Here is a 142,352-nt window from a genome sequence, read left to right on the forward strand (position 1 = left end):
GCTGTGCCAAGGGGAAATTTATGTTGGATATTAGGGAAAAGTGTTTTACAGAAAGGGTGATAAAGTTCTGGAATGGCTGCCCAGGGAGGTGGTGGAGTCCCCATCCCTGGGTGTGTTTAACAAAGCCTGGATGTGGCACTGGGGGCCAGGGTTCAGTTCAGGGGTGTTGGGGCTGGGATGGACTCAATGATCTTGAAGGTCTCTTCCAACCCAGTGATTCTGGGAATTCTGTGATTCTGTGATTGTTTCTGACTGAGCAAAAGGAAGCACATGGATTTCTCTACACCAGCTCAGCCACGCACAATTTTTCTGTGACCTGAGTCACATTCAAGCATTTATTATGTGACATTCACAGCAAGAGTGGCAGAATAAAAACAGGCTAAGAAATCTAATCCTCAGAGGAGAGCAGTATGTTCCCACTTGGGGTTTAGCCTCACAGTGAAGAGGTTGTTCAGGGGTTTGTGATTCTGGAGATTGATGCTGGGGGGAGCCTGGGTAGAGCACAGAGCCATTGGCAGTTGTCAGCTAAAGCTGCCTCAATGATGGCAGCTGGAGTGGCCAGAGGAATCCTCTCCTCCAAGGAACCCAGAAGAGTGAAAGTGCTTCCAGAAATGAATCCATTAGGTGCTGATGGTGATTAGCAAAAGGTACTGGGATGATTTAGAGTACTTCAAGTGTCATTCAGACTGAAACCTCTTGCAGGTGAAACGTGTTGGATACATCAGGACTGAGCTGCAGGGACCAATTTGGAGGATATGGCAGAAAATTTGGGCTTGAATCTCACCAGTGTGTGTGAGAACTCTCCCCTTTCCTTCCCATTTCAAAAGTCTTGAATACTTACTGTTGTGGTGAAGGTTTTCTAATTATTTAAATCTTATGTTTCAAATTTTGCCCAAAAGTTAGGTCATGGCATAAGGTATAGTATAATCAGTGTGATAAAGGGGTTAATTTGACTCCACAGGGATTTGAGCTTACAGCTTGAGTGATTTAAAAAACTGGAGCAACCCGGTTTAGTGGAAGGTGTCCCTGCCATGGCAGGGGTTGCAACTGGATGATCTTTAAGGTCTCTTCCAACACAAACCATTTGTGATTCTGTGACACTGTTGTCCTCTGTGTTCTTTGAGACTCTCTTTACATCATCCAGCCACCAAAGTGAGAAATTCCTCACAGGTGGTTAAATCCACTTCCTTATAGACAACCCTGACTTTCTTCATTAATTTATTCTTCTTGGTAAATAATGCCTGCAACCCCTGCATATTGTTCAGGCATTTTTTGTCAAAAAGGTTGAATAAACAGCCATGAATTCTGCTGGGCAGCTGAACCATCCCAGCACTGGCCCTTGAGGAACCTCCCATGGTTTCAGCAAACTACGTTTGTCAGGCAAAGTGATTAAAGGCAGATTTGAGAAATTCTGCTCGTATCACTCCAGTCCATCTGCATCTACCCTAATGCACTGTAAGGGTGTGCCTGAAATTAAATTAAACCACAGACTCAGTCTTTCCCAAACTATTCGTGGAACAGCAATCTGCTGCTGGAGCCAGGCCTGTGGCGGCCGGACAGAAGTGCCTGTTAACCCTGAGCCATAAGATGATGATAACAACATTGTGACTAGAAAAATGCAGAGGAAAATAATGCCCAGTATTAGATGAGCTCACAGAAATTGCAAACAGTAAACAAAAGGGGAAATTATAACCCAGTCATCACATTTTCACAATGTTTTCACTGTATGTAAACAAGGCCGTTTTCACACTTAGAAACAAGGTGTCTGTGATTGCAGAGAAACAGGTTTATTTAATAAAATTTCTGGGAAATACTTGGTTTGGTAAAAGTATCATCCAAATTACAGTCATGGGTCTGAGAAGGAGTCTTGGAGCAAGTAGAGAACAGCCCTCTACTAAGAGTAAAATTTTGAGGAAATGTCTTTGCATGTTTCCTTTTAAACTAGATTTTTCTAATGATGTACCTATATAGTTATTTTAATGCCACTATATTTTGATATTACATTTTATATTTTCATTTGGATGCTGTAATCTGTCGATGTGCAAAAACAGCACCCATCCTCAAAATGAAGTAGTGTATAAACCAGATCTGTAGGAAACAGAGCTTCTGACGCTTGCCCTTGGATTACTTAGGTTGCATGGACGGAAGAAATTGTACCCTGTGACGGTGGTGAGGCCCTGGCACAGACTGCCCAGAGAAGCTGTGCCTGCCCCATGCCAGCAGGCATCCAAGGCCAGGTTGGACGGGGCTCGGAGCACCCTGGGACAGCGGAAGGTGTCCCTGCCATGGCAGGGGGTGCAATGAGAAGCTCTTTACGGTGGCTGCCGAGCGCGGCCGCTGTCTGTGACACCGGGCTCCGACAGCGACAGGTGACGCCCTGCCCTGCACAAACATGGCGGCCGCCGCGCTCCTCACTCCAAGATGGCGGCGCCGCCGGCATCCGCCTGACCTCCCGCCCACACCTAAGATGGCGGCGGCGCCGCGGGCGGTGCGCGCCCAGCCCCGGGGTGGCCGCCCGGGCCGGGGAGTCCCTGCCCGCACCAAAGATGGCGGCGCGGCGCCGGGCGGAGCCGGAGCCGGTGCCGGGGGCGGGCCGGGGGCGCGGCCGCCACCGCCCCGGAAGCGCCGCGCGGCCCCCGCCAGCTGGTTGTCATTTGGTGCGGCCGCTCGGTCCGGGCGGCACGGGCTGGGCAGCGGCCGCGCGGGGACCAGCGAGGCACCGGCTGCGGCGGCCGCCGGGGGGGTGGGGGGCGGGGAAGGCGGCAGAAAAAAACACACGGAAAAAGACGCAAAACGAGGCGCCGGCAGCGGGGGCTGCGCGCCGGGGACACGTCGCCGGCTATCGAAAGCTGTCGATCGCCTCGTCCTTCCAGCTCCCCGCAGCATCGAGCCCGCGGAGAGCCCCCCGGTGCGGCCGGTACATGAGGGGCACGGCCCGGCCGCAGCCCAGCCGAGCCGCCGCAGGGCAGGGAGCGCCCCGAGCCGCCGCCGCCGCCGGAGCCCCGAGCGCTGCGCCCCGAGACAGAGCCTGCCCCGACCCCGCCGGGCGACCCGGGAGAGCCGCTTAAACACCTTCCATGGGGGAGAGAGGAGCCCGGCCGGCCGCGCCTTCCCCTCCCTGCCGGAGGCTGCTGCGCTGCTGAGGTAAAACCCCTCCTGCCTTGCCCGGCTCGAGCGAGGGCGGGGGACGCGCGGGGCACCCACAGCCCGGCCCCGCTGGATGCCGAGCGCCTGAGGAGGGAGCGCGATCCGGGGGCTCGCTGGGCTGCGGGAGCCGCGATTCCCGGGGAAGGAGGCGAGCCCCGCACCACAAAACACCCTCCCGGCAGCGGAGAGCGAGAAAAAAACCTCCTTCCCCTTCCTCCTGCACAACTCGCTGTCCCCTCCCTTCCCTTTCCCGAACGGTGAACGCTGATTTCTGAGATGAAAACCTTCCTCCTCGGACAGTCAGGACTCATATGAAGGACACGCAAATATTGGATCATAAATAAGAAGCGAGTCTGGCGAGCTCAGAAACCCAGCCCAGAAGGAGCAGCATCAAGAATCCACCCTTCTCCTGCACAACTCACTCCCCACCCAACACACAGAGAATACTGATTTCCTGAGATAAGATCTTACCCCTTTAAACAACCACACACACGCACACACACGGTGTATATTATTGCTAAATATAATAGGTTAAACCCAGCAGCACGGGATAAAGCCTCTTCTGCAACTCACTCCCCCATTTCACCCTTTTGAATGCTGAGATCCTGAGGTAAATTTTTCCCTTGTCCACAGCAAAGACTCTTTTTGAACAGGACACAAATATATATTAGATTATAGAGATGTATTAAATTATTCCAGATTTAAATCTATTTTTTGCTGCCAAGGGGTTGAGGGACCAGACGTCATTGTATTTTTTTTTCTTCCCTCTTAACTCATTTATGGGCAAGTCAAGGCTGCTGAGGAGGAAAAAAACAGGATAGTTAGAATCTCTTTATCCTTATTTCCCAGAAGCTTATTCTCTCATTGCTGTGCATTTCCTTTAGAAAAAGGAAACCTCTTATTTTGTGAACCAAAGATTTATTTTTCCCTTCCTCCTGGCCAAAGGAAGGAAACGGACGCAAATTGACACATTGAACTAGTTGAAGAGATCTATCTTTTGCAAAAAGAAAAGAAAAAAATAAAAAAGCAAACATCTTTATCCAAATCTGAAATAAATAGCGTGGAGGGAGATACTGGAATATCTAGCGAAAACCAGGATACTTGCTAATCTTGCCTCACAAGAGGACAAGCTAAACACTAAACATCAACTTGTTCTTACAGGGAGGATTCAAACCCTAAATATAATAAATGGGGGATTACGGGTTTGGAGTGTTAGTGCAAAACAACACTGGAAATAAGTCAGCTTTTCCAGTCAGATTTCATCCACATCTGCAGCCTCCACACCATCATCAAAATGCAACCCCCAGCCCTGCTGCTTTTATAAATAATAACACAGCTGCCAATGGCAGTAGTGCTGGGTCAGCTTGGCTCTTTCCTGCCCCAGCTGCCCATAATATTCAGGATGAGATTCTGGGGTCAGAAAAATCTAAAACTCAGCAACAGGAAAAGCAAGAGTCCCTAGAAAAACAGCAGCTTTCCCCTGGTCAAAGTCAGGAAGCAGGCATGCTCTCTGAACCCGAGAAAGCTAAAACTGAAGAAAACCAGGGCGATAATTCTTCAGAGAATGGCAATGGGAAGGAGAAAATAAGAATAGAATCGCCGGTTTTAACAGGATTCGATTACCAAGAGGCTTCGGGGCTCGGTACTTCGACACAGCCCTTGACATCCACCGCATCTTCTCTGACTGGTTTTAGTAACTGGTCTGCAGCTATTGCTCCTTCTTCTTCTACAATAATCAATGAAGATGCAAGTTTTTTCCACCAGGGAGGGGTCCCTACTGCCTCGGCTAATAATGGTGCTCTGCTGTTTCAGAATTTCCCACATCACGTCAGCCCTGGCTTTGGCGGTAGCTTTTCCCCTCAGATCGGACCCCTCTCTCAGCACCACCCTCATCACCCCCATTTCCAGCATCATCACAATCAGCATCAGCAACAGAGGAGGTCTCCTGCAAGTCCTCACCCGCCTCCATTCACACACAGAAATGCTGCTTTTAATCAGTTGCCTCATTTGGCCAATAATCTTAACAAGCCACCTTCTCCGTGGAGCAGCTACCAAAGCCCCTCGCCCAGCCCGTCCTCCTGGAGCCCCGGCGGCGGCGGCTACGGTGGCTGGGGAGGCTCCCAGGGCCGCGATCACCGCCGGGGACTGAACGGAGGCATCACCCCCTTGAACTCCATCTCGCCCTTAAAGAAGAATTTTGCAAGTAATCATATCCAGCTGCAGAAGTATGCACGACCCAGCTCGGCCTTCGCTCCCAAATCCTGGATGGATGACAGCTTGAACAGAGCTGACAACATTTTTCCTTTTCAGGTGAGCGCACTCTGTTGTCTCCATAAAAAAAAAAACCCTAAAAAAAACCAAACCTCCCCAAAGAGCATTAAAATGCCCTGGTTGTGGGATTTCTGTGCTTGCAACTGAAAAAAACCATATGGCTAACTCAAAATGTCATAGTGGGAATGATCCTCCAAGCTGTGATTCATGGGGGTTTTTTTTAACAGTGATGGTCATAAATATCTATTGCACACCAGCCATCTGTATTGGCCACTTTGCTTCAGCATAGCACTTATACACAGAAATAGCCAATGGAGAAATTCACTGACAAGTATTTCAACAAAGAGGAAAAAGGAGAAAAAAAAAGTGCCTGGTGGAGTATGAGAGATCTGAGGCCTTTGAAGGCATTCAGCAATGTACCACATCTGAGAAAAAGTATGGAGTGATTTTATTTGGTTTTACAGTATCACATGCGCTTGCAGTGCAACATAATTTTTGTAGCATTTTTGGGGGAAACTTTGCTTTCTACAAATAATGGTAATCAGTGCAGTTTGCTCTCCTCAGGAATGGCAGCAAATTTTGGTTACAGGCCATTAAATCAGCACTAAAAATAGATGTGGATGAGATCAGTTGGTGGTCTCCTGTATTTTGCTGTGGCCTTCTCCTGGCAGGAGGCAGGTTGTCTGGCAGCTCAGCCTCTCCTTCTGGGCTGACTTGTTATGAATTTGAAAAGAACTGTATAATGTTGAACCTAATTTGCAGTAGGAATTAAACCAGAAGTCCCCTTCTTTTCATCTGACCACCAGTTAAACCCAGCTTTTATGTGTGTGTGCGCCTTTTGTAAACTCCTTTAGGGTGAATTAAAAGACCCAAGAGTTCTTTTACATTTCCAGGGTTGTTTTTCAAGCTCTTCAAATGAGGGCAAAAGTAAAATTCTCAACGTGATTGCAGTATTTCTTGCCATGCTGCAAGAACCGGGGTGACCTACTTAAATAGAATTTCAAAGATACAAACTGTGCAATGTGTCTCATGATGTGAAGAAACAGAAATACATTGAAGAGTGACTTTGTGGATGTGGGGATAGTTGGGTTCTTTGCAGACTGCAGGTTTTTGGTGGTGTGCAGGCCCTGCTGACAGCACAGCAGCTGCTGGCAAGAACTTTCCTTCAGAGCCTTTTTTTCCTACTGCAGTGCTACTGACTGGTTCACTATCAGGTAGAGCCCTTCCAAATTTAGAAAGCAGAGTAATAATTGATTTTAATGTCAGGATTTATAATGAATATAATGAAGCTGTGGCCAGCATACTGTGGAAGCATTAGGAAAAGGGACCCAGCTGGAGCTGGTCTGTTTTCAGCCTCACTGCAGCGAGCCTTGGCTCACGGTTTGATTCACTCTGTACCCTGACACGGAGCTGATGTTGAGAGTGACAGAATGAGATCAAGTGTGTCCTTGCTGCTGTGTGCAAGCCCCAAATATACACCCAGGCAGAGCAATGTGCTTGGATTGGCATCAAGGAAATTGCAGGAAACTGGCAAAGTCAACCTTGACTTCTGGATGGTGTTCCAGACGCAGAACAGCAGACACACGTAGTTTGGTCATGGTAAAGAAATCATTTTGGTGTAGCATGTTGGTGTCTGTTTACATAAACACTCTGAGGGAGCTGTGCATGTCAAGACCGAGTCTGCCACTGCTTCATGCCAAGAAAAGGAAAGTGTGGAGGGAAGGGCTCTGCAGCCTGTGACCATCACTTGGGTGAGGAAAAGGGCAGGACTTCAGCACCGCAGCCCTAGAAAGATGCTGATTAATTTTGAAGCCATCTTGGACAACTTTTTTTTTCTTTTCTATAAAATCTTTAGCTCTTTTGGTTACTTTAGCTGAGTGTTGAAAGCACAGTGAATTTTTGAATCACTGGAAACAAATGATGTAAAATTTGACCTCTGATGTCTTTTTATTTTTTTTTCTTGACTATGCTGATTCTATTCCTGACTCAAAGCAGAATTTTGCTTATTACATATTTGTGTTCATGCATCTCTTTCTCTCTCTCTCTGCCCCTGAAGTATCCTTGCTGATGCAGTCATGTACTGGACAAGGCTATTTTGTTACTGGAATCTTCTTAGATTCCTGTTTAGGAAATAATTGAAAGCTGTCTTTGCTGCAGCAACATAATGGAGTAATTTGATACAACAATCCCTTTTCATTTAATATTTATGTTTTGCTGCTTAAATCATTAACAAGTGGTGCTGCAATCTAGTGAAAATGAGTTTCTTTAGAAGGCAAAATGTAAACCAGCAATTGCAAATATTTGGGGATCGCTTTCTTTTTTTCTTTTCCTCAGAGGTTGTGTCTATTGCAGAGCCTGGTTTTGATGGAAATCTTGGGGTGACCAAGACCAAAAGCTCTTTTCCTCTTTGGAGAGGATGGCATCACAGAATTTCCCTGTAAGGCACTGATGTGAACTCCTGCTCCCTCCAAACATCCCTGCCCATCCCATGGGATGAAAAGGCTGCTCCAAATGGTGCAGATGAAAGGAAAATACTGTGGTGATCAGTTTGATAACCTTGCAATTTGATGATGCCTTGCCTTGCAAAGCCTGTGCTCTCTGCTGGGAGCGTTTTGCATTTGGAATCCTGTCTCCTGCAATTCCCAAACCACACTGGCTGCAGGATCCTCTTGCAGGGATGGAACTGGCAGCAAGGTCAGAGAAGACTTAACCAGATCTGTTAATGAAATTAAGTTTTGATGTTGTGCTTTAGCCACTGGGCAGGCTCCCCCCTTCAAAGATCTTTTGAAAAGAGAAAAGCCATTGTTCTTTGTGTGTTCGTTTGAAAAGGAAATGGTCTCCAAATGAAAAAATGGTTCCTGAATTCAAATTAAAAAGCAAAAAAACGGAGTCTTTTGGCTCTCACAGCCTTCCATGAGAATTAATATATGAAATGCTTCGAGTGTGACTGTGGCACCTTCCCAAGTTAGTGATTTTTAAGAATAATTCCTTGTCCTTCTCTCCCAGCAGCAGTGACAAAGTTGGTGCTCAGTAATTGCGCTGCCTTCAAGGTTGTTTTGGCTTTCCTTTGGCTGTGTACTTGCACTTCCTCATGAGTGGAACATCCTGCCTGTTATGCAATGCATAAATCTTGCTTTGATAGGCATTTCCAGCTTTCCAGATCTCATCTTCAGTGCGTGAGGATGTTTTTTAAATGGCTCTCTGAAGGCACAAGCGAGTGAAGCAATAGTGCTCAGCTTTCTGTAAAAATGCTTAAAAAGAATTTGTGTTTCTTCCTGGAATCAGGCTCGAAAATAACTGCCCATTTCAAAGAATTTTGTCCATGAGAGCAGTTCATTGTATCCACTTGTTCAAAATGTTTTTTCCTTTCTTGCCCAGTGGCTGGTTTCCAGGTATATAACCCCTTCCAAATGCAGCCAGGGCCTGTGCCAGGGAGCCTTGCTCTTCCCCCAGGCAGATATGGAATGTTTGAGAAAACACATTCGTGATTACAAAACGTGTTTGAATTCCGACCTCTACGTCAGCATTTGTTTGCCCATAGAAATGGCCTGATTTAATAAGTGCATTAAACAAATTCACGGGGAGCTGGAATTAAAAAAAAATAGCCTCTTGAGTCAGTTTGCCAAACTTTCCTCTTGAAGGGATCTTGCAAATAAATTTCTTTACCGTTCCTCTTTGTTTTAATATTTGGGTTTGAGGAACCTTTTCATAACTCATTATAGCTGGCTGCACAAAAAGAGTTTTTTTGTTTTGCAGAATTTATTTTTTTTTTTCTTCTAGCAACAGCAATTATTCCCAATAATTTCAAGGTATTACTTGAAAACAGGGCAAATCCTTGAAGCTGGGTTTTTAAACCCGTTCCCCCATTTTTCTGTCACTCCATCAGCTGTGCAGTAATTAGTGTTTTGTGTGCTACTGATCTGTGGGATTAGCAGCACTCTAATGTGGGATGACATGCACAAGTTAAGTGCTGTGGAAGTTAACACTGTTCTTGTTTTATAAACTTACTACTGACGTTCATGCTTGGGCTTTGGCCCTCCTGTGTGGTTTTGACCTCAGGGTTTCTGTTTAAAGAGAGCTTTTGTTAAGAAGCTATTTGAATTATGTTTGTCTTTTCCCTGAGATTAAAAGGAGTACTCTTATTAAAAGCATTTTGCTTTGAAAGTTGCAGCCCAGCAAAGAATGAGAATGCAAGATATTGTGGAAGATGCATGATAAACTTAATGTGCAGCTAAAATAGAATCACACATGACAAACATTTCCAGTAAAGGTTGGATTAAACTTTGTGTTTTGTGCCACTTCATTTTTCCAGCTCTTATTGTTCCCTGGTGAAGTTATAAAAGATGATCTGGGCAGAATGCAGCAACATCCTTTCAGGAAAAACCTGTTTATTCCAAGCCTTTAATTCACTGGGTACTGGAGTGGGAGCTGGAATACAGGGTGCTGGGAAGGAGGAGAAGCTTCCCCAGCAGCAAAACCCAGCCCAAATTTGTGTTGCAATTGAAAGAGAAATGTGGAACTTGTATTTATGATGATAAATATGGTGATGCTGTGCCTGAGACACGTGGCTGTGGAGCTGTGGGAAATGGGAACAGGGTTTCAGGAAGTTTCAGGTTTCTCCTGCTCTAATTAAGGTACAAATGTAGCTGTGAGGTTTTGGATTTGCACAAATGTTCTGGTTGGACAAAGATTGAAATGTCTAAAACAAGCCCCACTTTTACAACTGCACCTGCTCCAGAAATGCTGATCAATAAATTGCTTCATGCAATGACATCTTTTGCATTATTACTGATGCCTTGGACTTCAGATCAACCTTATTTTAAGCGTTCAAACTTTGATTTTTTGGTGCAATTTGGGATTTACCACTGGGAGGCCCATCCTGGGAAGTGCTCTCAGGTTCTGGCATCTTAATTCAATTATTCAGGTGAAGGTAATGCTGTGGGTGCAGGCTAAATATAGTGACTTTATAAAGAGTCAGCAGTTAAATTAAATGTGCATTTTTCTGATGTGCAGGACAATTAATGCATGGGATTTTTCAATTCAAAGTATGATCTTCCTGTGGAGGAAAAATTCTCATGGAATTTCTTTTCCATGGGAGGATGACCCAGTGTATATCAGACATGTTGTGCACCAAGTGACTTTCTTTAGGGATGAAAAATAAAATTATAATAGGGATTAGAATTGAATTGTTTTGGAGGCAGAGATGGCCAGGGTAGAGTTCACAAATGGTTTGTTGGTTATTGTGGACATTTACAGGCTCAAGAACTCATTTTTCCCCCAGATCTGGAGTCTGTCACCTCTTGTACATTGTGCAAACAGCTCTGCTTATTCCAAATTATGTTTAATGAATCTCTTCTGAGATGTTGGCTGAAATTTTCAACACAGTCATGTATTAAGACTGCAGGTTGATTTCTTTCTTTTTGGTTGTTTTGTGGCTTTAGTTTGTTTAATTTGCTTTGTGCTTTGTTTGTTTGGATTTTGTTTTTTTGAATTTTTTATTGTGGCCTCGTGTTTACCTCATGTCTGTATGCTTGACTTCTGTTTCCCAAGGGTAAAACTGTGTAGCCTTTGAGCCCTCTGACAAAGCAACATTTTAGACAACCTAAACAAACTTGTGTAAAGCCAAGCTCTTTTGGAACCCAGGTAAATAATATCAGGCTGTGGTTGCCACATTTTGTTACTGAATTTTACACACTCTGATATTTTATTTATCAATAAATAAGTGTAAAGCAGCAATCCAGCTCCAAAGCACTGTAACTTTGTGAATTGCTTCCTTATAACCATCACCATATTGTTATTAGTTCTCTCTACATGAAATCTTTTAAAGAAAACATTTTGTTCCTAAATTCAGTGTGGTTTATGTGCTAAATAAGTAATATATATCTGAGAAAAGCTCACATTTAGCTACTGGTTTGTGATCAATACCTTGATTATTAGAGCTATTTTTGGATTAGCTATTAGTGAGATGGATTATTAGAGCTATTTTTGGATTAGAGTTTTTGGGGTGAAATGCAGAGTTATAAATTTCTTCAGGGGTTTGGCCACTCCCACTAAAGTTCACCAGCCTTGATTTTTTCTTTAGGTGCATAATAAAAGGATGTATTTCAGATGTGGTTCTGTCTTACAAGATAAGACTGATGAAATCTGTGCTGCTGTTTTCAAAGTAGTTTCAATATAAAAATGACTTTAATTTGTATAATATTCTCCAAACTACCAATGGTGACTTTCTCTACTAATGTTCAACCTGTCAATGCAAATAATCAACTAAATTAATGGATTTTTTTTTTAATAATAATAAGCACTGTGCAAACCTGTGAGCCAGCTGAGCTTGGCACCTTGGCTGGGTTTTATTTTCACTGACATATTTTCACTGGGTGGATGTACAGAGTTCCTCATCTATCCCAAGTTGTAGCCATTCCTCTTTTCCTGGGAGGGAAATATCACCCATTAATCTGTTGTATCACTGTGCAGGGTTGTGCTTTAAAGTGTTTGCAGTGTGATTTGCAGCTTGGGGACCTCACCCTGGAAAAGGGACAGCTTGAAAATAAAAATAAATTCCTCAGCACCAAAAGCTTCCATTGGAGAATGCATTTCCTTGTGAGCCAACCAGTTCAATTCCATTTTTTCCCTTTCAAATGTTTAAATTCTCTGTTCTCAGTATTAAAAATGAGCATTGCAGCAGCTCAGGCCAACATAACACAGATATTTTAGAGAGAAGAGTTGCTTCAGGCTCAGGTGCTCAGCTCAATAAACTGGGAATTGCTTGGCCTGGGTCACTTCCTTTGTGTCTCCCACACAACTGAAATGGGAAGTGCCACAATTCCACAAAGATTTGGAATTACTGAGGATCTGCACTTGGTGAAATTCGAGTTTTGTAGCTGTTCGTGGGGTGGGCTTGAGGTTAACACAAGAATTCAGGAAGGAGAAGCTGCTGAGGGACATCAGGTTTGCAGTAAATGCTCCCACCTGTGTTTTAGGCTATTTTTGTCATTTTCTGAGGGCTGCTGGAAATGCAGAGGTTGCCTTTTAATTTAATATCCATTCCTGAGTTACTCAACTGTTGGATCCTAATGGATCCAAAACCTGAGGGCTTGTTCTCACTCCTGCTAAGGGATTTTAATGTAACTAGAGTTTGAAATAGGTAAGAAATAGCAATGTTTCAACCAAACCAATAAATTAAATCTGCTAGGACAGGCAGAAAACTGTAGGAAATCTCTGAAAGCAAAGCACAAAATTGAAGGATTTGAATGTTACTGATATTTTCTCCAAGGTGCCTCAATTATCTTGTAATAGAAATGACCAAGGAAATCAATCCTGTGGGGAGACAGGGCAGTGCTGTGCTTTTTATAGCAAATTTGATATTTGCTAGACTTAATAAAGGAACTGGTTCCAAACTCTGGCCTTTTTAATGCTATTTGAGACACAGCACATCCGGGTTGGAATACGTGGCCTGGTCTGTCTCAGTAATAAACTGTTCTGAAGAGAGGAAAAATACCAGGAAATTCGATTGAAAAATGGTATTTTTTAGTGATCAGAATGTAATTTACAACTTGGAAATGGATCAGGAGCTGGTGAGTTCCTGCTCTTGGAATGGTTTGAGGTATTTAAAGTGCAGAATGAGGGATCAGTGAAATCAGGAATGGCCCAACAATCACTGCTGCCTCAGCACTGAAATAAAGCACTTTATAACTCACCACTGCCTTTCAAAATACTCCAAGCTGGATCTGTGTGCTTTGGAGAAATTTCAGCTTCACAGCCAGCGTTAGGGACAAAAAACACACTCAGTGCTGGAATAACAAGAGTTCAAGAGCAAAAATGTCCAAAATTTCTCTTGTTTGAACGGAGACTTCCCAATGCTTGAACTCCGTTCAGAGGGGATTCCTTAGAACAGGAATGAAATAAAATCTTTAAAGCTGATGGTAGAGAGCTTCTTCAACAGAAAAGAAATTAAAATCAGGGTAGATTAGTGTAATTGTATAAAATTCTATCTAAATCCAAATGTATAAAATTGTGAATAATATTGGGAATTAAAGTGATTTTTGCCTCCTTTTGGAACCTTTTATGATCCTGTAAAGATTTCAAACATTACAAGGAATTTCAGTTATTTTGAATTTGCCAATTAAATTAAAGCAGTGCCAGGGTATTTTGCATTGTGTTTTGCTTCTATCCCATCAGATTTGTACTGTGTGGAATTTATTGTTTGGTTGAGGAAAGTCTGACCTGGGCATGAGTACAATGATTGCTTTGGTTAATAGGAATGAGAAATAGTTGGTGTTGGACTTCATTGGTTATGGTTAGATTTATTATAGATCAGATTCATATTTAATAATATTGTAATTTTTTATATCCCTCTATCAGAGGATTTTTAAAATATTCCTCTATCCTTTGGTATATGATTTTTGCTTAATTTTTGCTTAATTCTTCTGTGTTTATGTAGAAGAAATTGGAAGTTTTTGTGTTTTAGGTGCTTGTTTTTAACACTGGCTCTGTTTGTGTTTTCTTGCAGGATCGCACGAGGACTTTTGACATGCACTCACTGGAGAACTCCCTAATTGACATAATGAGGGCTGAAAATGATTCACTGAAAGGTAAATTTAGCCAGAGACTATTTCCTGCAGCAAACACCTGGGGAGAGAGAGAGGGGCTTACTGAGAATAAGAGCCTGCAGTTGTGGGTAGGAAAGGTGAATTTCCCTGGTGCTCCTGATGGGATTTTTGGTAGTTTCAGCACAGGAGCTCTCAGGGTGGCTGTGCTTGCCCAGGGCAGTGCAGAACACAACCACAGGCTGACCTGTTGTGTTGTTGGCCAGGGGTTTTGATCAACCTCAGGAACCTTGTGCAGCTCAGCAAGGAGGAATTTTTTGCCTAATAGGGTTTTCTTGATGAAGTCATAGTTTTTTTTTCTGTCTTGGGAAAGAATAAGGTTTATCCATGTCCTTTGAGAAAAACAGAGTATTTAGTCTTTTTTTACCTTTTTGGAACCATTGGGAAAGGAAAAGGGAGATTGAAGTGATTTAGGATTTATCTCCTTTTTTTCCTTTTGTTTTTTTGGCAAAGGTAGTCGTGCTTTGGAAATACCTCACCTTAGAAAGTATTCAAAATATTGTCTGCATATAATTTTGTCTGAATAAAAACTGTTCATGGTCAGCAATTCAGAGCTGCAGTTTCATGTGCTGTAGGATGAGTAATCCATTGCAGTTCAGTGGTTCCATGGATGAGTGGAGCAGTCAAATTCTCACCCACACTTCTTATCTAACCACTCACTTTTGTTACCAGTCATGAGGCCACTAAAAAAAACCAAACCTGCACTTGTGGTTTCTGCAAGTAAATTCCTTTTGATATCAAGGCTTGTGGTGGTAATGAAATCTGACTTGTTTTAATAGTGATTCTTGCTCCAAAGACCAACCTTTGATAAACTGGCAAGAACTTGTGTTTGTTGCCTTCTCTGTGGTCTGGAAATGCAACTCGAGCTTCCCATCCCCAGAGCTGTGCAGAAATTCAGTGTGGGGAGAAACACCACAAAATATTTCCCTGTTGAAATGACAGGGAGAGCCTGATGTGGATGAAAGTGATGCCAGATGAATTAAAACCCCAAAATGCCTTCTCTCCTTTCGCAATGGGAGCCAGGTTTTTATTAGTGACAAATATTAACGGCTTTTATTTGGTTTATTTTCTGTCTGGCAACATCCTATGTCCCCAGAATTGCATATAGAACCAAGAGTGAGGTGTTCACCTGGGATTTGCCCCAGAACTTTCTACCCAGCTGCCAGGCACTCCCAAAGATCCCAAACTCACAAAGATTTCAGGTCACAGCTCTGAAATCTGCCCCAAGGTGACGTGGCCATGGCACAAATAAAATCTCCCTTTAAATCTGAATTGAACAACTCAGCTTCATATGTATTTATGGTCAGCTGCTAAGCAAGGGTACTTCTGAAAGCAGCTTGATGTTTAGTTTAAATGCTTTGAAAAGGTTCTTTGCAGTTGATATATTTCTTTTTGAGTGCTTAGCATGTTTTAAGAGTGATGGAATAAGTATGGCAGCGAGGAATACAAATAGTTCTGCCACGCATTAATTCCTGCTTTAGCCTGGGTGTTAATCCCCTCTACAAAGTCATCTGTGGCTTCTCCAAACTTCTGTGTGCCTTGAGACACAGGGATAGCAGTCAGCTCCTGGGCTGCCTTAGATTCCTTGGGAATTATTCTGTTTCACAGTTAACTGTTACATAACTGTACAGAAAAAAAGCCTCCAAGCCAGGATGAGACATTTAAGCGACTTTCCATCAAATACTTTGTTGTGAAGCCTCATTTCTCAAGGATCTCCTCAGCAAGAGCATGACCTTTGCTTCCAGAGAAGTGTTTAGTGCCTGAATTTGGCCGTGCTGCTCTGGCACGGCCCTCAGTGACTGAATTCCTGTCGGGTATTTAAGGAATGGATCTTTATTCAAGGCAGCATCCGCCGGGCCGTGCTGACTGCAGAGCTCATCCCTGCCCAGGGTGGGGTCTGCAAGGAGAGGAAATACCTTCAGTTAAACCGACTGATACAGCTGGAAAAAACCTGTAAACTGCTGGGACAAAACATTCCTCATCAGGCCTGGAGTGGGGCTGCTGATCACGAGCCCTTTGTGTTTATTTTCCATCTGCTAGCACAGATCCTGCCTCGTGTTTTCTCCTTTCTTGCCCCATCTTTATTTAAAACTCGGATATAGAAATCTTTAAATAGGACAAATTATGGCTGTCAGCTCAAATCTTGTTTGCTGTTTCAAACACCTGCATTTAAATCAGCAGCAGCTCCATAAGAAGTTTTTCAGTTTGCATTTTAAATGGGTTAATCAGTACATGCAGTGCTTTGAACTAAAGTTGGATACTCTCAGAAAGGAAAAGCTTCTGGGTTTGAGACTTTAAAAATAGCCTGGGCAAGACAGTAATAAAACATACTGTGGAGAGCAAGCTCAGAATGGCATGGAAATAATTCAGATGATCTAATAGGTCTCACTGCTATCTTGTGAGAGGTTTAATCCTGCCTCAGCTTGAGTTTAGTGTGGAACACCAACAGCACCCCCTCACATTGTCATGGGCTGCCAGAGAAAGGGAAATGTGTAAAACACCCCTTCAAAACACCTGGGAAACGGGCATGGTGAGAGACATCAGCCACAGTCTGGAACCTGCTGCCTCTGGGACATCATTTCCATCTTTAAATGATCTGTTCAGAGCAGCAGGCTGGGAATTCTGTAATAAAACCAGAAGCAGGAATTCCTCCAAATGTAACAAAATCCATCCATGGTGTGTTCTTTGTGACTGAGGTGGTTAAGCTGTGCTAGCCTTGGATTTGTTCAGGTCAGTAATAATTACATTCTTAGGCTGTCTTGTTGTATAAAATAAATACTATTTTCTGCATGAGGTTAAAAGGTGAATCTTACAGTGATTCAGTACACTCAGCATTACCTTTTAATGCTTTGAGTAGGCATTTTACCATTTTCTCCCCTTCTTTTAAGGTATATTTTTATCCCTGCTCAAATCCTCTTCCTTTGCTGAGCAGCTGCCATTTCAATATGTTATTTTTATCCAGCCCAGTGAGTGTGCTGCGTGCTGCACAGCCAATGTCAGCCTGCAGGAGCCTTTCCCTGGAGATTTAATTGCATCTCCTTTACAATGAACTCGGCCTCCCTGAGCTGAGCCCGGCATCCAGAGCCTGATTTTTGAATCTGGGCCTCCCAGATGGCAATTTGAGCATTACTGTAATAGGAGTAGATTGACTAAATATTTCCTTGTGAAGTGACACTGAAATGTCTTTAAATGCTTTATGACTGGTTTGCTAGTGAAATTCCAATATTTCAGTTCACAATAGCAGGTTATTGCCTGGAAATGATGCAAGGTGGGAGGGATGAAAGCAGCAGGCCAGGACATCTGCTTCCAGCACTGCAAAGCCCTCCTGTAAAATCTGGGTGTGAGCACTCAGTGTCTGCAGGAATCCTGTGCTGTGACACTGAACACACTTCTGCACAAAAGGGAAGGGTTAGGAGTGGGGTAAGGTTGAACAGCAGCCCTAAATTTTAATTTTGAAAGGGTAGAAATGCTGCAAAGTTGCACCATTCAGGATCTCTCTGAGCAAGCTGTATTTTCAAATCATCAGCCCCTTAATATTAACCTGGAAAACCATGGCAGAATTGAAGGCAGTATGTAAACCTTATAAAATGTTATTTGATGAAAGGGATCCAAATAGTTTTGAGAGCTTTTATGAATAATTGGATAAGAATCTGAACTGGTTGGGTTTTTTTCAAGCTGTATGGATTATGCAGCATATTGATAATAATGGAGCAGAATGGGACATTTGGGTTTTGTGTGATCCAGAATATTAGTGAGAACCTGCTGAGAATCAATCCCAGTTGTCTTTAGGGAAGTTCAGGGTCCTTTATATATGCACAGGACAAAATCTGACCTCTTTTAAAATGTAAAATAATAGAATGTGAGGTGTTTTACAGCTGCTGTGGTGGTTGCACCTCAGACTTTGGGGTTGGTCGCCTTGGCCAGAACCTAAGGGTGACTCATTTGCAATTTTTTAATGTATCCAGCTTCAAATGAAATGAACAAACCTTTCCTTTCAGGCTGTTCAGGTTTGCCTTCATTTTCTTTGGAAACTGTTGATGAGTTACTGTGTGAATGTTTCAGTCTCAGGATCTTCCTAAATTTTACCTCCTATGCCAGGAAGGGCTAATGGGATTTGCAGACCTGAGTGCCTGTTAATTAAGAGGAAAAATAATTGTTTTACTGTGTCAAAATATTGCAGATCTGGGTGTAATAGCACTGAACCCAAGCCCATGCTGAGGGACCTGGGATGGGGGAAATTTTTTGGGAATTTTATTTGAAATCAGCTGTTCCCATTCCTGTTGCAATCCACTGATTCCAGGCGGGTTAAAGTAGAAGTATTACAACTTTTGCTCTTCTATATTCTAAAATATTAACAAGCAAGGGCCTTTCCAAATGCAGGTAATATTCAAAATTTGGGGACAATACTCAATATTTTAATTTTTTAATTAAGTGGAGTGTTTGTTGAATTTTCCCTGCCTTTCCAATATTTGGGATTTATCACAGCTTTTGTTTAAAAACAGCCAACAATCTTGTAAGAGAATGAAATCACCTGGGCAACAGGAAGGGACTAAAATCTTCTATTAATAAACACTGAGATCAGATTCACAGATTGGATTTGAACCTGCCACAGAAGTAATGGATACAAACCATACATAATTTATGATTTTACACTCATTACCTCCTAAACTTCCAGTCATTTAAATGGACATTTGTGTTTGTGGGTTCAATAAAATTGTTCAGAAGAGATGCTGGATTTGGTGAGGATTAGAAAGGTAAAAAAAGATTGGGAAGAATAAAATCAGGTCTGAAAGTTGCAGAAGAAAAGGGGGAAAAAGGGAAAAAGGGGAATTGGCTTTAGGTAGTACACATGGAGGAAGAGACCCCAGGAGCTGGGGCTGGTCAGTGTGGAGAGGGGATCCCATAAATCCCATTAATCCCCAGAAATATCTCCAGGGGTGTCAGGGGATGGGCCAGACAAGAATTCCTGAGCAGCTGAACCTTTCTGATAATACCTGTGTGTTATAGAAATGCTGCTTTTGACAAGGCACATATCAAGCAATCCTCAAACAACTCTGCTTTTACTTCACCCCTGCAGGATTTTGAGGTGGGAAATGTTGATTTATGCTCTGTCCAACAGGGTACTGATGGAACCACCCTTTGAGAGGAGGAAATTCCTTTTTCTGCCACCTCAGAGCAGTACAAAAATCCCAGGGTTTTCTGATCTTAATCCAATTTGGGCATCAGTGTAGGATTGCTGTGCAGTTCACTGGAGCAGACCTGTGTTTTTGTGTCCACTCACTTCTCCCAGGCCCCTTGCCATGCTGTCCCATCTCCAGAGCCTGCTGGAAAATTCAATGCCTCTCATACTTCTCAGACAAGATATTTCCTTGGAATGTGTGTGCTGTAAATGATGTGGCAGTCAGAGCTCTTTAAAACACTGCAAAACATTGAAATAGTGCTGAATATTTTCATGTCTACCTCGGTGATTTGATCTTCAGAAGTGGTACAGCCAACAAAATCGTTCTGAATGCCGTGACAGCAGCCTTGCTAATCTGATTAAAACCTTTCTAGGGTTTTCTTGCTTTCTTTTTTATATTTGTGGCCTCGTGAAATTAATTCCATCCCTTTTTTTTTAGAAGTGTGTTTAATCTTCTGCTTTGTTTCATGTCACTGTCCACCAAGTAGGTTTTGGTTTGGGTTTTTTGGGGTTTTTTTCCTGAATTCTTGCTTTGATAATCTCTGACCATTCTGGATCATCTTCAAAGCTGTCTTTAATTTGGAGCTGTATTTCATGAGTGGTGTCTGGTCCTTGTTTTAGAAGCCACTGAACTCTCCTGTCTCCCTGCCCAAACTGCTCAAACTACCTGGCTTTTTGCTTTTTGCTCACTTTGTTCACTTTTTGCCTTGATGTTGAATTGTTTGAGTCTTTTGTCAGCCACGTTTTGCATGATTTCTGCTGTCATGTTTGTGAGCCTTGAAATGGCATGAAAGAAGCAGGGAGAAAAGCCTGAAGTGCTTTTCTTAAAACTGGAGTTGAAGAAAAAATGGGTGTAATGAGAAAGGGGATGAGTTTTGAGCAAAATAAGGAGGTGAGTGCTGAGGTGTGAGTGTCAAAGGGAAAAATTTGGTCCTAAGAAAGTCATAACTTCTTTTGTCATGGGCAGTCATTGCTTATACCCAACAGTGACTAAAATCTGAATTTTGCATCAATTATTTAAGATACTTCAAGAAAGAATCATGATGCATATAGAATTTTTTTACTGAGTACCCACTTATTTAAATCCAGAATGATAACAACTATTGCTGAGGTGACTTTGAAAACACATTTTAGAGTGGATTAGTGCTTTGTGTGTTGGAATGCAGGCTGCTCAGGGGGAGGGCAGGTTTGTTGCACTCGGTGTTGGTGTTGGGGCTGGCAGGTGATGCTGCCTGCACACAGGCACATGGCAAAGGAGCTGCAGGGAGTGCTCTTGCAGCTTTACTCAGAAATCCCATTAGCAGGAATCCAGCTCAGCACTCAGGCTGGGCGTGAGGGAAGGATAAATGTTGTGCATGGAATGTGGGGATACTTGGATAAATATGTACTTGGATAAATATGTGCTTCAATAAATCCTGCTGGTGCCTGGTGCTGTGCAGCACTTTTGAATCCAGGCAGGGGAAATGGGGATTCTTTTCAAATAATGTTTTCATTTTCTCTTCCCATTTGGATTGGTGTGGGGAAGTGTGTAGTACAGTTTTGTCAGATGTTAGTGGGAAATGAGTGTCCTACCTGTGCTCTTCACTGGAAAAATGGGGAAATGTTGCAGTGCAGAGCCTTGAGTGTGCTCCATCACAGAGCCATGGAATGGCTTGGGAGGGATTTAAAGCCCATCCAGTGCCACCCCTGCCATGGCAGGGACACCTCCCACTGTCCCAGGCTGCTCCAGTTCCCATCCAGGACTGCCAGGGATGCTGTGCCAGGGCCTGCCACCCTCCCAAGGAACAATTCCTGCCCAATATCCCATCCATCCCTGCCCTCTGGCAGTGGGAGAACACTCCCCCTTGTCCTGGGGCTCCATCCCTTGGAGATTGTCCCTCTCCTTGTTCCTTGTTGGCTCCCTCAGGCACAGTGAGGTCACCCCAAACCCTTCTCTTCTCCAGGCTGAACAATCCCCCTTGCCTCAGCCTTTCCTCCTGGCTTCTGTTGACTTGCTTGTGTTCCTGTTCCCTTCTTGTTTGGGAGTGAATTAAGAGGATGGTTAAAAAAGGAACCAAGGCCTCGTGTTGCATTCCAGGCTGTCTTGTGATCATTCCTTCCACAGACTAAAATAAGTTGCTTTGAACCTATTCTTGTACTTAAGGAGCTGCAGGTTTAGATCTTGCAGTGTAAATGCAGCTCTTGCAAATCACAGGTGATGCAGGAAAAGCCTGGACAGAATTCCTGGTGCAGGAATTGCTGATGGGGTGGACAGACACCAGAGCTCCTGGGGGGAAATGCTGCACATAAAGAGGCCAGGAGCACAGAGACAAACCATGACAGCAGAGATTTGGGAAGGTTTTACACCTTCTCATAAGTTGTTCAATAAATTCTCTACTAGGTTCAATAAATTGTTCTTGTCACTTACAAGATAAATTTTATCTAGTAATTTTTAGCATATGACATCCCATTCCTCCTGTCAGAAATTCTGTCATTAATGAAGTTTCCACGTTTGAAGTTGTTTTGTGGCTGAGAAGCTGATTCCTGTAATGCTTTTCCTTCTCCCAGCTGCAAACTCTGCCTTTCATTCCTTATTTTTCAAGTGAATACAGGAATACTCGAAGTGTTCAAAAGATAAATGCTGCCAATTATTCCATATCATAAATTGGAAGATGTATTGAGGCAAAAGATGGGATGTTTTTATAACTTGGTGTCTATTTTGCAGCAGTCATACATGAATATAAAATAGAGCTCAGTGCCATGAGCAGCAGGGTGCCTGCTCTCCTGAAATTCAGGATAATTCCAACTAACATCCAGTCCCCTCATGCTGGTTGTGCTCCATGATTTGCTCCTCTGCTTTTGGTTTCTTATCTCACACCCTGTGGGGGATCCTGGAGAAGAGTTGTAATCAAATACATACAATATTTAAAGCTCCCACTAAATTGATTTGCAGTATCCCCCTGGAATATAATTGGAATTAAGGAACAAATATTGATCCCTGGCAGACAAAGCTGGAGCTGTGTCTAGGATTTGTAGCAGGTTGGTTTAGGAGATTTCTCTGTGTTCTGTTGTTTTATAGCAAAGAAACTTCAAAGTTGCCTTTGAAGCTTTTGTAGTTTTGAGATGAAGGAGCCTGAATTGGGTTTGTCACATTTCAGGGGTAGTTAAGTGGTTGTGGAAAGGGAGGAAAATCCTGTCTGGAGGTCCCTTCAGTCCAGGGCCCTGTTGGTGTGACAGAGCAGCAGAGCTCACACTGCTGCTGGGTTCACAGCCCTCACACAGACTGAACTCAGCGTTTCCAGAGTTCATCTTTTCACCCCATCTCCCCTTCACCCTCAGGCTTGAGCTGTGCCCATCCCTGGAGGGGTCCAGGGAAAGCCTGGATGTGGCACTCAGTGCTCTGGGCTGGCTGACAAAACTGGGATCAGTCCCAGCTTGCACTCCATGGCCTTGGAGGCCTTTTCCAACCCAAATGATTGGGTCATTCTGGAAGCACGGCCAGGGCTTTTTGGCTCAGTGGCGCAGCCCAGGAGTGCTGGCAGAGCTGGGTTTGGAGCAGGGGTGGCAGGGCTGGGGCAGGATGGTCCCTCCTGTCCCTGCCTGGGAATCAGGGCTGCCAGGGGCTGCCAGGGGCCTCTGGAGATCATCCCTGGAGCAGGTGGCACAGGGACACATCCAGGTGGCTTTGGAAAATCTCCAGAAATGGATAAGGGTGTGAGAGCTTCTTCCCCCCAAGGGTAATTCTTTCCTGCCTGTGACTGCCCCATCTCTCAGTGGGGCAGATGAAAGCCCTAAAACCTTGCAGCTCATTGCAAAGCCTTGGGAACAGAAACTTGGCTTTCAGCGTTCTCAGCCTCCCTCCAGCCCTGCTTATTTGATGTAGAAAGTTGTCAACACTCCCTGTTTGCAGCTATTATGCTGAGAATCTGCTTCCTGCCACTCACTCAGGTTCTACCTTTCTACCATGTGAACCCAATTAATTCAACAAAATCACAGGTAAAACAGTGTTACTTACCAAAGGAGTTGGCAGGATGATTCTCCACAGGGTTTCTGAAGGAAAGAAACCTGTTTGCTTTTTGTCTGTCAGTTGTTTTGTGACAGTGACCTGGAATTGAAAATTAAAGATTCTAGTCAGACCTGTACTTGAGTGCTATGGAATAACAGAAACTTCATTTTGTTCCTGTTCTTGACAGAAGGAATGGTAAATACTTGTCTTGAGGCATCTGGCTTTACTTGAAATAAAGCATAATATTTGCATCTACAATAGTACTCCTGTTTTTCAGCATTTGTTTGGACATTTTGGACATAAGGTAGAGCTGTATTTAACAACATGTTTTTTAGAATCTCTTTTTACATTGTGTTTCTTTAAAAGTAAATTAAGAGGAGAAGTACAAGTTTTGGCAACTGTGCTGCTTAATTTTGCAGGTTTAGTAATTCCAAAGGTGCTAATCCTTGGTTTTACTGTGCAGCAAAATTTTGGCTTCTTTGCTGGTTTCATGCTGACTTTGACATTGCTGAAAGTGTGTCAAATATACATTCCTCAGATGTACAGAGCTGCTTCATTTTTGTAGGACTGTTTTAAGATTAACAAAATATTATTGGAATAGTTTTCACTCTTTGAAGTTTGGTAGTGCTTGAAATCCACAAAAAAGGAATCTCTCATATTCCCTTTTAGTGTCTTGGTTTAGAAAACCATTTTTAGGACATGGATCTCATCTGACAGTGTCAGAGATGGCTGGGGCTGTGAAATGCAAAGTTCTGACATGGAATACATTCACTGTCAGTGCAGATTTGTTAGCATTTTGTTCAGTTTATTCTGTATTGAGCATTTCTCCTGGATCAGGTGTCCTGGGCTGCTGTTCCACACTCAGCATGCAGTAATTCCACATCATGTGCTTGCAATAATTTGCCTGGAATGAGATTAATGCCTGGACTGGGCAATGCTCCTGCACACATGCAAATGTCTCAGTTAACACTCCTGGAACTGGTGACTGATCCTTTTGTGTTTTAGAACTGAAATCAAGGAATGCATCAAAAAGAGAACTTTTTTTGCCTGCCTTAGAACCTCAGAGTCACAGAGTGGTTTGGGTTGGAAGGGAATTTAAAGATAATTTAATTTCATCCCCCTGCTATGGCAGGGACACCTTCCACCATCCCAGGGTGCTCCAACCTGGCCTTGGGCTCTTCCAGGGATGGGGCAGCTTCAGATACTCTGTCCCAGGGCCCCCCCACCCTCAGAAGGAAGAATTTCTTCCCAAAATTTAACCTAAACCTTCTCTCTGACACTTTGAGGCCATTCCCCCTTGTCCCATCACTCCAGTTGAGGACAAACAACTTTCCATGATGTTATCTGCTTTCAAGCTGAAAATGTCATCTAAGAATTAAATTGTAAGGGTCTGTTAAATGGAAGGAAATACTTCTGTGTGTAATACATGCAGGTAGATGAGATTTTCTATGTTCTGATTTAACAAAGTGTATCTAGCTCTCTGCAAAATCCCTGCTTGGGTGTCTAATTTTAATAGAGCTCATTTCAATATGCATTAAATAGAGATGTTCTTTAGAATTTTAACTTTTCTTCCCTTGGTTTGGTTAAGGAGATGTTTCATTTGTTCCCTGGTGAAACAGGGCTTGAGGTGACCTTACAGAACCTCTTGTGAAATGTCCTCTTACCTGTGGCAACCATGTGATCCGTGTGAAATGTGTTGTGAAATACAAAGTGATGATAAAATCTCCCTCTGGAGTGAGAACCAGCCCTGCCTGCCCTCAGAGAGTACTGGGGGGAAAAAGGCACTAAAATATTGGAGTTCATGTTTGTCATGGCCTCGTGCACAGAGTTGGCAATCTTGATATAATTGCAAAGTACAGCTGAGTGTAAAAAATGTAGGAAAAAAGCTCTGCTGGTATAATGGCTAAAGCAGATTGTGCTGCAGTTATTTTTCTAGAATTTAAAAGTAAAATTCAGGCAAGTCAAAATGTTTTCTCTGGTAGATTCAAGGATATCCAGCTCACTTTTAGAAATAATCCTGTGGAGCTTTGATATTTCTGTTTCTGTAAGTCTTTAGGGAAACAAAAAACAGCCTGGCCCCAAATCACCTTTCCAGTTTCAGAGAAAGGCTGAAACTCTCTGATATTGGTCATATTTACTTTCCAACATAAACAACTGCTCACCAATGTTAGCAACAATAGAGAAAACCTTATTATACCCCTTAAAAAAAAAAGAAAATCTGGTCTCTGACATTTCTCCCCATTTATGTAACATTTTACAAATGGTATAAATACAAAATACACCTGGAATCAGCAGGAACCAGGTGCCCAACCTGGGCACACTTTGTGCAGCACAAACTTGGAGCAGGTTTGGGGGTTGAGTGATTTAGGATCCCTGGAGCATTTTCAGGGTTTTTCAGCAGAATGTGTTTGTGGGGTTATACCCAATGTGCTGGGAGGTTTTGTGATGCTTCTTCCTCTAGAGGGAAGAGAGCTCAGCACATTTAATTGGAGGTATAGACACAAAATATATGAATTCTAAAAGAATAAAGGAGAAAGGGAAGGGACCAGGAGCCCATAAAGTGTCTCAAATGAGGAGAGGACAAATAAAATCTGAGTGGGTTGCTTATTCCTGATGTTCCTTGAAATGAAAGTAAAAGCAGCAGATTTTGATCATTGACTTTCTCTATGGCTTCATTTCCAACACAGAAATAAAGGGAGGGCTGAAGAGACAAAATAATTGAAGCAGCTGCTAATAGAATTTTAAATTTCAGGCTGATTTTATTGACCAAACATCTCTGCGTTGGTTATTAATGAGCAGTTGAGCCTGTTGCACGAACACTTTGTATTTTTTAGGTTTTGTAGCAAAATTCTTGCTCCGATATCTCACGAGATAAATAAATCTTGGGCTCTTTATGCAATTATCTGAAGCACTGAAGAAATGGGGAAGGGAAAAGCAGCTTTGAGGAATCCAAAGCAAGGCTGCAGTTGTCTCATTTCCCAGCAGAGGATGAGCCAGTGTTGTGATGTACAAATTAAACCTTTTCCTGTGTTGGTGGCAGTTCAAGGCTTCATTTGTGCAGCAGCTTAGCTGGGTACTGGTGTAGCAAAGCCTTCTCTTAATCTGAATTTCTGAAAGCCAGAAGGGGGGACTCAGCTGCCTTCCTGGCCTGCCAAGAGAGCATTCCTTGCCTCAATGCTGTTTGTATTTCACAGAGTTTCACATTGTGTGAAATTAATGGCGTGTGATGAACCCTGCATGCAGGGAGCAGAGAAAGTTTGTATCTGTGCTGTGCTGGGCCAGTTTATAAACTGTGGCTCCTGAGAAATGTTTTGAAATGTCAGATGTTGGTATTTTGTGGCTTAGATGTGAAGCAAAACACTGAAAACAAGAGGTAAATTAAGAAGAGGAAGAGGAGAAAAAAAAAATCATAGTATTTAGTTCTCCAAACCTAGTGTTTGGCACCTAGCTGGTGGCTGAGCTTTTTTGGGGTGTTTTTTTGTCCTGTTGTGTGGGGTGGCTCAGGTGGGAGGCTGTGAGGAGTGCCCTGGCCACGCTGAGGGTACAGAGAGAAGGAGGCTCTGTGGTTTTGTCAGTAATTCAGAAACCACAAGCAGGATTCTTCTGGCTTTATAGGCAGAGCTGCCTTGGCGAGTGCTCCATGTGCTCCAAAACGTGCAAAGGCTGCTGGGCTCAGGCAGGGACACAGCAAGATATTGCTGATGCTCTGTCATTTCCTTCCATTTCTCCTTTGAGGACTGTATCAGCCTCCTGCCTTTCAAAATTCAAAATTACCATGGAAAAATTGTACTTGGAAAGGCCCTCAGCCCTCAAGATTCTCCCATAAAACCTTTGCCTCAGGAATGTCTGAAAACCAGGGTTTGTTCATTTGTGTTCTTGGTGTTAATTGTGAGTCTCCACCAGAGGAATGAAATGATCTTATGGATGTTAAATAGTCATGAAGTAAATTGGATTGATACAATTTTTATTTGGAAAGAGGAAATGACTCCTGTATTGTTGTGGTTTACAAATATTTAAATGCTTTAACTAATTGCCGGCCTCAATTTTGAATGGGGAAGCAAAATCAAACACATGATGTGCTCAGAGTTTCTCACAGCACTTGCCAGGAAGAATCCAAGTTTTGAAAACACTTGGCCTGCTTTCAGAAAGAGATTTTAATGAGATTAAAAGAGAAAGAATGTGCAAGTTTGATTAGAAAGTTTGGCCGTGCTCTGACAATGGGTTCTTGCAAGCCAGCACAGCAAATGCTCTTGTTTGTAGGGGTAGAATTGATTTCTTCTGAAACATGAAAAGTAGGAATGAGTGGGTAACAAATTATTCCAGCACAGTGTCCTGGGTTAGTGTGAGAGAATCCATCCTGTTGGACACACTGCTGAGTTCCCAGGGCAACTTCAGTGGCCCAATTTTCTCCTTGATTTTCAGTTTTTCAGCTGGTTATGTGCCAGTCAGAATTGAACCAAGGATTTTGTGGGTTGTGCAAAACAACCTGATTTCAAAACAGAAAGTATCACACCAATCTTTCCTTTTCCTCGTGTCAGGGCTTCTCCTGCAGCTCGGGTGGAGAGCAGTGTTGGAATATTCTGGAGCTTGGCAAGGCAGGGACAGCGCGGGGCATGAGGACAGACCCATTTGCCTATAGGCACACCCCCAGGAATAGCTCAAATAAATAAATAAATGTGCAAATTCAGGGCTAAAATTGCTTCCAAAAGTGTCTTGGATTATCCACGTGCACTTGGCCAGGCTCCTGTCACCGTGGTTTATCAGTAAGTAACAGAGCTGGGCTGAGGAGGCCATGGGGGTGGGAGGGGCAGCTTGTGAACACTTATTTAAAATAACCTGCATCTGCAAAGCCTTGAGAATCACTGAGTCAGTATAAAGGCAATAAAACGAGGTCTTTTGGTCCTTATAACAATGATTGAAAGGCTGTTTTCTTTCTCATTTAACATGCAGCAAGGACATATGGGAGAAGGCGAGGTAACAATATTCCTCTTTAATTTTCTAATGTTGACAATGTCTCATGGGAGAAATAACATTCAGTTTTTACTAGAGGGCAAAGTCCAAACTTGAAGCTTATAAGGGAGCAGTTTCACATACATTTACATGGTCTGCATGCCATAAATCAGCATTTTAAGTGGATTAGGGAGTAGCTGAGCTGAAATGATCACAGTGGACATCACCTGGATGGTTTGTGACCCTGGGGGCTGTGTTGCTGTGTTTGTGGGTGTGTGTGTTATGAATGCCAATGCTGGAGGAGTTCATTTTGGGAATTTTGGGTGCTGATGGAGCATAAACACAGTGAGTGTCTGACCTGCTGGGTTCAGTGTGTGTGGAGTTCTCCAGCAGCAGCTGAGGAGCCTGGGAAGGGGAGTTAGGGTTGGGAATTGCTCCCTCCCAATACCTGCAGGATTGGGGTCTGAAGAGATGAAACAAATCCCATGTGCAGCAGTTCCTTAGGAAGAAACAAGGCTGAAGTCAATATTATAATCACAGCAGGAATGAGGTTTGCCCAGCTACAGAGAGAGGCCTGATTATACTTGACTGTTATTTTTATTAAAGGTGTGTAAAAGATCCTTGAAATTTCAAATAAGGCATCCTGACCAAGCCTTCCATTTTTTATTCGTAGAAATTCTATGGACTGTGGATTTTATTACTTTTTTTTTTTTCCTTTCAGCTTTTTAGCTGTTTGATTTTTGTCACAGAAATGTCTGTATCTTGGTCAGATTTTCTGTTTTCAAGATGTTTTCCTTTTTAAAACCAAGTTCTTTCAAGGGGAGGAAGAAAAACCAGGATAAATTAACCTCACCAGTACATTTCTGTGTAGATTGGGATGAATCCTGAAAAAACAGACACAGTGTATCACATCATAGACAAAAGGAAATGTATCCTAGAACTTGTAGCACGCCTCATTACTTACTCTCCCTATATATATTTATTCCTAAAATGCTCCTTAAATGAATAGAAGTCTCAGTTTGCTGTGTAGCTGTTGAATATTGAATTAAAGAGGGAATTCATGGCAGAGAACAACTCCTGTGCTCTATTTATGTTATTATACTGTGGCATTTAAAAGAACCTTATTTAAAAGAAATATTATTAAGGAACTCTATGATAAAGGATTGTCATAGAAAGATGCTGGACTGCAAGGGGAACATTTCTCATTTTACAACATTTTCTCTTAGAGTGAGGCCATTAACAAAACTCTTGTAACACTGAAGTAAAGTTGTAGGGGGGACAAAATTTTCAATCTTTGCAGTAAATGACAGTGTAATGTTTTCATCAGGTTATTTTTGTTATTTACTAGTGGGTGGTTTATGATGTGTTTTGATATCAGGTAATTTAAATGTGTAATATATTTAACTAGTAGAATTCTTGTTTTCCCATTTTCACCTTGAAATTTTATCTGTTCCCTGGAAGAAGCTGTTCACTGGAAAATGGAATAGATGGCTTGATATTTTGAGAGCCCCAGAAACCAAATTGGCTGTTCCCTTCCCTTTTTATACTTTTTAAAAGAAACCTCATTGGAAACACAAAATATTATAGAAAGCAGTCAGCTCGAGCACCCATTAGAAATCTGGTTTGTTATGAGGAGGAACCTTTCCTCTGAAATGAAGCATTTGAGCTGCTGGATGATGCTGGAAACTGAAAGGGTGCAATGAAATCGAGAACATAACTGCTCATTCAGAGGGCAAATCACTCCCAGTTCTGCTGATGCAGCAACTGGTGCATTTTCCCCAATTATTCCAACAGTGTGCGCTTTGTTCTGTTAGTATGGTTTTTTTTTCCCTGTTTTTCTTTTTTTTCCACCCCCCTCTTCAGGTCAGTCCTCGCTGTTCCCCATGGAGGATGGGTTCCTGGACGATGGGCGCGGGGATCAGAGCCTGCACAGCGGGCTGGGCTCCCCGCACTGCTTCTCGCACCAGAACGGGGAGCGCGTGGAGCGCTACTCCCGCAAGGTCTTTGTGGGCGGGCTGCCTCCCGACATCGATGAAGGTAAAACCCCACCTGTTGCTGTGTGTTGTAATGTCCTGTTTTAGATTCCCAGGTGTGGCAATACCCGTTCCCCTTCCCCCTCGCCCCTTTGCCGAGTGAGTCCTGTCAATCAGGCTTAACATGCCAGCAAAGGCGTTGTGTGGTTGGGCAAACTCAAAGGATGCCCCTCAGGCCCAGAGGACATTGGCCTGTCTAGGTCCCCGCCCCCCCCACCTGGTTGGTGGCTCACCTGTCCCCTCCCCACCCCCTGAGCTTAAAAGGTGACCCCAGCCATGTGCTCGCCATTCTGTTGGAGCTCTTCCCAAGATTCAGAACTCTGTAACCATGGAATAAACCACTGCATATAACCCTCCCGCAGAATCCCTCCTTTTTTCTCTTCACCTTCGCCTGAAGCCTCTTCCTGAGGTAAACGGAGTTCCTACCAAGCCTGGACTTGTTTAGTGCCCAGCTGAAACCATCAGTAAGCCGAAGGTGTCTCTGGGGTGAAGCACCACAGAAGCCGCCTCTGGCTCAGCAGCGAGGGTCAGACTGGCCCAGGCACAATCTAACTGGTAATACTGGGATTCATATTCCAATACCCGCCCAGGGCTCAGCCTTGCTCTGCCAGCTCAGGGATGGTGTTGGAGATTTTTCAGGGATGGCCTAGAAGGCAGCTGTGAGGAGCGGATTCTCACAGCCTGTTTCTGTGAACAGCAGAGGTTCTCAGGTTATTTTTAACTACAGGTAAAAGTGACAAACATGAAGGCCTTGAGAGCCTTGCACATCAGAGTTCTCAGGCAGCTTTCTCATAACAAGTGGATGTTCTATCTTTGGCTGTTTTGAGAAAGCAAGAATAATTTTGAGAACCCAAATCTTGGTATTGGAAACATAAGGTGGAGTTGGTATGTTATCTCTGACCTATTGTGAGCTCAGATTTTGCAATATGCATGAACTTGATTAACACTGTTATAAAAGGTGATTGATTGATTGATTGATTGATTAATAAATCGGAGTCGATGCTGACCAACGCAAGGTGGGTTGTCTCCCCTCCAACTTCAATAGGATGGCTGCTCTCCAAGCTTTGATGTGGAAATGGGTCTTTCTCCTGAGTTTAGGCTGTGGTGTACGGCCACAAAGAACAGAATCACAAAATCACGCGTCCACACTTTAAGCTGACTGCAGCAGGATAAAAAGTACAAAAGTACAAAATTAAACAAGCCAATATCACCTGTGGAAACTCATAAATCCATTGCAATCATTGTACAGGCCCCAGAAGTCAGCAGCAGGAAAAGCTGCTCATAGTTTTATAAGGTCTGTGTGGGGCAGCAAGTCCTAGCTCCGTTTGGTTGCTCCTGTGTGGTTGAGGTTGTTTCCAACAATGATTTTTGTTCTGTGGTGGCTCCTGACCTGTGCATGGTGAGAACCCAACAGGAATGAATCTGTGCAGGGCGTCCTGAGGCACCAGGGCTTTGTGGTGGTTCATCACACAAATACAGGTGGCAGAATGCACAAACCCCTGGATGCCCTGCACAGATTCGGGTGGCAGACAAATACAGGTGGCAGAATACTGCCATTGTTATTAAAATAAAATTAAAAGGTCAGGTGCAGGGGTTGTGAAGCTTCACTTCACCAGAGCTCTGTGTTCTCTCTCTATGACCCTGCTGGGACAGTGGTTAGAAGAAATGCAACAATAAAGCTGAAAAGTTTTTTTCTTAATCACAGAATTGTTTTAATCCCCACTTTTTTGTGTCAGAGCTTCTAATGCACTGCTGTGACATGGTAACCTGAATTTCATGTCACCCATGAGAGCAATAGACTATTATAACAGTATAGATGCAGTGGCTCAGTTCCTGAGAATTAATGGGTTATGAGCTTTTATTTATAATTATCAGTGAAAGAACAGTTTGAGCTTTGGCCTGTCTTGTTTTGTAAGGATGTTCTGCCTTGTCACAAAGATCCCCCATCAGCTACTGGGCACTGCAGTGAGCTGCTGAACCTGGAGGGTCACAGAATGTTTGTTTATAGGATGAAGCTACCTGAAATCAATGCCTTCAATTCAATTTATTTTAATGTCATGCCTTTTCCCTTCTGTCCTGTTCCAGATGAGATCACTGCAAGTTTTCGGCGCTTTGGACCTTTGATTGTAGACTGGCCACACAAGGCAGAGAGCAAATCTTATTTCCCTCCTAAAGGTAAATACTGCAAGCCAATAACATGAGGATTTTAGAATAATTTTTTGTGATAAAGCACAAGATTGGCCTGATAGTGACACAATGTTTAGGGGGAAAAAAGAATTTAATCCTTGGGATTGTTCTAACTGGTGAAGTTTCAAACATGGCTTTGCAGTTATTATTCACTAAAAGAATTCTTCCTTAACTTCCTGTTTTTACTTTATTCCATTTTCCCTCTTTCCCCTGTTATTGTACATGTAGTAACAGCTTTTTAAAGGCACGAAATGCCTTCCACAGCAGCTGGGAAGGATTTGTCCCTTAGATGATCAACCAGAGCACTTGTGGGTTGGAAATGTGTGCTGAGAGCACCTTAAATCTTTTCCCCTCCTGTGTGGCAGCGTGATGTCAAACCTAATTCTGAGTGAAATTCTGATCCTGCAGACAAACAGCAGCAGTGATGTTTGTGCTTTCCCTTGGCCAGGATATGCATTTTTGCTGTTCCAAGATGAAAGCTCTGTGCAGGCACTGATTGATGCATGCATTGAAGAAGATGGAAAGCTCTATCTCTGTGTTTCCAGCCCCACTATCAAAGACAAACCGGTAGGTGCAATTGTCAGGGCGTGCACAATTCCTGGGTGATAATCACAAATTGGGCTCTTCGCATGCAGTTTTTTCTGTCTTCAGAATGTTAATGTTAAAATTTCTTTAAGGTGTCAAATTAAGAAGAGAAAAGACCAACTTACTGCTTTTGAACTAGACCTAAGAAAGTTTTTAGTCTAGTTACAATGCTTATTTTTATCAGAAAAAGATGTATTTCCAGACAGGTATTTTTTGCTTGCTAATGATGAACATGTAGAATTCATATTGAGTGTTGTAGGTAACACATAAATCCTAAAAAACATACCATGGCATTGAACTGTAAATTATTAATATACAAATGCTTGGGGGGCTGATGCAGGTCTGTCAGTAGTTGGGGAGAATTCTGCTCCAGTCCTGTGCTCAAATTTTGGCCAGCTGTAACCAAACAGAAAGCAGCACAGGAGCTGAAGTGGCATCTCTGGAGCCTGCTGCACTGAGATAAGGCTGGGACAGCAGGAGCAGTGCAGATCTGTGTGACCAGGGGGTTGTACAGCACAGCTCAGTCATGATTAAGTAAATGTGTGAGCACAGGGTGAGGGTTTTTTTCCCCAGAAATTTGGGTTACAAGGAAGTGATGAAATTTAGCATCCTCAAATGGTCTGTCTTAAGAGAGCTCGTTACCATTTCATTTTGCTGAACAAGTAGAGTTTAGAAAGTACAGCTGTTTAAGAAGCCTTCTTCTCTGTAGGACTCTGTTGTAATTTATATTACTGAGACACTTTGAATTGTGAATGGTTAAAAAAACCAGGCTTTTTGTCCATAGGTTCAGATCCGGCCTTGGAACCTTAGTGATAGTGATTTTGTTATGGATGGTTCCCAGCCTCTTGACCCAAGAAAAACCATTTTTGTTGGTGGTGTTCCTCGGCCTTTACGAGCAGGTACACACTGCAGCACTGGGCATGTTGGATGTGCAGCCTGGTTTGGGGAGCACTGGGGGAAGCCAGCCTGGAATTCTGAGCGTGGTGACACAGTGGGGGACACAAACCATCCTGAGGTGGTGCAGTGAGTGAAAAGAGGCAGCCTAGAGCCCTGCTTGGTTTTGCTTTGTGGTGACACAGTGGGGGACACAAACCATCCTGAGGCGGTGCTTTGAGAGAACGGAGGCAGCCTAAAGCCCTGCTTGGTTTTGCTTTGTGACACATTGGGGGACACAAACCATCCTGAGGTGGTGCTTTGAGAGAAACGAGGCAGCCTAGAGCCCTGCTTGGTTTTGCTTTGTGGTGACACAGTGGGGGACACAAACCATCCTGAGGTGGTGCAGTGAGAGAAACGAGGCAGCCTAGAGCCCTGCTTGGTTTTGCTTTGTAACACATTGGGGGACACAAACCATCCTGAGGCGGTGCAGTGAGTGAAAGGAGGCAGCCTAGAGCCCTGCTTGGTTTTGCTTTGTGGTGACACAGTGGGGGACACAAACCATCCCGAGGTGGTGCAGTGAGTGAAAGGAGGCAGCCTAGAGCCCTGCTTGGTTTTGCTTTGTAACACATTGGGGGACACAAACCATCCTGAGGTGGTGCAGTGAGAGAAACGAGGCAGCCTAGAGCCCTGCTTGGTTTTGCTTTGTGGTGACACATTGGGGGACACAAACCATCCTGAGGTGGTGCAGTGAGTGAACGGAGGCAGCCTAGAGCCCTGCTTGGTTTTGCTTTGTGCTGCAGTGGAGCTGGCGATGATCATGGACCGGCTCTACGGCGGGGTTTGCTACGCCGGCATCGACACGGACCCCGAGCTGAAGTACCCCAAGGGCGCCGGGCGGGTGGCGTTCTCCAACCAACAGAGCTACATTGCTGCTATCAGCGCCCGCTTCGTCCAGCTGCAGCACGGAGAGATTGATAAACGGGTAAGGCCTGCTCCCCCTGCTCCCCTGCAAGCTCCCTCCCTGCCTCAGAGGCGTGCTGGCAGTGTTACACCAGGTTAATCCTGGTTTTGGTGCCTCTCGGATGCAGCACGGGGTGGAAGCGGAGTGGTGGGGAGCTGGTGGTGCTGGCACGTGGGAGGTGACTGTGAAAAAGGCTTTTCTTGAGTTGCTGAGTGTAGTGGGAAGTGTGGCAGCTGTCTTGGCCTTTTCCAAGAATACTGAGCTCCTCAGATGCTCCCTCTGCAAGGGTTTGGGGTGTTTGTGAGATGCAGGGAGGGAGGTGTCTGCCACAGCTCTTCCTCCTTCGGGAGAAGAAGCAGAACCACCCCAATGCGTGCTAGCTGTCCAAGAGCATCCTTGTAAGCTTGTTACTGTGCCCTGCAGCCTGGCAGTCACCCTCCACAGCCTGTGCAAAGGCTGTGCTTGCTTCTTTCTTTCCTTTATTATTGTATTCCTTATTATTTTAAATTAGAGCAATTTGCCAAATGGATCAGCACTTTGCTTTCTGCCCTCTTCATCTCTCTAAAATGCAACTGCCAGTTACAGTGATACTCAGAGCACAGTTTTGGGAAACTCAGATGCTCACATCTCCTCTTGTAATTCATCCTTTGTTTCTGGATTTTTCCTACATGACTGTCACTGCTGATCTTAATTTTAAAGTTAATACAGTGGAAAACCTCCAAACTTGGCTGATTAGCCCATTATCTTTTCACTTCTGCTTTGGTTATAAAGCAGAAGAATTGTAACAACAATTTGACTGTGGGCCTGTGAATTGGAATGTCTTTGTTCTAATCTTGGCTCTGAAATAAGTTCTGTACAGCTTTGAACAAATAATTTGGGCTGCCCTTGTGCAACTTGTGCTTGCATAAGCAGACACTTGGGTGAATAGGTCCATTGAAGCTGGTGGGACTACAAATTTAAGTAAGTACTTGTAAACTCTGAAAAAAAATTTTGCAATCTATTTCCCTTCCTTCTCTCCCCCCACTCCCTATTTCCTCATTTTTTGTGCAGTTTTTGTGTGGGGAGATAATGCTCAGAGAGGATTCATTATAAGAGAAATTGGGTGCATGAGGGAGGTAAAAGTACAGCCCCACTAGTTTTTATTAAACTATTCTATTTATTTTTAGTTTTCCAATACCGCTTTTCTGCAAAAAGAGAAATAAAATTAGTAAAAAAAAAAACAGTAACAAGAAGGGATTTCCTGTAAAATTGGGCAAGGAGTGCTGCTAAAGGGTGTGCCCTGAGATAATGCACAGGAAGGGTTCAGTGGCTGGGGCTCCCACCCTGAGAGGGCCTGATGGAGCTGCTGTAACTGAGGCTTTCCCTGGAGCTGGGAAATCCTCTGTGCCCAGCTCAGGGAGAGTTCCAGCCCTGTCACACTCAGAATTAATGTGACAAGGACACCTGAGCTGCAGTTTGGCCTCTGAAGGTGGCTGAGCAGAGGGAACAGGGCAGAATCACCACATGAAGGAGGCCTGTGTGGCATCTTTGTCCTTTTAGCATTTTTGAGGAAAAAATCCCAATCCTCCTACTGCAGAACAGATTAGGGGATGGGGAATGTGGTGTTAGGAATATTTGCCTGCTTCTGCTCTTGTACAAATTGACTGAGTTGGCAGGGCAGGGTTTTGGAAAATGCAACTCGAGCGCTGAAAGAGGAGAAAAACAGGTCATTAAAAAGGCTGCTGTGCTCTGTCTGAGCAGTTTATGTGTCCTGTAAGCAAAAATGACATCAAACTACTGCAGTGCCATCTGGACTGTGATAAAATTGGGTGGGTTTAAAAACCCAGAAAGTTGTGAATGTCCTTATTTGCCTGAGGTGTGTCCGAGGCCTGTGAGGTGCAGAGGGGAGCAGCCCCAGGCCAGATGCAGAGATAACAGCAGAGATACCGGTCACAGCCTGGGTGTTTGAAAATGTTGGTGAAAACATCACATTCAGTGAGCTTCAGAGAAGGTTCACAAACCCTTCTGGAGCAGGAACTTGTACCTATATTTATTTCTGCTGTTCTGAATTCCTGCCCGTCACCTGGCCCTTAATGCCAGCAGCGTAGGAGGGCATCAGGCCCAGGGTAAGCCTCTCATTTGATCCCAACAAGATCAGGTGGATTTCCTTTTGCTGAGAGGACTAAGCCATGGAAAAAATACAGAAATGAAGTGTTTATTTAGAGGATAAATGAATTGTCTTAATGCTGGAAATTCAGACACATGTGCATATTTAATCAGCAGTTACAGTGTTGTATAAACAGTTTCTATTCCTGCCTAAGAGGGACAGAGCTTAATTGGATATCAAAAATAACTCCCATAATTATCCAAGGTTTTGGTGTCAGTAAATAGGTTGTTTCTGTAAATCAGTGACAGCAGGTGTCAGACTGATGGTCAGCACTGATTTCTGGGGTTTTTCTGAAGGATCAGAGAGGGGGTAGAAGTGTTGAAGTGCCTGGAATATGGGGTGTTCAACAGCCACGTTCAGGTGTCATGAGGGGGAAATCTCAATTTTAACGTTCCCTACTGCATAACTGCTGTGTACCCTGCTAAAACACAAGTGTGGGATTAAGAATTTGCACTGAAGAATGACCAACTGTCTCGTTTTGTGGCTGCAGGTGGAAGTTAAGCCATATGTGTTGGACGATCAGCTGTGTGACGAGTGTCAGGGCGCCCGCTGCGGCGGGAAGTTCGCCCCGTTCTTCTGTGCTAACGTGACGTGTCTGCAGTATTACTGTGAATATTGCTGGGCTGCTATCCATTCCCGGGCCGGCAGGGAGTTCCACAAGCCCCTGGTCAAGGAGGGAGGGGACCGCCCGAGACATATTTCATTCCGCTGGAACTAAAGGATCGCTCATTTGCAGGCCTCCAATTAAGTGCACTCTTCTGTTCCTCCCCACCCCGCCCCTCACTCACAGCATGTCCTTTTGTAGTAGTCTGTAATTTAACAATAGTCTAATGAAAGAATGACCTATAATGGGTATTTTATAGAATCTTGTCATTGAAAACTGTATTGGGAACTCCTTTTCGTATCGATAACATGTTGCAAGTGAGTTGCATTCTCTTGTCTTTACTACCGAGAGAACACTTAATTTCCTGCAACGTTTTCTTAGAGGAGAGAAAAAATATTAAGAGAAGAGAATTGAAACAATAGAGTATTTTGGTTTTTTAATTAAATTATTGTTAATAAAGAACATAATAATACTTTTATTAAATAACCGTGTAACAATAACACTATCAGTCTGTTCTGACACTTTTCCCCCAGGGAAGCCTGTTTTTGCCTCTCTTTTTTAATTTTTTTTTGTTGTTTTTGGATTTTTCCAGCAACAGATGAAGTTAGCATTTACCTACCAACAGGAAAGAGCATGTTTAAAGCAACAGAAATGCATGAGCAAAGTTGAAGCAGCACTATAATAATGATCTTTTTTGTTTGTTTTTTTTCTTTTAAACTCTTTTAAGGGTTTTGAGGCTGAAATTTTAGCTCGGTGTGTATCTGACCGTGCCTCTGGCTACCACCCACATCCAAATTACTAACGAGATAGGCAGAGCTTACTATATTTTCATCAAAGTGATTACATTTTAAGAATTCCTGAATGTAAAAGTTGAGTAAAGTTACTACTGAGGGGGGAGTGCACTTTTTTTTCTTTAAGAGAACTCAATTGTCTGGTTACAGCCCTAGATATCCTACCAAAGCTAGAGTAATGACAACTAGTGAACTGGCATTTCCTCTCCTGAAGGATAAATATATAGATTTTATTTTTGATGGCTATATATAACTCTATATCCTAATATACTAACATTCATCAGGGGCCAGCCTTTGCTCTCCATTTTGACGTGAAAAAGTAGAAAACCTAAAGATACCTCAAGGATATCACTGATTTTTACTGGAGTTTTGCTATTCCATTGTGGCACACAAACTCAAATTGGCTGCTTATTGGTTTCCCATCTTGGCTGTAAAGTCAGTTTTCTGTCCCCTCAAATTTAGCTGTAACAGAAGGCATGAACCCAAGGAGTTCCCAAATCCTGCTCTGCACCGCCGGCCCAGTTTTGTGCACGGAATGGTGCAGGTGTGCAGATGCCTTTCTTACTCTTCCTGTAGAAAGAATCCCAGCTCAGATCCCAGCTCTTCAGAACTGATTGTGGGGAGATAAAGACACGCAGGTGGAAGTGCCAACATCGCTAATTAACGCCGGCTTTATTGGGACTCAGTCCTGCCTTGAGAAGCATCAGCCCAGGACACGCGAAGCGAACGCTGACGAGTGGGTGCAGAGGGTTTAGTTTGAAACAGATGAATGAAGGAGTAGTTCTGAAAATTTATTTTTAATACTTTTGAACTAAATGCCCTGGCCAACTTCTCCACCAAGGATGTAGCAGTGTGCAAACAAAGTGATTCTGTGGCAATCTCTGCCCGGCCCCAGGGGCCTGGGACCACCCGAGAGTCTCCCAAACCAAAGATTTGCCCTGGCACTGCTTGGAAAACATCTGCTCCCTTCAAAGCCCCCCTCATCCCTTTCCCCCAGCCCCCATTATCTTTATGAGAAGCAGTTTTTCTGTTCAATACAGGCTTTAATGAACTGATACCTTACCAAGTTCCAAAGGTCAAAATGGAGACATTTGCTGTCTATTAGTCAAGTATAGCAAGGGAGCTGCTTTTACTGAAATCCCTGAAAATATTGACAACAGTAATGCAAATGCAGAGTGCTCTTGTGTAGATTGTCAGGGACTTTTTTTTCTCTGAAGTACATAATTCTAGTTGGAATGTTCCTTTCATTTTTTTAATGCTTGTAGGTGGCTTGGGGTGTGCTATTGTGCCGATCCTACCCAGCAAACAGGTGAGGTGGGTTTCCATTACAAGAAAATAACACTGTTTGAGAACTAGCTTTGAATAATAATTTTTTCCCTTTGTACATGACCTGCTGAATTTCGGTACAGTGTTTTTGTAGCTAACTTATTTTGTCATGCACATAATGTATATTTGTTATGCACTACTTTTGTATATCTTGTTTTTCCAACAGTGAGCATTTTTAGGCACACTTTTCACTGACGGGATATCTCTTTATGCAATACCTCAATTTTTCATATTGCAAAGAGTAGCTTTTTGTACTTTTATTACTGAGAGATCTTCATATACTTCATTTTTTAATATAAATAATTTTAATAAATTTTATTTTCTTATATTCTGCTTTTTATACATTTCAGTGCTCTGCATACATTTTGAATTATGGATGTTGTGCACTGGCAATGCTATTTTAGAATCTGCAGAGAAAAGAAAGCATGTTGCTTAAACATCTTAGCCCAGCACCAGGTATTTGGTGTACATATAATTTAAGAAATAGTATATGTAAAGTTGAGAATTAAAGAAGAAAAAGCATGAAAGTGACAAATGACACTTGTCTTTAGACCCATGAAATTTAAATGCATAAATATAGTGTAGAAATTTAAAAGTCAAGAACCATCAAAATTGTCTACCGCTTCTTACTGAGTTTTTAAAAATTATACACAAATGCAGACGTTTTTGGTGAATGTTTAGCCATTTTTATTATTAATAAAGAATCGATGTTAGGTGTTTGATGCAGAACCGTGTCTGCTCTTTTAAATTATATTTAAAGAATAAAAGAGAGCCTGCTAGGTGGCAGGCATGTAATGTTAGTATGCATGACTAATGTAAGAAATCGTTATTCTACTAATATTCACTTGTGATTGTGTGACAAGCGTGTTTACAGATCCTTTGGTTACACTTCGATTTACAGGGCATAAACAATTCTCTCCATTACTCTGTGCTTCAGCAGCGCTGGCCCAGCTCCTGATGGCGCGGGGCTCTCTGGGGTTACCGTGTAGCCCCAGGCTCATTAACGTGTAATTAGCTGCCGGTGGGGGGGTGTCATTAATGAGCAGCGGCGTTCCCCGGGGGAGTGACAGAGTAATTCCATGGTTATTTTTGCAATGTAAAATAAAGTGTTTTCTGATTATTTTATATGTAAAGGAACCCCACTGCCCCGTGCTTTTTTGGTATAGTCTCTACTTCTCCATACACAGACCTCTGCAGAATGCAAATTTCAACCTTGCAGTGACTGAATTTAGCGTTTTATAAGGATGCTGTTGGAAAGACTTGATAATTCACCCCTTGTGTTTTTTGAAGAGTTCAAACCTTCTGTTCAAAGGTGATTTAAAACTTGAATGTGATGGATTGTGGCAAGTTAACTTCAAGTTATGTGCAATACCTATTTCAGACTTCTGGAAGATCTTTGCAGTGTAATTCTTTGTTTTTAATTGCAGACATTTAAAAATGTCATTTTCTACTGTTCTAGTAAATCCTCTTTCTTGCTGGTGTTTCTAAAGAAAAGAATCAGAAATCAATCTTTCTACTAATGTAAATTTGAGATTATTTTTAAAAAAAAATGGAATAAAACGTTTTGGTCATTTGCTTTATTTTATTATCTTATTTTAAAGCTACTGTGATAGCATTGTAAGAATTGGGACAATATTGTATTCAACTGTTTTATTTTTTATATTTTTAAATTTTAAAGTATAATTAGTTTTTATAATTTTCATCAGATTTTTTTGTTATATTTTTTGGAAGTGAAACTTTTAGCAAGTGGGTGTCTAGTTTTTACTAATCCCTAATATGTTTTTCCCCCGATGTATTGCTCATATTATCAGAAGGAAAAGTTATTTAAGTATGTCACTTAATTGTACTACTTGGCTGAATTTCCATATAGTTTTTACTGTGTATGGGGAGGTTGTAGTATTTATTATAGCATTTTAAATAAGGGTAATTCATTTTTTATTAAAGTCATTTTCACGTTTAAGTTCATATTTTTGTATGTTCTACTCTAAGTTATATAACACAAGTTACTTTTTTTAAAGAGTTCATTTGTTGAAGTGCTAGTGAAAATTAATGTTATTAAATAGTTTGCAAATGACTATTTATACCAGTATGCATATAATTTTTAAATATTTGTAATGTGAGATGTTGAATGAATAAAACTTTTAACTCAATGTTTCTCCTTAACCTTTTTCTTTTGAGCTTCCTGTAGGAACTCGTTCCTTTGTGGCCGAAGCTCGTGGGGCTTGGGGAGGGGATTTTGATGGGCTGTGTGGGGTGAAAAGGGCTTTAGGTCCCGGTCTGAAATGCAGCAAAGGTTCCTTGGGGAGGTGAAGATGCAGCAGGTGAGGAGAGAAGCACCGAGGCACAGGTAACCCCACCATGCTTTGGGCTGGAAGGGACCTTAAAGATCCCTGCATCCCTTAAAGGTCCCATGGCAGGGACAGCTCCCACTGTCCCAGTGCTCCCAGCCCTGCCCAGCCTGGCCTTGGCACTGCCAGGGACTCAGGGCAGCCACTGCTGCTCTGGGCACCTGTGCCAGGGCCTGCCCACCCTGACAGGAAGGATTCCTTCCCAATATCCCACATAACCCTGCTCTGTCAGTGTGTCCTGTCCCTCCATCCCTTGTAAAGGATCTCTCTCCGTCTTCCCTTCAGCTGCTGGAAGGCCACAGTTGGGTCACCCAAATCCTTCTCTTTCCCAGGCTGAACAATCCCAGCTCCTTCAGCCAGAGAGAGACCAGCGACCACCAGAGAGAGAACCAGAGTGGGGCCAGGGCAGAGCCCAGCAAGGCAGGGACAGACAGGGAATCCTCTTTTCTTGTCTCACACTTGTGATCTGACAGTAACACAGGGAAGGCATCTGACATTTTAGAGAACTTGCTTGTTTCAGCCTTTAATTTAAAATATTTAAACTTGAAATCTCTGGAAATTCTCGTGAGGAGTTTCTAACTTACAGATCTGCTCTTCAAGGACTGTTCAACAGGTGCTTAAGGAATGCCAGAGTTGTGCTGCTAATCTGGAGAGCCATCACTGAAGGAATTGTGGTGCAAATGCTCAGTGGATGGTGAGTCTCCTTCCTTTGTGTGGGTGCTCTGGGAATCGCAGGTCCTGCAGCTCTGATGGGATCAGTTCTGCCAGTGCTGATCCCTTCACTTTCTCTTGCCTTCACTTGGTGCACGTGGAGCAGCTCCTGCCTTTGGAAATTGGTTTTTTACAGAATTGCAAAGCTTTGCAGGTGGTTCCACACAGATATTCCCAATTCCTTGCCACGAGTGAACAGGAAGCTGGGATCAGGAGTGGCTGGAGGTGCACTGCCTGCCCAGTGAGTCAGGAATGCCTCGGGGCTGGTGCCAGCCAGGCAGCACCAGACACCCTTGACCAGCTCCAGCTGTGACTTGGCTGGGAAACTTTATCCCTCTGTTCCCTGCACTGGGGTTGTTGGGAAATAGCCACAGTTCTTGACATTGTTTTCAATTGCAAATGGTCTTTTAGACAACATGGGCTCATTTAAGTGTTCATGTTTTTTCACAAGTGTGACAGACTTGAAATCTGGTCCTGGAATGTGGAAGTTTGAGGCTTTGGATGCTGTGGTGGTGGAACCAGCAATGCCCTTCACAAACGGGGCACTCCCTGCCTGACCCCAAAGTCCTGCAAACTCAGAGTTTCTCAGGATCCAACATTTCATTTACAGTTGGGGATTACAGTGTATATTCATTCTAGAATTCTCCTATTCTGAAGATTGCAGAATCCTTGGTGAATATTTTTTTATTACTAGGCAGAGTCTAAAACCTTGAAATCAATAAGGGGAAAGGTCTGGATCATTCAGAACTCCAAATAATTTGTTGGGAGTGATGGGCTGATTCTGAATTGCTGGTAAGTTTCTTGGGCAATGATACAACAAACCCATTTTGGCTTTCTTTTTGCACTGAAGCTGTAAGTAAATGCTACAAGCAGACTCCAGATGATGGAATAAGCCCTGCTGGGTGGAATTCCAGAATTCCCAGTGTGTGATTCCCAGCTTTTTCCTTCCAGCACAGCTGCCCCCATCACAGTCCCCAGGAGCCCCCTCAGGTGCCACTGGCACTGAAGGAGCTGCCGCATTCCAGGCTGGTGCAGGAGTGGATGGACCCAATGTCCCCCAGGTTTGGAGGCTGAGCTGATCTCCAGGAGGGCTCTGGGCTCTCAGGTTGTTGTGGGGGGACACCTCCTGCCAGTCCTGACCCTCCAGCTGCCGCTCCCAAAGCGCTCAGTGCAGCTCCAGGGAATCTGGGACGAGGCATAGCCTCGGAAAGGGGAGATGAGGAGAAAAGCTGCCATTCCTTCCTCTGTGTGAAAAAAGCTGATTCAGTTTGTCAGAGTGAAAAACAGCCTGTGGGATAAGAATATCCTCACAGCTGTCGGTGCACTCAGAGGAACTGAAGGGAGTGAATCAGTGCTCTGAATACACCACTGAAAGTCTTCCTGCACCCCCATGCTCTGATTGATGCCATCAGATATCACCTGTTTTCATGGCACAGGAACTATAATTTCCTGACTTCTTGTAGGGCTTGTCAGAGAGACAATTTGATACTAAATGCTGGTTTGTTTGAATGCAATCCCTCCCTAAGGGAAGCTGCCCCTGTCACTTTGTTTATGGAGCGTGGGAGACCGTGTTCTGTTAAGGTTCCTCCATGAAATTTGCTGGTCCAAAGTTCTCAGTCCTCCTGGTATACATAAAATATAGAGATGTATTAAGTCAGTGCTTGATTGTGTTTTTCCTCCTGAAATTTAATTTGGTGAGTCATAAAAACTGAGATTATATCCTCTGAGCACAGCACAGGTCAAGGATGACTGTGAGGACACATTTTTGGGTTTGTATTAATCTTAATGTTTAAAATGGATGTAGTTTTATTGCTGTCAGTCGTGGGGTATTTTTTATCCCAAAACTTTGAGTTGCTTTGCTTTTCATGGGAGTGAAGAACATTGCTTTTAAATGGCAGATATGGGGTAGATGCAGTGGACACACACTGTGTGCCTCGATAACTCAGACCAGATCTGAAATCCATGGAAGGAAAGCAATGCATTAAAAAAAAAAATCTCTGCCCAAGGCTTGAAAAGAATGTTTGCTTGGTGTAAATCACCATCTGACATCGCTGCTGACTCACAGCCCAGGATCAGTTTGCTCAGGGATTGTTCAGGCCTTGCTGTGCATTAAGTTGTCACTTTGGCCAAGTGTCACTTTGCAAGGCAATGCTTGTGGCTTGAAGCTGCTGCCCAGTGCTGGGCTGGGTTGGGAGCACGTTCATGCCAAGTGTTTCTGAGTTTAAATGGGATTCCTGATGTTTCTGAGGCATTCTCCTGGAAGCAGCAGCAGCAGCAGCCCCCAGCTCTGCTGCAGTGGGCCAGATGTGCATGGACAGATGTTGCTCTGTACACACTGGCAAAATCAGCCCAGCTCTTCACTCAGTGCAAAGGGAATTCGCTCAGGCCTTGCTTTGGCAGGGGGTGTCTGTGGAGGAACAGAGGGCAGAACAAAGCAGCGACTGCTTCCATTTTGTCTGCAGAGGAGCAATCCATGGAGACAGAGCCCTGCTCTGCTCCTCTCCTGGCAGCATCCTGATGTCTCTGGGGGAGGGAGGGAGGGAGGAGGGAAGGCTCAGTGCCATTATAGGGTGGCCTTGCTGCTGAGAATCCCAGAACCTTTTGGGTTGGAAAAGACCTCAGAGTCCATGGAGTCCCAGCTGTGCCCCATCCCCACCTTGTCCCCAGCCCAGAGCACTGAGTGCCACCTCCAGGGATGGGCACTCCTGCAGCCAGGTGTGTTGGTGGTCACACTTTGGCCTGGGTCCTGTTGGATCTCAGAGGAGAAGTAGGAAATTGTGAGCTTTCTGTGCCTGGTCTTGGGTTATCTATATTACAGCTGAATCTGGGGATGATTTAGTGATTTTTGCATTTTACATCCTGCATGAGCCAGGATTTTTTCAGCATCTGGAGGGTTATGGCAGATAGGGCTGAACTTCCTCAGCTGTGTGTTCTCTCAGGATCTAACTGCACATTTCTCTGAATAGGAGACTTTTAATCTTTAATATCATAGTCTCTGCAGCCTAAAACTTGGAAAAGTTTCCGTGTCTCTGATTTGGAAACAAATACCGAGAACTTGCACATTTAGTTCATTTTTCATTTGGAAAATGAAATCAGAGCAAGTGAAGTCCTCATCTGCCTTCTGCTTCATCCACTTGGCTACCAGCCTTTCCTGCAAATCAGGCTGTGCATTCTGGTGTAATCTCAGGGCTCATTTTGTCTCCCTGTTTTCCCCATAGTTTTATTTCCAATTGGCAATCTGTTGAAATGCTGTAACACAAAGTTCTGCTAAGCCAGGGGTTTTGATCTCCTTGACGTGGGTTTTGTTGTAAAGCCCATGGATCTTCTCAGTGATTTGGAAATCTCTCCAGGGGAGGCTCAGGCTTTTATGTAACACAGTTTATACTCTGCTAAATATTTTTATGCACAGCATGAAAAGATGGGAGAACTGGGTTCTCCTTATGAGTGGTGTGGAAGAAGGGATCCCCATGTGTGTGGTTTGTAAAACAGTGGGAGCTGGGCAGGTTCACTGCTGTGAAATGCAGGTGCTGTTCCATTTTCTCTCTCTGCTGCCCCATTACTGCTCACACAATTAACTGAGAGCCAGGCTAAATGATGAAAGAAGTAAGAAGAAGCTGAAAGCAAATTCATTGCTTTGACTTAGCAGAAGTCGTGACTTTTGTTTTTATAATGATTCCTGGTTACACTAATAAATGGTCCCCGGTGCCTTTTGTGCAGTAACCACATACTAATGAAATCCCTCACTCCAGTGACTTATTAAATATTCTGTGAAAATGAAGGTGATAGAATAATTGTTTGTGCTACTGCTGAGGGTATAATTAACAAGGTTTGAGTGTAGCTGTCAGAATGAGCACACTTTTCCCTGTTCAGTGTCAGAGTCCTACTTCAGATGTATTCACCCTTTGCAGTTCATTAAGGTAATGTTACACTTAATGAGCATTGGCCTTGCCTGAGTTATGCTGAATTTTAGGATAAGTTTAGGTGAGATGTATGGAAGGAATTGTTCCCTGTGGGTGGGCAGGCCCTGGCACAGGTGCCCAGAGCAGCAGTGGCTGCCCCTGGATCCCTGGCAGTGCCCAAGGCCAGGCTGGACAGGGCTGGGAGCAGCCTGGGACAGAGGAAAGCGTCCCTGCCATGGCAGAGCCAGACTGAGATGATATTTAAAGGTCCCACCTGTGATTCTATGAATTCCATGGAATCATGTGAGTACTTTCCACTGCAAAGGATGCTCAGAGAAACCCAAATCTCCCCCAGCAGCAGAAGGGTGGGTTTTTTCAGAGAATCTCTGACCATGCATGCAGCAATGTCCCAATGGCTCCTTCCTTCCTTCTCCTTGGCATCAGCTGTAGGCACCAAAAGCTGCCTCATTTTAAAGGACTGTCAGGGCTCACGGATGGTGACACATCCTTGGCCAAAGCAAAACTGAAACAATGGAATTCAGGAACCAAGTTGTGAGATGGAGGAGCTGCCATGGGAGCACACAGCACACACACAATGAGGTGCAGGCTGAAAGCTGGAATCTGGGCTATTTTTAACCAGACAGTTGCAGCTGTGGTGAAAAGCTGAGATGTTTGCTCAGGGTGATTAATACAGAGATAGTGGCCAGCTGGTAGTCAGTTCACACATGTGGAAAGGTGGATGAAGAGCAGCGTGCAGCTAAAATAGCTGAGCTTGACAGATCTGCAGAGAGATTTTAGGTGGCACTGATTTTTCTGGGTAGCAGCAGATCCTAAAAAGGTTCTGAGCTGAATTTGCATTTGAGATCAAAGTGCTGGCAACGTGCTGTTGGGAAAAGTGGACAAAATGTGCCCCACGAGGTCTGTGTGTTTGCATTAGCAGGGTGGAAGCATTTCTGTGAGTACAGGTGCTGAGAAACCACTGCCTTGGCAGCCGTGGTGCCCTGAGGAGGCCGGAGGAAGGAAGCAGCTGCCAGCTGGCACCGGCAGCTCCTGCCCTGGCAGATACAGCAGCGAGTGTTCCTGCACAATGCCGAGACAGTCATGGAATGAACACGGGGCTCTTTGGGCTTGTGTGCCAGCATTCACTGGGGGGTTGTGGTGTGGGCAGCACTGCAGCTAAAGAAGGGATTTCTTTACCAGGCCTTTGGGATGGATGCACCTGGGGAAGTCTGTACGCCAGGACCAGTTTTTAATGAAGCTTTTGCGTTTAATATCCCAAATTGAACTCACTGGCTGCTGCCTCACTGGTACAGTTGGTAAGTGCAGGTTTTGACAGAGCAGGGAGTTTGGGTTTGTGGAGGAGTGGAATTGAGAACTGTAGAATCACAGAGTATCCTGAGTGGAAGGGGCCCACAGGGATCATTGATCCAGCTCCTGTCCCTGCACAGGCCCAGAATTCCACCCCGTGCATCCCTGGAGCGCTGCCCAAGCCCTCCTGGAGCTCGGGCAGCCTCAGGCCGTGCCCATTCCCTGGGGAGCCTGGGCAGTGCCAGCACCCTCTGGGGGAAGAACCTTTCCCAAATACAGGAGATCACAGTTGATATTTGAGGACACAGTTGATCTCAAGGCTCCTGACCCGGTGGTTGTGTCACACCTACAACCTCCTTTTCAGTCCACACCCTTCCTTTGGACCCTGCAGGAGACGCCTAACTAACTACTCTGTCAGGCCGTGCCTCTGCGAGTTGTTTTCTCTCGTTTGCAGCTGCATACGCGGCATGCCTTTAGCGGGCAGTGTGTACAAGGGCCGGCGATCCAGGGATGCTGGGCAGGCCGCGCTCGCTGCCGGCCGGAGCGGCGGCCCCGGACAGCGCCGGTTCCGCGGGAGCGGCCGCCACCTGGCGGGGCCCGCCCGCACTGCGCCCGCCGGGCCCGGCCGGGAACCGCTGGGAGCTCCGGGACCACGGAGTCCAGCCGTGCCACATCCCCACCGTGTCCCCAGCCCAGAGCACCCAGTGCCACCTCCAGGGATGGGCTCCAGTGCCTGAGCACCCTTTCCATGGGGAAGTTCCTGCTGTGCCCACCCTGAGCCTGCCCTGGCCCAGCCTGAGGCCGTTCCCTCTCATCCTGGATGCCCACCCAGCTATCCCCTCCTGTCAGGAGTTGTGCAGAGCGAGAAGTTCCACCCTGAGCCTCCTTTTCTCCAGGCTGAGCCCCTTCCCAGCTCCCTCAGCTCCTCCAGACCCTTTCCCAGCTCCATTCCCTTCTCTGAACACACACACAGGAACCCTCAGCCTCTTCAAAGCCTGGGGAATGACCACGGTTTGCTTTGCATCCATTCCAGAGGGTAACACCATTCATGCTGCCAGTGCTGCTGAAACAATTAGGAAAAATAGGTATTTTCATAGAATTTTTTATTTCTAATTTGCAAACTGAACTCTGGGAAGTAATCTGGAGCAGTATTTTAGTGACAAAGAAAACATCAGTGGGACTTGACGTAAATTTTTCCCTGTGAGGTCCTGGCACAGGGTACCCAGAGAAGCTGTGGCTGCCCCATCCATGGAAGTGTTCAAGACAGGCTGGATGGGGCTTGGAGCAACCTGGGACAGTGGAAGGTGTCCCTGCTCATGGCAGGGAATGGAACTTGATGGTGTTTAAGGTTTCTTCCAACACAAACCATTCCATGATTCTATGACTTGAGTTCTTCATGGTTTGAGAATGCCAGTTGTCACCATCCATACCCAACAAACCCATGGCTACAACGGGACCAAGAGCATCTGCGTGGGCTGGACTGACCTGCCAGGCATCCTGTCAGTGTCACACATCTGTTGCTGCCTAAAGGACAAAAAGGTATTTGATGTTTCATTATTGTTCTGCACGTGGCTGGAGCGGGTGCACAGTTTGGAGAGGAAATCCCTGTATCAGTGCAGGTACTGCAGGAGCACCCGCACCAAAGGGATGCCCAGGGTTCCCCCGCTGTAGAGACAAACGACATCAAACAACCTTCAGCACGGAGCCCCCTTACCACTGGTACAAACAGATCAATAACTTGCATATAATATATCAATACATGGCTTCGGGCAGCCGCAATGTGTGCTAAACTCTAGCACTGACCCAGGGACAGGGGGACATGCAGCATCTCAGTCCCCGGCTCCCCTCAGTCCCCAGCTCCTTTCATCAATCCCTCGCTGCCCTCTCAATCCCGGCTGTCTCACAGCCCTGGGCTCCTTTCACTGAGCTATCCCCCGTTCCTCTCACAGGCCTCCAGCCCGGCTCCTCTCAGACCCCGGTTCCCCTCAGCCCCCGCTCGCCTCACCGACCCCTCTGTCCCTCGCTGCCCTCACCACCCCTCAGCCTCGTCTCCCCTCGCCGCCCCCTCAGCTGCGGCTCCTCTCAGCCCCCGATTCCCCTCAGTCTCAGACCCCGGTTCCCCTCAGCTCCCGCTCCCCTCACCGACCCTCGCCTCTCCTCACTAAGCCTCAATCCCCGGTTACCCTCGCAGCCCCCAGCCCCGATACCCTCATGCCCGCGGCCCTGCCTCAGATGGAGCGCGGCCGCCGCGCCCGCCCGCCCGTGCCGCTGGTGTATGCGAGCAGCTTCGGCTCGCACCGCTGCGGCACCGTGATCCGCCTGGGCCGTGGCTGGCGGCAGAGCCGCGGGCACAGCCCCCCGGGCCGGCCTGGGGCCCCGAGGGCCGCCCCGGAGCCGCGGGCCGGGCGCAGTCCCCGGCCGGGCGGCAGCGGGAGGAGAGAGGGGAGCGGCGGCGAGGCGAGAGCCGGCAGCCGCCCTAGCCGCGGTACGTGAGACCCCGGGACAGCCCCCTTGTGTCGGGTTCTCCGAGGGCTGGAGGTGGCTCAAGTGTTGTCTTAATTGTACCAGGAATAGCAGGAACAGCAAAACCAGGAGTGGGGGGGTGATTCTTCCCCTGTTCTGGGCACTGGCACACCTCGATTGCAGTGCCCAGTTCTGGGAAAGAGAGGGAATTAAAAGCTCCCAGAAGCCTGTTGTCTAATGTGTGGGTGCTGTGTAGTTTTGAAACCTGTTTTGTGGTGTTTGAAAGATGCTCACCTGCCCCATGGTTATAATGGAGTAAAGAAGAAGGGAACAAGCTGCAGGATGTAAGGATTGATACCCTGTAAGGTGATCAGAAATAAGGATCTCTGTGGAATCATAGAGTGGTTTGGGTTGGGAGGGACCTTAAAGATCATCCAGCTCCACCCCCTTTCTATGGACACCTTCTGCTTGACCAGGCTGTCCAGAGCTCCATCCAGCCTGTCTTGCACACTTCCACAGCTTCTCCGGACAACCTGTGCCAGTGACCAACACCTTCCTTAGGAACATATTCTAAATACTCAAAAAATGCTTTCTAAACTCTTTCTAGGTGACCCTCAAGAGGCTAAGGTTGACGCCTTTGACTTTCCCATCCCTTCAAGAAACGTTGATAAAGTCATTAAACGAAAGAAGAAAAAGGTATAAAGTGTGGCAGCTCAATTAGCTGCCTTGGCATTTGAGAAAGCTGCTTGTTCTCTGTGTGTGAGAGCATGAGGGAGATTAAAAGATGGAATTGGTAGCCTGTTACTGAAAACCTTACTTACAGAAAAGAAAAAATGGTATTATCTTCCCTCTCTGGAGGCTTTAAAATTCTGGCTCTTATTCAATAAAGCACTTAAGTATGTGCTTACCTTGAAAAATGAGAGTATGGTGTTGACTTAAAAAGCCTGTACTGAAATGCTTTGCTGGATTTGGGCCAGGGTGCAGCACACCTTGGGGTGAAACCCAGCAGGGAAAAGCTCTGCAGCTCCTCTTCCTCTCATGTTTTAAACAAAGAAATCCCATGAGTTACAAATAAGCGAAGGCAGGAACCCGAGCTATTAACGCCATCCTTGGAGCAATGCAGAATTACTTTCTGCTTCACAAATGTGTTTCTGTTCCTGTTCAGTAGTTCGACAAATGCCTGAAATTTTAACAGGAACATTTGTTAAGCAGTAACTCATTATGAGATCCTGTAATGTGTGAAGTACAAGTAATCAGCTGGACTAGAACAGAGCCATGTTGTAGATACTTGATTTAAAAACAGCAAAATGCTACCAACTGCAGAGGAACAGCTAATAACATCCTGGAATATGGCTCTCCTGGTGCATTGAATAGTCTTCAAAAACATGAGGAAAATATAGAATGTTTTAGCAATAAATGTCCTCGAGAAAGGAATTATCTTTAGATTTAAACAAGTTTCTCAGATGAGGTCCAGCAAAAGTCCAAACATCAGCGTGTCAACAGCCATTTCTATTTGTTAGGCCACCTCTGCCTGAATGCTTTTGTCTGCAATTCCAATTTAATCTTTCCAATGCACAAGTTTGAAACGTGTCCACTATAGACAGAGCTTTATGCCTCTAAAATAAAGGTTTTCAACATCTATAAACAAATTAATGTGGATTTGATATGAGATAGGCAAGAGAATTGCTATTCTGGAATCTGAGTTTGGGCCTCAGTTTTGCTGCTGCTTGAGTTGGAAGAAACCTTAAACACCATCTAGTTCCATTCCCTGCTATGTGCAGGGACACCTGTTTCTCACATGGGAAACGTTTTGCTCCTGGAAAACTACGCAATCTTTTATTGCCCCTCATTTTGGATGACTTTGAAGAAAGCTTAATGGCTCTACACACGTTTTCATGAGCTTTGCACATCTAGAAGGGCACTTCTCAAGTCCTGGGTAAACACAAGAGTTCTAGGCAAGAAAGGAGGTGGAGATTTCATGTGAAAAATCATGGAGGAATTTATGGTTTTGACTTATAAATAGAGGTAATTCTTCCATATATCCCACATTCCTTCTTCCCTTCTTTCCCAGTCCTCAACAGAAAAACCCAGCTGCACTTCATAGTCCTTGTGGGGAGTTCAAAGTTCTGCCCTATAGATGTTTTAATGCAAACTTCTTATATGTTTCACATTTTATCTTTCAGTCCAAAATCTGGCACAAGGTCTGGAAAGTGATTTCAAAAATGCTTGAGGAAAATGAAAGGTTCAGAAGTCGACTGTTGACCTGCAGCCAGTTGGATGGAGAAGGTATGAAATTAATTGCTAATGTTTTATTTTACTAGGGAAAACAAATTGTTAATACAAGTGAAGACCCCAACATTTAAGGTCCCTTCAGCTGTTTTTTTGGTAGTAGGTTTTACAACTCACAAATGGAATTCATTCCATGCTTTAGGCACTTCCAGCTTTTTGGAAAAAACCCTTTTTTTTTCATGGAGGTTCTTGTATGTGTTAATTTGGAGGAAGGATGGTGGAAGTGTTTGCTGCAGCCTGACATTAAAGATATGCACATCAAACATCTGCAAGTTTTTCTGAACATGTGAAATACATAATTAAACTTATTCACAGAGGGGTCCAAGGCAGTAGTTGTATGAATAATAATTTATTTTTTCACGTAGGAAAATAGTGGTTGATTTCATACATACAATAAATAAATTAGATGCTCCCCAAAGGTTGCTGTAACACAATTTAACAAAACCATGGAACATGTTCTCACTCTGTGCCCTGAATGCAGCTCTTTCATTACTGGAAAATGACTTGGGAATTAAAACTGGTGTTCTGCATTCAGCCAATTTCAATTAGAGGCATTGTAGCTGCTGCACAGTTTAAGATAATACAGTGTATGCTTACAAATGGAATTGGAATTTCTGGCTTCACAGTTGGATGAATTATTAGGAAAAAGAATATACTAATCCATGAAGAGCTACCAGGCAAGTTTAAAATGCCACTTTCAGGCACAGCGCTTTTTCTTCCCTTGCATTGGTGCTGATGGTAATTTTCCACATGGGGGCATGTTGGGGTGAATCCCAAAATGTAGGACCATTCCAGGCAGTGTCTTATTTGGTAAAATGTTGGATTAAATTTCCACACACATGGCAAGAAAATACACCCTCAAAAATCTTCTTCATGAGAAAAGAGGTCCAATTCTGGTTCAGAACAGAAATCTCTACTCCAGTGGATGTTATTGAATAGGAGGAGAAATTCCACTGGAATATGCTTCAACAACTTCTTCTGCAATTATTGTGCAAATATTCTGCATTGTGTGCAAAACCACTTCTTCTGTTGGCTTTAAACCCAATTCCTGATTAATTCTGGAATTATGACATGATATTAATTATTCATCATGTGCTATTCATATTTATATTCAGGGTTCCATTGGCCTCTGTCATATTTCTGTGCTAAGTTCCAATCTAATAAATCTCTCCTCCCATGGAAGCTGTTCCATGTGCTTTCTCCCAGAGCTGAGATCATTGCAGAAGTGTGTGTGCAAAGCTATTAATTTATATGTTGGACATATATCTATGTGGAAGACTCACACATCCATGGATATATAGGACAGTGAATTTTTTTTTAAAAAAAAACCTTCCTGGATTTGTCTGTTTGATTTCAAGAAAAAGAAGAACAAGTATCAAGAAAAAAGGAGGAGAAATCTTTACTAGGTTATTAGATTTCAAGTTATTGTAAGGAAAAAAAACCCCAAATTCTGCTTGTATATGATTTCCTGGGTGGATTTGCCATCTTACCCTAATGGCTGCTTTTCTGTTTGTGATGGATCACCATGTGCTGTTTAACCTTGGATTTCTGGACAGGGCCTGTCCCCTTTTCAGCCACTCATTTCTTTTAGAGAAAGAGCATTTTCTTTATATATAATTGCAGTGACTTGAAAAACCTCACCAACCAACTAATCCCTCCTCCTCCCCTCTTACTCAATCCTTAATTGTAATTTTACCCCCTTTCTCAGGAGCTTTAACTGAGAATTTCCTATTAAGTCTTATTTCAGTGAAAACCATCAATTCTAATACCTTCTTTCTAATTAGCAGATTTTGCACAACATCAAATCTAGGAGATAAGTCTCCTATTGATCTGAATTTTTCATTAATCAAGAAGCAAATGGAATCATTCTAGAAGTTATTTAGATAGGGATCAACAAGTCGGAATAAACTGGGTTCATTTTTATCTTCTTTTTATTTTCCCTAGATTAATAAATCTAGAAAATTAATGCTGCATTTTATTGCCTCTATAAATAGGGGTTTTTTTGAGAGAACAAAAGTCTACTTGAATTTTAATGCTACCTATTTACTCCTTGGAATGTTGCAATTAAGATTAGATTCCATGTGACTGCAAATGATGATTTTCCTCCACCTGATGTTCTCCTGCAGGCTCTGACAGGACCCAGAGGTCACAGAATGGGGCATACCTGGACAGGGTATGTAGACAGTCTATTAAAGGCCAAAAACCCCCTAAAATATTAAATTAATGATATTAAAAGCCTGCACTGATCTTGTTTAATGTTACTATAATAAGTGGCAGTTATTTTTTAAAGTATTACTGACATTGAGCTCAAATATTTTCAAGGTTTCAGATTTGGGGCCACAGCAGCTCCATCCTCACAGGGAGGGCTCTGTGCTTTGCCAGGGCAAAGGGAGGTTTTTGCCTTTTTCTTCTTGAGCTAAATCCTTCCCTGGTGGTCTAAAGTACAATCTGAAGAATCTGAACAGTCTTGATTTGCCCCACTTGATATAGAGACCTTTTTTTTTAATATTAATGGGAATGTACCAACTCACTTTTATCACTTTTTTCCTCTAGGATGAGTCCGTCTTTGGCTGGGTGTAGCAAGGAAATAAAGGAAGATTCAGCCCCAAAGGAAATATAAGCAAAGTGAAAGCTTTTATTTTGATCTAGTTCTTCCTGGAGTCAGTGCAAGACTGCAAAGTGACTTCAGGGAGCACAGGTTCTCTGTTGTTTGCTTGGTGTTTGTGCTTCTGCTGTTTAGGAGGTTTGTTTTTACAGTGGCTTAAACAGCTCTGTTGCAAGATATTTATCTCAAGCCATTAAGTCTAGTGTTTCACTGAGCTATTAGTTTTAGAAAGCTTTTTAATGAGCATAATATTGTGACAGTTTTCTTGCAAAAGAATAGATACACATTTACTGTTGTCTCCATATTTATATCTTTTATTTTTGTAGCTTGTCAGAAGAATAAACACAAATTCAGTAAGGCAAAACTCCACACAAGACATAAACCCCACTTTCCTTTTTTCCTGGTTTGCATAAATTTGCCTTTATGATATTAAAATATTACATAATAACCCTCTCTGTTCTTTCATCCATTTATCCATGAATCTCAGCAAGTATTTGGAATATGAAACCAGGTGAATGTTTTCTCTCTCTGTTCATCCTGAGGCACATAATGGTACCATCACAATCGGGAGGTGTTGTTTATCTACCTGACTTCAATAACACAATATAATTTTCTTCTGTTCTGCAGCTTAATACTTGAACCCTTGATTGACTGTTAAAGCTTTTTAAGCCAGCAAATTGTGTAAATGGAACATGAAAACTGCATAAAAATAGTTATGTATATGGGGTTCATCTGAGGAGTCAAACATTCACCTGTCACAATGAGACCTCCTTGCTTTCAATAAAAGGATTGTTTTCTCCTGCCATAATGTCTTGGTGTTTGCAGATAAAATGACTGCAGTGTCAGAGTGCTGAGCTTTAATAACATGCTGGTGATGGTGTCATTAGGCAGCAAAGCACTTGGAAAGGTTTCATCTCTGTTTTCTTCATGGTAAAACTGCAAGTGTGGAACTGGAATGCACCTTTGCAGGTTCAAGGTTTTCTTCTGGTTTGTGGTTGGGTAATATTTGGATTTTACTTAAAATAGTTGACATTTCAGCTTGGAAAAGGAAATGAGAAGGCAAAGTATTCAATCAAGATGTGATCATTTTTCTGGCAGAACAAAAATGTCATAGTTCTTTGCTATTTTCAAAACACATGTTTAGAGTCACATGTGGGATTTTGGGGGGGGTTGAGGTTTTTTTTTACTAAATGAGATGATCTCCCCGTCCCCTCAGTTCTATCAATGAAATGTTTACATTGGGAATATTTAGTTTATAATCCTGGTTTGTAAATTGTAGAGTTGTTTCTCTAACTTTTCTTTTCTTGTGAATTGCAGCTGCAGTTGGTGCTTTACTGGCACAGACTTCAGGGGCCCTGGAAACACTTTTCTTCCAGATGCATAATTGCTACTTTAACAGGATAGATGAGGTGCATTAACCTAAATCTCTGCCTGAAGTTTAGCCAACACATTAAGATTCTTTGCATAAATACAGACCTCTGTCTTTGGGGCTGTTTTAAAAGAAATTATAAAAGATAAGTATGGCCTTAAATCATCCCTATGCACCTCCTTCAGTCTAAAGGCTCTGTGTGGTGATGAGATAATTAATTGGTTGGGATCTACTAATCCAGAACTTTCATTTGGCAATACTTTGAAAGGCTCTTACATTTTTCAAATCACTTTGGGCCAGAACAGCTGTTGCACTGGGGAGAAACTGCTGATTCAGGTTCAATTTTTGACTTTTTGGGTAAGGAAGTCTGGCTGTCTGCTGTAGTGACCAGATTTCAAAGGTACAGTTGGGAACAAAGGTCATCAGAGCAGTTAAAGTGCTGAAAAAAGGGCCTGCAAACCAGATCACCACCCCAATCCACCCAGACCTCTGTGCATTCCTTTTTCATTCATGTGATCCTTTAAGTGTGAAATGCAAAAGAGAAAAAGGTTTGGATAAACATGAAAAACTTCATTGAAACCCTCTTTGGTAAAAGGGGCGAGAAGTAAATAAGGGACATTCAGGGCACTGGATCACAGAGTAGAGATTCAGAAAAGAACTGATTCTCCTCTGAAGACTTTGATCTTCACTGCAGAGCCAAGAGCAAGTGTCACACTGTCCTGCTGTGGCTCCTGGGCACCACTGCTTCTCCTTCACATTCTTCAAAATGCAGCTCAGTTACCTGAAGTTTTTAATAACAAATCTCCCTTGGAGTGTGAACTGAAGCAGATGTGCAAATACAGAGGTCACACTTTGCCTTTGCTTCGCCTTGCTCTCAGTGCATAATTTACCTTTCTATACAGAACAGAAACTGCAGCTTGTTCCCAAAGTTTGACATTTCTTCATCTCAGCTCTGTGAACAGTTGCCAGGAGATCTGAGGAGGCTCCTTGGGATACAGAACTGGAAGGGAACAGCCAAGGCACACAGAGTAGCCAAAGGCATTGCTGCTGAATTTGTTATTTGTAAATAATGGTGTCAGACACTTATCTCATGATCCAAAAGCTGGTCTGGATAATCTCTTTTCCCTATGTGCCATAAATACAAAAGACTTTGGATAAAGGTAAGCAGTGGAGAGTAAAGCCTTTGGGGTTTGTGTCACTGTTCCATGCTAGCTGGAGATTAATTGGTCCAAGTTCAGCTGGAAATAGCACAAAACATCCTGACATGTTTTGGTTGAAGTTATCCCATTTGAGGAGTTCTTGCCTGGTTCCTGGAGCAGCTCAACCCAGGCAAGTCTGCCTCAGAGTGCTCTGTCCAGGGCCTGGAGGCTCCAAACTCCAGCTGGTGCCTCTGGGCTGCCCCTTCCAAGGCTGTGAAGCTGGGACGTGCTGGGAGCCTGAGCTCCACAGAGATTTCCATGGCTGGAAGCACTGAGAGCTTGGCTGAGGCTGGACTGCTGGAGCTCCTGCACTCCCTGCTTGTTGTAGTGTGTTGTTAAGTTTCTTGTGTTATTCCCCCAATTTATGTATTGTTCTCCCCTATTATGTGTAAAATGGTTTCGTCCCCCCAGTTTTTCCCGCCACTGCTAGCCTGTCAGCTAAGTTGCCATAGTAACCGCTATTCATAGTTGCCGATATGTAATTGCTCCTCCCCTGGTTTCCCTTATAAGTGAAAGTTGTTTCCTCCCTGGGTCCAGTCAATCACCCCCTTTCTCCTCCCAGGTTTCGAGAACCTTCTCCTCTCTGGAGATGGTGGCTGGCTGGGGTCCCAGGACACCTCCTTTACCTTTTGATTATTGGTCTCCATGGAGTGTCAGTTCTGTGAAGTTCATCCCCTCACCTTTCTAGCACTAGCGAGAAAAACTGAGAGAACGAAACCATTTTACACATAATAGGAGAGAACAACACATAAATTGGGGGAATAACACAAGAAACTTAACAACACACTACAACACCTGCTGTGGGGCTGTGGCTCTGGGCAGCCTTGCCAGGGTGTCCTCAGCACCCTCTGCACAGGAGCCAGGCAGCTTTGGGAGCTCCTTCAGCTGGGGATGATGTCACCGATCAGCTGCAGCCTTGGGAACTTGGGAATGGTGTGGTGATGTTTCTGAAGTGACCCTTCCGGGAATATCCAGTTTGTGGGCATTTTCAAAAGGGTTGGTTTCCTGCTTGATTTGGCCCGAAGCCACCAGTTGAGATAAAACCTCATTTCCTGCAGGCTGGAGGCTTGGCTTGCCCAGCAGCTCCTCTGCTCATGCCCCATCTGCTCTGGATGAATCTGATTCTCTGGGATGAATCAGATTCCTGTGTCCCACCAGCTGAGGCTCTGCTGAGACTCCCATGGCCTCTGAGGTTATCAGAACTTGGCCATTACAACATAATCAATCACCAAGGTTAATAATATTTCACTGCCGATTCCTTCCATGAAAAGATTTCATGCTCAGAAGCAAAACTTGACAGCAGGATGTGGAGTTTCCAACATGGTTTGATTTTGGGAAAGTAGAAGGTGACCTTTATCTTCACTGAACATTTACATCCAGTAAATGTCTTTGTCTTTAGGGCCCTCCCTGGTAGTCAATGTTCATGTTTTAACTTCAAAGCTTCTAATACAATTTTGCATGGGCTCTGACTAAGGAATAGCCTTCAGCAGGCAGCTGAATTGTAGTTTTCTTTTTCTTTGGGAGGGGAAGTGAGTGAAAGGAAATTTTGGGCATATATGACATTTTGCCTGTGCTGTAGGCCCTTAAATATAAAGCAGAACAGAACTTTGATTTATAGCTCTTGTAAGTAACTCTCAGTGACATGGGCAGGTTCGTGTATTATGTTTCTTTTCATTGCATAAGCACTTATATAACTCTGATTGTTGGAATTTGCATAAAAACCAAAGCAACCAAGGATGGGTTTAACATCATGGGCTTTCCAGCAAACTGAAGCAGCAGGAGAACCTATGGTTTAAGAGGAGTTTTACTTTAGGAGGAAAAGAAGAAATTTTATTGAAGTATATTAAGCCACAGTGGATTTTTAATAAATATTCACTGGAAGTTTCTCACTCGTTAGTGATGGCATCAGGCCCCTCTGATCTGAGGCAGAAAAATTCACATTTGAAAGCTTCAGCCTAGGGAAAATTAATGTGAGTAGCTGCAGTTTCATTTTATTGAGGGAAAGTTATGGAGGCCCCTAAGAGAAAAAGGAATATGCCTTGATCCAGGGAGGTGATCACCACCTGGAAGATGCTGAGTGCTTTGACCTCCCAGTGACTGTGGCACCTCTTTTATCTGTTTCTTGAGCTGAATATGTGGAGCAGATTAGAGAGAGGATCTCTTCTTCTTCTTTCTCTAAATTTGGACTCCACATTTGTGTCTCATCCAAGGTGCTCAGCTGAGCTGTGGATGTTGCTGGGCTGGGCTGTGAACAAATCTGATCTGTGTCATCTCCCAGGGGTCAGGACAGGATCCCTCCATGCTGGGAATGTGTGAGATTTATTGCAGTCCTGCTTGAGGAGGAACAGAGGCAGATTGAAAGAAATGTGCAGGAAGGCTCAGGGTGGCACTGACAAATGTTCCCTCTCTTCCAGAATCTTTGTAATCTCCTGGATTTTGAAATGAGTAATAAACTAACATGGCTTTTAGTTTTTTCCCCTGTTCTGTATGATTGTTTTCTGGTTCCTACTGTGTGTGACAGGAAGTCAGTGGTGCTGGTGGAGCTCTGTGGAATGGATGAACTCCTCACAGCAGTGACTAGGAGTAGTTAAACCCAGCTCAGAACAGACGTGGTCACTTTTTACACCTCTTTGTATTTAAATTCCTTCACCTACAGAAAGGGTAAAAAAATTTGAGTATGATGCTAAGTCGTCTGTGATCTACCAAGGACAAGGACACTGTCCTGGTTTTCACTGCTGTATTGGACTAATTTTGACATGAACTCAGGTGAAAGTTTGAGAAACAAACACAATCTTTTGGTAGAACAGTCTGAGGTGGATGATGTTACTCCTAGGATTGCCCTGTCATGACTATTGTGACTTCCTGAAAACTTGTCCTCACTCAGTGCCTTTAAGTTTTGTTGTTTCTCTTCTTAGTAACCTCTACTTCCTGTTCACACATTTTCCAGTGCTTTCATTGAAAGCCTGGCCCCAGATTTTCAATACATGAAACCAGATAAAATATTGTTCCTTCTACTAATGAGCAGGAACGTTATGGAGAAAAATGCTTGGTGTGCAGGAAATGTATTTTATGAAGTGAGACAATAAGTGTTTCATAGATCAAGGAGCAAGTGAGTAGAATAATATTCATTAACATTGAAGAGGAGTTAATTTATGTTCAGGCTTGAAGTGGGGAGAAGCTGAACTGTGCTGTGACTGATGTTTTGTTTACAAGCTGCAATGAAATTAAATGTTTATACTCAAGCCCTGTTACCCTCCTTTCTTCCTGGGCTCAGCTTCACTTGGGCTTCACCTTGGGCTTCAGGGGGATCTCAGCTTTGGCACCTGGAGCATCTCCTTCCCCTCATCCTGAATGTCTGCAGAGCTGTTCCTCTCTCACACTCTCACTCCTCTCTCGTGCCTGCAGCTGGGCAGTTCTACCCCCATTCTTAAATCTGTTTTCCCGAGGTGTTACCCCCTTGGACCCACTCTGTGGGACATGGGGGAAGCTTCCAGCAGCTTCTCCCAGCAGCCACCCCTGCAGCCCCCCTGCCACACAAACCCAGAGCATTAATAATTGTGGGAGACTTATGAAAGGAATAAAGAGAGGCATATATTTTTGTTGACAGAAGAAATATATTGTTTATTCCTCTGGAGTCTCCTGTTGCTCATATTGCTGCTGTGTCTTATTGCCTGTCACTGAGCTGTGCTGTGTGGGCGGAAATGTCAGGCTCTGAATTGGCTCTGTAAGAAAATCTGTGTGTTACTCTGATTTCTCATACTCACTTGGGCTTGCTTTAATGTTGTCCCTACAGAATGTTCACTTTTAGCTTCTTGCTGGCAACTTCAGACATCTATTTCTGCCATGAAGCATCCTGCTAAAGAAATGTACTCCTGGTAGTGTCTTTGTTTGTTTGTTTGTTTGTTTTTTGTGAGAGAGGGATTTTGCAAAGAAGTATTTTCAAACTGAAATGGGTCACACTGACCCAAAGTAGTCACAGGGCTGGTTCAGTCTCATTGGAGGAAATGGAAGTTACTGGATGTAATTCCAAGGGAGGCTTTGGAGATCTCTCTGCTCATCTCCCTCCACCATGCTGCCAAAACTCTCAGATGGTGCCAGTGAAAAAGGTTGCTTAAAATGTGCTTCCACCCTGAAAAGTCAAAAGGTAAAAGCAGCATCTGCTCATTTTTCACAGGTTCTTGCTGCTGGCACTCAGAAATAGAAGGCTTTGGGGGAAAAGTGGTTCCTGGTGCCAGTGCTGGCCATGCTGAGCTGGGTTCTCTGGGTCACATGGAATATCTCCAGCTGAGCTGAGCTCTGGTTTTAGTTATCAGGAGATTTGCAGCTACAGGAAAGGTGTTTGTCAGTGGGAGCAATACACAAGAAGGAAAGGGATTTGTCTCGTCCCTTAGGTTTGTTACCATGAAGAGTATTCAGGCATAACCAAAAAAAGTTAATATATTAAACTCTGTGAGTTCAACTGAGTAGAGGTGTGGAACAAGCAGGTAACCTTATTTGCAATCTTATTTTTTCATGATGCAACCCCAGTTTCCATGGATTTGCACAGGTGCCTCTGGAGATTTCACATCATGAAATCTTTTGTTTGTGAAGTGTTGCTTAAGACCTCTCTGAAGTCAGAGCAGCAGCTTAGGTGTCATTAATGTAATATTTTGGCTAAGCAGGATATTCATTGCCAGTGTTGACGTGAATGAAAATTATTTGGCTTTTAGATCACAGGATGCATTTGAAAGCTATGAAAGACATCAATTTGCTTTTCAACAGAGCCCTCAAGTTGGTAATTACCAGATAAAGGTGGAAAACCCCAATGCCATTTTCATGGAGTTGCAATGCAATGTTTCCTTTGCCAAAAATTTGTAACACTCCAAGCAAAAGTTGTTCAAGGTTAAGTTGTAACTGTGGAACCCAGAAAAAAACCTCTTGGGTGAAATTTACTGTACAAGTTTGGCCTGATGCAGAAATGTGATAGAGAAAATTCCAACCCAAGCATGAAAAACTGGTGAAACTGTTGGAAACGGGATCTTTCATGGGCCGTGTAAGGTGATGTTAGCAGCAGGTAGTTTTAGTTGCCCTTGTCTACTCCCTTCCTCTCAGCTCATCCCTCTGCACTGTGAACAAGCTCTACCACTGCAGTCAGCACTTCCCCTCACTCTGCCAAAATACAGCTTGAAATGAGTTTTCACAAGTCAATTCTAAAAGGCTTTATTATGGAAACAGTTCACGCCTTCAAGGAGTATATTTAGGTCTGGTGAAAAATGCCAAGTTGCGAGCTCTGGAGGCAAATTCTAAATTTATAAACAAATCAGGCTGAAGTCATCCCAAAGTATCCTGTGTCTCCAAGAGGAGTGCTCAGCCTCCTGCTGCAGGAGATGGTGGCTGTGGTGCTGTCCTGCCATCCCAGCATTTGAGAATCACAGAATGCCTAAAGCTGGAAAAGACCTCCAAGATCATTGAGTCCAGCCACCAACTCAGCACTGCCAGGTCTGTTAAACTCTAAATGCCACGTCAAATGGTTTTTGAACACCTCCAGGGATGGTGATTCCACTGCTGCTCTGAGCAGCCTCTCCCTGGCCACCCTTTCAGTGAAGAAATTCTTCCTAATATCCCATCTCTTCCTAATATCCCATCTCAACCTGCCTTGGTGCAACCTGAGGCCGTTTCTTCTCATCCTCGTTGTCTGGAAGGAGTGACTGACCCCAGCTGGCTCCAACCTCCTCTCAGGTAATGCGTGGGCACCAGGGAGAGTGCCTGAGGGCCAGGAAGCTGAAAAAGGGATTGGGAAACCTTCCCTGTGGGGATAGGGTGAGAAAATTGGGATGTTCATCCTGGAGAAGGTTGTGCGGAGACCCCAGAGCACCTTCCAGTGTCTGAAGGGGCTGCAAGGAAGCAGGAGAGGGGCTCTGCACCAGGAACTGGAGGGATGGCTTCACACCAAGAGAGGGGAAATTTAGGTTCGGATATTGGGCAGAAATTGTTCCCTGTGAGGGTGCTTCTCCCTGGCAAAGGGTGCCCAGAGAAGCTGGGGCCGCCCCTGGATCCCTGGCAGTGCCCAAGGCCAGGCTGGACACCGGGGCTTGAACCAGGTGATCTTTAAGGTCCCTTCCAACCCAAACCATTCCACAATGCCACATCATTGTGTGACACCCACCCACAATGGGACACACTCCTATTGTGAAGGACACGGCGCTCAATGACCAGACGGTGACAGCAGGGCTCCTGTCACCGTGACGCCGCCCAGGATCCCCTCCGCCGCGGTGCTGTCCGTGCCGGGCAGTGCCGTGGAGCTGTCGGTGGCCGGGCAGTGCCATGCAGCTCTCCGTGCCGGGACAGTGCCATGGAAGTGTGGCGGGTGCCGGTGTCCCCTCCCCGGCCATGGCGGCACGGCCGCTCTCTCACGCGTGCTGCCTGCAGGGGGCGCTGTGCGCTGTGCTCGCGGCGCGGCCGCCAGGGGGCGCACGGGGCCGCGGCCATGGCGCTGAGGGCGGAGGGGCGGTGGGGGGGAAGGAGCCGCCGCCCCGCCCGCCTCAGTCACCGGCGGAGCCGCAGCGAGCGCAGCGCTGTCCCTTCAGCACCGCTCCCCCCGCGGACACCGCGGGCTCCACACCGGCCCCGCCGCCGCCTCTCGCCGCCTGCTTGGCAGTAAGTAACGCAGCCGTGCCCGCAGAACCCCCGCCCTGACCGCCTGCGCTGCCGCTCCCGGGGAGATGGGATGGGGGACCCCCGAGCGCTCCGGGATGCGCAGGGGAGGGGGTTCCGAACCCTCAAGGGGGCTGCAAAAATGGGAGAGGGGTATTAAAAACCCTCCTGGGGTCAGTGGGAGATGTGCCGTGTCCCCGTGTCCCGCTGCGTGTCCGCGGTGGTGGCGGTGCTGGTGGCACTCCCGGTGATGCTGTGACATTCCCGGTGATGCTGGTGGCTCTTCTGCCAGCACCGGTGATATTCCCGGTGGTGCTGGTGGCTCTCCCGGTGGTGCTGGTGTCATTCCCGGTGGTGCTGGTGTCATTCCCGGTGGTGCTGGTGACATTCCCAGTCGTGTTGGTGGCATTCCCACCGGTGCCTGTGGTTCTCCCGGCGCTTCGGGATGCGCCGTGTTTGGGCTGACAGCGAGGGGTTTGAAGGCTGATTGTGGGGTATAAAGGCTGTTTATGTGATTTAAAGGCTTTTTCTGGTGTTCAGAGGATGTTTGTGGCGTTTAGAAGGTGCTTTTGGGATTTAGAGGGTGCTTGTGGGGTTTAGAGGCTGTTTGTGGCGTGTCTGTGTAAGGCAAATGCTTTGCTGTAGTGAAGCGACATTCCCTGTAACCCAGGCACCGACACCTGGACCCAAGCGAGCAGGGCAAGGCAGGAATTGTCCCCTTCCCCTGCCCCGGTGACATTGCTCATCTCCCCCGGTTTCAGGTCTGGAAAGCCGGCTGCAAGGATGGTGAAGCTGGGGAGTAATTTGAACGACAAGAACAACAAACCACCATCCAACGAAGATGGTTTTCAGACAGTTCCTTTGATCACGCCTTTGGAAGTAAATCACCTGCAGTTCCCGGCTCCGGAAAAGGTAAAACAAAATCACGATGTGCTCCTGCATGGTTGCGCACACGGACGTGCCCCTTGCTTGTCACTGGGCTCTGGTGATGGGAATTAAGGCACGTTTATTCAATAAATAAACAGGGGTTATCCTTCACTGTGTGTTTATCTGTTTAAACGCGGCAAATAAGCACGCAGATATCCCCCAGTGCATTCCGTCCTCAAAAAAGAACCCCAAATATTCCTAAATACAACGGGAGAAAAAACCTTGGTGTGTTTCTCTTGCAAAGCTGGGGAAACTGAGGAGCAGCGTGCAATATGTTATTATCAGTAAGATTAATGGCCTGCTTTGAGAGGAGGTAATGTGATAACTCTGCCGAAATAAGCAGCTGTTTTAATTATCTCAGTTAAGCTCCGTTTTCTTCTCCGTGGCTTTGAAAAGCTGATTTGGGCACTGAGGATGCTGATTTCTCTGGGGACGGTGGCTGAGTTCCTGGGGGACAGCCCAGGGACTCGTTTGGCCCCGGGCAGGGGACATTGTTCTCCCTTAAAGTCTCTCACACCTGAATGCAGCACTAAAACCCCCAGGAATGTGCGATTGGCTGCGGGTTGTGTTGGGATTTTTTGGCTGCAGCGTGAACTAGGAAATCTTTTGTCTACATCCCCGTGGGGATGATGCATATCAGTATAACCTGGTGAGGACATGATGAGACTGTAAAAATCCGTATTCCCCAACAGCCCTCACCAAAACAAAGCCTGTCTGCAATGTAGTTCCCAGATACCACAGAGGTGGAGCCAGCCCACCCCAAAGTACAGACAGAATGATTAGATCTTGCAGGATAATGGAATAACAGCAAAATTAACACTGATGGTTATTGAACATATATCCTGCTTTTACCGTGGTACAAAATGAATTTTCCCTAAATACATTAGGAGAACATGGTGATGGATGGGATAAACCTGTCTAGGTAGATAAACCGTGTTTATTTTAGGATAGAGCTGAGTCAACTGCCTTGACATCCTGGGAGCCAGAGCTGTGCCAGACAAAGGAACGGGTCCCATTCTCCACGTGCCTCATGGCAAACAGGAGCAACTTGGCTGCATTCAGGAGAGTTGGACTTCTATGAATTGTTGTGAAACAGAGGCTAAGCCAGCCCTTATCTGTGACTCTGATAAATGAGATCAATCAAAATAATTCGGGCAAAGCAATATGATTTGTCATAAACGTCTGAAAAGTTTAGGGGAATCGTAGGTGTGTAAAACCTTTGATGCCAATACAAGGGGCTCGTTGAGATCACCCAGTGTCACATGGCAATGTGGAATTGAAATGACTTGTGGAGCAGGTGAGACATGGATTACCCAACAAAGATCTTTCCAAGCTCATCGAGTGGTAAGAGTGTGTTCCAGTTGCCTGATGGTGAGCAAACACTGGCATGGATCAGTGTGGTGTGATTCCTTGCTGATTTTTCTGTTTAAACATGCCCACATCAATAATTCACGTGTTGTTAGGTTACATTACCTTCATTAGCATATATTACTGCCAATGCATCTACCAACATCCATATTTTTCTTTGCTGGAAGTGTGGGATGTATCTCCGGGCGTGCTGAGCGTGATTCAGAACTCATTAGAGTCAGAGCTATTGATTTCTGCAGGCTGTGGTTCATCTCCTCCGTGCAGCAGGCCCGCAGTTAACGGGCTGGAAATCCCTTCACCAGGAGGAGAGGTTATTTATGATAAAAGCAAAATAATTCACGACCTGTTTCCTTTGCTCTCTGTAGAAGGGGTTTGGTGGGGTGAGCTCACCCCGGGGCAGAGGGGCTGTGTAAAGAGCTGCTAATAAGGAGCTGAGCCTCAGGTGAAAAGCTTGGGCAGAGGTTAAGTGAGAGGGGCAAATTGCAGCTTTGTTCTTGAGAAAGCAAAGCTGCTGCTGGATTCAGGCAGGCTGTCCCCTTGAGGAGGAGTGGACATGGACTTCGAGTCTTTCCGGGTATATTCTTGTTTGGACTTGCCTTGCTGTCAGGAGACTGGGTTAAGAAAACACCTAAAATTGACTTTTCTCGTCGAGCAGTTGATTTTTAGCCCGGGAGAATGAGACCATGAGGGTTCCTGTGCCTGGTGCATGGGATGCTGCAGGAACCAGCGGAGGACAGCTCCGGTGTTCCCTGTGGAGGGACAGCTCTGGTATCCCCCTGTGAGGGACAGCTCTGGTGTCCCCTGTGAGGGACAGCTCCAGTGTCCCCCGTGGAGGGACAGCTCCGGTGTCCCCTGTGAGGCTCCGGTGTCCCCTGTGAGGAACAGCTCCGGTGTCCCCTGTGAGGGACAGCTCCGGTGTCCCCTGTGAGGGACAGCTCCGGTGTCCCCCGTGGAGGGACAGCTCCGGTGTCCCCCGTGGAGGGACAGCTCCGGTGTCCCCTGTGAGGGAGAGCTCCGGTGTCCCCTGTGAGGGACAGCTCCGGTGTCCCCTGTGGAGGGACAGCTCCGGTGTCCCCTGTGGAGGGACAGCTCCGCGGGGCTCTCCAGCCTCGGTGCTTTCCTGCCATCCACAGGGAGGCAACGCTGCCGCCCAGCTCCTGCATCGCATCCTCGGCACTGCACAGACAGCCTGCATTGTCCTGGCAGCCCCTGTAAGTGAGACCTAAAAAAAAAAAAAACCCTGCTAAAATATTCCCCTTTCTGGGCTTCTCTTCGCTGTCAGAAGAGATTTTCATTTAGGAAATTCTGAGTTTTTGACCTGCGTCTCACCCTGGGGTCAGGGCAATCCAGGGTGCGTCAAAACCAGGGCAGGGAGGTTTGGGTGCAGCTCAGGGCTCTGTCTGGAGGAGGAGTAGTAACAGCTTTGGAGTGATCCAAGAGTGTACAAGGCTTGTGCTGAGCAGCCCAGCTGCTGTCTCTACAATAATGCCCTCACCTGGTGTGTATCTGCAAGTTCTGTTCCTTTTTGTTTCAGCTGAGTCTTGGATACCTGCATGTGAGGTAGGAAGAACATCAAACCTGTTGTTTGTTGGATCCCTAAAAGCACCCCACAAAGCCTGTGGAATCTACAGACTGAAAATTGTGGTTTAAGGACCTTGAATTCTTGATTTTTTTTCTTTATTTTAAGGATGTTTTTGTAGCTGAATCACTTTGAGAGTCACTCAAAGTGCCTCTCAGCATTACCTATGTAGGTGTTTCACCAGAGCTTCCATCAGCTCTTGCCAAGTGTTTTTTGTGTCTGGTTCCTCTGTCACAGAAAGGATACAGAGATAAAATATAAAAATGAGGCTTTTACTGATGTGATGTCAACCCTGAAGTCCAGCTCTTTTCAGATAGTTCCTTGAAGAAATCGTATGGGGGGTGAGAAAGGAAAACTCTTAAAGGTGTGCTTAAATTTCCTGTCTGTCCTTTTGGGGGTGCTTTCCTAACAGGCTTGTTCTCCAAAGCACTGAGATCTGAGCAGCCCCCTCTGACTCCCACCTTGCTGCTGTTGGAAAAATGCAGGCAGGATTTCAGGAGGCTTCCGTTTGGCAAAACTCTTCTTTTTTTAAAATTACCACTGGAATATCTTCTCCCTTCTCCCACCAAAGGAGGATGTCCCCTCCTCGTGCTGCTCCTCCAGCAGCATCAGCATTCTCACCCTTCTGTCAGCACTTGTGTGGCTGCAGGGAGACAAACGGGGAATTGTCCCCCTCAGGTGCTAAGCCTGCCGTGCATTTATATTTATTGACAATCTTCAAGCATTTCCCTTGCCCCTGTTCCTGTGCTGGGGCAGAAGGCAAAGTCAGGTGCTCCTAAATCATTTTTGCACGGCCTTTTTGGAGAGATCCATCCATGTAACAGCAATAATAGCCCATCAACAATGACAAGCCCTTGACCTGGCTTTTTATGTCTCTGAATTTCATTTCTTCTGATTCAAAAAGCAAAAAAAAAAACAAAAAAAAAAAAACAAACCACCCAACAGAAATCTTTTATCTTTTAGGACCAAAGGGAAAAAGAGGAGCTGTTGCCTTGTTTTCCAAGGCATAGACAAACAGCTTCAGCTGTGATTGTATCCTGGCAATGATAATGCTGAAAGATGTGCAGCTTTTCAGGGACCATTCTGTGCACTGAAATGTGAAATGAAACCAACAACTGGGGACCCCTTGGTCTCTTGGCTTGCTTTAGTGTAATCCATCAGGAAATACCTCTGCTCTGACAGTAAAATCCTAATTTTACATAACACAAAAGTGCATGAAAGCTCTTGTCAGGCTGTAAAAAACATCCAGCACCTCTTTTGTGGTGAAGGCTGCAGAAGGCTTATCATGTGATCCATTGTTCTTTATTTTGAATGCATCAGGAGGCTCGAGAATTAATTTCTCTAGTGGCAAATTCCTGCCACAAGCCCAGGAAAACAAAAAGAAAATAGATGTAACAGCTCTCTTCAAATGCTTTCCCCACCCTCTGCTCCTGCCCCTGGCCACATCCCTCTCTGAGTGGCTGAGGCCATTCATTTACAGAGTTCCTGGAGATCAGGAGGCTCCCTGGTGTTCACAGCCTGTCCCTGTTGGTTTAACAGAAAATAACGTTTGGTCCTGGCCAGCTGAGCAGGAATAATTCAGAGTAGCTGGATGAGTGCTCCTGTACCTCGGGGACTGCTCAGAGCTCAGTGCTGGGCACCAGTGTCAGCCTGCCCTCTGTGCAGCCTGAAGGGGCTGCTTTTGGGGAGCTGGGGCTGCTTTTGGGGAGCTGCTGCTCCTGCTGGGGCTGCAGGCAGCTCAGCATTCCCGGCTGAGCATTCCTGGGAAGCTGCAGGAGCTCTGCAGGAGCCGGGGACAGCTCCAGGCAGCTCCTGCTCCTCTGCTGGTGAGGCCGGTGGGATGCCACAAAAGGCTGGGATAGTGATGAGGCAGGGAGAGGAAAGGATGGAGGAGGGAGGAGGAGGATGCAAAGGGAAAGAAAACATGGATAAAACAAAGGAAGGGAAGAACAAATAAAAATGAACAGGCTGTCTTGCCTTTCCCCATCCTTTTTTCTCTCCACTTGGGATATTCTGCCTCATCCCCAAAAATAGCAAAGTCTGAGCCTTCTTCTCCTGTTCCCCTCCTACACTGTGCAAATTCCTTTGTGTTCTGGATGTGAATTAGAACTGAGCACCACCCCTGCCCATTAGGCTGCAATAAATCCTTGCAGCACCCCACTCGGGCAGGGCAGCGTTTGGGGAACCTCCTTGATTTGTTTGCACGTTTTGCACAGCCCTGCTCGTGTCCTTGGCAGTTCCTGCTCCTGTTTGGATGTCACTCCGGGCTGGCCTTCCTCTCACACACCAACCCCTCCAGCAGGGCTGTTCACGGGGACCTGGAGCAGCTTGCAGCAGCCTCCCATCATTCAGAGAATGTGCTGCTGCAGCAGAGCTTCACTCTGAACATCCCAGGATTTGTGTAGCCTGGGCAGAAATCTCCCTCCTTACCTGCTCTGCCGTCAGTGCCTGAATTAGGGGCTTTAAAGCTGCCTGGGTGTGTGAGATCCATTACCTCCCTTAAGCCCAGCTCTGTCTGCACTGCAATTCCTGGAGCTGCATCCTGCAGAAACAGCAGGAATGGACTCAGGAATGGCTCTTGGGCTGTGGAGGCTTGGCTGAAGCTGTTCTTTTTTCTACCCTGAAAACCCACTGCTGAGGGTGGAAGTGATTCCAGCAAGGCTGTCAAAGGAACCCCACACACCAGTTCTTTACTGGTGTGGAAAGGAGAACTGGGCAGGAATCTTGGCTGCTGTAAATCAGTGAAGGGAAATCAGGGGAGCTGTGCTAATTCAGCCCGGCCAATTTGTGATTGATTCTTTGGTCTGCTTTGCTAAACCCTCTCCTGGATGAACCTACTGAAATCAGTTTTTCTCAGCCCACCTCCTGTGGGTTCCTGGTGGATTTGTAGGGAGACTTGGCTGAATAAATTCTGAGCCACTTTTGTTGTTGGGGCTGTGCCTTGCCCTTCTCAGCTGCTTTCAGCTCCCAGTGCAGCCTTTGCATTCTGTGCTGCCTTTCACTGGTGATGCCAGGGCTGATCACATTTGCTGTCTTTGTCCTTCTGCGATGTTCCTTATGCCTGGAATATCCTCCTGGCACTGAGTCAGGAGAGCACTTTTTTCCTACCACCCTCTGTGAAACTCATTTCCAGCACAACACCCATTAAATGAGCTGATAGGGGTAAAAAAATAGCAGAGTACTGACCCTGGCTTTCTCCAGGGACTATGGATTTGATCCAAGGCATCTTTTTCTTAATTGTTTTTTTTACTTTGTTTGTTGCTTGATATTTCAGGCACTTTATGTATTCAAATAATGACTAGGATGCCATTACCTACATCCCAAATGCCAAGTTTAATATCAGCCTGCCTGCTGAGATGTGTCCATCCTGTAGATTTGGAAGCATAGCTGCCCATCCTGTAGGATGGGTCATAGCTATAATCATTTCAGGAAGCTTTAAAGACTTAATTCTCTAAAAATCTGGGAATTTGCAGCATGGGGATTGCCAGGTAATCTGAGATCTGTTCACTTTATCCATTTTCTGGCAGTAGCCAGGGCAACAGTCAGGAGGAGGTGCAGGAGGTGCTGCAGGGAGCTGCTCATGCCTATCAATGTTTCATCCTAAGCCTGCAAGGCCAGAGGTTGTTTTAAGCCCTGGAACATGATTTTCCCATCTCTGGTCCTCTATTCTTTTAGTGCTCAGTATTTTAACTCAGCTGCTGTTGGCAATGTGCACATCTCATTTGCTCTTTGGAGCTGGCTCTGGGGGAGGGTTAGGCTGGAGAATTGTGTGTGCAGGTGTCGGGTTTTCGGCTGTTTGAAGGGCCTGGAAAGGCCCGGAGTGGCTTTGGGGCAGCCCGCGTATCGAAGGACGAGAAGAGGCTTCAGTTCTTCTTTTCGGTTTTTATGTTTATTAATTGTTTATCTATAAGATGTTCTTTCAGCCCGACAGAGCTCTGCTCAACAGTCAGCCATGAGCACACTGTGCTGTCCTCCGGGCAGCCACTTATCTTTATACCCATTGTTACGTGTACAATATTTATCATTTTTCTCTAATACTATTTATTCTTATTACTCAGTGCACTTTCAGTAATAACTAATCTAAAAGTGCTACTATCACTAAAGAAGATAGAAGAAAAGAAAAATAAGAAGAAAGACAAAACACACCTCAATTCTTCTATCTTACTTCTCTAAACCCCCCTGTACATAAATCTTAAACTCTGTGTCTCACTCTCTAATTAACTAATCCCTTCGCCATTCACTCCAGTGAAGTCTTTCTATTCTCATACAAGTGTCGTCTCTCGTGTAAAGTCAAAGTCTTGCCACCAGACACTTCTGGCAACATTCTAAGACTCCTGAGCCCCCCAAGGGTGGTCTCAGTAGCTCAGCATCTCAGGACTCAGATCCTGAGATCCCACATGCAGGTGGTGGATTCTGGCCATTGCTTGGCTTGGAGCACACAGGGGAGAACCTGCCCCAGTCCCAGCGGGTTTAGTGCCAGCTTTAGGCTGGGGACACCTTCTGCTGTCACCTGGCCCCTGCTGCACCCTGAGGTCCTGCTCAGCTGCTGGTGCTTTGTTGGGTAACAAATGAAACCACCACATTGGTGCCAGTGAGAAGTTGATATTTCCCCTTCTGATTCTGCAAGGAATGGAGAAAGATGTGGAAGGGAAGGAAGCTGAGTCTCATTTTCATTTAAAAGTGAGCCTGACTAATCTGCCTGGAAAAGGGTGGGGGTGTTACAACCATTTTGTGGGACTACAAAGTCCAGCTTTGAACTTGGAGGGAACCTTTCTCCTTGGTAGCAGCAACACATTTTGTTTATCACTTCTGTCAATCTGACAGCTACTCTGACTGAGAGACTCTTCATTATTAATAATCCCAGGAAGTAGTATTTTAAATTTTTATGGTTTGTGCTTTGCAGCACCTGAACCACAATATATTACATGCACCGAGGCAGTGGAGTGGGAATTACAGCAGGGCTGCATGTCCTTTTCCAAATGAATAATTTAAAGTTTTCACAATGCCAGTTATGTTAAATATTATTACTCATTTCTTCAGGGAAAACCATAGAGCTCAAATGCAAATATAAAGTGGCAATAAATGATGTTACATTTAGCCAGTTGGAGACAAGGCTCAGAATTCATATCAGTTCATTTTCTGAAACACTTACTTCATCCCTTTGCTGGAAAATCCTTTTCAAGGTTCCATGCTTAATGGGATATTTTTCAATTTGTCACATTTCACATCTACTCTGCTCTTTCCTCCTTACAGCAAATGCTTTTAATATAGCCCACTTGGTTAGGAGCTTGCTTTCTTTTCCCTTTCAGCAGCCCAAATCCCTGGATTTCCCAGCTCTCTCCCACTGTTTACCTTCTCAAGGTTGTGGATGATGGATTTCCTGCTGGTGTAGGCAGCCTCTCATCTGTTGTTTCTCACCTCAGCACACCTATAATTTTCCAAAGCATCACTACAGAGAGGGAGCATGGTCCTGCATCCATTAAAGCTGAGGAAAGATTTCCTATTGATCCCAGTCGTGGCACTGGCATTAAGCCTGGAATAATAAGAGCATTTAGGTTTGCAACTCAATAAATGTATTAGCAAACAGCATCATTAGGAGCATCTTGTGTGGAGCAGGGTGATGGATGTGGCTCGTGGTCCTGTTGTGGTGGGGTTTCACAATTTCCAGGCCATTCCCTGCAGGCTGCTCTCAGCTCTTCAGAAGTGTTTGAGGGACTGCAATGAGGAACCAGAAGATCCAAGGAAGAGAACAGGATGTCAAAACCTTTCCAGACATGGAATGTTGCTGAATCTGCTGGCCTGGGATGGCTGAGGGGAGCAATTCTGCAGAGCTGCCATTTTCCATAGGTTGTCTGACTGCCTTCCCACCCCATCATCCCTTGCTAGCCCTAATCCCAAAACCGTCACATTTATATGGAGAATCTGCTGCAGCTGCCGTTCTCTCTCCTCAGTGCAGGTCTGAGAAAACAGTGCATTGTGAGCAGTGAACCGAGCCTGGTGTGAACTCCTGACTCAGCCACCAAGTGGGACCCAGCACATCACTGAGATTCTTTTTTTTTGTCTTTTTTCCCTCCTCCTCCTTGAGTAATATGGGATGCTGGGGTCGTGCTGTGTGCAGAGCCCTGAGCCATCGATGAAGAATTCCCCAGGATCCCCAGGCATCCTGCTGGAAGTGGCTGTGGGAAGGAGCCTGGAGCCAGCTCCATAGGCCAAAGCCCTTAAATGCACACTTAACTTGAAATATCCGGCTCATCCTGCTGATGTTAATAGGACTACTTGCATGCTTAAGTGCTTTGCTGAATTGGTGGTTAATTAGCTCAAATTCTAAACAAACCTGGTTAAGGAGGAAGCTGCAAGGACTGCAGTGAGGGTTTCCATAATTAGATATGACTTTTTGCTGGTCCATAACCCTTTTCTCTCTGCTCATATTCTCACCATCTGCAAACCCCATCTAGGAAGCAACTTTGAACAGCTTTATTTTGGATGTAAGATGAAGGAAGTCCCAGGTAATTTATTGGTGTCCTCTTTACTGCATATGCAAGAGGAAAGATTTCCTCTTGTGGCACTCAGTTCCTGCAACTTGAAGGTGCTGTATCTCTGGGAAATGGTGTGAAAACTTTAAGAACAAATCACAGGAGCAAGATAATCTGCAGGGAGATTCCCTGAGCCAAACCCATCTGGAAGTTCCCCCTTAGGGCAGCTCTTTTCCAACATCCCAGAGGAGGGAAGGAGATGACATTTCCTTCCAGGACCCCAATTTTCTCCTTTCTTTCCCTGATTTCAACCCAGAGCAATTCCCAAACAGCAGAGAGCAGCCGAGGAGAGGGGCTGGGGATGATTCTGGGGCTGTGGGCTGCATGAGGGGCAGCAGCTCTCCCAGGAAAGCTGTCCTGGTGTGAGATGGATGTTCCTTGTTCCACGGGAGCAGCGATTTGGGTAGAATTTCTGCAAGACTTCACTGCCAGGAATTTTATTTTTTTTTTTTTTTCTCTCGCTGACAAAATGGAAAAAGAAGGTGGAAAAGGAGTGATGGCAGGGAATGGGGGAAGGCAAATCTGTCCCACCCAACTCAAATTTGAAGTCTGGAAAATGAAAACGTACAAAGCAAAAAAAAAAAAAAAAGGCTAAAAATGCAGAAAGGTTTCTTTAGAAGATTGATTATTCCTTTTCTAAATTTGCACTTTTAACTCTGCAAGAGTGGGATCCATGCTCAGGCTGATTTATTTAGCCTGTGGGGGACTGAGCTCTGTTCTTCTCAATGTACACCCCATGCCCTCAGCAAAATTGCATTTTTATCGTTGCTGCCACGATACTGAATGGTCCCCCCCACTGCAGGTTTTCAGTTTTCTGTTTGACCTTTGTCATTTGATTTCTGTGCTCTCCTCTAAAAAGGAGACTTCACTGCCTGCCCTTTCTGCTGCTGAGTAATTCCAGTGGGTGTCTGACAAAGACACTTCTGGAGAGCAGGTTTTTAACTTGTGCCTGCTAAAAGCCCTTCAGCAAAGGTGCTTCTTCCCTCTTCCACCAAAGCTTTTTGATACCTTTGCAAAACACTGCCCAGGGTGGCTCTGGCTCTGTGCACACTCATTTCACTGCTGGCACAGTCAGCAAATTGTGTTTCAAGTACCTTCTGGTCTGGCTGGGGCCTGAGCTTGCTTATTTATTCCCAGATGTGACAGAATTGCTGCAGGACCTGAATCTGATGCCTGCTGAAGGAAGGGCTGTGTGGGTTCATTTTCAGACTCTGTATCCCTACAGCATGATTCAAACTTTCCTGCTTATTGGAGAAACGGAACAATTAAAAAATAGCCATAACAAAATTGGTGTTGATGATGAAGAAAATGAAATTATAGCTAGAAACAATGAAAGTTTTCATTTTATTTTTTTTCTCATATTCTGCCTTTCTTTAAGACCCAGCGTTACAATTGGTGGAAAAGCTCTTATATAAAATTTAAAAATTGTCTGCTGCTAAGATTTATCTCAAGGAGGAAGCACGAATTTGGGAGAATTGGGTATTGTCTGAAAACAGAAAGAGAGCAATTTCTGAACACAGGTGCTGCTGGCTGATGCTCTGTAATTTGCTGTCCTGGGTGTCCAAAGGCCAGGGAGCGCTGAGGGCTGGCCAGCTGCCCTGGGTGCATTTCCTCCTTTGGAGGGAGAAAACGAGGCCATGGCTTGTTTGGAGCTCAGGGCTGACCTGGCCCACTTTGTCCTGGGGGAGCTTTGCTTTATTCTGCCCACAATGTGCTGGGCAAAGTGGGCAAAATGGGGTTGGATTCACCAGTGGGTTCAGAGCAGGGTCAGGATTCACCCCAAACCCGCCCAAGCTTCTCCCTGTTGGTCATTTCCCCTCTTCTGTGATGTGTTGTTATAGTTTTTCATTAATAAGGTATTAAATGGTTAACTGTCTTTGGTTACAAGGTTTTTTAAGGCTAAACTCTCTAATTAAGAAATGACATTTAAATTATTCTTTTAACTCAGTAACTGATTACTTGAAGTCTGCAGTGCAGACTTTTCTGTCTAATTACAAAATATTACTTAAACTTATGAAAAAGAAGGAAGAAGGTAAAGAACAACTTGCCTCCACCCTAAAATTTCTACCTTGTTTCATATATGTTAAAATCTATCAACTATTTTACAACAGTTTCTAACCTATTTTTAACAATTTATATTACTATATTCTAAAACTTCAAATTCTACATTTTTAACCTTGTGATATTACACATTTCTAATTAACTACACATTTGTAATTTTAGTGTTATCAATCAATTTTGGAAGTTTTTTTACAGCCTCAGGTTAAATGTAATGCTCTCTTGGGAGTCAGAGTCTGTCAGTACAGAAAGTTCAAATTTTTTAGTATCTAGAACTCTAACATTGTGTCATCACAAATCCTGAGCTCCCAGCTGCTCACAGAAACACATTTGTGTGGCTTTTTATCCCTTCTTCTCACCAAATATTAATATTGCAAATGCTCCTGTAATAAATACTATTGAGAGGGATTTGCTGGAGGATGTAAATATTCATCAGTCTTTAATGATTTGCATTTGAATCCAGAAAATTGGCTTATGACTCCTCAGTGCTTTTCTCTCCCTCTGATTTCCACATGCATTAAATGCAGGAGGATTAAATACCTGCGGTTCTCTTTGGTCCAAAGCAGACTTTGCTGTCTCCATTTGGAAATAAGTCCTTGATTAGCTGGGAACTCAACCTTGTGCATCCCTTAATCTGTTCCAATCCTTCTCCACGGTTTTGTTTCTCACTGAGAGCTTTAGGATCACTCTTGTCACTCTCATCTGGAGCCTCCACTCCTGGAATTTCTCATTTCCACCAGGCTGCAGCTCAGAAGGGAGAGCCAGAAAGGGGAAGGGTCTTCTGCACTGCTGGAAACCACCTCATTTTATGAGATTAGTAGGACCTGGATTAATCAGACACAGATCTTAGGGGAAAAGCCAAGGTGATAATACAAGATAAATATTGATAATCTGGAGCCTGAATGAATGAGACTCCAAATGGCCTAAATTTAAATTGGCTTCAGCCAATTGTTTGGACAGAGCTTTTAATTAGTGAGGATCTTCTTTAGGATGGGCTGTTCTTCTGCCTGTTGAGCAGGATATAAAAATGAAATTCTCCTAAACAAAAGTGGGTGTCAAACATTTTGCTGTCAGCTATTTTAGGGCTCAGTGTGATAAGCTCACTGTCCTAGTTCTGTGTGTCTGCTGATTTATCTGCCTCTCTTATTCCTGAGGGGGTGATGCCTTGTGTTCATTTATGGGGCTTGTGTAGGTCCAAGGGATGGTTTCTATAGAAAAGCTTTGATAACAACTCAGAAATCTCTGCTGTGGGCAGAAGCCTCAAAAGTGTTGTTATTTTCCAGGTAATTGTGAAAACAAGAACAGAATATCAGCCTGACCAGAAGAACAAAGGAAAACTCAGAGTGCCCAAAATTGCTGAATTCACAGTCAGTTTCACTGATGGGGTAACAGAAAGACTAAAGGTAAGAAATGGTTGTTCTGCTGCCTTCTGATGCAAATTCCATTCGTTTTAAAATGACTGAATCAAAGTGACAGGAAAGACATAACAAATTTAACACTTCACTCATCAGGGTCAAAGAGAGGTTTATCTGCATGAGTGTAAAGAGTTTTTTTAGGACAGGCATGAAAATACCTTCTTAGCTACATCTCAAGTAGAAAATGCTTTTCTTTCCCAAGAAAATGATGAAAATACATTCCAGCCCACACTGAAAATAAACCAAATTTGAATCCTTTTTCTTCTCAAACACTGGTGTTTAAAAATAATCTTTTAAAAAACAAGTGAAGATTGGTTGAAACATTTTGTTTAGTCTTTTAAAACTCCTTTTGTCTCATAGCCAGTCAACCCTTTTCATATTTAAAATACTTTGTCATAATTATTATATTACTACAGTTAAAAACTGCTTCAAAATGCATAGGAAAAATGGTATTAGAGAAGAATCCAAGCATATCCTGTCCTGTAAGCAGTTTTGCTCCACAGGAATTGGAATTTTCTGATGGAAAATGTTTCCTTGGGAAATTTTCAACAGGCTCTACTCAAACATGGCAAGAAACTCATGAATTATTGAGTGCTGTCGGTTCCTGTTGACTGCAGCACATTAGAATGGCTCAGTTCCTCCTAAAATTAGGCTCCAAATGTGTAGCTGCCAGTTTTTCCTCCCTCTGCACTGGGAAGACCTGGTGCTTTTTCTAAACCACAGAGCATGGCAGTGGTAGAAATGGGAGCTCTGATTGCTCATTTTCAAAGTCAGAGGAAATATCAATGATTTTGGGTAGAAAACAGAGAAAGTGAGCGGTGCCCAGTGACATTCCTGCTCCTTCCAAAGCATCATTTACTCTTAAGAGTTGTGGGAATAAATGTTTATGGTTCTTGGCTGTTTTATTTTTCCATGGACATCACAATTTGATCTAAAATTTCTTACTTGCTGTTTGTACTTACTGAATTCTTCCCCGAGCTTATTGTGTGTAGTAACTATTTACCACCAGTGGTAACTCTCTATTGTACCAGAGTAAAGTGAATTAACCACGTTAAATCCCAGTCTTGGAAACATTTCCAGTGTCCCACACAAACCAGAACAGGACACGATGTGCCTGAGAACCAGCAATAAATTGAGAGTCTCCTGCACTGATGTGTTGGCTTTAACCTGCAGTAAATGGCTTTGTTGGTGTTGTAAATTCTGGTGCCTCACTGGGTATTTAACTCTCAGTCCTGCAGCCCTGAAGGGTGTGAAAGGCAGAGTAAAACCAGGAAAGATCTGGCTTTGTTAGTTTAAAAAAGCACTCAAGAACATCTCCTTGCACACCTATAGCTCGTGGATAAATCCCATTTCATCTGCTCCTTCTACTGCGTATCTTGTTTTTCCTGTTCAAATTCCCAACTTGCTGTTGCATTCAAACCTTTCCTTTCATGCATTTTTCCTCTTCCCATCCTGTTTTTGGTGCAGTTTTCTCATTTCACAGCTTCTGCTGGGAGCCCTGGCAGAGATGGGAGTTGGGCCTCTTCCTATAGAGCCTGGCAGCATCTCAGTTTCATTTTTGAGCTGTTTCCTTTCCCTCAAATCCATATGATTTTCATTCTCTGCTCTTCAATGTCAACTTATTCATCAGGCAGCCTCTGCCCTAATACTGGATAAGACTCTAAGCCTCTCCCTGCCTGCTTTTCATAAGGCTTCCATGTATCCCATTAAATTTGTAGTATTATTTCCTGACAAAATGAGCTGAGATAATAGCTAATATTTATTACCTTTTGTACTTTTTACTGCACCACATTTTTGTCTCAGTGCATATTTTTAGTGAAGTTATTAAAAACCCTGCCCTCTGGTTATAAGCTGCCCCGTTATCTGCTGCTGATGAAATCATCTTAACATTTGTTTTTTTGTAAGAGCAAATCGCAGTAAATACTTAACTTTTATGATCTCACTTTGGCTATGTTTTTAAAAGCTTTAAAAAAGATGATATAACTGTGATCATCATATTCTCTGTTGTCCTTTTGAGGGTGGAAAAGCCCTTCAAGACCATGGAGTTCAAGCTGTGACCAATGCCCACCTTGTCCCCAGCCCAGAGCACCCAGTGCCACCTCCAGGGATGGGGATCCAACCCTCCCTGGGCAGTTCCAGTGCCTGAGCCCCCTTTCCATGGGGAAATTCCTGCTGTGCCCACCCTGAGCCTGCCCTGAGCCCCCTTTCCATGGGGAAATTCCTGCTGTGCCCACCCTGAGCCTGCCCTGAGCCCCCTTTCCATGGGGAAATTCCTGCTGTGCCCACCCTGAGCCTGCCCTGACCCAACCTGAGGTCATTTCCTCCTGTCCTGGGGCTGGCTGCCTGTTAAAAGAGGCTGCAATTCTGTGGTTTTGTGCTGCAGAAGATCAAGATATCTGGAAAAAGTTTTGAGACCACGTGGACCTGTCAGCCAAGTCCACAGATGCCCTTTTCCCTGCCTTTGGGGTATCTTTTATTGAAGAAACTAATGAATAATTAGACAACTTTCTCACATGAACAAGCCCGAGCCAGAATTTAAGCTTGTGCTTGCATATTTTTCATCCATGCAGAATAGCCCAGATCTGAGCTCTTTAATTATCATAAAGAAGAGACTGTCCCTAGGCAACGGTTCTTATTTCACACCAGCTCTTCCAGGAATCTGAGCTAGCTCCTGCCTCTTGTCACATCCCCTAATAGATGAGATTATCATTCTCTCCAGCTCAGCACACTCTGTCCTGGAAGTTTGACCAATTAGGCTGATTCTTCAGCTGCATGACTCAGCCCATACCTCCTTTATAACACTGTTTAAATAGTTGTGTGTAGATGGGTTACGAGAAAATGATGTTAAAATAACCTCGTGGCTGAGCCATCTATACAGAAAAGAAATTTCTTTTTTTCATTTCACTCCTCCACAGTGAAGCAAAGGGAACATTTTTCTAAGCTGACAGGCAGTGATTTATAGACCTTGCCTTCTCCAGACTGCTTCTACCTTTGGAGTGTGCTCCTCCAGGAGGTTTTGGAGCTGCAGAGATGTCGTTCTGCAGCAGCTCTGTGAGCTGAGGTTTCCCAGGCTGAGGGAGAAGGGTGGCTGCTCTTTGCCTTTCGTTTGCAGTGCTTTGAAGGCAGCTCCTGTTCCTGGCCTTTGCCATCCTGTGACAACACCGAGGTGCCTCAGAGAGGGTTTGTAAATGTGGCTGTGATTGCTCTGTGGGGTGACAGCTCCAACCCTCTGCCTCTGAGGCTGCCTGCTCCTTCTCACCAGTGATGCCCCATTGTGCATCTTTAAAGAACAATCTCTCATATGTGAGTAATCATTCTGCCCTTATTTCTATCAGTACTGAAAAGAGATTGAATCCCTTTTGCTTTTTAGGCAGATTCCCCACCAAATGAAGTCCTGTTACTTCTGGAGAACAGGGTTGTCGTGGGGTGACTCCTAAACCAGGACAAGGGTTTCACTGACTCCTTTTCCAACCAGTCCAGATAGCCCAGAAACCATCCAGCAGCACTGATTTATTTGGATAGCACCAGAAGAGGTCTGGAGGGGCCTACAGAGCATTGGGTGACACCTGGAACTGCTGGTCCCTTACTGGTTTTACACAAACTGGTCTCTGTCACACCAGTCTGAGCCCTTTCTCACCACTGCCACAGAACTATTAAATATTTTCAGGACGGTAATGATTTATTGACTGTTAACTGGGTGATAGCTACCTCCATAGTTATCTGACTTCTCAAATCTTCTACAGTTCTTTCCTCTTCATGGATCAGTTTCTTTAAAAAGTTTTTGTTTTCAGAGTTGGAATAATTAAGCTCAGTACTTGTCTTTAACAGAACAAGCTGGGAGTGGGTGTACGGGGGAGAAGTCGATATATTTAAGATGTTTTTTTGCTAGCAATTTATCTACCTGGAGAAATCATCTGCCAGTATTGATGGAGACTGAGAACTTCATTCTTCTTGCTGCAATTTGGCAAGATGCATTTTCAGAGTCACTGGCTGTGTCATCTGTCCCTGTTGAGTGTGCAGTGACAATTATTTCTTATCATTAGATCACCCTCTCCTCCCTCCACCCTGAAACTGCTCTGGCACACTCAGATCCAGGGACCAGTGGATGTAATTCTTGCCCACACTTTTCATCAGGTCCTTAAAATGTAGTGGAACCCATTCAAGTGTTTCTGTTGTTGAAATGCTCATACTGGAACAATTCTTTTCCTCTGACTTAATGTGGAAGATTTAGAACAAAATGTCTCCAACCTCACCCTACAAAACAATGATGCAAGAATTGTTCATGATCAAACCCAAGCCAATACCTGAAATGCTTGGCTCCTGATTAACAAAGATTTTTCTGGGCCAGGGAACAATTTCCTGTTGGTAGCAGCTTTGCTAAACGGAAGATGCTCCCCTGGTGCCCTCACTGGAAGGTGGGGCAACAAATCCCCAGGGAATTCACATTTTTCTGCACACACAGAGCCCCAAATGTGCCATTCCTGCTTCTCCTTCCCCATCCATGCCATGGATCCTTCAGACTCCTCCTGGGGCGTTCTGCTTTCACCTGCAGGCTGTTGCTTTATGCTCATAGTTCTTCCTCTAACCTGCAAAGAAATCCCAGAAAAACGGCTGGGGCTTTTCATTGTCCCCATTCATAGGTAAATAAATTCTAAACTCTCCTTTAATTGTTGAGTTCCCACGGGGCAGGAGCGACTCCTGGTGAAAGGACTCCCTCTGCTTCTCAATGCTATCAGTACCAGCGTTGCCATGGCAGCTGCCACATCCCATCGCTTATCAGAGCTGGAGGATCCCATTACCCTGCTGATGGCAGCGGTGCCCGGGGCTGAAGGCAGGGATTCCTCCCTCTGCTGGGAATTGCTGCTGGGCTTTCAGGATCCAGGAGAAGCAGGGACAAAGCAGAGATGGGGCAGGCACGGGGAGCAGGCGCTGGGTTTGCTCTGGGACCTTGCACTCAGAGAGGGTCAGCAGGAAGGGGTTGATTTGGAGGATTATTCCCTCCCTTTGGGAGCTCCCAGCTGTATCCAGCAATCTCCTCTCCCTGTGGATGCAGAGGGTGAGTTCCTGCAGGGGTTTCAGGCTGCTCTCACTGCTCCTAAGTTGTCCGGACTGTGGTGGATGATCTGAGAGTGGAGCCAAAGCTGCCTCTGTGGAGGCTGAATATTTCCAGTGCATTCAGAAGGTCACAGGGTCTCTTTTCCCTTGACGCGATGCTGTGGTGTGTTCTTAAGTTCGTTAGTTTGCTCCCCCCATTTTCTGTATTACTTCCTGCTGCTACCCTGCCAGTTATGTTGCTATGGAAATGAAACTGCTCCTCCCTTGGTTTCTCTTATAAAGTGAAAGTTGTTTCCTCCTTGGGGTCAGTCAATCACTCTTTTTCTCCTCCCAGGTTTCGAGAATTTTCCTTTCTCTGGGAGGTATGGTTGGCTGTAGCCCCGGAGCCCCTCCTATGATTTATAACAGTTGGTTACTTTAGTGTATCAGTTATGTTTCGTACCTCCAAATATGTATTTCTATTGGATAGCCGGGTTTCCCTGCCTTCTTCCCCCCTTTTCCCTTAAAACCCTCTCCTGCCCCTTGTTCGGGGCCATTTGCTGGGTGTTTCCCCTCCTTTGTTGGTTCTTCTGTAATAAACCGACAGTTTACCCCAGAAAAAAAAAAAAACAAACAAAACTTTTTCCCGGATGGTTTCCCGGTGTTTAGATGCGGCATCACCGTCAATAAACCGATGTTTAACCCCGGGGAAATGGTCAGTTCCGTTCCTCTCCTATATCAGAGAGGTACGCCAGTCCGCAGCCAGCACAGCCCGGGGCCATCAGACTCCGGAAGGGTGCTGGCCAAGAATAGCAGAGGGGCGTCGGCCTTTCGCCCTCAGCTAGTCAGATTCTAAACTTCGGGCCACATACGTTCCCTTCTGCAATGCAGTCTCACCTGTGTGGTTCCAGGCTCTCAAGGTGTGCAGGTGAGAAATGGTGCTCCTCATCTTCCTGCCTGAGCTCAGCAATCCTTCTTGTGAGGAGCTCTGGGGACAGGACAGGTCCCATCTGTCCCGGTGGCTCTCCCAGGCTGCAGGAGGCAGATTGATGGAGCCGTGTGTGATCGCCAGTGACAAGCAGGAGCTGTGAGGATGAGCTGCGTGGGGATTTGTGGCTCAGCTGCCAGGGAACAGATCTGTCTGATCACAGCCCCAGGTATTGCTATAAACCCTGCAGGTTTGCTCTGTCTGGGTAGGAGTCTGGGGGTTTTGTAAGAACTCCCAGCTAATTCCTTAATTGTTTTGTACAGGCAAGGGTCCAAAAATGTCATGTCTGTGTCTAAAACACAGAAGAAAAATCTATTTTGATTTAACTGGAATGCTCTCTACTGGCTCAGGGACCACTTAACAAAGCAAAGGAAAAAAACCCAAATACGATTTTTTAATAGGAAATGGACCATTCCTTACAGTGCATTCTTGTTTTAGGTTAGTTTTACACACACAGATACTCTTTTACAAAGCCAGGAAAAGCCTTGACTCTATTTATTTTTGCCATCTGTAAGCACTAACAGAATAGTCAGCTGAATAGATTTGTTCAGTCTTGGTTTGGGTTTTTTTCCATTTAATTGATTTTTGGAGAGAAGAAGAAAGTGAATTGTTCTGCAGAAAATCTCTAAAAGTAGAAGTCACAGAGAATATTCACATGCCTAAATTTTTGTGGGGTACACTTGCTGAAAGTTCATTCTTCAACCCAGAATATATTGCAGGAAAAAGATTTACAGGGCAGAAACATCAACTGACTCTTGGCTTTGGAGCAAAATGCTTGAAAATATTTCCATAAGTGACCACATGGAGATACCCCTGGTGCTAATTCCAGGGTGTAATTGCAGTTACCATTGGGCCTGGAGGATTTCTTACACTGCACCTCTGTCTCCAACACCACTCTGCACTTACCTCTGGCACCCCACAGGAAATCTGAGTGTTGGGCAATTTTCCTGTCAGCATTTGAGGTGAAATGAAAGATATTTAATGCTGGTGTGGCCACTGTAGCAGGATGGAGGAGCAGGAAAGAATTTTCAGCTGAGTGAAACCAGAGCAAAGTTTATTACCTGTTGGGGAGTGCATTTGGAGTCTTGTAGCCAGACCACTGAATGCTGAAAAAAATATAATAATCAAGGAAGTGCAAAGCTTCAGTGACACAAATTTCTCCATGCAATGTTTCACCCTCTCCAAAGCAGCACAGGCTGTGATTGAATGTTAAACAGAGCTGAGCTGCCTCTTGTTGGTACTTGCAGATGTATTAAAGCCTGTTGGGTCGGATCCACAGCTAATGGAACTGGCCTGGTGCCTTCGGAGGCAGCATAATCACCTCGATTACTCATTTCTCTTGTTTGCTTTTAAAAGAGTAGCTCTTGTAAGTCATTTGCAGCAATAAAGCCTCATCTTTCTAATTCAAAATGGAAAGGCTTTTAATTCTTAAGTTACCCAGGGGACACTTTGCTCACCAAGTCTTCACTTTGTTCTCCTATAAAGCACCCACATAATAAGTTTTTAAGGAGAAATGGGTGTACTGAACCATGAATGCAGAAATATTAGTTCCTGCTCATGATGGGAGACATAAATGCTGAAATACAGGTGAATTTGTTTCCCTTCTTGAAGGAACAAACTTCCAAGTGCTTGTTTTCTTCAGGCACAAGAGTGCACTGAACAGAGGTGCTGTAATTCATGCAAGCCTGACCTTTGGAGGAAGGTAATTTCACAAAAGAAAAGCACCTCAGCCTTTTCCTGGAGCCAGCCTGATCCTTGGCTGTGGCATGGTGGTGGTCCCTGGGTGGTTTTGCCTCAGAAAAAGCCAAGATTTGGGGAATTTGGATGTTTGCAGCTGTGGGTGGCTCTGGCTGGGGGTGTCTGGGTGGGGAGTGAGCTCTGGAGCTGGGTTTGGAGGGATGTCAGGAGTCAGGAAAAGGCAGTGGCACACCTGCAGTTCCAGGTGTGTTCCATGAGCTGAGCCCTGAATCCACTCTTGCTCAGGGCTCCCAAAGCTTTCCCTGCACCAAATCCAGCACCAGGGAGGAGTGCCAGGGACGATTTTGCATTCATGAGACTGTGCAGAGGCTGAGTCTTGGCAGGCAAAGGGCAGGCAAGGAGACAGTTTATCGATGACTTGATTTATCTTGTGTTCCTGTTAATGCATTTAAAAAGGGCCTGGGATGAACTGAGGCATCCATTGCCATGTCCCACGTGGAGTGACCAGAGGAAATGTCACAGCCAAGGCTGTGCCAGGGCAGCAGGGAAGGGCTGCACGTCAGGAAGCCTTGGAGAGGATGTTTCTGTCTGCTGCAGTCCCACTAATTGAAAAAACACCTCAAATTAGGGATCTGGAAGGAAGCCTCTTCCAGCATTGCTCCTGAAATGGGCTGCCAGGTGTTCTCAGGATGTGGCTTTGGAGGAAAAGCTCCTTTCTGAGCAGTTCTTGAGTCACCCTTTTGTTTAATTTGGGGGCTCTGCTCCATTTCATTTGGAGGTAACAGACACAGAATCCTTGAATGGCCTGGGCTGGCCAGGAGCTGAAAGATCACCCAGTTCCAGTGGGAAGGCTTCTGACAATTGAAAAAGAAAGAAAATATTCTTATAGGAGGAGGGGGAAAACACCTTTAAAAACCTGTCTGGTCTGCCAAAATGGCCATGTATTTATTTATGTTCCTAGAAACAACATCAGCCCTTCTCACTATACCTGCCTGCTTGATGAAGGAATTTTTCATGGCATTAAATAGCAGAAAAGAGAAACCCAACAGAGCTTTTTATTTACCTAAATGGAAATTCACTGATACTCATTGCTGAAGCAGCTTTATTTAAAATGGCATTTAGAACTTCCATAAGGAACGGGGGCTTGGAAACAGAGCCATGAATTTTCCATCCAAGGGGTTTGACTTGGCACAGGGAGATGTCACGCAGCCCACAGCTGGCACCAGACACTGTTAAAAAGATCTGAGGCTATTAGTGCCTAAACAGCCACTAGAAATTATATTACATGATGGAGACTGGCTAATATAATTGAGCCAGCTAGTTATTGTGTGCATAATTTAATTATTTGACAAATTGCTTAGAAACACCGTGTGCTCCTTCCACACTCGTGCTGCTCTCACAGCTTTAGGAGGTGCAGAGCAGAGGAATTGCTGCTGCCTATCCTGCAAAAGTGATGTTTCTTTTTAAGATTTACAGACTTGGAGAGGTTCTGTGGTGTTGTCACGGTGGGCTGGGGTGTGCAGGGATGGGCAGAGCCCAGGGGACACGGCTGGGAGGGGAAATTGGCTCGGAGACAGGCAGTGCTCTTTCAGGTGCACTCTTCTGAGGCTTTGGGGTACTTGGGTAAATGAGCCTCTCTGTGAGTGCTCTGGGATTGCATTGCTGGGCTCTGTGGGCTGAAAGGAACACCTGGAATAGTGGAGCAGAGACTCACAGAATGGTTTGGCTTGGAAGGGACCTTAAAAGTCATCCAGTGCCACCAGAGACACCTCCCACTGTCCCAGTGCTCCCAGCCCTGTCCAGCCTGGCCTTGGGCACTGCCAGGGATCCAGGGGCAGCCCCAGCTGCTCTGGGCACCCTGTGCCAGGGCCTGCCCACGCTCAGAATAATTTTTTTTTCCCTAATATCCAATCTAACCTTGCTTTCTGTCAGTGTGAAGCCATTCCCCCTTGTCCTGTCACTCCAGGCTCTTGTAAAGTCTCTCTCCATCTTCCTTGTAGCCTCTCCAGGTACAAAAAGGCCACAATGGTGTCACCCCAAAGCTTCTCCTGTGCAGGTGAACAACCCCAGCTCTGCCAGCTCCATCCCTCTGATCCCCGGTGCCTCTCTGGATCTCTGCAGCAGCTCCAGCTCCTGGCTGTGCTGGGCCAGGGCACAATCCCAGCCCCTTCCTGCTGCCCTGGGATCAGCCCTGGAGCTGATGGGAGAATTCCTGGCCCCCAAGATGATCCCATCCTCATCTGTTCTTATGAGAACTGGGGCCAGATTGGTTTATGGTCATGAAATATAAGTTAAAGGACCAAAAAAATCCCATCCACCTTAAAACTTGATTAAGACACCTCACAGCACTAAGGAGTATTTTCCCATAGCCCTGAAAATGTAGAGACATGACTAAGGACATTTTCCTCTTACAAAGCATCTCCTAAACAATTCTTCTTAAGAATCTGGACACCATCTGGAATAAAGCTGTGCTGTAATAATAAAGAACAAATCCTACATCTCCTTGAGCAGTACTAAGCAAATCTGAAGACCCAATTGTGTCACTTTTTTTTTTTGCAGTTAGCCTTTCAAAATTTCAGAGGCGAAGCTGTTGCCAGAAGATCAGCAAAATCAGCAACTTATTACAAAAATATTTTTAACAGTGGGAAGTGAAATGACATTTTTGAAGAAGCGCAGTCAGATCATTTTCACTGCCAGGGTAGATCAGGGTGTCTGGGTGCCGGGCAAGGCACCAAGAGTTCTTTGACAGAGTTTGAACAGTGGGGTGAGTTTGGAGTTTGGGGGGTACCTCATCATACCTGATCCATCTCAGTGTCAACCTGGATTTGGGTGTTTGTACTTGGATTCCATCCTGGAATACACAGAAGCCACCAGGCTGGCTGGATCCAGGAGCTCCTGATCCTTTAACTGTGCCTTCCATGTGATGGTATCAATCTTCCATCTCATTATCAGCTGAACAAGTTATGGCATGAAGGGGAAAAAATTGTCCTCCTGAATTTTTCATTGTCGAGCAGAAATCCTTATAATGGATTCGGGAGTGCATGGATGTGTTTGGATGCCCTTAGATGATTTTGTGATTTTTTTTTCTGCAAGTTAACTGGGTTGTCAGGGACTGATGGGTTTTTAGGTGTAATGGAATTGCCATAAACTACAGGAAAAGCTTTGCTGCCTCTCCAGGCACAGCTCTTAAGCTCCTCTCTGAAGTAACCTTGACAGAATTTCTGCCAGTTTTGTTCATAACAAATTTTGCCTTGTTCTTTGCCTTTCTTCTTCTACAAAGAGAAAAATTAAAACCCAGAGAACTTCTTCAGCTGAATTGCCTATTAAAGGTCAGAAATTTCCCCAATATGCAGCAACACTGAAAGTATCTTGTAGAACCAGACATGGCAGCAGCAGAAGGATCCTTTCCTGAGAAACTGGAATTTTGTGAAGAGGCTGACAAGAGTGCAGGAACAAAAATAGGCAGCAGAAGCTTCTGAGATCCCTAATTCACATTACAGCTGTAGAGAGTAGGAAAATGGTGCAGAATTTTGTAGGAATTTTTCTGTGATAAATGATTTTTATCTCTTCTCTGAGCCTGGCTGCTTTTCCTGTAGGCAGCAAGGCTTTTCTTGGTTGGCATCTTCTTGGCTCTGCTCCTGCTTTAAGTGTATAAGCAGGGAGAAAAGTGTCCAGAGTCAAACACTGATTTACCAGACATTTAGAAGTAAAATCGTGCCTGGTATCTAAGAAGTGCCACCCACTCTGAAAGAGGGGAAATTTAGGTTGTATATTGGCAAGAAATTCTTCTTTTTGAGGGTTGGGAGGCCCTGGCACAGGTGGATCCCTGGCAGTGCCCAAGGCCAGGATGGACAGAGCTGGCAGTGGAAGGGGTCTCTGCCCATGGAATGAGCTGATCTTTAAGTTCCCTTCCAAGCCAAGCCATTCCATGATTTTATATTATATGAACAAGGATTAAAACTGTAAAAACCTTGCAATGGAAAAAAGCTGTTAAATAAATGCCCTGCTGCTTGGATGTGCCATTGTTCTCTGGTTGCCTTTTAAATAAGGCTTTGTACTGGAGTGAGAGAGGGAAAAAGGGAATTTTTGATGAAAAAGGAGATCCTGGGCAGCTGATAAATCAAAGAGAGCAGGGAGGATGCATCCATGGGCTGCATGAAAGCCAGGTTAGCTGGAGCACCACTGCAATTAGGCATCCTCTGCCTGGCACAAAACCTGCTGGCACCTGATCTCCTGCTGCCTGATGAGGATGGAGCCTTTTATTCATCTGTGCTTGTGTAAAAATGCAAAAAACGTTCTTTATCTGTGGGAAAAGGGAGAGCCACCCCAAGTGTGCTGCTGTTGATGGGAGCTTGATCCTTCATGGATGTTAAGGGCCTCTCCCACATTTTTTGGAGGATGAGGGGAATGTTTTTGTGTGGTAATGATGTTCTCTGCTCCCTCTTAAAGGAGCATTTGGGAATCATGTGAGATTTTGAGGAGAGGGCAGGCAAATCCCCCCCTTCTTTCACCCACTCGAGCAGTCACATGTGACAGATTCATGCCTGCAGCACTTCTAGGTTTTATCTGCTCACTAAATTTTATTTCCCCTCTGTGAGTGTTTATATTGCTTAGAGACTGCCAAGGTTCGTGTTAATCATAAAAAAAAAAGTGGAGGTTTATTAGGTATTGCAGCTCTGTGATTCTTTGGTGTTTGAATGTTAATGAAGCTTTGTATGCTCTGGAATAGTTGGAGAGCTGGATCTTAGCTCTGGCATGCCAGGAATATCTGGGGGTGGATTTCTCTTCCCTTTCCTTTGGGTTTTAACATCTTACATGACATTTCATCTGGAGCAATTTTCCACCATTTATCAGCAGGTGTAATATTGTCACAGCAATTCTGTGAGTGCAGGAAAGGCAGGAGGGTGAAAATGGGCTCAGTTGCAGCCTGCAGGGCCTTGATCAACTGGGTGTCAGCACTTGGTCAGAACAGAGGGAATTTGTTATTTTTAGGGACTCAGTGGGAGGACAAGAGGAAAGAACCCCTCAAATTGCAGTTCTAATGGTTATTTCCATAGGCTGTGCATGCACGTGGGATTTAGCAGAAGAGCCGTGAAGAAACATTAATTCTCACTGCAGACAGCTCAGTTCTTTCTGCTTCTGGAGGCTGAGTTTCCAGCAACATTTCTTTTCTCATTGCACATTTAATTTGGGGCACAGTAGCCAGACTGGAGAGCTGAGCTTTTCTTATTTCTGAATTTCTAACCAGGGCTGCCCCTCAGCATTGGCTTTGGTAGAACAAGATGAGCATCTTGCTCTAGTGCCTTCAAATTAACCTCAAAGGACACTTGTGCCATTGTCATTGTGGCTTAGTACCTACACTGGAATTAGAGGGAATTCCAGGCCCAGCAGGCTCCCCTTTAAATGGGGAGGAAATGGTGGATCTGTGTTCTACAGGATGGATCTGTGTTCCTCCACACTGACCTCTCATCAGGATTGTGGTGTGGGGAGGGATCTGTTTTTCCCAGGTCTCCTGTTGGAAAAAGTAGAGCAGATTTAATCCAGGAAATCTCTCTTTTTTACCATTCCAAAGGGACTTAATTTTTTTTTTTTCCGTGTGTAATACAGCTTCTTTTGGGGACACAGATAATGTCAAATTCCATTTGCATCTGCCTTGAATCCAGCTGAGCCTTTCTCACCATGAAAAGGGACAGATTCCCCCAGGCTGGGAACCCAAGGGCTGCCATGAAGCTGCTCTGAAATATTTCTGTCCACCCCTCTGAGGGGGCTCTGAGAGGAGGTGGATCCCAAATTTTCTTGGTTGGATTGGTGCAATTCATACATCTCCACTCCTTTAGCGCCAGATCCCTCTGCAGCCCTCCAGGAATCCCTAACACAGTTCTCCTAGCTCCAGCATTAAATTCTGCTCCCTCTGTTGCTGCCTTTGGCTTAACTGACCCATTTTGCAGCAGATGAGGCCCCAAGGAGAGGTTAATCCAAGCAGGAACATTAAAAGGCAGCTCTGGGCTTCAGTGAACTCTTTGTCCTTGGCAAAGCCTCTTAGCCCCAGTCTCACCTTTTTACCTTTTATTCTAAAATATTCTGATTTAACAAGGAATTCAGGAATCTCTCCTGCTAGATAAGTCTCCACAGCTCTCTCTTGCCTGAGTTTTGGAATGTGGTGGGTTTTTGTGGAATTATGGGACCAAGAAAGCTTTGGGAAAGGGGAGGATGGGAGTGTTTGACAGCTCCTGGCTCAGTCCTTGAGGAACAGAGAGCTGAGCAAAATCAGTGATCAGGACATGGAGTAGGGATGGAAAAGTTGCTGTTGGATGAACTATTTAGGAGGGACCTGGAGAGAAGGGAGCTCCAGCAAAGGAACAGACACGGTGACCTGCTGGGCAATGAGGAGAGGGGGAATATTTGAGCCCCCAAGAGGGAATTGTGTCTGGTACCTCCAGCACCAGCATCTGCTCTTGGGCATGCTGTGGGGTTTTGTCAGCAGTCAGGATATTTTCCTTGTACAGAGGAGGATCCCTTTCTCCTGCAGGGCACAATTTATCCTGGAGGAGTTTCCCAGGAGGCACAAAGGGATGTGAGACCCTCATTGCTCCTCCCTGCTCACTGCCCTGCTCCCAGGAAAGAGGGATCTGCCCACAGGGCACTTCATCCACCACATCACACCTGGAATGGGAGTTCTGGCTGCTGCAGGGTTCTGCTGGGTCAGAGAGCACCAAATACTACAGCAAAATCTATAAATTTGCAACGGGTTAAACACAGGAATGTTGAAAATCTGTGGGGGGGATGGGAATGAAGTGGGAATCCAGGATATTGGATCCAGCATTCAGTCAATTACCATGCTTAGTTAAGTACTGCACGGTGGAGTGAAGGCTGCAGTCTGTTAGAATGTCTGTTCCTATAAGTCATTTAATTATGAGGTTGCTCATATGCCATTTTAACATATGTACAGTAACATTATCCCTCTTTTCTAGGTCACCATCCTCATAAGCCTGGCTCTTGCATTCCTTGCCTGCATAGTGTTCCTTGTGGTGTACAAAGCCTTCACTTACGACCACAGTTGCCCAGATGGATTTGTTTATAAGGTAAGGAACTTCAGAAGGATGGATTGCCTGAGCTAATGACAGGCTCTAATTGCCTGCATGGTTACAGCCCAGGCTGCTTTTTTTTTTTTTCTTTTTTTTCTTTTTTTTATTTTGACCAGGCCAAACAGAACATTTGGCAGGAATGTGTTGAAATGGAAAAAGTGTTCTGGGAAATGTGGACATGCATCTGCCCCCATCAGCTACTGTTACAGTGTAATTGTTGGGATTAGCATTTGGGGAACGCTACAGACAGATGTTCAGCAACAATCCCTCTTATTTGTGAATGGATTTATTGCAGCTGGGATCCTGCATTTGCTTCCCACACTCCCAAGTAACTGCTGTTTGCTGGCATACATTGTAATGCAAAGCAAACTGCTGCAGTGCTGACACTCTGTCCTTTGTGAAAGAAATCCAAATTTGCCCAAGTAGTTCACTTCTAGGTGCTCTTGAGCCTTTATCGAGAACAAACCCATGTAACAATTGCTAAAACCCAGTGATTTTGTACTGAATATTCACAGACTGTTTGCCTGGTCTGCTGAGATAAAAAAAATACATTTTGCACTGACTTCTCACTGTGAATAAACTCATAAATTCACAGGAGTCTTGACCACACTGGGGATAAAAGTGAGCTGGAAAACAGAGTAAGATGTTGGTGTATTAATCATTGTGAATTATTCTCTTAGGTTATATAAAAAGGGAGAAATTGGATTGTTCAGACTGGAAAAGAAAAGGCTTTGGGGTCACCTAATTGTGGCCTCCAGTACCTGAAGGAGCTACAAGAAAGATGGAGAGAGACTCTTTACAAGAGGGGATAAGGAGGAATGGCTTCAAAGTGACAGGGAGAAGGTTTAGTTGGATATTGGGAAGAAATCCTTTTCTGTGAGGGTGGGCAGGCCCTGGCACAGGTGCCCAGAGCAGCTGGGGCTGCCCCTGGATCCCTGGCAGTGCCCAAGGCCAGGCTGGATGGATTTGGAGCAGCCTGGGACAGTGGAAAGAATTCCTGCCCATGGCAGAGGCTTGGAATGAGATGAGCTTTGAGTTCCCTTCATATTTCAGAATTTCAGAATCAAACCCAAACCTGAACCTGTGAAAAGAGCTGCCCCATTGGGCTGTGCCTCCTGCCATCCCCAGCCAGGTGCTCACCCCTCAGCTCAGGGTGACACTCCCTGACAGAGCAGCACAAAGCAGCTTTTGCTGCCTCTGCCTGTCTGGGGATGAATTCTGGCCTGGGACCCGCAGGTGAGCAGAGCTGCCCAGCCCAGTCTGCCCAGTTTGGTCCCTCCCTCATTCCCAGCCTGGATCTCTGAGATTGCTGCCATCTGTTGCCAATAGCAACAGGTCTGGAATGCCAGGCCCTGCAGGGTGCTCTGCAGGGCACTGCAGCAGTGTGGGTGCAAACAGGACCCTGAGAGCATCACTGGTGCCATCCCTGGTGCCGTTTGTCAGTGAGGGGAGATTTGGACACTCAATATGAGTGATAAGCAAGTTCTGTTTATTGAAGAGAGCATCAGACACCTATACAGCAAATAATAAGCTCATGAATATTCTGTAAGCCAAGCGATCTATTGGTTAAACCATACCATCAACTCTTCCTCATTCCTTTGGGCCTACATTCCCTATTTCCCACGTCTCTCTGTCCACTTGTTATCATACCCAGCTAGGCCCAAGGACACGCTATCTTGCAGGTGCAGGACTTGGAATTAGCCATGGCCTTGTACTTTTCCAGTCTCTAGTCAGCTAAATTCCCAACAATCACTGGTGCCCTGAGAGCATCACTGGTGCCATCACTGGTGCCATCACCCCATCACTGGTGCCATCACCCCATCACCGGTGCTATCCGTGGTGCCATCACCGGTGGCATCACCAATGTCATCACTGGTGCCATCCCTGGTGCCCTGAGAGCATCACTGGTGCCACCACTGGTGCCATCCCTGGTGCCATCACTGGTGCCATCACTGGTGCCATCACCCCATCACTGGTGCTATCCGTGATGCCATCACCGGTGCCATCACCGATGTCATCACTGGTGCCATCACTGGTGCCATCACCCCATCACCGGTGCTATCTGTGGTGCCATCACCGGTGTCATCACCAATGTCATCACTGGTGCCATCCCTGGTGCAATCACTGGTGCCCTGAGAGCATCACTGGTGCCATCACTGGTGCCATCACTGGTGCCATCCCTGGTACCATCACTGGTGCCATCCCCGGTGCCATCCCTGGTGCCATCACTGGTGCCCTGAGAGCATCACTGGTGCCATCACTGGTGCCATCCCTGGTGCCATCACCCCATCACTGGTGCTATCCGTGATGCCATCACCGGTGCCATCACTGATGTCATCACTGGTTCCATCCCTGGTGCCATCACTGGTGCCCTGAGAGCATCACTGGTGCCACCACCGGTGCCATCCCCGGTGCCATCCCTGGTGCCATCCCTGGTGCCATCCCTGGTGCCATCACTGGTGCCCTGAGAGCATCACTGGTGCCATCACTGGTGCCATCAGCCCATCACCGGTGCTATCCGTGATGCCATCACCGGTGCCATCCCTGATGCCATCACTGGTGCCCTGAGAGCATCACTGGTGCCACCACCGGTGCCATCCCCGGTGCCATCCCCGTGTTTCTCTCTGCTCTCCCCCCAGCACAAGCGCTGCATCCCCGCCTCGCTGGACGCCTACTACTCGGCGCAGGACTCCAACTCGCGGGGCCGGTTCTACACCGTCATCAGCCACTACAGCATGGCCAAGCAGACCAGCTCCCGGGCCGTGTCCCCCTGGCTGCCCTCGGGCTCCGCCAGCCACGACAACAAGGCTGCCAAGACAGAGGGGCACTAAAGGCAGCGAGCTGGAGCGGGAGGGCGGGGGGACAGCACCTGAGCGGGGTGTTGGAGGGATCCGAGCCAGGGCAGGAGCAGCTTCGTGGGTATTTTTCTTTTTTTGTGCGTTGTTCTCGTTGATTTGTAACCGAGTCGAGCTCTTGTACAAAGGCATGTTTGATGTTGACTGTACCTTAACGATGTAAAAATATTTTTAAATCATTGCTTAACTATTTGTTAGAAAAATAAATTAAAAAACAAAAAAAGCAAGTTAGGTAAACAGCCAGAGAGGATAAAAGCAGCAAAGAGAATGCCACCAAGTTTTGTCAGTGCTGGAAAGCTGTGACAGAGGCTCCACATGCAGTGAAGGAAGAGCTGGAATCCTTTCAGGAGGGGTAGAGAGAACCTGGTACAAAGACATTGTGGTGCTGTTTCATTTGCCAAAGGGGAGATATTTTGCTGTCAGATTGAATCCAGTGTCAGTGTTCACTCACTGATAGAGAAATACAAGCATCCCTTCCTTACCCAGACATGCTCACGTGCAAACACAAACCCTGCACAGGGCCCCAAGGAAACCCAGAAGGTTCCTGGTGTTCCTAATGAGCCACCAGAGTGCTGCTGGTCCTGGCCAGGCTCTGAGGCTGAAATCCAGGCTGCTGATGGAGATGGAGCGGGATGGGAGCAGGCAGAAGCTGCTGAAGTGAAATCTTGAATAAACTTTTGAGCACAGGACTGAGAGTCAGGAGTTCAGGACTCTGCTTCTGGCATTGATTCCCTGCATGAGCTTTGGCAATTTCCATGGGGCTTCATCCTTGGGGACCTCTCTCCTGAGGGTCACCACAACTCAAAGAAATGCCATTATGATCACAAGAGCATCTCAGAAGTTCTGATAGTATTGAGCCTCTGATTTTCAGTCCCTCTGATTTTCAGTCCCTCTGATTTTCCCATGAAATGGGCTGCTCCTGCTTCCCTGCTTCAGCTCCTTCAGCATTTCCTGTCATTCCAGGTCACTAGAGAGAGGTAAAAATCAAATCTCTGCTTGCAAACCCAGAGCAGACCCCAAGTTCAATCCAGTCCTGCCCAGAGTAACACATCCTCTCCCCACAAATGGCACTTGAGATTAGTGCAGGCTGGTGGGATTTCAAAAACCCCCAAGGATTCTCTTTTCCCAGAGCTGCAAGAGCAGAGCGCACAGGCAGGGCAAGGCTCACCTTGTCTCAGCTGCTTTTTCAGATTTTTGGCTGGACTGGGATGGAAATTAGGAACTGGCCCCTTCTTCCCTCGCATTGGGCAGTTGTGTCCTCCATGTCAGAGCCCCTGGGCAGTGTGTGAGGGCAGAACTCCTCAGTCCTGCAGGCATCATGATAAATAACTGTATAGTGTAGCTAAAACTGTAGTGCCAAACACCATTGTCTGACTCCCTCTCCTCCCTTCCCTTTCCACCTGTAAATTCATTTCTCACTCAAAATGTACAAACCACCCCCTCCACCCACAACCCCAACTCCAGCAAAACCACTGAACAGTTTATAATTTTGTGGTGTATTTTTTGTCAGTAGGTAGCAGAGACTGAAGTATTTTTTGGTGTAATTCTTGAACTTTTCTGACGGGATTAAAATAAAGTTCGATGTGACTGAGAGTGGCTCCCGTGGGTTTCCTTGCAGGTGGTGTGTGGGATTTGTGTGGTGCAGGCTGCACCTTGCACCAGCCCCAGGGTGACTCTGCATTTCAAGAGGCATTTCCAGAGATTCCCATTTTCCCATTTTAATGCCTGGATTTTATTCCCTATATTCTCACCCATTTCCAATAGGAAAATAGTAATTAAATTTCAGCTCATCGACTGCTATACAGTGGAGCTTCATTCCATTTTAATGGGAATTCCTTCCCATTTTAAAACCAATGGATTCCAGGAGCTTTCCCTGGCAGCAGTGTCCCCTTTCCATCTTTTCCTGCTGCAGGCATTCCTTGGAATGGGGGGTTAAAGGAAATCCAGCTGGCAACCCAAGGGCCACAGCTGAACTTTGGGAAAGTTGAGCTCTGTACCCAAACTCCTCAGCTTGATTTGTAACAAACCCACAGCTGTATTCATCTCACACGCTTCAGCAAGCAGATTGTGTTGCCTCAAATCCTTTGGCTCTTTGAAATGGAATGATAGCCTGGCATTAAATTGACTCATTCCCTAAAGGCTAAAGAACATTTTGTAAAACCTTCGGATAGCTTTCCTTCAAAAAAAAAAAAAAGAAAAAAAGTGTATTCAGAGTTGTGAAATTGAGCTACCACAGGAGAGAAACCACTCTGGTGTTAGAGGTCAGCGCTGAGGACTTGTGAAATATATTGAAAGGATCCAGGGCTGTGCAGGATTGAGTCAGGGGATAATTTAACCATGCAATTCTATTGCCAGTCTCCCAGTAATGCTCTGTGTGTTTACTTGAGTCAGAAAAACCCAGGAATCAAATCACTTGAATTAAAAGGGTTCTAGCTATTACTAGATAAGTGAGTCAGTGGGGATAACCATTCCTATTTAATAAGGGAAAGATCAAAATCTGTGGAGAGCAGAATAAAAAAAAACAACCAAGAAAGACTCAGGGGGAAAGTAAAAGAAACCAAACTCCTGCTGCAAGTGCCACCACTGTGAATATTGTTATTCCAGCTCCTGCGCAAGCTGCAGTTCAGCTTTCAAGATTCAGCCACGTATTTTAATCACAGGAACAGCGAGAAAATTGGATTGTAGTGCATCATCTTATTATTTCAGTCTTTAAAAGCCTCCTTCAAGGTTGATAGTGAGTTTTCAGCTCTGATTAAGGCGCGTGTTGGTGACAGCCAGGGCTCATCAGGGCTGTGGGCTCTCTGAGCAGCCTGGAGGGGCTCTGGAGAGCAATGTTCTCCTGAGCTGTGCCTGAGTGGGGGCTCAGCCTCAGCCCTGGCTCATCTGAGCAATGACAGCCTGTGGGGGTGTTCACAGGGGTCTGAGGATGAGGGGAGAGAGGAGGACCTGACTCCATGTTTCAGAAGGCTTGATTTATTATTTTATGATATATATTATATTAAAACTATACTAAAAGACTAGAAGAAAGGATTTCATCACAAGGCTAGCTAAGAATAGAAAAAGAAAGAATGAATAACAAAAGCTTGTGACTCAGACTCTCTGCCCAAGCCAGCTGACTGATTGGCCATTAATTAGAAACAACCACATGAGACCAATCACAGATGCACCTGTTGCATTCCACAGCAGCAGATAATCAATGTTTACATTTTGTTCCTGAGGCCTCTCAGCTTCTCAGGAGGAAAAATCCTAAGGAAAGGATTTTCCATCAAAGATGTCTGTGACAAGAGCACTCCCTGTGCCTCTCTGTGCTGGCCAAGTCCACCAGCCCCAGCTTCCCACCGTGTGCCTGCCCCTGCTGCAGCAGGGATCTCTTTGGGTGATTTTCTCCCTTATGGCAGAGTTTGAACCCCCCCAAAATTCCCCTGGCCTGGGAGAGCTGTCAGTGCTGCAGGGTGGGCGCTGGGCTGTGTCTGCCCCCTGGAGCAGTGGCAAGGCTGCAAGGAGCACTGGCAGCTCAGGGCTGAGCTCAGCTGGCAGGACCGGGCGCCCTGGGCAGGCAGAAATCCTGGGAACAACTGGCAGGACAGGTGGGGAAAATAACTCCAAAAAAGTGGGCATGGCATGGTGGGAACTCAGCTGAGAGAAGGGAAGGGAGAAACTGCTGGAGTTGAGGAAGATGGAGAGCAAGAGAGGAGGAGATTGGCACCAGGCAAGGCGTGGAAGCAGAGCTGCTTTAGTGCTGCAGCCCCATGACCCTGAGCCACTGCATCCTCCTCCCTGCTGGAAAAGCCTCTCCAAACATCTGCAGCGCCCTGAGGGGAATGGCTGACTCCAGTCCTCCTGCAAAACCAGGGCAAAGAGGGAAAGAGGAGCCCCCGGGGCTGGCAGGGCACAGTGGCACAAAGAGCTGAGCTGGAGGTGACTTTGTGCTCTGGGTTCCAGAGACAGCTCAAGGCGCTGCCTGAGATCAGAGAAGGAGCAGGCCCTGTCCCTTTGCATGTGATTTTTTATTCCCTTTATCCTCCCCCGTGCTTGCCAGCTGTTTCTGGTTTGTAATAATACCTCCAGTGATAAGTGTAAGGGTCGTGCACTGAGCTGTCTACAATCACATTTTATACGATTAGTCAGGGGTTTTAAAGCACCCTAATTATTACAGTCAGACCGGATTAAGCCATTCCTCTAATAGATTTTCAGTTCCTGTAAAATAGGCCAGGGAAAATGACTTACTGGAGAAGATGGGGGAAGGAAAGGCTCTTCCTTTCCATCCCTTTGGCCTTTGGTTTTTTAAAATGCCAGCAGTGGCAGGGGCTCTGCAGGGATCCCACTGGGAGCTCTGGGGCAGGGCTGGGTCTCTGGCACTCAGTTCTCCTTCTCACCTGCACTGCTGCCCTTTGAGAGGCAAAAAAAAAAATCAAATCCTTTTGATTTAAAATGATAAAATGATTTTTTTCCCCTGGGGAGGTGGATGACAAGCATTTGAGAGGTTGTGGGTTGCTTCCTCTCAGGAGATAATGAAATAATCCCTGGGAAGCCCAGGAGGGTGGGAAGTGCAGCCCCACTGTGGCTGAGCTGCTGTTGCTGGGGAAGGCTGGGCAGGATTAGGGCAGGATTTGTCCTGCAGCAGGCAGATGGTGATGGGGAAAAACAGAGAGACAGGACATGGAAAATCCTCTTAGCAGCAGGGCACACAGTTCATCCTGGCACAGCCAGTGCCCTGCCTGCCTCAGTGGGATGGCCTGGTCCCCATCCCAATCCCAGTCCCAATCCCAGTCCCAATCCCAATCCCAATCCCAATCCCAATCCCATCTTCCCCATGGACTGAGCTCTTGCACACCAGACCAGCCACTCCTGCCTGCTGCCAAACGCTGTATTTACATTTCCAAACGAAAATCTGTTTCTAATACATTTTTATGGGGAGTTGTGACCCTTTATATTTATTGTTAATGAGCTTTCATCTCTGTAATAGCCTTTCATCCCAAAGGATCCTGAAGAGTAATTGTAATAACGTGGCATAGAAAATATACACAGAAATCAATTTGCCCAGCACTGAAACGTGGCCACGGCTGGTGGGGCTGGCAGAGCCCTGAGCTGCTGCTGCTGCCACCCAGGTGACAGGGACAGGTCCTGATAGCCTGGCTCTGCTTTTACAGCAGAATTACTGCGTGAATTATGGAGTTTTGGCTCCCTGGAAAAACGATTTCTGCCTGCCATCAATAAAATAAAAAAAGGAATTGTTGCAGTGGGGAGGAAGAAGATTTCTCCTGCTAAAAAAATAGGATTTTTGTGGTAGAGCCAAAAAGTCTTTGGGAATTTACAAGTATAAATGCTGAGGAAAAAAATAAAAGATGAAGGGAATTTTGAAATGATAGTGGTAGGAATGAATGTACCTTAATAGTGAGAAAAACCCACCCTTTTTTTCAGATATGTTTTCATAAATTCATATAAGAAGGGGAAGCTGAACCTGGCTTTTCCCAAAAACATTTGAAGCACCAACATTCCCAACACTTTTCCCTCTTTACCTTCAGCAAATTCCAGCTGCCTCACCCAGCCAGAGGTGTAAAGAAATGTCCTGGGTTGACTATATGATGTATTTATTTAAATTAAAAAATAAACATATTTATTTTATGAATAAAAAGATTTTATTTTATTTTATTTTGTTTTATTTCATTTTCTATGATTTTATTTTATTTTATTTTATTTTATTTTATTTTGTTTTATTTCATTTTCTATGATTTTATTTTATATTCTAGTATTCTATTTATTTTATTTTATTTTAATTTTATTTTATATTATTTTGTATTATTTCATTTTATATTATTTTATTTCAAATTATATTATATTATATTATATTATATTATATTATATTATTTCATTTTCTATTATTTTATTTATTTTATTTTGTATTTTATTTTATTTTATTCTATTTTATTTTATATTATTTTATATTATTTAATTTTATTTCATTTAATTTGAAATTATATTATATTATATTATATTATTTATTTTATATTATTTTTAATTTAATTGATTTTCTATTATTTTATATTATATTATTTTATTTTGTATTTTTTAAATTTTATTTTATTTTATTTTATTTCAAATTATATTATATTATATTATATTATATTATATTATATTATATTATATTTCATTTTCTATTATTTTATTTATTTTATTTTGTATTTTATTTTATTCTATTTTATTTTATATTATTTTATATTATTTAATTTTATTTCATTTAATTTCAAATTATATTGTGAGTGAGACACCAGCAACGCTGCTGACCCCACAGATTTTGCTGGATGGCTCTTGGGGTCAGGTTTGCTGGCTCTCCTGGAATTACAGACATTTAGATGACGTTGTGCTCATTTTTTGTGGTTTTTCCCCCATTTTTTTCCCCTGAAAGGCAGGGAGGGGTCCCGGGGGACAGTGAGTGCACTGAAGTGCCACCAGCCCGAGCTTTGGTGCCTATTTAAAATCAAACAGCGCCAATAAACCCTCCAAACGCGCCAAGGCTTTCATCTGGCCGTGCCCAGGGTGATTTCAGCGCTCACAGGAGGGAGGATCTCGCTGTAATCACTTGAGCAGGGACTACACAAGACAAGCTAATTACCTTGGGGGAGAGCATTTCGGAGGCTGTAATTGGGCAGGGGGTGGCAGGGGGGAGCTGGTGCGGGGATGCTGCAGCTCCTGCATCCCTGATTGCCCGGGATCTGCAGCTCCTGCATCCTATTGCCCGATGCCGCTGCTCCTGATCCCTTTTGATTGCCCGGGATCTGCAGCTCCTGCATCCCTGATTGCCCGGGATCTGCTGCTCCTGCATCCCTGATTGCCCGGGATCTGCTGCTCCTGCATCCCTGAGTGCCCGGGATCTGCTGCTCCTGCATCCCTGATTGCCCGGGATCTGCAGCTCCTGCATCCCTGATTGCCCGGGATCTGCTGCTCCTGCATCCCTGATTGCCCGGGATGCTGCTGCTCCTGCATCCCTGAGTGCCCGGGATCTGCAGCTCCTGCATCCCTGATTGTCTGGGATCTGCTGCTCCTGCATCCCTGATTGCCCGGGATCTGCTGCTCCTGCATCCCTGAGTGCCCGGGATGCTGCAGCTCCTGCATCCCTGAGTGCCCGGGATGCTGCTCCTGCATCCCTGATTGCCCGGGATCTGCTGCTCCTGCATCCCTGATTGCCCGGGATCTGCTGCTCCTGCATCCCTGAGTGCCCGGGATGCTGCTCCTGCACCCCTGATTGCCCAGGATCTGCTGCTCCTGCATCCCTGATTGCCCGGGATGCTGCTGCTCCTGCATCCCTGATTGCCCGGGATGCTGCTGCTCCTGCATCCCTGATTGCCCGGGATCTGCTGCTCCTGCATCCCTGATTGCCCGGGATGCTGCTGCTCCTGCATCCCTGAGTGCCCGGGATCTGCTGCTCCTGCATCCCTGATTGCCCGGGATGCTGCTGCTCCTGCATCCCTGAGTGCCCGGGATCTGCTGCTCCTGCATCCCTGAGTGTCCGGGATGCTGCAGCTCCTGCATCCCTGAGTGCCCGGGATCTGCTGCTCCTGCATCCCTGATTGCCCGGGATGCTGCAGCTCCTGCATCCCTGATTCCCGGGATCTGCTGCTCCTGCATCCCTGATTGCCCGGGATCTGCAGCTCCTGCATCCCTGATTGCCCGGGATCTGCAGCTCCTGCATCCCTGATTGCCCGGGATCTGCTGCTCCTGCATCCCTGATTGCCCGGGATGCTGCAGCTCCTGCATCCCTGATTGCCCGGGATGCTGCAGCTCCTGCATCCCTGAGTGCCCGGGATCTGCTGCTCCTGCATCCCTGAGTGCCCGGGATCTGCAGCTCCTGCATCCCTGATTGCCCGGGGTGCCGCTGCTCCTGCATCCCTGATTGCCCGGGATGCTGCTCCTGCATCCCTGATTGCCCGGGGTGCTGCAGCTCCTGCATCCCTGAGTGTCCGGGATCTGCTGCTCCTGCATCCCTGAGTGCCCGGGGTGCTGCAGCTCCTGCATCCCTGATTGCCCGGGATCTGCTGCTCCTGCATCCCTGAGTGCCCGGGATCTGCTGCTCCTGCATCCCTGATTGCCCGGGATCTGCTGCTCCTGCATCCCTGAGTGCCCGGGATCTGCTGCTCCTGCATCCCTGATTGCCCGGGATGCTCCTTGTGCTGGGAATTGCCCGCTCGGAGAATAAACCCGGTTTTGGGAAAGCAGCCTGGGGCCACAGCTCGAGGTTAAAGGGAAAGTTTGGGGCTCGGTGCCGCAGGGATTGTGGCTCCCAGGGGTGAAGGAGCCTCGGAAGGGTTGGTTGGGAGCAGGAGCAGGAGCAGGAGCAGGAGCAGGAGAGGGTGGCTGGCACAGCCCCTGCACCCACAGCAGCCTGCAGGGCATGGAAAATTGCATTCTGAATTCTATTTCTCTGTTCTGTTTGAAGACCACTCACTTCAGCTTGCACTGGAAAGAAGAGCACTGGAATTGAGATTAAATGCTCCGTCTGTTTTGGTTTATTTTCTTTTCCTTCCTTTTCTTTCCAGTTTGTTTTCCTCCCCTGCTGCTGCACGGTTCCACTTGCCCTGACAGAAATAATTCCTACCTTGTTCTGTAGGTCTGCTCTTCCTCCCCTCCTGGGATCAGGATTTAAAAACATCCCGAGGAATAGAAGCAAAGAGCCCCTTTTGGTCCCAATCCTAATTCCTTTGGACACACGGGGATGAGAAATCACAAACTCTGTGTCTGCCCAGACTCATTCCCTCTGGGCTGGGTGCCCTGAGCAGGGATTTCCTAAACCAGGCACAGCCTCACTTTTCCTTTCTCTGCTGAAAACCAGGCCCAGCCTGCTGAAAGCTCTCACCTGACACGGGATTTTCTTTGTTTTGACTGAACTTTTTAATATTTGTGAGACACAGAATGACCATTTCCATCCCCATTTAACCCCAGGCCACCAGATGCATCCCTTTAGTGCTGAGCTGCTCACAGCAGGAAGCTGAAGGAGCGGCATCCCTTCCTTTTCCTTTTCCTTTTCCTTTTCCTTTTCCTTTTCCTTTTCCTTTTCCTTTTCCTTTTCCTTTTCCTTTTCCTTTTCCTTTTCCTTTTCCTTTCCTTTTCCTTTCCCTTTTCCTTTCCCTTTTCCTCTTCCTCTTCCTTTCCCTTTCATCCCAGGATCTCATCCACCTGGACTGGGAGTGCCACAAGAACAAGGTTTGGCTCCAGAATTGAAAAAAAAAGAAAAAAAAAATCCCATTTTACCCCCATAATTTCACACTGACAGTCTGGCAAGAGGAGAGGGAAGTTTAGGGGAGCTTTTGTCCTGCTCTAAGACAGAGAGGCAGCTCTTGGGTGTGTTGAGATCAGCAGAAAATCCTCCATTGACTGAAACCCCCCAGATTTCTTCCTGCCTGATTTTCAGGTATAGAATAACTATTTTTAAGTAATTCCAGGTGTTTCAAATGCTTCCCTTGGGCTCCTGCCTGATGCTGAGAAACCTTGCTGCAGGCTTCAGTGGCAAACTGCACAAAGGATTTATTTTTAGTTTTACAAAACATTTTTCAGGTTTGTTTCTGGTGCCACACACAATGCCTGTGATGAAGCAGAGTGGCTGAAGGAAATTTTCAGCTCCTTGTAGGAGTCAGGGTGATTTACTCCCCCCTTCCCTGCTAACGAATTCTGTGCTCATCCCAAACACAACGAGCCAGGTTTTTTACTCATTCCTGTATCCCCCTTCAACATTGGCCTGCTAAATCCCCTTGTAGCTCTCTGTGTATCCCAGCAATGCTGAGGACCAGGTGAATTCACATTAACAGAGGCACAGGCCCTCTGGTTTTTAATAATTCACACCATTGATTTTTCCCCCTGTCTGTATTCCTGCAGTCACCTGCAGCTTTTGCAAATTATAATGTAAACCCAAACTGGGCTGCACTCAGATCTATTTTCCTAATACAGCCCCATCATTTCTGCCCTCCAAGGTCCCTTTATGCCACCCATAACTCTCTTTAATAGTTTTGTCCATTTTCTGCAATCTTCCTGCTCGAGAGCTGGGAAAACTGAAAGGAAATGATTTAACTTGGAGAGGTTTACAATAAAGAGCAATTATTCCTCCTGTTCATTAAAGTCTTTTTATTCTCTGCTCTCAGCACCTGCATTTTGTGGAAATACCAACACAAGGTAGCAGAGCAAACACTTTGATCCCATATTAATTGCATTAATGCTCAAGGTTAAACCTCTGGCATTCCAGAGGGAAAAAGCTGAAAGGATTTCTGATGAAATGACACATTTCCTTTGACCTTGCTCTGTTTGCTGCAGTCTCCAGCTGAGTTGAGAAAATTCCAGGTTTATGGAATTTTATGGGATCTCTCCCCTCCTCTTTGCCACGGCAAACCAGGATGTGCAGTCCCAGCACTTTGGGAAATTCTGCAGGAAAACCTCCCACACCTTTTTATTTTTTTTCCCCCTCCTTTTTTAGAAGAACAGCTCATTTTTATTATTTTTTTTTTAAAGTCTGAAAGTTCCCAGCGACTCCACAGCGGGAGGAGGCGGTGGAAGGGGGTACAGAGCCGGGGGAGGAGCTGGGATGGAGGATGTTTCTCTGACACTTTCCTTTTCACATCACCCTTCTCCCTTTTCTCCCAGTCCCGGAAAGTTTAGCGCTTCCACCCACTCCCAGTGGCGGGTTAGGAAAAAGAGAGGCTTTTTTGGGGTATTTTGGGGTTTTTTTGAGAGGTTTTTTTGTGGTTTCTTTTGTTCCAGCATGTTCTGCCTTGTGTGAGCCCTGATGAATATCAGGATGAGCTCCAGGAGATTTAAAAAGCATTTATGTTTCTCTTAAATGGGGGATGCCCCAAACATCCCTTAAATAAAAAGCATTTGTGCTTCTCTTAAATGAGGGATGCCCCAAAAATCCTCTGGTGTCTCCCATTTCACCCCATTGATGGAGAGGGATGGGCAGGAACAGCCTGGGCTTGGACTGGGGTGGGAGATCCTTTCCTGGGACATCAGGGATGGGGATCCAACCCTCCCTGGGCAGTTCCAGTGCCTGAGCCCCCTTTCCATGGGGAAATTCCTGCTGTGCCCACCCTGAGCCTGCCCTGAGCCCCCTTTCCATGGGGAAATTCCTGCTGTGCCCACCCTGAGCCTGCTCTGGCCCACCCTGAGGCCGTTCCCTCCTTGTCAGGAAAATTAATCCACAAACACCAGAGGTTTATGTCCAAAAAGGAGACAGAGGAATCCTTTTACTTTATTCCAATAAATGGAGAGTAATCCCATTGGGCATTCCCCTGGGATCTCTCAAAGTTTTGGAGGACTCAGCTTCCTTTTTATCCCAATTCCCAGCCACATTTCCCTTCTCTCTTTCCCCATTTCTGAGGTACTTGAGAGGTTCAGACTCCCAGAACACCTGATACCAAAGATTTCCCTCTAATGTACAACCCTCCCTTTTCATTTTTAATTCTTATGCAATTTCGGCATTTTTCTTCCCCGTTCTTCCTTTCATCTCTCAATGTCTAATTTAGTTTATCAGCAAACCTGAAGTTTATTTGTAAAAGCAAATATCAACAGCCCACAGAAAAGGGGACAAACGTGATCCTGACAATTCTTGCAGGGAAGCAGCCCCAGAGGGCTCTGCCTGCCCCGAGGTGAGGAACAGATCACAGAACCATTGCAGACCCAGCAAACCAAAAGGGCTCCAAATTCTGCCAAGGCTAATTCAGCCCCGCTGCATTAAAATAAAAAGGGAAAGAACAGAAATAAATAGGCCCAAAGTCTCCCACACAGCAGCTCTGAGCTATTGCTTTTTTCTACCATCTGAAATCTTATTAACCTGCAAGTTGTCGAGGGGTTTTTAATTATTTTTTCACTGCACTTTTTTTTTTTTTTCCTCTCCATTTCTTGGTTTGTACCACAGCCAAACGACTCTGGGGTGAATGAATTCCAAGCTTTTGAAGTAGTTTGTAAATGCAGCAGAAAATAGTTGTAAACTTAATTGAAAAAGGCAAGAAGAAAGCACTGTGTGCCTTTTTGAAAAGCATTGTTCCCTGGCAAGATCAAATGGACATTCAGCTCATTTTGCATGAAGGAATTAAAAAGGAAAGCAGAAACCTCCTGGTCTTTGTTCTGCTGGCCCAGGTGAGGGGCAGACTCTGCTTTTTGGGACAGAAATGCCTCCTGTCCCCTCTTCTGTCACCATTTCCCCTCTTCCCACCAGCTTATTTTACCTTATTTTACTTTAGGAAGCGTAAAATAACTCAGAGTGTTTGCTGTTTGCAGCTCAGTGCTGCACAAAAAAAAACTTTTGGGTCACCAAGACCCCCTGAGCAGCCAGCAACTGTTTAGGAGAAATTTTGCAGTGATGCTATCACAGAAATGTCAGGTAGCAGAAGCTTTAAAATGAAGGTTTTTAAGTGGTTAAAGGTCATTTTCAAAGATCCCCAGCAGCTACAGACCCAAGCCATGAATCTAGACCCAGATTTCACCTTCCCTCAGTTCTAAATTAACTTTTTCTAAGGGCTAATGCCTCTATTTTCCAGCTCAAGTTCTTCCAGGAAAACCAGAGTCACAGAAAATTGCAGAAAACCTTAGGAGGAAATACACAGAACAGTCTTGTCACGTCAGAGCAGCACTGAAAAGAACATTTTGTTGTTGTTGTTACTAAGAACTCCTTAGATTTGAAATAGGAAAAAAAATGGAGCAGGGACAGGGAGGAATCATTTTGGCCCTTCCCCATCACTGAGCTGGGATCTTGAGTCCAGAGAGGCTCCAAAATTCAGGGCAGGAGAGGGAGAATTGTGAAGGGAGAAGGAAACAGGGGAGGGTTTTCGCTCTGTCACCCTGAACTCACAGTGGAAAGGGCTGAGGAGCTCCTGGGATTTCCCAGGAAAAGGAGGGGAAATGCTCTCGGATTTAAGGTTTGAGGTCCCTTCCAAGCCCAGCCATGCCCTGACTCTCTGATTAACCAGCAATGCCCTCCCAGCACTGTGGGAGCTGAATTTGGCCAATTTTCCCTGGGCTGCCCTCACTGCTGCCTCTACCTGAGCCAGGAAAACGAGTCCTCTTCCATCACTCACCCCAGCTGATGATTTCCTCTTTTGGCGACAAAAATCCTTCCCCAAACGCCCCCAGAGCCTCCTGATGCCCTCAGGGGCTCCCTGAGATGTGAGGAATGGCCCTGAGGGTGTGGGAATTGTTAAAATTGGAGGATTTTGGGACTATTGATAAAGAAGGAAGTTTAGGTGGAGGAGGTTTCATGTTTTTAATTATTTTATTGATCTTTTTTAGGCTGTGAAGGCACGCAGATCATTGGGAATTCAGGGCTTCCCTCCTGCCAGAGCATCCTCAGGACCTGCGGCCAAATGGGGGAAATGGATTTGGGGAGAATTTCAAATTTGATTTGAAAATTTTCAAAGCTCGATAGAAGGCTCACAAATACAAACACATACCATGTAAACCTTCTATTGAGCTTTAAAAATTCCCTACAAATCCATTTCCCATGGCCATATTTTATAATTTGTTATTATTTTTCCCCTGATGCTGATCAAATCTATTTTTCCTGTTGGAGTTGCCTTTGGCAACATCAGCATTTGATGTCCCAAAAATGGGAGGTGGAAGAAGGGCCAGTTGGCTGGAGAACAGCTGGGTGAGCTTAAAAATAAAAGCTAAAGTAGAAATTTTGGCTTTCCAGGGGTGCCATTCTGCACAGGACTTGCGTGCTGCAAGATGGAACAGGCAGAGCATTTTTAATCTGATAAATAATCTCATGTCCCAGATTCCTCCTGCAGAATGAAAATGAGTAAGAGTTTTAGGATCCTTTCTAAATCAACATCTTCAGCTTTTCTAAGCCTCCCATCACTGAACTGTCTGCATGCCAAAATAAATAATAATCCTTTCTCCAGAGCATCTTCATAAGACTTCAAACATTTGCAGAAATAAAGAAAATAAACCTGGTTATTGTCTGAGTAATCATTTGTTTATGGATGGAGACAAGTCCGCTCATTTTTCTTGCTCTCTGGTGATTAGATTATGATAAAATGTGGCATTTAGTGATAAATTTGATATGGTTGGTTACATACAGTTTAAAAAAGGGACTATCCAATTATTCTTCCCTGTGCTGGTGGAAGGCTTTGGCCACCTGTGCAGGAGATTGGCGCAGCTCTGGAGCAAACAGCAGCGCCTTCTCCAAGCAGCTGTGACAAATGCAGAGCTCACAGATGCTCCCTGGCCCATGGATATCAGTGTTGGTGCCTCCCTTCTCATATTCCAGCAAAACTTGGAGCCCAAACCAGGGCTGGAATGGGGCAGGGGATGAGTGTGGGCACAGCCAGGACAGAGCTGGGCCAGAGGGAGCCAGCTCACAATAATGAGGACATTAGCTGGGAATAACCCACCCAAAGCATTGGAAAGAGATCCCTAATGGAACCCAACCAAACCCATCCAAAGCACTGGAAAGAGATCCCTAATGGATCCCAAAGGAAAATCCCCAAAGAGATCCCTAAAGGATCCCAAAGGAAAATTCCCAAAGAGATCCCTAATGGAACCCAAAGAAAAATTCCCAAAGAGATCCCTAATGGATCCCAAAGAAAAAATTCCCAAAGAGATCCCTAATGGAACCCAAAGAAAAATTCCCAAAGAGATCCCTAATGGAACCCAAAGAAAAATTCCCAAAGAGATCCCTAATGGATCCCAAAGAAAAAATCCCAAAGAGATCCCTAATGGATCCCAAAGAAAAAATTCCCAAAGAGATCCCTAATGGAACCCAAAGGAAAATTCCCCAAGAGATCCCCAATGGAACCCAAAGAAAAATTCCCAAAGAGATCCCTAATGGAACCCAAAGAAAAATTCCCAAAGAGCTCCCTAAAGGACCCCAAAGAAAAATTCCCCTTTCGTAGGGCAGAGCTGAAATTTCTGCATTTTAACCAAATTTGAACCCAAAGCACGGACAAAGCTGCAGTGAGAATTGTGATTCTGTGATTCTGTGATTCCTGTGTGGTTCTGTGATTCTGTGATCCTGTGTGATTCTGGGAATTCTGTAATTCTGTGATTCTGTGTGATTCTCTCTGAGCCACAAGGAATCAGCTTCTCAGCTGTGCAAGGACAAGAACAAATCCCCAGTAAAGGAAAGGAAACACCCTGGACATCACTTTCTGTTTTACAACAATATTTTCCCTCTGGAAAAAGAGACATCCACGGCCAGGCCACCCTCCAAACCATCTGGCACTGCTCTTTTCTGTTGCTGGCTCCTCCTTATTTCCCAATTGCTCTGGTCTATTGAGAAAAATCCTCTGTACCACCAGGATTCTCCTGCCATGAACAGGAATTTTAGGATGCAGCCGCCTCTTGGCAGGAGCAGGAGGCGCCTGGGCCAGCCAAGGAGTTCAACCATGCAAACAAAGTGATTGGGATTATTTTCAATGAGGAAAGAAACCAGCAAAGCCCTGAGGGTGCAGGGCACGGGACAGGCTCAAAAGATGGCATGTAATTAAATTCTTGGCTGAGAGGAGCATTTTCCTTGTCCTTCTCTGCTCCTTCCCCCAGGGCAAAGAGTAGATGGGAGTTTGCCTGTCCTGTGTGGAGCTTCAGAGTTCTGGGTCAGCTCCTCATGCTTTGTTTGCTGTGTTTTGGTGTCCAGGAGGATCAGGTTGGTGTTGGAAGGAAGGTCCCTGGTGCTGGCTGTGTCCCTGTGTCCCTGTGTCCTTGCCTGCCTTAGCCTGAGAGCTGCAGGATGCTGCAGGAGGGCAGGATGGCCTTGGCTCCCCTGCTGCTCCACCACCTGCATCCCCCAGCATCATCAAGAGCCCTCCTTCCTCAAGGCACTGCCCACTCACCTTGTGCTGCTGACCAAGACCTCCAGCTCCCAAAAAATGAGCTCTACCAACTCCCAAAACCAGCCCTGCCAGCTTCCAAAAAACGAACCCTAAAACGAGGAAAAATTTCCCAAAACGAGGACAAATTTAAAACTAAAAACCTCTTTGCAGAGGGCAGGAAGGTGTCTGTTCACGCACAGTGAGCTGCCAGCCCTGGGGTCTTCCCTGAAGGCTTCATTCCTCCTCAGGAAGAATTTCTTTCATGGAAAAGGGTTGGCAGGGGCTGCCCAGGGAGGTTTGGGGTGCCCATCCCTGGAGGTGCCCAAGTGTGGGGGTGTTCACAGGGGTTCCAGGATGAGGGCAGAGATGAGGATCTCACTCCATGTTTCAGAAGGCTTGACTTATTATTTTATGATATATACTATATTAAAACTATACTAAAAGAATAGAAGAAAGGATTTCATCAGAAGGCTGGCTAAGCTAAGAATAGAAAAGGAATGATAAAGACTTGTGACTGACCAAGACAGTCCGAGCCAGCTGGCTGTGATTGGCCATTAATTAGAAACAACCACATGAGACCAATCCCAGATGCACCTGTTGCATTCCACAGCAGCAGATAATCAATGTTTACATTTTGTTCCTGAGGCCTCTCAGCTTCTCAGGAGAAAAAAATCCTAAGGAAAAGATTTTTCAGAAAATATCACCCAAGGAAGGGCTGGGGACAAGGTGGAGATGGACACAGAGCCTTGGAGCTCTTTTCCAATCTCACTAATGCTGGGATTCTGTGCTTTGAGCAGTGGAAGGGGTCAGCAGGCTCTCCTGTTTGCCAGGTGTCAATGAAACACCTGACAAAGCTGCCTGGGAGCTGAGTTCTGCTGAGCTTTGGGAATGAAACCTCTCCTGATGTTCACATCCCATCCCTTCACGTGTTTAACCTGGAATCACAGAGGCAGCAACACCCAGCATCTGAGGCCTTGGAGTCTCTTCCAAGTGCAAACAGAAAAAGAGAGACTTTGCAAAGACCTCAGAGGGAAAAATAAAAAGAAGAAAAAGCCCCTGTGAGTCCTTGAGGAAGCGGAACGTGAAGGACCAGGCTCCTGCCACAGCACAGAACTCTGATGAAACTGTGATTGCAGACTGAGCCCTGCTCTGGCACAGCCAGGACAGCAATTCCTGCCCCAGGAAATCCCAGGAGGGACTCAGAGGTGCTCAGGAAGGATTTTCCCACTCTGAGAGGAGAGGGAACCTGGCAGGAGCTCTGCTGCCACCAGGGATGGGAGCCAGAGATGCCTCAAACAGCCCCAAAGAGGGAAAAGCAATTACAAAGTGTGAAAGTGCTAATAGAGAACCAGCCAGCATTCAATGGCTCTTCCCAGAGATCTTTGAGGATCTCTCCTCTCCACATTTCTCAGAATTTATTCACTTTCTTTCATTATTCCCATTAATTCTGAATTCAGTGCCAGCCTGGGCTCCATGGGGGATTTCCAATGTTTTGACTCCTCACATCATCAACCTGCCCTGAAAATGAGAGAAATTCCTTGCCAAATATGTTGGTTTTATTTAGTAGAGGCCAGAAATAAAAAAATAGAGGGAGGAATTGGGACACTTTCCTTGCTCTTGTGGCTTTAAGGTTCTTTGGAAAATCAGTTATCCAGAGGTGGCTTTTTTGGGGGAGATTCAACAGATATCAAAATGTTCAATTAAGCTCATTGAAAGAAGATTAAGAGACAATTTAATCCCAGTTTGTGAGTACCTACACAGGGAGAATATTTGATACAAGAGCATTCTTTAACAGGCAAAGCCATTGAGTTAGCAGCTGAATTTAGCAAAATTAAATTAGAAATAAAATTAATTTATTTTTTTAACCAGGGCACTTTACCATTGTAACAAGTGATTAAGACAGTCAGGAAATGTGATTTAGGTCAGGATGAGGTGAGTGCTGAGCTGCACTCCCAGAGCTGCTCAGGGTCAGGGTTGGGAAGTGCTGGGACATGGAATCCCAGAGTGCTTTGGGTGGGGAGGGACCCCAAAAATCCCCCCTTGCGCAGGGACACCTTCCACTGTCCCAGGGTGTCCCTTGGAAAGATGGGACTGAATCCTGAATCCAGGCTGACTCTGAGGAGCCTGGGGGAGCTGGTGGGAGGTTTGATGTGCATCACACAGAACCTGAGTTATTCTGTCAGAGGGATAACACTCTGCAGCCCTGTCAATTCAAGGATTATCCTGACCAGAAGCATTGACTGCAAGGAAATTAAAAAGAAAATGCAAGGCTCTTTCAGCCAAGGTCTGAAATCCTAACCAGATTCCCATCCTGAGCTGTAAAAACAGGAGATTCCTTTCCTAAGCAGTACAAACCACTGGGAGCCATAAATCTCCCAGAAGGGAACTTATTCCCCCCTAATTTACATCTTATCTGCAGTCCACTGCCTTCCCTTTCCCAGCTTTGGCACCGAGGTGCAGCAGTGATGTAAACATCAATATTTTAATGTCAAAGAAGAATACAGAATGAAATTGAATTCCAGTAAGTATAAAGGAAATACAGCAATGGCTCTCCTATTGAATCCTCTGCAGATTCCAGATAATGGATTATTCAGAAACCTCCAGCTCATAAAAAGGTGCCCTTTATTCCTGGAATTGGATGCAGTTCTCCCTTAAACTGTGATTATTTTCTGATTCCGTTTCCGAGTGGATTTTGACACAGTGGTACAATTTCCTTATCTCTCTCTTAAAAGTTGCTGCACTGGGCTGTGTAAATGAAAACAGCAGCATTTTCCATGTGGATTTTTCCCCCATCTGTGTGATGTTTATTAAAAAGAATCAATCTGAGGGACACTTCCAGCACAGCAGAATGGGAAATGCAGCTGCTCCCTGCAGGTGCTCCCAGCTGATAAATGAACCCCAATGCTTGGTCACACACAGCACGAGGCTTTAACATGCAGGAGAATCATCTGGAACTCCAAATACCAGGCTGGGAACACACAGCAGAGATGAGGAATGTCTGGAATAGGCGCAAACTGATCCCAGCTCAGACAGAAACCATCACTTGGCTGCTCCAGCACCTCCCAAAATGCAGCGTGCACACAAACCTCCTCCTGCCTGGGGATGGAAAGCACCAGCCCAGGGGGATTGGGGCTGTCATGTTGTCTCCAACATGAGGAACTCTCAGTTTGGGTCTCCCTTGGGAATCCTGATGCAATTCAGAAATGCCATGCAGAAATCCCCTGCTGCTGTCTAGAAGGGAGAATTTCCCTTTCACAAACCTAGGAGTTTCCTAACCACCCAACAGCCCCCCAAATTTATGAGGAAGTTTTGTTTCTAGGGCATTTTTTTAGATATAAAATAAGGATCCACATTGATTTCTCACTTAACAGCACAGAAAAATCACCCAAAGGGTTTTAATTTGTTTTTTAAAAGGAGTTTTTAAAACCTCTGCTGCCTGCAGTGCAGCCCATTATTCTTGGAGGATAATCCTACATTAAAAGGGGAGTGACTGGATGCTCTCACAGGCTTTTCCCCTCCCTTGGCTTTTATGACCTTTGCCCACTGATGTTCAGAGTGGCTTTGGACAAACTGGACTTTGAGGGCTCCATTTCCATTTGGGAAATGCTCGCTAATTTAGCAGGGGATTAACGGCTTAATTAATATTGCAGCCCTTTGATGGGCTCAGATGTGAGACCCTCCAGAAGAAGGGGTTGTAAAGCAGATAAAACCATCAGCAGATAAAACATCAGTTATTCCTTCCTAATGAACTCCCAGCAATGGGGTTGGCTGCCTTGGTGCCTCCAAGGCTGAAATGCTCTGGCATCCTGGTGACCTGTCAGTGCTCCTTGGAGGAGAAAGCACAGCCAGGGCAAGCTTGGTGTGGAATGAGCTCCTGTTTAATAACAGAGTTCACCAGAAGCTGCTCACTTTGCAGGAGATAATTGACCCTAACACAGCTCCGTGCCTGTGCCTTTGATTTGGGCCACACAACCGAATTTGTGGGCAATTACAGAGGGAGCATGAAGACATAATTGAAGGCTAGGAAGGGGTGGACACAAAAGGAGCAGCTCTGGAATTAAAGAGCCCTTATTGACTCTGGCTGTGGGGACACAAACAAATCTCAGCTCTGAGGGGTTCACAGGAGAGCTCTGGGGTTACCTGAGCAGGTTCCCCCAGCTCTCAGAGACCTCAGGGCAGCACAGACACAGCTTTCACATCTCACTAAGGGCATGGAAGAAACATTTTTGGGATGATTCAGTGTTCCTTGAGAATTCCTGAGCCCACAGCTGCCTGGAACCACAGCTGGCACTGCAGGAGGGTGAGCCACCATGGAATGGGACTGTGCCACCACCCTGACCCACAGGGTGCCAGGTCTATTCTGACCCTGGCAGTGGTTTGGTTTTGTTTTTTGTAGTATTGAATTTGTATTTTTAATTTTCCTAATAAAAAACTGTTTTTCCTATTCTGCAGGAGGGCTGAGCTACCATGGAATGGGACTGTGCCACCGCCCTGACCCACAGGATGCCAGGGCCTGTTCTGACTCTGAGTTATTTTGTATTACTGCATTTTTATTTTACTTTTATTTTTTCCCTAATAAAGAACTGTTATTCCTGCTCCCATATCTTTGCCTGAGAACCCCTTAATTTCAAAATTATAACAATTGCAGGGAGGGTGTTTACATTCTCCATTTCAAGGGGGGCTCCTGCCCTCCTGAGCAGACACCTGGCTGCTCAATCCAAGACAGCAATGCACCACCCAAAGGAGGGAAACCCACTGCAAAAGCAGCAGTGTGTCAAAAGTGAATTATGGAAATGGCCCTGAACAGCCACAGCAGTTCCACAGAAACGTTTGGGGAACAAGAACACAGCAGAGAGCAATGGCAATAACAATGCCCAGAATTGTTTCCACCAATATCTATTTTTTAAAGAGAGCCATTTTAGCTCTCTCTTTGCATCTGCAAATGGGAGTTGAATTGATGATAAATACAACCAGAGCAATGAAAAGATTTTGCATTACATTCTATTATCTGCCCTGTCCCTGCCTGGAAGTGGCAGGGAGATATTCCTTACACCTGAACTGCAGATGATCCTGGCCCAGTGAAGCGTGGCTTGTACAGAGAAACCAGGAGGCTGGGGAGGGACAAAACCTCTCAGGTCACTGAGTGATTACCAGCAAGGCTGTACTTGGATCTGTGTAGTTTAATATTTCACTGGAATGCAATTTCCCTGCTGGGATCTCGGTGCACTTGGCGAACATTAATGCTGAGAGGCACAGGGGGTGGTGGGGAATTGCCAGGGATGAGCTCTGCTGATGTTCCAGGGGCAGAGAGGGGCTCAGGGGCCTGGTGAGGGCAGCACTGGGATCAGAGAGGGTGAACATGACAGCAGAGAGGGAGGGCATGATATCAGTGAGGGGGGACTTGATATCAGAGAGAGGGGACATGATATCAGTGAGTGAGGATGTGATATCAGTGAGTGTGGATGTGATATCAGAGAAGGACATGATATCAGAGAGGGGAAATCTCCCCAGGCCTCACTGAGAGGTCTGTTGATGCCTCAGGATTTTAGCTTCTGTATTTTCCATCTGTTTGTAATCCTGTGATTCTTTAGGGTATAACTAGTGAAATAGTTAAGGAAATAGTCAATATGAAATGTAGTTAATATGAAATAGTTGTTGATGGAGTTTACATACACAGTGGGAGCTGCTGCTTTCCCATTTTGGGCAGACACAACAATTCCTCTCCAGGCCTGGCAATCAAGGGCTCCTCACTGCCTCAGGCTTCCCAACCCTTCCCTGGGAGCTGTGAGTGGTGGAGCAGCCCTTCCATCCCCTCACCCTCTCAGTGAAGTGTGGAACTCACTGCTCTGGGTATGGGGAGCTCGGTGCCTCTGGCTCTGCTCAGGAAATCCCATATTCCTGTTTCTCTCCTGCCACTTATCACAGAAATCACAGAAATCCCAGTGGCCTCCCCCTGGCCTTTCCCACTGGCATTTACAGCCTGAGGCTCCCCTGCTCACCTTCCCCCCTCTCCTGAGGTTCTCATAAACCCACGAATGTGTTTGATACCCCAGATCCTAACCAGGCACAAAACCAAAAAAAAAAAAGCTGAGATTGAGCTCATGTTTAGGCAGGGAACCTCACTATCAGCATCAATGTTTGCCACCTCCAGAGCTCTGCTCCTCCACCTGCACGTTTGGGTTGGATGAGGAGCCCTCACTCAGAGCTGAGCCATTTGCTGCTGCTCTCTCTCAGCAATTCAATTTTGCCCGATGTTATGGGGAACAGCCTGCCTTGAGAAGTGAGTCAGGGCATTACTTTACTTTTACCAGTCTGCTTTAAACAAATATTAGAGAGCAGTGCTCCCCTGGGCCCCGTTACAGCAAACAGCAATTTTCAAGCAAGCTCCAGAGCAGATTGCTGCTGAGATGCTCCTGTGCTTGTAGGACGGCTATTATGCACTTCTGGCACTTGTGAGAGGGGTGATGCTGGGGAAAATCTCACTGGCCTGACCCAGGAATCGCAGAGTGCCAAGCTAATAAACTCTGCACCTCCTCAGAGTGTGCAGGGACTGTGTGTGCTCCACACAAACTCATTTTTCATTTCCTTCCCAAGTGCAGAGCTGAGCTCCTATAGAGAACCCTCTGCACAAAGGAGGGACACAGAGTGTTTGCTGTCCCTTCCTGTCACACAGCTGTCCCCTGAGCCCCCTGTCCCCATGGCAATGGCACAGACATATTTTATGAAAAATCCTTTCATTAGCATCTTTTCTCCTCAGAAGCTTCAGCTTCTCCATGTTCTGCTGCTTTGGAATATGATCTGGAGGATTGTTCACCCAGCATGTGAAATTGTTTTTACTTGATGACCAATGACAGCCACCTGTGCCAAGGCTGTGAGCAGTCACAAGAATTTATTGTCATTAATTTCTATTCCTTGCTAGCCTTCTGATGAAACCCTTTCTTCTATTCTTTTAGTATAGTTTTAATATACCATTTTCTTTTAATATAGTATATATCATAAAATAATAAATCAGCCTTCTGAAACATGGAATCAACATTCTCATCTCTTCCCTTGTCCTGGGACCCCTGTGACCAGCCCCACATGGGACAGCCTGAGGAGCAGCAGCATGCCCTGCTCTGAGCAGCATTTCTGCATTTCTCAATCCTTTTCCCCCACATTTCCTTCCCTCCCTTTCAGTCCCCTCCTGCCTTTTCAGCCTCTCTGCCCTGCTGGGTTCATGCCCTGGAAATTGTGATGATTTCCATCCAAGTCCAGCCCTTCCAACACCCTTTTCCCATCTCACATCCCCAGAACATTTTCCTGCCCTGGGTCTGTCTGTCCTGTCTAGTGGGTTCTGCTAGGACAGACTCCCTGGAGGGGCTCCAAAAGGGGAAATTCTCCCTCAAAACTCAGTTCAGGAAGGGAAATCCCATTCCTGCAGATCAGTTCCTCCCTCCAGCAATGGGCAGCTGTTTATTTGACTTCCAAAGCTGCAGCTGAGCTCTCCTACATCAAGGGTCTCCCCAGCAGAGCTCAAAGGAAAAAGGGTTAAAAAGCGACTTTGTAATGAGATCCTCACACAAATTAAACCTTCTTGTTCATAATCAGCTGCTGAGAGGGGTGAAAAACTGAGCTGGGAGAGAATTCCCAGCATTTTTGTGTCTTTCCAGGGTGAGAGCCCACAGAGTTCTCCCAGTTATTGGGTGAGGGGGTTTGGCAATGCTGGGCTGCAGCAGCATTGCTAAACCCATCTCCATCATCTCCATCATCTCCATCTCCTCTCCTCTCTCCAAAACCATCCCTTCATTCCAAGCCCCAGCTTTTTCCCCTGCTTGGCAGCTTGGTGAGGAGTGGAAGGGGATTCCAGGAGGGATGGGAGCATTTCTGAGAGGATGGGGAGGGGAACAATCTTTGGTAGAGTCTCCAAATGGGAATCAAGGCAGCAAACCTGAGATGTGCTTCATTGGCATTCTGAAGGCAGCAGGGCTAGAGACTGCACAAAATTATTTTCAAACAGGAATTACAATTGGCAAGGCAAAATGAGAGAGATGGAGGGAATTTGGGGGGCATTTGTCAGCTGAGAGCCTCAAGGCTGTGCCTGAGCTGGTGCCAGAATGAACACAAGAAAAGCTGAAACAAATGGATCAAACAAGGAGATCCTGCCACAGATACCCAGCAGCAAAAGGCTTTTCATGGTGGGAAAAGGCAGGGAAACAATGGGAATGAAGGGAAAAACAAAACTCCCTCCTGCTAAACACAGGCTGGCAAGGGGGTGCTGGTTGGGATAAACCCTGCCTGACCTTCCCCAAACAGATTTATGCAGCAGTTTCTTCCTGAAGCTCCATTCCCCCCTTCTGCTGCTGGGCTGACACACACAGGGGCTCCATCCTGCCAGATTTGTCAGTCCTGACCTGCCAGTGTGATCCGGGGGAAATTCTATTCATTGCTGAATAAATAATGCATGGGCAGCCATGCATTTTTCATGCTAAGACTTTTAAAGGCCACTGTAGTGATGCATGTAAATTCAATCTCCCCCCCAAACTCCTTTCTCTGCACACCCAACTGCTGAATAATTATCAACATCTGGCTCAGGCAGGGTGAGGCTGCACCAGCCACAGGATCCACTGCCTCTTTTCCTCCCTGTCGTGGTTTATTGTGGGTTTTTTTTATTTTAGTTTGGGGTATTTTGGGTGTTTTGGATTTTTGGGGGTTTGTTTGTTTGTTTGTTTTAGTTTGGGGTTTTTTTCTCTTTTTTTTGGTTTGTTTTTTTTGGGGGTTTGGTTTTTTTTGGGGGGGGTTGGCTTTTTTTTTCTTTTTTTTTGTTTGGTTTCCTAGGGTTTTTTTGTTTTTTGTTTTTTTATTTTAGTTTGGTTTTTTTTCCTCTTTTTTGGTTTGGGGTTTTTTTAGGGGTATTTTTGGCTATTTTGTTTGTTTGGTTTGGTTTTTTGGGTTTTTTGGGGTTTTTTTTTTTGGAATTTAATTTTGTTTTTTAATTTTTTGGGGGTTTTTTTTGTTGTTGTTTTTGTTGCTGTGGTTTTTTTTTTTGGGGTTTTGACGTTGCTTATTTGGTTTTTGGTGGGTTTTTCTATTTTTTTTTAAATTTCTTGGGTTTGTTTTTTTTTTTTTAATATAAAGCCCTGCATAAACACATGAGCATGAAGTGGAGCAGAACAAAGGGAGCAGCTCGTGGATTTGACATTTTCCTGGAAGCACATTCATCCCTCCCAGAGAAGCAAAGGCGGTGCCTCTGTTTGTAGCTGGTGGCCAATGTGTGACAGGGACCTGGGGTGGCCACGGGGCTCTGAGTGAGTGACAGAAGGGCTCAGACAGGAGCAGGGGGAGCAGAGCTGCTCCAAAGGGCTCAGCAAACACAAATCTGCCTGGTGGGGGTGGCAGGGGGAGGTCAAACATCCCAAGGGAGCTCCCTTGGTGCTGGGGTGGGCTGAGGACAGGACAGGAGCTCTGGAGCTGCTGAGGCTCTGCCAAAGCCCAGAGTCCTCCCAGGGGCTGGGATGAAGGAACCACTGGGGGTTTTTTTATTTTATTTTATTTTATTTTTTATTATTTTTATTATTTTATTTTATTTTATTTTATATTTTCTTTTACTTTATATTTAATTTTATTTTATTATTTTACTTTGTTTTACTTTATATTTTATTTATATTATTTTATTTTATTTTTATTTTTATTTTATTTATTTTATATTTTATATTTTATTTATTTTATTTATTTTATATTAACTTTTATATTTTATTTTATATTTTATTTTATTTTACTTTTATTTTTTCCCTAATAAAGAACTGTTATTCCTGCTCCCATATCTTTGCCTGAGAGCACCCCTTAATATCAAAATCACAATAATTCAGAGGGAAGGGGTTTACATTCTCCATTTCAAGGGAGGCTCCTGCCTTCCTTAGCAGACACCTGGCTTTTCAATACACCACCCAAAGGAGGAAAATCCACTGCCAAAGCAGCAGTGTGTCAAAAGTGAATTATGGAAATGGTCCTGAAATGCTCAGGAAAACCCCCCTGGGCCACCCAGGCAGCTCTGCCCTCCTTTTTTGGGGGGGAACTGAGGCAGAGAGCCTCAAAACCTTCATTGAGTGAAGGCAAGGCCAGGCCAGCCTTGCAGGGACTCTGCAGACAGAGCAGGAAATGTGGAAAAGGCAAAGCAGGAAAAGGGAAAGCAGGAAATGCATCTCAGCCTCCATGCCCTGGGAACCAAGGTGCAAATTGGCTCAGGGATGTGCTGCAGCAGAATGGAGCAGCCAGCAGGGACAGGGGGATGTGGAGGGGACAATTCTGGTGTTGGTGTTGGCACAAAGAATAAAAAGATAAAACTCCTGGATTTTGGGCACTTTCAGACCTATTGGCAGGAGCTAAGTGCTAATACAGCCATAAACTTTAATAATTTCCCCTATAAAGGTTTGAAGGTGATGATTTATGCCTGAATTACCCTGACTGTTTTACACAGGAACATTTTGGGCTACCAGCTCCAAGAACAATGTAATTTTTCCCCACCAAAACTCTGTTTCTGCACACAGCCAGTGAGATTCCTCAGATGCTTAAATGAGAGCTCATGCTTAAATGCTTTGCTGCCTTGGGACCTGGTTTTACCATTATATGCTTAACTTGATGACATTTCAGACCTAAAATCTGATGTGAATTCAGGGTGAAACAGATTGAAGGGTTGTTTGCTTCAGTGCTTTTCTTTTTGGGCTCCTCTTATGAAATATGTGAGGCCATCCCACAGGTCAGGAGAGGTGAGTTTGCCTGCTCAGAGGGTTGCTCACAAGAGGAGGGCACAGCATTGGGTATTAATGTGCAGAACTGCAGCATTTTTATTCAGAAGGAGACAAAGGGAGGTGAGTGCTGAGTCTCTGTGTCACCCACTTGTCCCAGGGGATGTCACCTGTCCACAAGGACCTGCTCTGCTATGGTTACAGCAATGTGAAGAAAAGAGATTTATCATTTATCCAGCTGCAGTTTGTGCTTATCTCTGAACCAGCAGCCTGCACTGAGAGATTTGGGCTGGAGCTGCTCACACAGAAATAAACCTGCTGCAAATTCTCCTCTCTGGGCTGAGGAGCACCTCAGAATACCAGAGCACAGATGAGAGCTGCCTGCAGACACATCTAGAGAAACTTGGAGGGACACCCAGAGAAATGATGGGGATGAAATGCCCATTGCAGATCAATGCCAGGGGAGTGCAGAGATCATTTAAAAGACTCCTCATCCTGTTCACTGGGATCCAGCTCCAGAGTGCCCTGGTGATGGGGAGGGTTATGAATTTCACTGGCATTGGGGAATCAGCCACCTGTACCTCATCCATGCACTCCTCCTGGCATTTTTATTTCAGACTCACTCACAGGCTGGTAATAGATGTGCAAGAGCAGCCCCACCAGGGAGCCAGGCAAGGATGGAGCACCCCTGAGGCTTCCATGGATTTTTTTCCATCCTGCAAGGAGGTTCCTGCTGGTCAGCCCTGAATCTTTGTGTGTGCGTGAGGGATGGGAAGAGAGACAAAGTGACACAGAGCACACAGGTGACAACGTGCTGTGACAGCACTGGCACTTTTCTGTCCCTGTAACCCTCTCCTCCCCAGCCCTGACACCTTTCCGCTCTTGCTTCTCACCCCTCCACTTCCAGTGGCACATCAGCACCCCAAAATTCACAAGAAGGAGCTGAAAATCCCTGGCAGCAGGATGGAGACAAACACAGCAGCAACCCTGGGTAAATCCTGATTTCTGGGCATGGATGGAGAGAGCTCTGCCTGTCCTGATGCCCACACTCCCAGGAAAATCAATCCTCCTCTCCTTTTTGTCTGGACCAGCCTCAAATAGCTGCACCCTGTTGCTAGGCTACCTGGCTGCCTTCCACACATCCCAGAGCTGCTGGAAAGCTCACAGCAAATTGCAGCTCACATGGTGGGTTATTTTTATCTTTTTGGGAAGAGGGGGGATCAATGGACACTGGAAGGGAGGGAGAAGGGAGATATTCCAGTTCCAGGATGCTCTGGTCATTGGGTTATGACCAGAAAATCCTGGAAATATGAACATGTGTGTTTCTGCTCCCTTGAATAGGTAGAAGATATGTGGGATCATGATGAAATATCTGGCAGGCTAATGAATATCAAGTGTCACCTTTTGTGCTATTTTGGATCCTTGATAATTTGTCTGGTGTGATAATTTGTCTTTGCAGCCAGAAAAGAGCTGGAAACAGCTCCACAGAATGCACAGGAGCGCCAGCAAGCCCATGAAGGGCTGGCATAAAAAGCTCCTGGCATTGGCACAGCCATGAGATATTTCCATGTGGCCTGGGCTTGGATGATCTCACCAGGGAGAAGGCAAGAAAGGTGAGGAGTGAAAAGAATTATTGCATCCCATGAACACAAAATTTTAGTCCTGCTGAGCCACCTTGTACCAGGGTTCGACATGGGAACAGCAGTCCAAGAGAATCATGAGCAGCAATTTTCCTGTTCCAAGGGCCTTATCCACATCTCAGCTAACTCACAATATTATGTTTTCCCCTCTGCTTTTCTTCCACAGGTGGTGGAGCTGAGGCAGGCAGAGCCTGGCTGAGGAAAACCAAGGCTGGATCCCACCATGGTCCCCTTGAATTAGAAATACCCATTGAACAAATCACCTCATTTCTTATATAAATATATAAACCACCTCATTTCTTCTGTGTTCCTGCCAGGATTGAGGGTTTCTATACAGACCAGCAATAAACCAGAAGAAAATGGAGCTGCTTTATGGTTTTCTCTGTCCCTTTTCTTCCCATAAAATGTGCTGCAGCCATATGAGGTGAGAAACCCACTGCACTTCCTGCCACTCTCATACCAAAAAGATGAACTTTTAAACTCAGATTTCAGGTTCAGAAGAGAAAGAAAAGAGCTTTAAAAGCAATGTTTTACATCCCCATTTTCCCCTGTTTTGCACTGAGTGAGGTCCTCGGCTGGGAGGTGGATAGAGCCCAAGTGAGCTCCCCTGGTCCTCAGGGGATTCAGAAGGAGCCTTAGGAAATGGCCATTCCCAGGGAGCAAAATGCACTCACAGCTCCTGAGATGCTGTTCAAAGAGGAAAAAAGGAAAAAGGGAATGCCCCTATGGTTTATGATCCATTTAAAGAGGAAAAAAGGAAAAAGGGAATGCCCCTATTGCTTAGGATCCATTTAAAGCTCCCCCTCCAGGAGCCCTTCCCAGACCATTCCTTGCTCTCAGCCGGGGAGGGATTCTCCCAGAAATCACCAATTAGGAATGCAATGAATCCCAGGCACAAAGCTGAGCCCAGACCAGGTTTCCTGCCCTCATTCCCTCTGTTCTCCTGCACACCAGGCACCCCCAGGGCTGGGCACTGCCCACAGGAGGTGTTTGGTGGCACCTGCAATCCTGGGCTCCACCAGCCACACAGAGATTATTTCTATTTCCTCAGCAGCTGTTTGAAGGGAAATAATCCTGGAAGAGCCTGATGAATTAGTGTTCTGAGAGTTATCTGAACTAATGAGAAGGAGTGGAAACAGGCTGAGGAGAGGGGGCTGCCTTTCAAAGCAGTGCAGTGCCTTTATTGGCTCTCTTCTGCTTTGGAGGTTCAAAGACAATTTTTTTCCTTTTTTTTTCCCCCTACAGCAATTTATTTCCTGAGTGATTGAAGAACAAAAACAATTATAAACTGTACCATTTTATTTTTTTCCTCTCTGAGCTTTCTCCTTTTCATTTACTGCTCAAACTTCCCAACTTTCCTTTCCCTTCCCCTTTCTACAAGACTCAAATAATTTGGGACAGGACACAAAACCGAACAGAGCAGCAGAACTCTTCTGGGCTATGCAGGATCAGGCACTGAGCCACAGCATGCTGGTGAAATTTAAATAAAAAGGGGGAAAGGAAGGCAAAAAAGAGAAAGAAAACCATCTTTCTGGTGCTTCTGAGATGAAAGGAGCAACCCTTGAAATGTGATGGTTGGGAGCTTGTGAGGAAGGAGGCTCTTAAACCATCCCTGATTCTGTGGCTGTTTTATCAGCAGTGGCATTGTTTGAACTCCATGCTGACTTTTCCTCCACAAGGCTGAGTGATGATTCCTGAGTGTTCCCCCTAAGGTCAGGCTTTGCTGGGAGAGATCAGGAGCAGGGGAGAAGCTTCCACTTCAAACAATTCCCAGGAATGGGAGCTCGCTGCCCTGCCCAGGGCCACAGCCCTCTGCACTGAGCACCTCACACAACTCTCACTCCTTTTCCCCTCTCTTTTCCTCCTCACCTTCTCCAGGCCTCACAACACAGTCTTGGCTTCCCTGGAAAATTCATGTATTCTTTTTCCTTCCCAGATTTTTTCCTCCTCAGAACCAAAACCATTTTGTAGGAAGGCTTTCAAACGAACATTTTATTTAATGTTTGGGGTTTTTTCCTCTCTCTTTTCCTCCTCACCTTCTCCAGGCCTCACTTGGCTTCCCTGCAAAATCCAGCCCTCCCTCCTTCCCAGGTTTTTCCTCCTCAGCACCACAACCATGTTGTAGGAAGGCTTTCAAAAGAACACTTTTATTTAATGTTTGGGGTTTTTTCCTCTCTCTTTTCCTCCTCAGCTTCTCCAGGCCTCACAACACAGCCTTGGCCTTCCTGGAAAATTAATGTATTCTTTTTCCTTCCCAGGTTTTTTCCTCCTCAGCACCCAAACCATGTTGTAGGAAGGCTTTCAAAAGAACACTTTTGTTTAGTGTTTGGGTTTTTTTCCTCTCTTTTTTCCTCTTCACCTTCTCCAGGCCTCACATCATGGCCTTGGCTTCCCTGTAGAATCCAACCCTCCCTCCTTCCCAGGTTTTTTCCTCCTCAGCACCCAAACCATGTTGTAGGAAGGCTTTCAAAAGAACACTTTTGTTTAGTGCTTGTTTCTCTGCACATGAACACTGAGAAAGCAGGAAAGGGTTGATGCAGTCAGATATTGAGGGAAGGGTTTGAGTAAAAGCAGCCCTGGATCTGCAGCACCTCCCTGAGCAGCTGGGACTGACCCTGTTGGACACAGGTCTCCTTCTGTGGAGGCTGGAAAGTGTCCCCACCATCTGCCACCTGCTCCCCACTGCCCCTTGGCTGTGCCTGAGCTGCTGCTGTGGTCACTGCTTAATGACCTTCAATGAAAACACATTAATTTAGCTGGGATCTGCTATTTAAATGAGCTCATCTTTGCTGGAATAGCCCAAATAGCAGCCAGGTGAGGCCAGGCAGGCTGAGGCTGTGACCTGCTGGTGGCACAGGGTTTGTGGCACTGTGGCATCAGCTTTTAGCTTTTCTATTTTTCACATTCTGCTCTGCTTTAGTGTGTGGGTCTGGGTTCACATCAGGGGATGGTGAGCTCTGTGCACAGAGCAGGGAGACAAAACAATTCCTGCTCCAGCTGGGCACCAAGGACAAATGATCCAAATCTCAGCCCAAAAGCACAAACACCATGGGCTGGAGAGAGAAAAACAAGAGGGGGATTGAGGCCAAACACTGGGAAAGGGAGCATCCCCACAAGAGCTTTGTGAGGGACACAAAAATCCCTAAATCTTCTCCAGGGCACAAAAATCCCTACATTGCATCCCATCTGCCTCCTTCACCTGACCTAATGATTAATAAAATCTTTATCTTTCATTCTAGGATGGAAAAACATCTCAGCAAGAATCCATATGGAAAAGGATTTGGTGAGGCCTCCTTTGAATCCCTGTTCTCAGCTTCTGCTTTACTTCACTGAGGAAAGTCTCATGTGCCAGAAATGCAAAAAGAATACATGAATAGCAGAAAGCAGCTTAAATAGTTAGAAATAGGAGTGGAGCTGCTTGATGAAGGTTCATCACTCAAAATGAAACGGGAAAAGAAAACACGGAGCAAAAGAAAGGGAGAAAAGTTGAAATGTAAATTCAAAGTTTAAAATTCTTGCCTCATTTACAAATGGGGAATTGTAATGGTGGGGAATTTGTTTAGAAATAGATTAATGTTATGTTCTCTGTCTCACTAAAATTATAGTTTTGAAATTACATGAAATATTCATGGAGGATGGTGGGGGGAACTAAAATCACCTTAGCTTTGTTGCTGAAATTAAACAAACTGAAATGAGGAGGACAGGGAGGGACTGAGGAGCTTTTTGCATTTCAGGAGAGCAAGAGAAAATTTCCCTTTCCTGTATTCAACGATTAAAATGATAATGGCTACACAAGGACCTAGACAGAGAAATTTCCAAGCCCTCTGAAATTCTCTGCAGCTTGCAATTACACACAGGCAAATTTATCACGGGTGCCAGATGGCACAGCGAGCATATTGGCAGGGATTTGTGAAAGAAAGGAGGAAAAATAGCTGGCCTGCTCCGTGCCTAGCTTGCCTTCCCTTCTCCCTCCCACCCCCAATAACCTGCTCCTATTTTTTCTCTCCATGTAAATTTTCCCTTCCTCTGTGTAAACCAGTAATTTGGGGAATGAAACAATCGGATTTATTTGGGGTTAAGGCTTCATCTGAGATACCCACAGGTTCCCTGCATTGCAAATGGGTGAAATCACAGAGCTCAGAGGCTTTTCTTGCAAGCAGCCCTGTTATTTTCACTGGGATGAGGGTGAGAACAGACCCTCTCTGCAGTCTGTGAGGTGGGCAGGGAGGTTCTGTTGTCAGAAAGTAAATGCAGAGGAGATATTTCTTTGTGGTGACGTGCAAAAACACCCTAAAATCCCAAATCAACAGATGATGTTGACTGCAGACCCCTAAAATCCCAAATCAACAGATGATACTGACTGCAGACCCCCTCAAATGCCTAATCCAGTTGTTTTTGCAAGGGTTAAAATCCCATTTTAAGTGGCCAGCCACCAGCTGCTCCTCTGGTGTCACTTGTGGTCAGGTTTAGAGCATCCCATCCTCTCCAGGAGGGCTGTGCCAGCAGCCTGCTCCTGTCTCCAAGGAGGAGATTTCACTCCTTTGAAATCCTGGCAATCCCAGATGGGCCATGCCATTGAATTTGGGGAGAGCTGGGGGTGCCCAGGCCGTGCCCAGCTGAGCATCCCAGAGCAGGGAGCTGGGCTGTCCTGGAGGGGGTGAGGAACCCCTGCCAGAGCTCCCTGTGCTTCCCAGAACCCCACAATCAGCTCTTCCTATTGACAGAAACCTCCATTCTCCGAGGCAACTGAAATTGCTGCTTTTTGTTTCTCTGAGAGTTAATTGCCTGGCTGCAGCTGGAGGCACAGAGCCTGTTTATCCATTTATCTGGGGGTCTGTCCTGCCATCCCCCTGCTTTATCCCACCCCATTACTCCAATCCCTTTGTCTGGGGGTTGCTTTATTGCTTTCAGAGCTGTGTCTCAAGTGCAGCAACTCCATATATATTTCTATATTTATATTTATATCTATATTTATATTTATAAATGTAAAATATGGATTATATATTTATAATTTTATACATTTATAATTTTATATATCAATATTTATAATTATATATTATATATTTTATATATAATATATGCATATACATTTATATATGCATATATATTATATTTATAATTTTTATTTTACCTATATATATATATATTTTTTTTTTTTTTTCTCTCTGAGCAGTTTTGACAGCTCTCACTCTCAGGACATTACAGGTTAAAAGCTTTTGTCTCCCTGTGTGCACACACTCAGCGCTGAAATGAACATTTAGAGGTGGAAAGGAGGCAGGCAGGAGGGAATGCTGCAGTGGCTGCAGCTGGCTTTAATCTCAGCCTTGGTACACAGCTCTGTTCAAAGGAGGAGAGCAACCCTTGCATCCCTGCACAGCTCTGATTTACCATCCCTGGGTGGCTGTGGATTGATCAGGAGGGAAAAGGAGACTGCAGAGGCAAGACAAGGCTGCTGCTGGTGTTCAGAGATGCCCACAGAGGGGTGTGAGCCCACCTTCCCTTGGTGTGGGGCACTCAGGGACAGCTGGAAGGTGAATTCACCCCCTCCTGCCTCTGCAGTCCCCAGCTTTTCATCCCCCACAGGAGCAGAAAATTTCTCCAGGAGCAGCAAATTTCTCCAGCAGCAAATTTCTCCAGGAGCAGCAAATTTCAGGCAGCTGAATTCCAGATCTGAACGTTCAGGGTGGTGAGAGGAGGACCCAGCCCTGACCTGGGCTCTGATGGGGAATCAAAGCTGCTGCACTCAGAGTTGTGCACAGCCAGATGAAGAGCAGCCACTCAGAAAATTAAATGCCTGTTTGGCTCTCCTCTTGCTCATCTTTTCCTCCTCAACATGTCAGCTCTGATACCCCCTTGTCAGCACCTTGCAGTGTGTGTGGGGAGCCCTGGGGATGTACAACAAAGCAGGGCAAGGTAACAGGGGCTGCAAATGTCCTGCTCTGCCTTCTGCATCTCCAGTCTGAACCAAAGCCCTGCTGAGCAGTGGGGAGGCCCTGCTCTCCTCCCTGCCTTGCAGCTTGTTGATATTTCCTGGTGAACATTGGTTTTATTTTTATTAACTCCTGCCACTGTCAGTGCCCGGGGTTTCCATGTGTGTGGGAGACCCTTGGAGAGGAGGGAAGCAAGCCAGGAGGAAAAAATAATAATAATAATAATAATGCCACAAATAATTGTCTTGGCATTCTGGAGAAGGAAGGCAGAGGGTTGTGCCTGGGAAACAGCCTGTCATTTGTCTTTAGAGCAGGATGATTGCAAACAGATTTCCTACAGACCGTGGCTGCATATTGCACTCGTTAAAAATCCTGTTCTTGCTGCTTGCTGGGCTCTTCTCCCTCTCTGTCCCCTCCTGGGAGGTTTGGCCAAGGCACCCCTGAGCTCTCAGGGGTTCCTGGGGGTGACAGAGCCCAGGGGGAGCTGCCAGGCTGCACTGCATGGACAGGAGGGGCTGAGGATGACAAGGGGTGATGAAGGCTCCTGTAGGGATGCAGCTGAGGCTGGAGATTCCTCCCTGTCCTGTTGCCTGGTCTGCTCAGACAGCTCTGATAGATTTGTGTTTGGTGTTAGAGGCTGTGAGATCTTTCAGGCTGTAAGATTTATGTGTCTGTGATCCTGCATCCCTGATCCTGCTCCCAAACAAACACTGACCTGGGAAACTCTGGGGTGCCAGAGTAAACTCTGAGGTGCCAGGGCCTGGAGCTGCACCCACCTGAGAGGGGAGCAGCAGCCCCAGCCCTGGGATGAGTGAGAGCTGCAGCAGCACTGAGAGATCCCAAAAGAGGGGCTAGAGCCCCCCCTACCATCCAGCTCCATCTGTGCCTGCCTCAGAGCACACCAGATGCACAAACAGAGCTGAAAATGAACCCAAGGCTCCTGGGCAAGGCTTCACTCTGCCATGGCACACAGGGAGTGCTGCCTGCAGGGCTGGGGGCTCCCCAAAGGGCTGGGGGCTCCCCACTCCTGCCTGCTCCCTCCACCCTTTGTGTCCCCACTCTCCTCCAGCTGGCTCAGTGTCCCAGGAGAGCAGAAGGACCTGCCCAGGCTCCTCCAGGTGGGGACAGGGACATTTCAGGGCAGGACTGAGGGTTTTGGGGTGCAGAGGAGGGAGTGCAGCAATGCTGGGTTCAGGATCCCTGGCCCTGCTCCTGATGCCACTGCCATGTGAGACTGGCTGAATCTAAGGGCATGGTTGGGTTCCTGAAACTAAATTTTTGTTGAAGATTCAGTAAATCTTTTCTCTCTGAAGCCTCTGTCGAAATTTCAATAAATCAATTCACTCTGAAGCCAAGGGCATCACCAGAAACTGAGAACCATTTCTGAAGCACCTGGAAAAGATCTGATTGCTAAAATAAAATCCTTTTGAGCCAACTCCTGAAAGATGGGCTCTGCCCAATCACCCTTGGCAAGCTGCAGGCCTCCAAATCACCAGTCCCTGCTGAAAATTGCCCTCTCAGAGTAGCCCAGGGTGTTTTAATGGGAGAAAACCAACTAAAAAACATCTCCACAGCCCAGAACTGCACCAGCAGCCATGTCAGAGAGGGGATGGCTGAGGAAAGGGTTAATGCTGTTTTCATGCCTTTTAAAAATAATTATTTGTTGTCACCGTGAAGAGTGACTGATAATAATAATTACAGCTCAAGAGCACTGTTCACTTCTTCCCATCAGAGGGGCTGAGTGCAAATCAGCCAGGCCAGGTTTGGTTGAGAGTGCTCATAATTATGTTCCTGCCATCATTTTCCCTCTTTTCTTACAGAAAAGGGGGAAATGCCTCCTGAAGGATCACAGGGAGTTTTGCCTAATAATAGAAGCTTGTTCTGAGTGATGTTTGAAACCCAGGGAGGAGGGGAGAGAACGAAGCAAACAAGGGCAACATTTCTTTTTAAAATTTTTTCCTAGTTGCCTTATAATATTTTTAAAGGGAGCCATAAAATGGTGCTTAGTTTAACACTGTGCAGAGCTCAGCTAAATCTTCTCCCTGATCATGTCACCTTTTCATTCAGTGGCTACAGAGCCTTTGAGGCACAGATGGGTTTTTTCACCATTATACCTGACATAGAACGTGGAGATTACTCTTGAGTCTCTAATAATCATTACAAAGATAATAATCATTACAAATATAATAATCATTACAAATATAATTATAATTACAACAAGAAAGAGGTAACAGAGATGCTGGATAGGGAGTTGAACCCTGCAAACACAAATAGCCAAGGGAATGAGCACAGGGAATGAGAAAGTGCAGAGGAAGATATCCATGGACAAGGAAAAGGAGAAGTTTTGGTTGACAGCTCCACAGTGAGACAGTGGCAGTGTCAGCTTTAATGGAAAAGCCTATGGAATGTTCTCTACTGATATTAAAAACAGAAAAAAGAGAAAAAATTCCTGCCTGTGAAGGTGCTGAGGGCCTGGCACAGAGAAGCTGTGGCTGCTCCATCCCTGGCAGTGCCCAAGGCCAGGCTGGATGGGATAGGAGCAGTCCTGGGATAGTGAAGGTGTCCCTGGCCATGGCAGGGTGAAACAAGATGATCTTTGAGGTCCTTTCCAACCCAAGCCATTCTGGGATTCTATACAAAGAAAACACCAAACCTGTGAAATTCCTGCTTCGGGGTCTGAGCCTATTTCTAACAAGATTTGTTCAAATCCAAACATGAAGTGCAGAGCCTTGGAAAATGCATGGATTCCCTCCAGCCTGAGCTCGCCCCAGGAAGCTGCTGCAAGAGTGGGTGGTTTATGGCAATCACAAGAACTCAGGACTCTTCTGGAGAAGAGAATTTTGCAAAAACGCCCGGTGGGCATGCAGACAATGAGGGAGTGTCCGCACTGACAATGGAAAGCACTTTCCCTAATGGGAAACATCCTCCTGCTCCTGCCGTGCCCTGCACTCCGTGGTGCTGAAATGCAGGGTGGGTCCCAGTCCCTGGTCCAAGCGCTCTAATTAATTAATGTTGATGTTTTCCTCCTCGGTGGGCACAGGAAGCTCGTGGAGATGGCACCAGGATGGTGCTGAGGGCACTGAGGATGGCAGCTCTGGGGGGCCAAGCATTGCAGCTCCCCAGGGTTCTGTGGGCATTTGGCTCAGGATCTGCCAAATCCTAATTAGGGTGAATCAGGGAGCAAGGAGGAATCAGGAATTGAGGGTACAGAGGAGGTTTTTCAATAAAAATCGATAAAAATCTAAAACTCAAACCATGGACTGCCCCCCTCTCAGAACTGGGATGGTTTCACCTCAGATCAACAGAGCTGGGATGGTTTCACCTCAGAACAACAGAGCTGGGATGGTTTCACCACAGAACCACAGAACTGGGATGGTTTCACCTCAGAACAACAGAATGGGTTGGGGTGGAAGGGACCTTAAAGATTCCACCTCCCTGCCATGGGGAGAAACAACTTCCACCAGCCCAGCTTGCTCAGGGTTGGGGCCATAATCCACCCATAATCCACTGCAATACAGTGAATTTCTGTTCTTTGGCCCAACTCTGCAGTGCTATGAAATAATTTCTTATTTTTAATAATAATTATATAATAATCATCTCTGAAAGGCTCCTCACACACCACAGGCTGAGCATCCATATGGTGCAGCACCAAGCTCTCACCAGCAGCTCCTGTTGAAGGCAAATGTGTCCCTGTCACCAAGCAGGGAGATGTCCTCAGTTTGGCATGTTGGGGTTTGACTGGACAGGCAAGGCATTGCCAGTGAATGTTCCCTTCTGGCAGATCTGTCTGGGAACCCAAAGCCTGTTTGCAGCTCTCAGGGTGCATTTACACCATCAGGAAAGTGTGGATCCAAGTCCCTTTTGCAGAGCAGACTCCAGTGGGGATTATCAACCACCCTGCCTGTGCTAAGAGGCCTGCACAGTTCAAATTTTGGAGCTCCACAGCCAAATCATGCCAAATGTGAAATCATATTTTAGCATGAAATCCAGCACTTAACACATGATCAGGGCAGGAGCACCTTCCTGCAGGAAGAGGAGGAAAAGGGCACAGAATTTACAGTTATGGCAAAAACCAAAGGCAGACATCCTGCCCAAAGTCACCTGGGTTCTCCTGTGGCCATGGCAAACATAACTCAGCCATAAGGACAGCCAGGAGATAAATCAAACAGGGAATGTTGGTGTCTTCCCCCAGAATTCATCCCTGCACTGCTGGGCAAACTCTGAGCCAGGAATTGCTTCACCTCCATCATTTCACATCCATCTGATGCAGAGGAATAAATGCTGTTCCCTTTTTGGAATATGCATCAGTTGATTTTTAAGCACCAGCCCAGCAGTCCCCAAGGGTGTACTAGAGAGAACCAACCAACCAATTTCACAGCAAATAATTTATTCCACAAACACTGCTTCCCTTCCCAGCTCCTGATTCGGTTCTGGACTGCTCACAAAATTCTCAGATTTATTTGTTATTCGGAATTGCTGATAAATTTCTTCCATGAATAATGAAATTGGGCTGGAGATTGTTCACTAACAGCCTTGTGTGAGCAGCTGTAATTCACTGTACAAATCCCATGTTGTGATTTGATGTGTTAGCTATGTTTTGTGATACTGTCTCTGACTGGATGAATTACATGGCTCACCAGGGAGCCTGGCAGGTATTGTGATTGTAAAAATCTTGATTGGCCATTGCAGGCAAAGTGGGGGAAATAATCTGAGTGTGGATGTTTGTTAGTGGCAGAGCTGTTTCTCCATCCACTTAGCCTGACATAATTGGGAGATTGCTGCTCTGATATCAGCAGAAAGGCTGACTGTAAAACAGGTAAGAGAGGCATCACAGGCAGTGTTCCTGCACTAATGGTCCCTGGGGGCTCCCCAGCTGGCTGCAGGGAAAGATGACAGGAGGAGAACACTCTCTTTACCATTGTTTCCTACCATTGATATGGGATTTCTCCCTTTTTTTTTCCCTGATAAAACTGCTGCACTTGTGAGTCAACAGAGAAACAGAGAGGGCTGCTGCTGTTTGTTTGCAGTGCTACAGCAGCGAGTGCTCTGTTCCTATTGCAGAGTCAACTCCAGGTGAACAGGGAGCGCAAACACTGGATCAAACTGTTCCCTGCCCTAAAACCCCTCCTCAAATCCACAGCTGGGCTCCTTCTTTGTGCCCTCTCCTCTCTGCTCTTTTCTGGCTGTCCCATTGCCCATCCTCATCCTCTGCAGCCTGGGGAAGGGAGCAGAACTGCCAGGGATCAGCGTCTGCCCTGCCCTGCACAGGGGATCCAGCGAAAAGCTGAGCCCATCACGGCTCCTCTTTTAAGCACAGCACTTTTTAACCTCTTCACTGGGGTCAAAGCCAAATTCCCCAAACTGGGAATGCAAGAGCTCTGCCCCCCTCCAACAGATCCACTCTGAGAAGAGGGTGGGGGGAACATGGAATCTCCAGGCTATTCCCACATCAGAGCTCCTGCATCTCTTCCTCCTCTTTTAGGAGTGGTTTTTGGTTTTTTTTCCTGAAACATTTTGATTCAATTGACTTTTTAAACAGTGTTTATTTTATTTGTCACTAGGGTCTAGGGCAGCCAAGGTGAGAGGATGATAAAACACAGCCAGCCCTGCTCTGCAAATCCAACAAACTCAATTCCTGTGTCAGGAAAATCGAGCACCCAGGCTCTGAGAGCAGGAGCACAAACACACAGACAAACAACTCCCCAAATGTCACCTGCTCCCCACAGAAACCTCCACTGTGAACACACCAGAGGGTCTCCCATCTTCCCTAATTCTGGATTTTGGGAGAGGAGGCAATGCTGGGGCTCATCTGAGTCTGAGTGCTCTGCTACAGCCATGTCCCCTCCCCACTCTGCATGTTTATCATCCCTCCCTCTCACACTCCGAGGTACAAAAGCATTTGCTGTATTTCTTTCTTTTTTTTTCTTTTTTTTTTTTTTTTTGTCTTGGGCAGTGATGTGATTTTTTTAAAAAAACACCTTTACAAATGAGAAAAAAAAAAATCGAAGCAGTCTTTCCCCAAAAAATGATGCAGGGGAGGGAGATGCTGCTCTTAATTTGACAAATCTTTCCTGATTTTGGGGTGGGATTTTTTTTTTATTCTTTTTTTGTTTCGTTTCCCTCCCTTGCTAATGAAATTCCTAAAGATAAGATGGGTTGTTGTTGCCATAGAAACTTGGCCCTGGCAGAAGCTAAGACTGCAGATTTATTCATGCGGCTTGTTAGTCAAACTTGATGCAATAACACAGAATTAATATTTCGGTCTCATCGAGATCTTGCAGCTTTTGCCTTCCTGCAGAAGCTGGGAGAGAGAAGGAAATGCTGAACCTTGCTCTGCTGGGCTGAATCCCTCAGTCCATCACACCAAGGGCAGCTCTGCCTGATGCACACAAAGTCCCTTTGCTGCAGGAAACCTGGCCCAGTATACTCCCCAAATTCTCCAGGATGAGGCTGGCAGGGAACTGATTCTGAAACCCTGAGGTATCTCAATGCTGAAAGAGTGTTCAGCCCCTGGTAAATCCCACAGGGGTTCTTGTGCTCTCAGCAAAGTGCATTTTGCAGCTCCTGCTGGATGCATTAATGGGATGAATGAGGATCTCCAATATTTATTGGATAAATAAGCATTGATCCTCCTGGGAAGGGCAGATTGAGGGGCTGTGCCCATGGCAACTCCAGCTCCATCCCACAGTGCACAAGAGGGGGAGAAATTTAAAATAATTCCTTAAATCTGAGGGCAGGTTATTCCTGCCTGCATTTGTCCTCCTTGAGCTTTGCCTTTTGCTGATCAGAAGAATCACAAGACATGAAAATTGTTTCTGTGTGTGGTTCCCCTTCCAATGTCACCCATTTTGGCTTCTACACAGCTCTTCCAAACACCACAAATGTTTGTGACACCACAAAAAGGGTTGGAACTGCAAAAGGGGGAATGGGCAGCAGTAGCAAAGTCCTAAAGGGCTGGAGAAAAGGAAATCTCCTGGCCATGAAGCTTGGTGCTGGGGTTTAGGTGACTTCTGGTTCTTGGGCACAAAGCCCAAGGGACACCCTGAGCCTCAAGCCACGTTTTTATTGCCTCCCAGACATGAATGAAGCAAACAGCACAAATCTGTGACCAGAACTGCTCAGCAGAGAGTGAGAAATCCTGAACCCCCACAGCTCAACAGAGACTTGCTTGGCCAACTCAAAGAGTTGAGCCTTTGGAGGATGAAGGCTCCTCCACCACTCGCATCATGCAGCATAAAAGAAACCAGTGTTTCAAAAAGTCCTCCATTTTCAGCTCGATGATCTCAAATTTATTTATCTTATTGATTGAAATGTAACTTTCTTGGATTCCTTCCAGGCCCCTTTGTGCACTTTAAAAGACAACACATCAGGCAGCTGAACAACACATGGTCTCAAGAAGGGAAGAGCAGAGCTTGGTCATAGAGAAGGGAAGAGCAGAGCTTGGTCATGGAGAAGGGAAGAGCAGGGTTGATGTCAAGAAGGGAAGAGCAGGTTTGATCATGGAGAAGGGAAGAGCAGGTTTGGTCTAGACAAGGGAAGAGCAGGGTGTGGTCATGGAGAAGAGAAGAGCAGAGTTTGGTCTCAAGAAGAGAAGAGTAGGGTTTGATGTCAAGAAGGGAAGAGCAGGGTTTGGTCTCAGCACAGTTTGCTCACTACTCTGATTCAACTCATGGATTCCAACCAGAACAAAACCCAGCCAAAACCTACTCTCACCCCAAGCCCACCCAAACACAAGTTTTCTGTGGATATCTCAGAATTAATGAGTTCTGGAAGGAACCAGATGTGGTGAGGGTTCATGCCAAGGAAATGCTGCTCTCTGTGTGTGCCTGGCTCTGCTCACACCCGTTTCTTGCACCTAAATAGATGACTTTGCCCTTTTGCAAAAGGCAAACTGCAGCCCAAGCCTGCCTGATGGATCCCTGCTCTAAGGATGGAAAAGGCCACGCTGAAGGCACTGCAGGAACTGGCTTTGAATCACAAAAGGTGAAGGACATTAATGCTCCCTTGGGGTTTGAACTCTAGAGGATTACACTGAGAGAAGCAAACCTGTATTTTAATAAAAAATATACTTATTTCTGACACAGGATTAACAGTTTAAGCCCCTCACCAGGCATCTCCTTGTTATTCCTCTCAAGAAGCTGCTTTTTAAAAATTTTATTCTTTTTTTAGTTCTTTCTGATTGCTTTTTTTTGATGATGCAGAGCCAACAGGCAGAGGTTTTTGTTGAACTCAAAGCAAGGAGCTGCTCCATCTTCCATCTCCCCTTCAAAGACTGTCAGTGCCATCTGAGAGGGCTCAGCACCCCCACTCCAGGAACCCTTCAGTTCCATATTCCCCATCCTTCACAGCAATTGATATGTCAGAAAATTCAAATCTGAAATCAATAAACCTCTGAGAGCAAAGTCTGTTATTTATAATTGCTTGGCCCTCGAATTACTCAGGATACTTCAGGATTAGGCAAACTAGGCAAGATTTTCTGCTTCTCTATTTCACTGGAGTTCCTAGAGGTGCAAATCTGTGCAGCATCTGCCCTGTAATCATTAGTAAAATAAATTAGAATGCTTGAAGGAGCAGCCTGATTAGGAAGTGAAGTGATCACTAGCAACTATTGTCAGTGTTGTGTGCTTTGTTCCACTTACAAGGCTAATTACTGTAACAAAGTGGATCATTTTAAATGGAAATTCTGGATGGCTGTCAATGCAAATGTTCATGATTTTTTCCTGGATGCATCACAACCACATATGGGGAAACAAAGAACAATGGAAATAATCAAAACACAACCGAATTGAAGAAACCATTCAATAGACTTTTGTTGGAGCTCATTAAAAATGTGCATTTATCCCCATTCTTTGGGAGTGCTTTGTCTGAGGGCCCCTATCAGACTCCACCATCTCCACAGCTCTTTGCAAAACAATGTCCACAAAGGAGCCTGTTGCACTTTCTGATTTCAGCCAGAGGAACCCAGTCCCCTTTCCAGGGCATCTGTGACCTCCTGGTATTCCCTGAGCAGAAATTCCCCTTCAGTCTCACCCTGAACTCAGAACTAAGGGACTCCCTCGCTGAGCAAAGCTGCTCAGGGCTGAATTGGGATGGAGGAAACTCTGGGATTCACTTGTCCAAGAGTTTGGCACCTTCAGCCCCAAGCCCTGGAATCACCTGAGGCTGGGCAAGGTCCTGCTCCCATTTTCATGGGCATGCCAGTAGTCTGAAGGATCCAGCCAAAGTGGCTTTGTTTTCTTGATTCATAAATGGTTTTTGAGGCAGGGAGGAATTCTACCAAGGAGGATTAAGGAGTAGGACAGTTCCCAAGAAATTCTGAGCATGTTCACCTTGAACAGTCATCAGCCTATTGTGGTGCTCGCCCATCCACTCTACAACCTGAGGGTGTTTTCAACAGGGAATGTGCTTAGAGAAAACTCATTTCCATTTGACTAAATCCCTCCTGGCCTACTCACTCATTTTTAGAGAGGAAATGGGAGAGAAAAGTTGTACATTCAGACAATGCATGAGAAAGCTGTGAAATCATTCCCTGCCAAGGCAAAATCAGATTCTGACGTTCTTTCTCTCCACTCTATTTACTCATGGTTTGAGCTGTGATGTTTACTCATAGAAAAGCATCCTGGAAAAACTGCAGAGTGTTACTCTGCATTGGAAATTTTGGCAAGCTTGGGCTGACAGCTGTTTATTCTTTCAGTGAATTCACATTTGGGGAGAACAGCAGACACAGCAAAGCCACCACCTTGGGCCAGTTCTCTTCCACGAGGGGTTCAAGGCACACAGATCAGACTCAATGTCCACATCCCCACAGATGATTTCTCTGCAGTTTAAAATAACACCACACCTTCCCTTTCACAACCTTTCTGAACTGATAGATCTTATTTTTGGTGGGCGATTGCAATCAGTCTCTCACTGTCTGCCTCTTCCTTTGTGCAAGAGATGCACCCGGTGCTGTCAGGGCTGGGAAAGTGGCAGCCAGGAGACCTGATCTGAAACCAAACAGCAAAAATGCAACCACATTTCTTGCAGGGGGTAGCTGCAGAAATCCCAACCTGGTTCCTTTACATGTCCCACTGCTTCTTTTAGAAATAACCTGCACACCCACACAGGGCTCAAACCATCCTTTCTACACCAGATGTGCTGCAAAGTCTCACAGCAGCAAGTCTGCCCAAAACCTGTTGGTCTCACTCATTTTTAGGATGTGCCAGCTTGGTTTGTCCCTGTATAATTGGATAGAAGTGAAACAAAAGAGCTGATTTGGGCTGTTTCATCCCAGGCAGTTCTGTCTTTATAAAAAGGAGGAGAGGAAGGAGGAGAACACATTAAACTTTATATTAAATGCTCAGTGTCAGACACTTCCCAGGCCACCAGAGCAGGGTGTCAGTGGTGTTTTACTGGTCTGAGTGTTATGTCAAGCCAGTAAATGAGGAGCAGTTATTGTGATCCCTGTCATTACGTGCTGAAAAACCAGTGTAAGTGGGATGAGAGTCAGCCTGGCTGTGCCAGCACAAAACAAATGTTTGTAATAAATTGCAGCTCGGACTGGTGTGGCTTTCAGTGATGGTACAAAATGAATGGAACTTCTCCAGCACAGGCAGGAGTGGGGGGAAAACAAATCAAGGGCGTGAAGGGCGATCACTAAAATGCCTGATTGGCTTTGCAGGGCTTTCTGACATCTGTGGAAATCCATTGAGTTCAATAGATTTACCTAAGGCAACTGAGGGTGGGAGAAGAGAACGTTTTTGTGCTTTGGAAACCAGTAAATGGAAATTGTTAGGGAAGAAACAGTAAAATAGATGAACCTAAAAGAAGCCAAACTCATTGTCTTTCCTAGAGGAGCTGAACAAGGCACTGGTTTCAGGTGTGGCTCCTTTCTGTACCATCAGACTTCCTGGGGTGAATTAGCTCTGATTTTAGCAAATGAGTGGTCTCTAAAGAGACTGAGGGCAAAGAAACATAGGGGACTGTTAAACCTGGGGAAATAAAAGATCAATATGCCTTTGTCTACAGCCAAATATTTGCTATTCTCAATAAAATATTAGTCTGCCACAATTTGCCTTGGGTGAAATTCCAGTAGTCACTGGGACACTGAGAAAAGTGCTATTTTTAAATTCATTTCGTGGGACCCCATTGGGCTGAGTACATGCTCTGCTGGGCTCTGCCCAGCTGCATGAGCAGAGACAAGCTCTAGCCCAAATCCATCAAAAAGAGAGGTTTGGGTGGTGTTTTATCCCTGTTCATAATTTACAGCTAGTACAGCACAGAGGCTTTCCTCATTTCTTCTGGCCCTCAAGAGCTGGGAGGTACAAGACACCCAAGGCCTAACAGACTTTGTGCAGTGTTAAGTACATCTATTTTGATGATTTTTTTAAAGGAGAGCAAGAATTGCTGTGGTTTGCTGCTGCTCCTTGGCCATTCCTTTCACAACCCTGCAGAGATCACAGTAGGAAACTCAGGAGGTTAAAATCACAGAGAGATCAGTGCAGCTTCCTCCCAGGAAGAATCACCAGTGAGCAGAAAACAAAAAATCCCTGCTGGACACAAATCCCCATTTCCCTGCCAGTGCTGTGACCATGGCAGTGGGTAATTCCAAGTCCCTGTGACCTCAGGCAGATCACTCTGGGATTCATGAGTGTGTTGGTGCTCTGGGTAATTAGCTGACATATTTCAGCAGTGCTCCAAACTCCTCTGGTGCTGATTTGGTTGTTTTGTCCCATGAGGACTTTGGTGTCCTGTGTTGTAAGATAAATGTGTATTCTATCCCCATCTGTCATAGGTAGGGCAGTTATCCTCTATCCATTGGGCTTTCCTTTATCTCTTCCACAACCAATCATCCCTCCAGGAGATATCTGCTGTTAATGGTCCATTAATTATCTTCTGTCCATGGCCAGTGAATGTCCCTGCATGGTTGATCAAATGACATCATCCCATGGTGAGAAGCTCCACCCAGGGGGAGGAGCCAAGCATTCCTACCTGGATACAATCTGAGGTTTGGGTCACCCCAGCAGCCTTTGCCCACTGCATTCCCTGGCAGTGCTTTGGGGGTATTTTTGTGTTTGTATTTTTAATTTTCCTAGTAAAGAACTGTTATTCCTACTCCCAAATCTTTGCCTTTTAATTGTAAAAATTATAACAATTCACAGGGAGGGTGTTTACATCTCCATTTCAGGGGAGGCTCCTGCCTTCCTAAATCAGACACCTGTCTGTTCAAACCAAGACACGTGGGAACAAAAAGGTCACAAATCCTCCCCTGCCATCACCAAGGAGA

At 45.5% G+C, this 142,352-nt stretch overlaps 3 protein-coding genes across 4 annotated transcripts; all 3 read left to right on the forward strand.

Moving 5' to 3' along the window:
• Nucleotides 1-4,198: 4,198 nt before the first annotated feature.
• CPEB4 (cytoplasmic polyadenylation element binding protein 4) lies at nt 4,199-38,025 on the forward strand. 2 transcript variants are annotated; one of them, XM_064725225.1, is made up of 9 exons: nt 4,199-5,457; nt 13,925-14,006; nt 28,136-28,159; nt 29,999-30,172; nt 32,254-32,343; nt 32,804-32,922; nt 33,725-33,839; nt 34,617-34,798; nt 37,414-37,776. In XM_064725225.1, the coding sequence occupies exons 1-9, from the start codon at nt 4,336-4,338 to the stop codon at nt 37,639-37,641; spliced, it is 2,136 nt and encodes a 711-aa protein (XP_064581295.1). In that variant the 5' UTR covers nt 4,199-4,335; the 3' UTR covers nt 37,642-37,776. The 2 variants fall into 2 exon arrangements, with proteins under 2 accessions (XP_064581295.1, XP_064581296.1); XM_064725226.1 differs by lacking the exon at nt 28,136-28,159 and having other exon boundaries at nt 37,414-38,025.
• A 12,096-nt stretch (nt 38,026-50,121) lies between these two features.
• On the forward strand, nt 50,122-56,048 carry C13H5orf47 (chromosome 13 C5orf47 homolog). Its single transcript, XM_064725111.1, has 5 exons — nt 50,122-50,395; nt 50,981-51,069; nt 52,557-52,659; nt 54,789-54,835; nt 55,216-56,048. The coding sequence occupies exons 1-5, from the start codon at nt 50,122-50,124 to the stop codon at nt 55,240-55,242; spliced, it is 540 nt and encodes a 179-aa protein (XP_064581181.1). The 3' UTR covers nt 55,243-56,048.
• An 8,288-nt stretch (nt 56,049-64,336) lies between these two features.
• On the forward strand, nt 64,337-97,599 carry NSG2 (neuronal vesicle trafficking associated 2). Its single transcript, XM_064724730.1, has 5 exons — nt 64,337-64,471; nt 65,230-65,380; nt 78,217-78,336; nt 93,040-93,150; nt 95,793-97,599. Exons 2-5 carry the CDS (start codon nt 65,252-65,254, stop codon nt 95,982-95,984), a joined length of 552 nt encoding a protein of 183 aa, XP_064580800.1. The 5' UTR covers nt 64,337-64,471; nt 65,230-65,251; the 3' UTR covers nt 95,985-97,599.
• The last annotated feature ends 44,753 nt before the right edge of the window (nt 97,600-142,352 follow it).

The sequence above is a fragment of the Zonotrichia leucophrys genome, chromosome 13, assembly GCF_028769735.1.
Source record: "Zonotrichia leucophrys gambelii isolate GWCS_2022_RI chromosome 13, RI_Zleu_2.0, whole genome shotgun sequence".
Classification (NCBI taxonomy): Eukaryota; Metazoa; Chordata; class Aves; order Passeriformes; family Passerellidae; genus Zonotrichia; species Zonotrichia leucophrys.

Coding starts and splice junctions, on each gene's coding strand:
- CPEB4 (XM_064725225.1), top strand. CDS start 4,336: ATGGGGGATTACGGGTTTGGAGTGTTAGTGCAAAACAACACTGGAAAT. Junction 5,458..13,924: donor ACAACATTTTTCCTTTTCAG/GTGAGCGCACTC, acceptor GTTTTCTTGCAG/GATCGCACGAGGACTTTTGA. Junction 32,344..32,803: donor ATCTTATTTCCCTCCTAAAG/GTAAATACTGCA, acceptor TCCCTTGGCCAG/GATATGCATTTTTGCTGTTC.
- C13H5orf47 (XM_064725111.1), top strand. CDS start 50,122: ATGCCCGCGGCCCTGCCTCAGATGGAGCGCGGCCGCCGCGCCCGCCCG. Junction 50,396..50,980: donor CGGCAGCCGCCCTAGCCGCG/GTACGTGAGACC, acceptor AACTCTTTCTAG/GTGACCCTCAAGAGGCTAAG. Junction 54,836..55,215: donor ATGGGGCATACCTGGACAGG/GTATGTAGACAG, acceptor TTTTTCCTCTAG/GATGAGTCCGTCTTTGGCTG.
- NSG2 (XM_064724730.1), top strand. CDS start 65,252: ATGGTGAAGCTGGGGAGTAATTTGAACGACAAGAACAACAAACCACCA. Junction 65,381..78,216: donor AGTTCCCGGCTCCGGAAAAG/GTAAAACAAAAT, acceptor GTTATTTTCCAG/GTAATTGTGAAAACAAGAAC. Junction 78,337..93,039: donor GGGTAACAGAAAGACTAAAG/GTAAGAAATGGT, acceptor CCTCTTTTCTAG/GTCACCATCCTCATAAGCCT.